The 116284-nt window shown below is 48.8% G+C and overlaps 1 protein-coding gene and 2 long non-coding RNA genes across 12 annotated transcripts; 1 reads left to right on the forward strand and 2 right to left on the reverse strand.

Moving 5' to 3' along the window:
* Positions 1-498: 498 nt before the first annotated feature.
* On the reverse strand, positions 499-1963 carry LOC139034835 (uncharacterized). The gene is made up of 2 exons (XR_011487418.1): positions 1717-1963; positions 499-1381 (listed from the first exon to the last, which is right to left on the reverse strand). It is a non-coding gene; the product is annotated as an uncharacterized lncRNA (long non-coding RNA).
* A 17-nt stretch (positions 1964-1980) lies between these two features.
* On the forward strand, positions 1981-109140 carry PCNT (pericentrin). 10 transcript variants are annotated; one of them, XM_070466928.1, is made up of 48 exons: positions 1981-2131; positions 4973-5179; positions 10389-10466; positions 13258-13459; positions 15313-15368; positions 16369-16543; positions 17005-17141; positions 19171-19282; positions 20650-20893; positions 21125-21200; positions 26402-26537; positions 27356-27573; positions 30490-30959; positions 32182-32740; positions 36456-36557; positions 41760-41921; positions 49159-49310; positions 50459-50619; positions 50707-50945; positions 52570-52732; positions 52931-53143; positions 55721-55950; positions 56325-56441; positions 56559-56579; positions 57489-57695; positions 59599-59769; positions 60025-60177; positions 61499-61591; positions 65382-66227; positions 66593-66784; positions 76979-77695; positions 78591-78687; positions 80519-80673; positions 85230-85424; positions 86732-86905; positions 87511-87706; positions 88456-88678; positions 88968-89118; positions 89534-90127; positions 93127-93332; positions 95418-95520; positions 96129-96305; positions 102737-102835; positions 103707-103939; positions 105395-105471; positions 106380-106509; positions 108173-108300; positions 108745-109140. In XM_070466928.1, exons 1-48 carry the CDS (start codon positions 2075-2077, stop codon positions 108786-108788), a joined length of 9648 nt encoding a protein of 3215 aa, XP_070323029.1. In that variant the 5' UTR covers positions 1981-2074; the 3' UTR covers positions 108789-109140. The 10 variants fall into 10 exon arrangements, with proteins under 10 accessions (XP_070323029.1, XP_070323031.1, XP_070323030.1 ...); XM_070466930.1 differs by having other exon boundaries at positions 41775-41921; XM_070466929.1 differs by having other exon boundaries at positions 36459-36557.
* LOC139034834 (uncharacterized) lies at positions 7241-13365 on the reverse strand. The gene is made up of 2 exons (XR_011487417.1): positions 13200-13365; positions 7241-7562 (listed from the first exon to the last, which is right to left on the reverse strand). It is a non-coding gene; the product is annotated as an uncharacterized lncRNA (long non-coding RNA).
* Positions 109141-116284: the final 7144 nt, after the last annotated feature.

Below are 116284 nucleotides of genomic sequence, written 5' to 3' on the forward strand. Positions count from 1 at the left end.
GCTGGGGAGCACACAGCCTGTACACACACCCTGCTCCAGTGAAGGAAACCCAGAGACCAGTGTGTTTGCTGGAGATGCCTGCAGTCACCCACCCCAATCTCCTCTGACATGCCACCTTCTCTCTAGTTGTTGCACTGTCTTCCTACTCACATAGGGAAATCAGAGAGGCACAGCTGCTTAGGGGTTTCCTGTGTCTCTTCCTGAGTTCCTGAGTTTGTGGGAACATTCACCCAGGTACAGTTAAACTACAGTTACCAGAGGTGCAGATCACATGCTTTGGATCAGTGTTAATTAGTCAGAGCATATCAGCTTCCAATAACCTTAGTTACTGTAACAGCATTTGATTGTTAATCAAAACCGTGGGCTAGGAATAAAAACCCAGCATTGTTTCCTCATCTGGACAAACAGGTTCAAGTGGAGTCTGAAGCTAAGAAACAAACAATGGTTTCATGAGACTCCAGTTGACACACAGATCATGAATTCATAACCCACATCACATTCCTTTTCTTAAAAAAAATTTTTTTTAATAAGACTATCTTTTGGAGCAGTTTTAGGTTCACAGAAACTTGAATGAGAAGTACAGCATATTCCTTTTTAATAACCATTTACAAAGTATTTGGAATGATTTACGCTTTTATCCAAACATTTCCAGGTCTTAAAACTTTTCTGTGTAAGAATAGACTTTCTGCCTTTCACTGAAACAGCTCTCTCCCTCTGGTGATCTAGAACTAGGTACAATTGCTGTAACATTTTTAATTGCATCTTTGCAGGCCCCTTGGAGAAGGAAATGGCAATCCACTCCAGTATTCTTGCCTGGAAAATTCCATGAATAGAGAAGCCTGGTGGGCTACAGTCTATGGGGTCGCAGAGTTGGACACAACTTAGCAACTAAACAAGGCCCCTTAGCAAGGAGGCCCTATGAAACCCTTTTCACGCTAGGTTTCAGGGACTGCCCTAACAGGAATACACTTGTATTCCAGGCATGGGTTTGCCTTTCCTGCCCTTAGAGCCTCAGCCTGACCCTCTGTTTCCCAGTGCAGAGAGTCCCTCCTAACACCCTGACGCAGGGCAATGCTTTATGTCAGAGGTGCCAGAGTGGACCCATGATTGTGGGGTCCCCTGGTCAAACCGTGAACCGCACTAACCAGAAGATGCAAGTTGGGCATAGACGCACTGAGTTCTCGATATAGCACTGTGTGCCCACTGGGGAGAATCCATGGGTCCAGGAGTGGCAGGCACCGCCAGTGGCTTCTTGTCCCTGCAGCTCTGGGATCCTTGGGCTGGGGGATCCTGGCGCCGATTCCTACTGAACTATTTGCGGCCGCCCCTGGCACTCCGGTTCCGTGGGTACAGGCGCCAGCGGGACCCAAGGGAGGGATGCCTAGGAACGAAAGCAAGCGATTGTTCCTGCTGTCTGTTATCGTGACACACACAGGGCCAGGACCCCTAGAGATGAAAGTTTGGGTGCTGCAACCCCGGGGTCCGGCGACGGACACCTCGAACACGACTTCAGGCACAGCCCCGAGCTGGCGCGTCCACGCAATGGGGTCCGGCCTCCTGGACTTGTCCCTGGGCTCTTGCAAAGCTCGACCCAAGTGGGCGCCGGCGCAGACTCCTCCCATACGACCCGAACCTCAGGGGAACGAGAACCAGCAGCCGCACCAGGGCGAGCCGGAGTACTCCCGCTCCCAAGTTCACCCGGCGCTTCAAACCTACCAACCACTGAGGGCGCCGAAGCCGCCGCGCGCCGCTCATTGGTCCCGCCCGAAGAGGCGGGAGCGAACATTCACCAATCGGAGAGGAAGGAGCTGGGGCGGAGCTCCGCTGAGCCGCACCTCTTGGACGCCCCGCCCTGAGTGCGCTGGCGCGAGAGCAGGACCGCGGCCCCTGATTGGCCACCAGCCGGGTGCACGCCTCGGGGCGGGGCCGGACGTGGGGCGGGCCCACGTCTGCGTGACAGTTGTCGTGGGGGGAGGGTGAGCCCAGGAGAGGGGGAGGGAGTGTAAATAGAGCGAAGGCGGCGCCGCATCGGCTCAGCCACCACCTGGCGACTGGCTAAGGACCCCAGAGGAAGATGGAAGATGATGAGCAAGAGCAGCGGCGCAGAAAAGTGGAAGCTGGCAGAGCGAAGGTAAATGCCAGCGCCTCCTCCCCGTGCTGTCCTGGCGTGGGGTCCATAGGGCGGGCTCCAATGCCCGCCACTGCCCCCTCCCAGGAGCGGACGCAGCCAGGCGGGGGCCGTCGGCGCCGCCGCCGCCGCCGCCGCCGCCGCCGCCGCACTCTTGCCCTTTCTGCCGACTCGGCTAGAGGCCACCCCCTGGCCGCCGCCATCTTGAATCCGCCGCCCTCAGCCAGTTCCCGCCCCTATCGCAGCCGCAGCCAATCAGCGGCTGGGGACGCGCTGCTCTTCGCGGGGAGGACGGGCGCGGGGTACGCCGGGACTGGCGGGGCTGCGCTTGCGCCAGGGGCAGGGGCGGAGTTAAGAAAGGCAGGTTCCCTGACCTGTCCCGCAGGGAGCCCAACCCCTGCAGGTACCCGGCCCCAGGCAACCTGTCTTTTTAGCGGGCGAGGCGGTTTCACTGACAGGCCGTGGTGTCGTCGGGACGCGGTGTCTCTGACGCCTGCCCGCTCCCGAAGCCCGAGGTGCAGGGACGGGCGCGGTCACCACAACTTTACACCTGCTCGCACCTGCGCACCTCCCAGTCCCTGCCCTGATTCCTGGAGGGCTTGGAGGCCAGGATTCCCTGCAGTTGGGCATCACAGGTGCTTCCCCTAGGGCTCAGCTCAGCTTCCATCCGATTAAAACTACGTGCAGATGTTCGTTTACACGGAGTCCTGCTTTTTTCTGTAGAAATTTTCTTTCGGAGTAGTGTTCCTGAGCACGAACTTGTTTACACTAAGGAATGCCTCACCTCCTCCCTGGTGTCCAGCTCCTGAAGCGCCTGCGTCGCTTGGGGCCCAGGTAGACGGTTCCGGCAGGTGAGGGTGGAGGTCTCTGCCCACCCACCCACCCCCACCCCGCACCGGGCCTGGAGCTCCAGACGCTCGGACGAATCCACCGGGAGGTGTCACGTCCCCAGGCTGCAGTGCCCCGGGAGCTCTGTAGTTCCTTGAATCTGCTTTGACCATCCACGCAGGCGCCATCCGGTATTCAGCGTTTTGGGTAATTTGTGGAGGTTGAGCCGTGTGCAGTTCAGACGTGCCTGTGAGCAGGTGGAGAAAGCCTGGATCAGGGTTGGGGTTAGTCGCCCCGCCCCACCGCGTTCAGGCCGTTTGGGGGCAGAACCTGCCGAGTCCTGTGAAGTTGCTGTTTAAGGTCAGACGTGGTCAGTTCAGTTCAGTTCAGTTGCTCAGTCGTGTCTTTGTGAACCCATGAATCGCAGCACGCCAGGGTTCCCTGTCCATCCAACCAACTCCTGGAGTTTACTCCGACTCATGTCCATCGAGTCGGTGATGCCATTCAGTCATCTCATCTTCTGTTGTCCCGTATTCTTCTTGCCCCCAATCCCTTCTAGCATCAGGGTCTTTTCCAATGAGTCAACTCTTTGCATGAGGTGGCCAAAATATTGGAGTTTCAGCTTCAGCGTCAGTTCTTCTAATGAACACCCAGGGCTGATCTCCTTTAGGATGGACTGGTTGGATCTCCTTGCAGGGATTCACATGGATCAGTGATAGTTCCTTCACTTGAGGAAATCGCAGGGCCACTCTGTTAGAGACCATTCAGAACACACGGTGAGGGTATGAGGCGCTGATGTGGAGGGCAGGGTGGCAGGCAGAGGACAGAGCGGCCTCTGCAAGCTTCCCATGCAGGTCAGACTTCTGACTGGGGTTTGAAGAGTGAGGCTGGAGTGTTTTTTCTTACCTTTCCGTGTACCTGGCACATAGGAAGAAGATGCAACTGACAGAGTTTAATACCATTTTCCCTGAGCTCCACAGTTTCTAAATATGTCTAAATAGAGGAGGAGATTTTAACCTTGGGGAAAAAAACAAATGCCTTTCCTTGGGCGACCACAGGCGAGGGACCAGGTCTGTGATGCAGGAAGGGAACTCAGTGACATTAGATTTGATGGAGATGGGGCTAGTTGTGAAGGCAGTGTCTGGTCTTGACAGACGGTTTCTCTTACTTAAATTCCTTTTGTGATTTTCCCATGCCCATGAGACCCTGATCCTCTGTTATCATTCACACAAACGTGTTACATGCATTTGCTTTCATGACCGCAGTTGTCATGTGAAGGACCTTGTCCTCCTGTGAAAAGCTGATGTTAACAGTCACACCTTTTGCATAAGGTGTTGTGCAAGACAGTATGTGAGCAGTCTAAAACCCTCAGATTTGACGGACTGAACACTGCCAGGTGTGCCTTCTGATAGGGACATTCTGTGGCGGTCCCTGGTGCTTTGGTGAGCTGTGTCATGAAAACTAGAACATCTGATTCCATAAAGGAGGATGTTAGATTGACCTGGCTTAATTAATTTTTTGCTATTTCTGTACCTTGTCTCAGAATCTATGGCAAGGAAGTTTTGGCTACACTATGTATTTCTCTGATTGGGGGAAAATGGGGCAAAAGGGGAGAGATTTAGCTTTTATATAATTTTAAACTGTAAATGTGCCTTGATTAAGCTGTCAGTTTTTAGAATAGATGCATCTCTAAATTTTTCAATTTTTTTGTAAACTGTTACAGGCTAGAAAAGCTATTCTGCCAGCCAGCCTTATTGCTTTCCTTTGTCTGTGGGCATCATTAACCATCCTCACTGTTAGGTTCTTCAGTGCAATTCTGAATCCCAGCATCTCGATGTTAATGGCGGCAGTGTTTGTGGGGCAGGGACCTGGGTGACGTGTGTCTGGCCAGGTGTGGCCGCGTGGACTGCGCGGGCCCCAGAGCCTCATGCTCCCCTCAAGCTCGCTCAGCTTGTGGTTCTGTTACTTCTTCCTTGCTTACCTTTGTCTCTACTACTTTTCTACATTTCTGCGCAGCTTGCTCACTTCAGACAGAGAAAAACAAAAGGTGACTGTACGCATCCGAAGAAAACGCCGTCGAAGAGGAAGGGCACGACTGTCAATGCGCCTGTCGCGGAGGAGAGTCCGATAGCTGCGCCCAGGGACGGTGGGCTCCTGGGAGGCCTGGACGTCAGCAAGAACCCGACCTGCGGCGACACCCCTGATGGCGCAGGAGCCGCTCAGGTGCCGTTAGTCAGCTTTGTGATTCCACGTGTTGCTCGTCTTCTAGTTCCTGCTAGCCTGTGTACTGAAAGTGGTGTTGCGTCTGTGTTTGTCTATACAGAGTTAGGGAAAGAGGGTTTCATTCTGTCTTACAGATGGGGAGTATATTTTTGTAGTTTTACTTACAGTTAAAAGTTTTTTTTCATCACATGATTTTGAGAAATGTTGAATGGACTGTTTGAAGGCGAGTGTCCGTGTTGGTGATGCTGTGGTAACAGGAGCTTGACAAGGGTGGCTCCTCAGGTGTGGCTGTGCAGCGGCCCCTCTGACACTTAAACCATGACATCCTTTCATGTGCTCTCAAATCTGCCCCGTTCTTGGTTGTAGTCTTCCCCTTCTTTCTGACGTGGAATGAGGAGGCAAGGGGTGAATGTGTCACGGAAACGTTGTCTTGTCTGCTGCTTGAGGCCCTGTGACTGCAGGGGCAGGTATGGACCTGGGTGTGCAGGGTGCATGGCCTCGCTGGGCCTGTCGATTGCCTGCATGGGGGTTCTTCTTGGGGCCTCCTCTCGCCTATATTACAAGCAAGGGGCCTTGAACCAGGAGTATCTGTTGCTTATGTGTGGCAGGGGCAGGACAGGGATTTGCTAGAATGAGCAGAGCGCTGGTGACTGAGGGCAGGCTGACTCAAAACCATGTTGTGTTTGCACAGCCTTATTGAAAAAAAAGAAATGATTACCAGTATAGTTTATGAAATATGCCTACAAACCTAGAATGTTTCTTTTGGCAAATGGGAAGGCCTTGTCGTGGTGCTCCAACTCTGCCCAGGAGCCGCTGCAGAACTCTGATGCATGAGCCTCTGGACCAGCCTGTGCCAGCTGACTCGCCCTCCATTGCCTGTGCTCTCAGAGACCTGAGACTGGATTTCAGTTGCTGTTCATGCTTGTCTTCTTGTTGCTTCTCTTGGGTAGAGCTGTGGTTCTCAGTAGCCTTGTCTCTTTGCAGCTAAGTACATGAACACCATGTTGAGGGGGCCAAGCACTTACTCTTAGTGGCTTTTCTCTGTATGTTTCCTGCCTAGGCTCTTTGAGGAGAAAGGCTCATAGTGTAAGTTAGCATTTATTATTTTGTATCTTAACTTTCAAATTAGACAAGTCTTTTTTTTTTTAATTTTAAGTTAAAAGTTTTGTATTTTTCAGCTGTTTGTTTTAAAATAATGTTAGGACTGCAAAAGTTTGTAAAAAATAGCAGAGTTCCTGGTTATCCCTCACCTAGGTTCCTGAAACATTGATATCTGTGTAATCACAATATAAATGATTATGCAGTTTCAGTAAACATTGAAACAATACTGTGAGCTAATTGATACAGCTTTTTCTAATTTTTCCCATTTTTTTCTGGTCCAAGGTTCTGTATTACCGTTCAGTGCCTTGTCACCTTAGTCTCCTCCAATCTGGACAGTTTCTTAGTCTTCCTTTGTGTTTTATAAGTTCGACATTTGTAGGGTACTGGCTAGTTGTGTGGAGAAGGCACTGGCACCCCACTCCAGTACTCTTGGCCTGGAAAATCCCGTGGACGGAGGAGCCTGGTAGGCTGCAGTCCATGGGGTCGCACAGAGTCGGCCACGACTGAAGTGACTTAGCAGTAGCAGCAGCTAGTTGTGTGGTAGGATCCCTGTCAGTTTGGCTCTGTTCAATGTTTTCTCCTGATTGAAGTCAGGTAGTACATTTTAGCAGGAACACTGTGGAGGTGATGATATTGCCTGCCAAGGGTATCTGAGAAGAGGCACGGGTGGTATGTCTCAGTCCTGGGGGGCCTGCCAGATTTCTTCTGATAGAAAGGTTTCTGTTTTTACCTTGGTAGTTAATAAGTGTGTTGTGTGGAGGTACTTAGAGATCCTGTAAACCTTTTGTCAGTTTTAGCTTTCACTGTGGACTCTTGCCTGCAGTAACGGCAGCGGTACTGGCTGGACGATGACTGTGTTTCCGTCATTGCACCTGCACATGTTAACTGGTGTTTTACTCCAAGGAGGAACTGCAGCTCCTCCCCAACTTATTGATTTATTCAATAATTTATATCAGTATGGACTGCTAGATACTTACTTTATTATGGGTTTTAATCCATCATATCAGTGTTTATTTTGTTGCTGAAACGCACACATTTGGCCATTGGGAGTGCCTTTGGATTGGCGTCAGTGACCTTTCAACATGCACTCATTGTCTGCTGCACCTGCTTCCACACTTTCTGCACCAAGATTTTGCAGGCATATTTGACTCTTTCCCTTCTGCAGCCCCGAACCAGTCATTTCTTCTAGGAGCCCTGGCTTCTTTTGGTGGAGGGTGGTTTTAGAAGCCACGATCTGTGTGCTCGGTGTGCTTATTGCTAGCAGGGTGCAGTTTCTTCTGGGCTGTTTCAAAAGAGAGCAGGAAAATATAAGTAAATGTATATTCAAACACATCTGTATATATTTCTTTATTTGCATGTATAGTAAAAATCATAAATTAATACTAATATCTTCAATTTTAATCCAACAGTACAAAATTTATTCTAGCTTTCCCCCTTTCTTTACTTTTAGCTCCTTTTACCCATAGTGAGAAACCTGACATCCTTATTTACAATATCTTTATTTACTCAGTCTTAAAATACACATACGTAAGCTTCAGAATTGCTAATTCTCATGCTTGTGAAAAACAAATTTGCTAACTAAAGTGGAATATTTGTTTATATAGCTATCCCCACTTTTTGAATGATGCTTTACACCACTTCACTTTTGTAAAAGGCCAAATTAATACCTGTTTTTTGCTAACTGAAATAAATCCAGAAAGGGTTTTCACTTTTATGAAGAAATGCAATTGATTCTTTACTTTTAGGCCATTTTGACTTACGAGAACTTTTTTAGGAAGGCTCAACTTTTGGTTGTGGGGGAAGCTGTGGTTCTTTTTTGTCTTTATTGTTCCAGGTTATTTGTTAGATGTAAAGAAAGTGAAAGTGAAAGTTGCTCAGTTGAGTCCGACTCTTTGTGACCCTGTGGACTGTAGTCCATGGAATTCTCCAGGCCAGAATACTGGAGTGGGTAGCTTTTCCCTTCTCCAGGGGATATATGTACTACAACTATTTTTCCTGGTCTTGCTAACCTAGCTGTTTTCTTAATGATGTCTTGTGATAAGCAAATATTCTTAACTTTGATGTTGAGCTCATCATTTTTTTCTGTGGCTAGTGATTTCTTTGTCCAAAAGATGCCTCCTGTCCTTTGATTGTGAAGATGGTCTCCTGTGTCTGCTTGACGCTTTATGGCCTGGTTTCTGTGTTTAATTCTGTGATCTGTCTCAAGTTACTTTCTGTGTTCGGAGCACCTTGACTTGTAGAAGAATAGTTTATAGTCTTGCTGGTTTTGAGTATTTTATAAATAGAATAACCCAGTATGCTAGCTTCACGTTTGCTGGGCTGTTTAAAATTTTTGGCCACGTCAAACGGCATAATGAGATCTTAGGTCCCCTACCAGAATTTGATAGAGCAGGAAATGGCAACCCATTCCAGTACTCCTGCCTGGAAAATCTCATGGATGGAGGAGCCTGGTAGGCTACAGTCCATGGGATGGCAAAGAGTCAGACACGACTGAGCGACTTCACTTTCTTTCTTTCTATAGTTCCTTTTGGAGAAGGAAATGGCAACCCACTCCAGTGTTCTTGCCTGGAGAATCCCATGGACAGAGGGACCTGGTGGGCTACAGTCTGCTGCTGCTGCTAAGTCGCTTCAGTCATGTCTGACTCTGTGCAACCCCATAGATGGCAGCCCACCAGGCTCCCCTGTCCCTGGGATTCTCCAGGCAAGAACACTGGAGTAGGTTACCATTTCCTTCTCCAGTGCATGAAAGTGAAAAGTGAAAGTGAAATCGCTCAGTCGTGTCCAACTCTTAGTGACCTCATGGACTGCAACCTACCAGGCTCCTTCATCCATGGGATTTTCCAGGCAAGAATACTGGAGTGGGTTGCCAGTGCCTTCTCCGGGGCTACAGTCTATGGGGGTTGCAAAGAGCCGGACTAAGCAACTAACACACACACACACACACACACACACTCCCCCCCCACACACCCACACCCACCCCCCCACCCCCCCACCCCACACCCAGGATTTGAACCAGTGCCCCCTGCTGGGGAAGCTCAGAGCCCTAACCTCTGTACTGCCAGGAAAACCCCTCCATGAATTGTCACCTTGAAAGCAGGACACAGAGATGGTGCATCTCCATGTAGATGGTTTCTACATGACGTATAAAACTGGAGGAGAGATGAGTTCACTGCCTCTTGCCCTTCTAGGTGGTTCCTCTGCTTCCTCATTATTTAAGGCATTGTTGGCATGGTTGGGAATAATTGAATTGACAGATTCATCCTTATGATGATGAAACAGCATTGTGTTATGGGAGAAGCAGGTTGCTCAGATCCATCTTGCATCCTGGGTAAATGCAGGGGTATGGCAGTAATTGCAAGATAAAATGTTTTACTCCAGTTAAAAAAAAAAAAAAAGTGAATTTTTTCTCTGTTCTTTGGAAGGCCTGTATGAAAGATAAAAATTATGCCAGCCTTCTCAAGTAGTTATAACTGCCCAGAAATGAAACTGCTAACTGCAGTTGGGTCCAGTGGACCCTGACGCTCTGGCAGCAGTGAGTGACGTGTGGTTGGGTCTGGCAGCCCATATGGATGTGGCGGGAAGCCACCAGCGAGTTGACAAGGAGAATGCACCGAGCCTTCCTGCAGATAAAAGCCCCAAATTATTGTAAATTTGTGTGTCAAAACTATTGGGGGAAAATTTGTTGGAAAACTTTAAACTCAATTTTGAGGTGATTTGGAAAAACACAATACTACTTTACAGATTTTTAAGGAAAAGATTTATCTAAAAAAGGAAAATCTTAAAGATGAAATGTTTGAATTTGTATGAAGTTAAGAGCTTAGAAAATGTGCATGAATGTGAAAGACCAGGATTTGTTGAGAAACTAAAATTTAGTGATTTAAATGTTAATCTCACTGTGAAATAACTTTTAAAGAAACAGAAAAATCATGTAGCACCATCATGAGGGAAACAAGTTACACAAAATGTTTAGAGTTGAGACTGGTTTAGGAGGCGACCATAGGTGGACCTGGCAGGCCTGGAGTGGGGCAGAGGTGGAGGGATCGGGTGCAGAGGGGCCGGGGCCGCCCAGGTGCCGCTGTGGACGCCCCTCCTGGCCCTTCCCCGCCAGCTGCAGGAGCCCGGCAGAGAGAGGACGCCGCCGAAGCTGGATGGCTACTGTGCAGAGCAGCCCGGGGTCATGACGAAGGTGAGCTCTTCCCGGGTTCGCTGTCTTCTCCCGTACGTGGGAACGGGCAGCAGGGCTCCCTGCATGGAAGGCCTCTCTTCACGCCCTCCTCACAGATCTTGTCTGGCGGGTGTGTGGGGGAACCCGCCTTTCTGCCCCTCAGGCTTCTGTCATTGGTCAGCATGCCTCCCAGGCCTGGCCCACACCCCAGCTGCTTGCAGGCTGGGAGGTACTGTCCCAGCGCCTCCCACAGTGCCTGGTGTGACTTCCATGGGTATTGCATTGATTCCTTTTTCAAATCAATTCAGTTTTGTTAGCATTTGCAAGAAAAATTATTAGATATTGACCAGTATCAAGGTGTTGTCTTAAAAGTCTTATATTTTATCTTTTTTTTTTAATTGAAATATAGTTGTTTTACATCATTATGTTAGTTTCAGGTGTAAAGCATAGCGATTCAGTAGTTTTATAGATTATACTCCATTAGAAGTTAATACAAAATAATGATATTTTAGACACTCAATTCTAGCTGGACTAAGTTCACACTGCTTGTAGCAGTGAGCAAGTTTTGTTTTTAATCTGCATTATTGCAGGAGAAATCTAGATCATAGGAGGGCTTGGGAAAATGGTCTCTGATGGAGTCTGTAAGACCCAGTCTTAAATACTCATTTCATACTTGTTTAAGCTGTGACTTGTAGCACCTTGTGGAAAAGTACACAGAACTTACCCATAGCCCAGCAGATGAGTACACATACGCAGCAACTGACCCCTCTGCTGGTCAGAGATGAGGCAGTGCTGGCCCCGATCCCTCCTGTCCACCCCAAGTGAGCACTTGCTTGCTGATTCTGCCGTGAGCTTTGTGTAAATGGACCTGGTCTCTTCTCTCCTTCACCTTTAGCATCTCTGCAGAAGTCAGTTTGAGATGTATATCTGGTGACTAGCATAGGGTTGATTTTTAACTGAGCCTGACAGTCTGTCTTCTTATTGGGCAGTGAATTCCCTTGTATCTAATGTCATCACTGCTGTGCCTATACTTATACCAGACATTTAATTTGGGTTTTCTGTTTGTCTTGCCTGTTTTGTTCCTTTCTTTTCACCTATTTTGCCTTCTTTGAATTATTATTTATTATGGGATTTACAAAGAAATTATCCTTGTATGCATTTTGAAGTAATAGTACACAGTTTCTGTTCTTTTAATGGTGAGGTTATGAAAAACAGTATGTATACTTAATTTGTCTAAGTCTAAATTTAATCACCTTCACTTTCCTCTTGCATAATTTTTTAAACTCAACCTCTGTTTTTGTCATGATCTTTTTTAAAATTGTATTAAGTTGGTACAAAAGCAATTGCGGTTTCGGGCTATGAATTTTAAATCATTACAACTAGGCTCAAACACTTTTTTATTAATCAAAATAGGAACTGCTATAATCAGCACATTTTTGCCAATGAGAAATAAGATTGCTCATTCCTATGGTGTAAAAATCCATGCTTCAGGATTCAGTGAACTTTTGGAAAGCATTTTCTGCCTCCTGCTGGTTATGGAAGCATTTTCCCTGCACAAAGTTGTTGAGATGCTTGAAGAAGTGATAGTCTTCTGGCGAGAGGTCAGGTGAATATGGTGGATGAATCAACATCATAGCCCGATTCATTCAACTTTTGAAGAATTGGTCACGCGTTGTTGTGGAAAAGAATTGGGGCCATTTTGTTGACCAATCCCGGCCACAGGCCTTGTACTTTTTGGTGCATCTCATCAATTTGCTGAGCATACTTCTCAGATGTAATGGTTTTGCTGGGATTCAGAAAGCCATAGTGGGTCAGACCTTCAGCAGACTACCAAAGAGTAACCATAACTTTTTTTTTTTGCAAGTTTGGGTTTGGGAAGTGCTTTGGAGCTTCTTCTTGGTTCAACCAGTGAGCTGGTTGTCCTTGGTTGTATAAAATTCACTTTTTGTCACACATCACAATCCTATTGAGAAATGGTTTGTTGTTGTTTCATAGAATAAGAGAAGACGATAATTCAAACTAATGATATTTTTGATTTTTGGTCAGCTCATGAAGTACTCGTTTATTGAGCTTTTTTACCTTTCCAGTTTGCTTCAAATGCCAAGACCGTAAATGGTCGACAAGTTTTTCAGCAACTCCTTGTGTAGTTGTAAGAGGATCAGCTTTGATAACTGATCTAAATTGGTTGTTGTCAACTTCCAATGGCCAGCCAGTGCGCTGTTCATCTTCAAGCCTCTCATCTCCTTTGCAAAACTTCTTGAACCTCCTTGGCACTGTACGTTCATTAGCAGTTCTTGGGCCAAATGCATTGTTGATGTTGTGAGTTGTCTCCACTGCTTTATGACCCATTTTGAACTCAAATAAGAAAATTGCTTGAATTTGTTTTTTTGTCTAACATCATTTTCCTAGTTTAAAGTAATAAGTCATTAGCAGAAAAAAATAAACCAAGAAATGTGCATCAAAATGATGTATAAAATAACTACATTTGTACCAATATCAGACAGCAAATTGCAACAGTGCAAAAACCTCAATTACATTTGTACCAACCTAGTAAAACACTCATAAGATTTATCATGTTAACGGTGCACAGTTCAGTGGTCTTCATCCATTCACAGTGTTGTGCATCCTTCAGCACCATCTGTCTCCACAGCTCTTGTCAACCTGAAACCATGTTCGTTGATGGCATCTCCCCAGCCCCTGGCAGCCACCATCCTACCTTCCGTCCTTTTGGTTTGACGACACTGCATGCCTCACCTGGGTGGCGTGACGGCGTCTTTCGTGGCGGCACATGAGTGACCTCCCTGTCCTGCAGGAGCTGGAGCTGGAGGTGCTGCGCCTGAGCCTGAGTGACATGCACGCGGCGCGGCTGGAGCGGACGCAGGCACACCTGCAGCGCGAGAAGGAGGCGGCGCTGGCCGAGCTGCACGCCGAGCTCACCGGGCGGCACGCACAGGAGCGGGCCCTGCTGCAGAGCCGCGCGCGCCGGGAGCTGGAGCAGGTCCGCGGGGAGGCAGGTATGCACGCTGGCTGTGTGGCGCTGGGCGGCAACCTGGGGGGTGTCAACAGAGGAGCCTGGCTCGAGAGCTGTGAGTTTCTTTGTTGCTTCTTCACTTTCTGTCTCTGGCCACGGTTTGTGGCTGCCCCAGACCCCCACTCCCATCCTCGACCCCCATCCCAGTCCCCCATCCTCATCCCAGACCTCCATCCCAGTCTCCCACTCCAGACCCCTATCTCTGCCCCAGACACCCATCTCAGACCCCCATCCCAGATCTCCATCCCAGTCCCCCATCCTTGCCCCAGATACCCATCTCAGACCCCCACCCCAGACCCCATCCCAGACCCCCATCCCTGCCCCAGACCCCCACCCCAGACCCCCATCCCAGACCTCCATCCCCAATCCAGACCCCCATCCCCACCTCAGACTCCCACCCTAGATCCCCATCCCTGCCCCAGACCCCCACCACAGAAACCAATCCCCATCCCAGACCCCCACTCCATACCCCACCCCAGACCCCCATTCTCGCCTCAGACCCACACCCCAGACCTGCATCCCTGCCTTGGACCCCCAACCTGGACCTCTATCCCCTACTGGACCCCTACCACTGCCCCAGGGCCCCCCTGCCCACCCGTACCCCACCCCTGGCTCCTCACTGCGCTCAGAGGCTGTCTCACTGCTGGTGGCACCTCAAGCACCTTTCAATCTTGCAATTCTCTGGCCTTAAAGTGAACTCTTATGTTGTCATTTTTGATGTTTCTTGGTACATTTTTTGTTGGTATCTTTGTAAAAATCAATTTTTACGTAATAGTTTTATTGAGCTGTAATTCAAATACTATGTAACTCACCCATTTAAAACGGTTTCAAGGCAGCAGTTTGGTGGTTTTTCTTGATTTTCATGCTCGGAACGTTTTCCCCCCAGAAGAGTCCCCGGGCTGTTTTCTCTGACCCACTCTGGGTTGCAGAGTCTTCCTCTCCTGCCCCCCAACCCCCCAGAAGCATCCTCCTTAGTCCTCTGATGCATCTTCACAGAGATTCCTGCAAACACAGGATTATTCCGTGTCCTCCCCTGCTTTTGTTAAATTTTAAAAATATGAAACATGCTTGTCCTAGGCCTGTTGTGATGCTGTTTCCTCCACCAGCACCGCTGGGAACAGTCCCGAGAGGCCCATCTGCCCTCCGCTCCCTGCAGCTCTGCCACGGGCGGGGCCCCCCTGGACCTGGTGGAGCCTGCCCTTGCAGAGCAGTGGCTGGTCTCTGCGTGGATCCCGGGCTTGCTGGGCCGCCCCCCCGGCACCTGGTGGTGCTGGCTGTCGCCTGCTGCTGCTCCCCCAGCTCCACGCTCGGCTGCACCCCCTGGCCCAGTTCATTTCCTCCTCTGCCCCTGGCGCCTCTTTTCTAGTGCTTTTTCCCTCCCGGTGGGGAGCTATTGGGACCTGAAACATCTTTACCTGTCTCCCTTTACCTGTCCAGCATGCAGCGTGGAAGCTGGCCCTGCAGGATCTTGGACTCCAGGCCCTGGGTGTATGTGGGGCCTGGTGCGGGGTGGATGGGTAGAGGTTCTACTAGCAGAAGGATGAGGTGGGCTCAAGGATCTGCGAGGCCCAGAGTCAGCCTCACATGGCCCTCCTAAACTGTTGCTCTGGCTGGACGTCTGCTGTCCTCTGTTGGGCACAAGTGTGATTTGCTAATCAAAGCAGCCATCTTCACCTCGATTCTCACAGGTGTATCCTGTCCTGTCCTGTTGGTGTTGGCGAGTGTTCTGTGGAGTGGCCTGTGGTGCCAGAGCCTTGTCCTCTCTGGGGAACCAGACTATGGGGATGTCTGAGCTTCGGTGATCTGAGCCACTTGTTATGTTTGTTTGTCTTGCAGCTGAGCTGAAGGAGAAGCTACAATCAGAAATGGAAAAAAATGCCCAGATGATAGAGGTACATAGGATGGGAAGATGTCATTCCGTGTAGGTGCTGTTTCCCTCGCTCCCCGGGGTCTCCCACTTGATTCTCACAATGCACTCGTGGCTGGCGTTGCCAGAGCAGCGTGGCGCACGGCTTTCCCTGCCCGGTGTGGATTCCTCAGCAACTGCTCGTGTCTTTTGTGTGGCCTGGTGTGATGGGAGGCACTTCCCTCCCGTCTGGCTTCTGAGCAGTCCTGTGGCCTGGCCCTGGCTGTGCTCAGGACACAGACCTCAGTCCTCAGGGACGGGAGACGCGGACACCACTTAGGAAGCCATGAGTGGGTGGAGTTACGGGATAAGCGTCCCAGAGGGTGAAGGCAGAGGTCGGTGTGCTGACAGCGTTGAGCACGCTGGCTGGTGCTCTGCTTGTCCTGCTGCTCCCACTCCACGCCCCCTTTTTGGGGGAAGAGTTATGATTTAGCGTGTAACAGAATTAGCTCTTTTCTGAGGAAGTCCCTCACCAAACTTTTGACTCTTGTGACCCATACCTTTTTCAAGTCCACCTTTGCAGAAGAGCTCTTGGCGCTGGTGACGGTAGTGGAAGTGAGTGGTGTTGGAGACTGTGTCCTGGCCACTCTGGACAGGTGGCAAGTGGAGGACAGCCTTACGCCTCAACTCAGGGCACCCTCAGTCCCAGCTGTCCAGCTCGGGGCGCTTGGGCGGAGTCTGGCCCTGCAGAGCTTGGTGACATTGCTATAGCGCCTGGGTCTGTGTGGCTGACGGATGCCTGACTCGGCAGCTGAGTTCCTGTGCTTTTGCTCCGAGACCACTCCTGTTCCTGGCTGGTGGTCCAGGCCCTCATGTCCTGGGATGTTTGCCTGCTGCTGTTCCTGTCTGACTGGACGTCTCAAGCCATGTGCTGTACTCACAGTCTGGTCTGAGCAGGGATGACTGGGTTTTGAATGCGAAGTTGAAATATTTTTACCTCAGTAATCAACCATTTGTTATCATTTCCTCTTTCTCATTTAAATTAGATTCTGAAGCAAGACTGGGAATCCGAGAGAGATTCGTGTTTAGAAAACCTACGCCGGGAATTATTGGAAAAGCATCGGTCAGAACTGGAGAATTTACAAAACCAGTTTAAGAAAGAATTGGCACAACAGAAAGCAGAGTTAGAAAAGGTTTTTCAAGCCAAAAATCAAGCTGAATGTGAGTCTTTAAGTAAAATGAGCAAGTCTGGAGGGCCTGGTTTTCCTGCATTATCCTAGAGAGATTGCCATGTGACGGACCAGCCGGACAGAGCCAGTGTGGTCCTGCCTCCTGGGTCACAGGCCTCTCGGGTTCCCTGAAATTTCCAGAATCCTTCGTTTCAGAGACAGTTTTTACGTGTTCTGCTACTGGAACATGTTTGTTTTGCTACCAAAAAAGTAATATGTAGTTGTTCACTTTCTGTTACACGGTGACACCCACTGGCAATAGGCACTGTCTGCTGGCCTGTGCCTTCCCCTTCCTCCTTCCCTCCCTCTGTCCCAGAGGAGAGCGGAGTCCTAAGAACAGAGTCTTGAGAAAACAGGGTCTGCAGGGAGCCTGGGGACATGCTGTGCATGCAGCTGTCGCTGCAGGCGGAGGACACTGTGCCGTCACAGACTGAGGCCCCGGCCCGTTTGCAGGTTCCCTTCAGGCGCAGGAGGCCCAGCATGAGGCCTCCCTGAGCAAGCTGCGTGCAGACCTGCAGCTGGAGCACTGCCAGTACTTGGAGGAGCTGGAGCTGAAGTTCCAAAAGAAGGAGAAGCAGAACCAGCTTGAGGTAGGCGCTGGCTTCTTTATTTGAACTGTCAGTGCAGGAGGGAGTTGAGGAGACCTTGGGTTGGATTCACGCTCTGTCCTCAGCCAACACTTAAGCCCTAATTTGTGGTGTTTTTTCACTTTTAAGTTGAGGTATAGGTGGTTTACAATTATTGTGTGAGTTTTAGACATACAACATAGTGATTCCCAATTTTTAAAGATTATATTTTATTTATAGTTATAATGAAACATTGTCTGTATTCTGTGTTGTACGATATGTTCTTATAGTTGATTTTATACTGAGTTATACTTAATAGTTTGTACCTCTTAATCCCCTCCCCTAACTTGCCCTTCCCTCTCCACACTGATGTCCGTAATTTGTTCTTTATAACTGTGAGTCTTTTTGTATATATATTTGTTTTATTTTTTAGATTTCATATGTTACTGATAATATACAGTGTTTGTCTTTCTCCTTCTGACTTATTTCACTTGGTGTAAGATTCTCCAGTCCATCCATGTTTCTGTGGATGGCAGTATTTTTTTGTTTTAAATGGCTGCATAGTGTTCCATTATGGGAATCCCACATGGCTCAATGGTAAAGAACCTGCTGGCCAATGCAGGAGGCGTAGGAGATGCAGGTTCAATCTCTGGGTCGGGAAGATTCTCTGGAGGAAGAAATGGCAGTCCACTCCAGTATTCTTGCCTGGAGAGTGAGCCTGGTGGGCTGCAGTCCATGGGGTCCCAACAGTCAGACGTGACTGCGCGTGCGGGCAGTATTCCATTATATATGTGTCCACATCTTCTCTATCCACTTTTCTGTCAGTGGATCCTTAGGTTGCTTCGGGGTGCATGTATCTTTTTTATTTATTTATTTTTTTGCATGTATCTTTTTAAATTAGTTTTTCCATTTTTTCGGGTGTATACTCAGGAGTGGCTGGGGCATATGGCATTTTTGTTTTTAGTCTTTTGAGGGACCTCTATACTCTAAGCCCTAGTTCAAAGGGACTCTTAGTATTTGCTGGAGGCAGTAGGTAGCCACATCAGGAGGTAAAGTCTGTGATTGTGACTTAATGATGGTATCCAGTCCTACCCTTGGAGAATTCGTGATGTTGACAAGCACCCCTGTAGGCTCCAGCCATCAAAGGTTCAAGGTTCTGCTGCTCACATCTTCAGAACTTTATTCCAGTGGAACTCCACGTACCAAAGTGTGGGTGATGTGGACATATCTCATTCAGGGACCTGAAGGGCCTTTGTCACCAAGACCAAGAGCCAAGCAGTGCTCCATGCGTTGATTCAAGAAATCAGGAAGTGACTGGCAGATGGAGTTAGCTGAGGCTGGTGAATGGGTTTTCGGGGAGGAGAGTCGTGGAGCCCAGAAGGAGCCGGATCTGGCCCTGCTGCTGTCTCTCCTCCAGACAGAGGCCAGGATGGCTGGGCGGGGCCTGTGGCAGCCCCCCATCCTGGGGACAGGCAGCCAGAGGGGCGTCTTCTGTCCTGTGCCCTGAAAAAGGAAGGTCCCATTTCACAGGCAGCAGGCAGCTGCAGGCCAGTACCACCCTCGCTCCTTTGGAGGCTTGGCCCCATGCTGGTGACTTCAGGGGCTGGGCAGCCACTCTAACCAGGCCCCCAGGAGGGCGGGTGGTGTGCCTCAGCTCCAGTGGTGCAGGGTTGGCTGGCACGTGGCACACACTTGGTATGTAAGCTCTGTTTACCCTGAAAGAGGACATGCTTCCCAGGGAGGTTGACCAGGCAACTTGGAGAAAACCAAACAGGCTGCATGGGGTTAAGGGGCCAAGGTCACAGATGGTGAAAGGGGCTGGTGGGAGGGGGCTTCTCCACCCTCCCTGACAAAGTAGGGGGCAGGTCTCTGCAGGGAACAAGGCCACAGCCTGAGAGGCATCCACACATGAGACCGTGGCTACCATGGATTCCTCTGGATGGGCTCGGGGCTGCCGACTGGGGGGTGGGGTGGGCTTGGGCTGAGGCGGCTGCATGTTCTCACCTGGTGCTAGGGCCACAGCCCGGCGCCCACACTGTGCCTGCTTTTCTAGCTGGAGAGACTGCGCGCATCCTATGAGGAGCTGCAGGCTCGGTCCCAGGAGGAGATCCAGTGCCTGGGGGCCCAGCTTGAGTCCGCGAGGTCCAGTAGGCAGGAGCTGAGTGGTGAGCATCTTGTGTTCCCAATCCAGGTCCCCAGAAGGGAAAGGTGCAGTTTGAACTGCTGAAACCCCAAACTAGAACTTAACAGTTTTGCAGGCCCAAAAAAGTGGTCTTGTAAACCTGTGTGAATTTTGAGATCTGTGGCGTCACTGTATGGAGCTGTGGCGGCCCCCATGTTTCCCCGTAGGTGAGCTCGTGATGATTCTGGAAGCCTGTGTCCTCCTTCATGTTAATATGCACCATGTGAGACTGGGCTCCTGATGGGGCTTGGTTAAGCACCGTGGAAACGTTGTTCTCATAAGGAAACTCGGGTCACAGTGTGCCTTGCTGCATATCACCTCTTGGGCCTGCAAGGTCACCTGTGGCAACTGTTGTCAGGCTCCTGTGGCTCTGAGCTGTGATTTTGGAGGGTGATGCCACGTTTACTGAGGGCACAAGACCCCCGTCAAGAGCGCAGGGCCAAGAGGCATGGGCGTGTCTGCTGCTCTGCACACAGGCCTCGAACAGTAGAATCTGCCCTGTCATGTTGTTGGGAACAAAGGACAGAGTTATGAGAAAGGACCCAAGATCACCCCGATGGCCGAGGGGGTGCGTAGGCCCCAGCCGTGTCCCGTACCCACCCTGGTGGTCCCAGGAGAGAGTGGCTCCAGGCAGAGCTGGTGGACTGACTTGAGGGTGGGCTTCAGATGTGCTTGCACACGTGGGTTACAGCCTGTGCGGTTACGGCCCTCATGGGGGACGTAGATTTGGGACAGTAACCTGTCTCCTTCCCCATTATTTGAAAGCTGGTCACTGGCTGCAGTGGGCCAGCTGGCAGCACCTCTTAATCAGAATAGTGGTGGTGGTGACAGTTTTTATGGCCTGTATTACTGTTCTGTTGCTGTAAACAAAATACCACCACCTCAGCAGCTTAAAACCACCCACGTTTACTAGCTTGGGAGTCTGAGCTGGCGTGGCTGTTTCTGCCCAGGGTCACCCACAGCTGAGGTCAAGGTGCTGGGCTCTGCCATGACCTGACTTCCCGTTGACAGAATCCAGTGCTGTGGGACCGAGGTCCCATCTCCTGTGGCTGGTGGCGCAGAGGCGGCCCCTCCTCTGTCTTCAGAGTCCCTGTGGCTTGGGGAGCCAGCCTGAGAAAGCCCTCTGCCCTCGAGGGGCCCTGGGGTTTGCTGAGGCCGCCTGGGTGGTCTCCCCGCGCCAGGCCCTGTGCTCGTAGCACAAGCCCTGGGGGCCTTTGTGCATCCGCAGGTTCTGGGGGGGGATGGGGCCCCCGCCTTACACTTCTGTGCTGGCCCTGCACGGTGGGGCCTTCAGTGTCTCATTTCCCCGCGTGCCATGTCTGAGATGCTTGCTTGTGTCCACCCGTAAAGAGTTGCGCGAGCAGCTCCTGGCCCGGGCGTCTCACGTGGAGGAGCTGGAGCTCCTGAAGAGAGACTTGGAGCAGCAGCAGCAGCAGGAGAGGAGCCGGCACGAGTCCGAGCTGGAGCAGCTGAGGCTCTATTTCGAAGAGAAGCTGAGGGAGGCTGAGCAGAGCTACCAGGAGGACCTGACCCTGTTGCAGCGGCGGCTGCAGGAGGGAAGGGATGACTCCCTGCTGGAGGCCATGGGAACCAGGTGAGTGGCTTCCAGCCCAGCCCAGGAGAATACACTGATTGTTTGGGTCTTGGCCTGGTGATGTTGAAGCTGGTGCTGGTCTGCACGTGGGTGTGGTTGGTGACATCTGGCCAAAGTGGGTGGGCGTGGCCCCGCAGATTGGCACAGAAGTGGGGTCCCAGGGACAGTGGGACTCAGTGGAAGGTGCCACATCAGGCTCTTACAGCACAGCTTCTCTTTGAATTCACCCAGTGCCTGTTTGGAAGAGACATCAGAAGAAGAAAGAGACCATCTTGATGGACTCAGCCTTCAGCGGGAGCAGCTTGAGGTGATGGGCTGGCTTTGTTGTCTTGAGGTGTCTGACGGGACCTGAGTATCCAGTGTTGGTGTGATGACCGAATGCCTGGGTGTGATGTGACGGGTCTCCTTGGTCAGTCTGCTGAACCTACACCTCCACAGAGTCAGCGTTTTTCTTTCAATGAGAACTTGTAAGATCTCTCTCAGCATCTGTAGACAGACAGTATGGCTTTGTTGACTGTACCTGATGAGAACATGTAAGATCCCTCTCTCAGTGTCTGTAGACGGACACCACAGTGTTGCTGACTGTACCCCAGTGAGAACTTGTAAAATCCCTCTCCCAGCACCTGTAGACAGACAGTACAGTGTTGTTGACTGTACCCCGATGAGAACTTGTAAGATCCTTCTCAGCATCTGTAGACAGACAGTACAGTGTTGTTGACTGTACCCTGATGAGAACTTGTAAAATCCCTCTCTCAGCACCTATAGACAGACAGTACAGTGTTGTTGACTGTACCCCGATGAGAACTCATAAGATCCTTCTCAGCATCTGTAGACAGACAGTATGGCTTTGTTGACTGTACCTGATGAGAACTTGCAACATCTCTCTCTCAGTGTCTATGGACAGACACCAGGGTGTTGTTGACTATACCCTAATGATAAGATCCCTCTCCCAGCACCTGTAGAGAGACAGTACAGTGTTGTTGACTGTACCCTGATGACAGCCTGTAAGATCTTTCTCAGTGCCTGTAGATAGACATACAGTATTGTTGACTGTGCCCCGATGATAACTTGTAAGATCTCCTTTCTTAGCACCTGTAGACAGATGGTGTGGTGTTGTTGACTGTGCCCTGATGAGAACTTGTAAGATCCCCTTCTCAGTGCCTGTAGACAGACAGTGCAGCCTTGTTGACTGTACCCTGTGCTGTGCGGTCACCCTGGGACTCATATCCTCTGACCAGAGGTTTGACGCCTTCGCCCACAACCCCTCTACCGCCTCTGGCAGCCCCAGTCTCTTCTCCCGGAGGTGGGTCTTTAGCGTCCACAGGGAAGTGAGACCATGCAGTGCCTCTCTCGGTCTGACTGGTCCCAGTCAGTGTGACGCTCTGGTCCTCCTCTTCAGGGAGCGGCCGTGCGGTCCCGGGCCCTCCTCTCCTGTGGCCGAGCAGCACTTCCTGTGTGTGTGTGTGTGGGTCAGTACGTGTGTAGGTGCCACACCTTCTTCATCTGTCTGTCTGCAAATGGACACTCGGGCTGCTTCCACGTCGCGACTGTTGTAAATAGTGCTGCTGTGAATGGTGGTGGTGGTGGTTTAGTTGCTAAGTCGTGTCCCACTCTCGCAACTGCATGGACTGTAGCCCACCAGGCTTCTCTGTCCATGAGATTCTTCAGGCGTGGGTTGCCATTTCCATTTCCACACGATCTTTCCCACCCAGGAATCGAAACCAAGGTCTCCTGCATTGCAGGTAGATTCTTTACTGACTGAGGTATGAGGGAATCCCTGATGAATGTTGAGGTGTGTGGCTTTTCGAGTTAGTGTTTTTGTTTTCTTTGGGTAAATACTCAGGAGTGGAACTGCTGTATCTGTTTTTAGTTTTTTGAGGAACCTCCTTCCTGTCTTCCACAGGGGCTGCACCAGTTTACTTTCCCTCCAGCAGTGTACAAGCGTTCCCTTTTCTCCACACCCTTGATGACATTTGTTATTTGTTTTTTTAGCAGTAGCTGCTCTAACAGGTATGAGCTGATACCTCACTGTGGTTTTGATCTGTATCTCTCTGACGATTCATGATGTAGAGTGTCTTTTCACATAACTGTTTGCTGTCTAGGTGTCTTTTTTGGAGAAATGTCTGTTGCAGGTCTCTGCCTGCTTTTTAATCAGTCTGTGTGTGTGTGTGCGCTACTGAGGTATATGAGCATCTCAGTATATCATGAGAAGGCTGTGTTTCATTAATCTTTAGTTGGCAAATGGGCTATCTTTATGTTCTCAAATCTGGATTTCCATCCTTTTCACAGAAGCTTTCTTCTGTGACATTGTCAAGTGGAGGGAGGCTTACTCTTGTGTCTCTGGCATCTCCACAGGCTGACTATGTCTGCTTGTTTAAAACGACCACCTGGCTGGTTCAGAGCATGACTTGCAGGCAGGTGGATGGCAGCTTGGGTCCTGCCCAGGTCCCACACTCTCCGCAAGCTCCCCGACCGCCTGCCTCACGCATGCTGGTGACCTGAGCTGAGAGGGACGTGCTGGGTGCGTGCGTGCTGGGCGTGTTGGCCGTGGCCCTGTGCTCTTCTGCCAGTGGCCTCCATGCCATTCGTCTCTGGCCTCTCTGCCCTCCATGGCAGTGGGGTCACAGGGCTCTCTGTGATGCTGGAAGCCTTGTGCACCTGTTTTGAATGAAGAGCTCCAGGGGGCGAGTGGCTTCTTTGTCCTCCCGGCCCCAGCGCTGGACAAGGCTGTGCTATCAGTCTGACTTGAAGGAGGTTCCTCAAAAAATTAAAAATAGATACAGCAGTTCCACTCCTGAGTATTTACCCAAAGAAAACAAAAACACTAATTTGAAAAGCCACACACACCACAACATTCATCAGGGATTCCCTCATACCTCAGTCAGTAAAGAATCTGCCTGCAGTGCAGGAGACCTGGTTTCGATTCCTGGGTGGGAAAGATCGCCTGGAGATGGAAATGGCAGCCCACGCCATTTCAACCCAGGGAGCCTCCGGCAGCTCTCAGCCCCCCATGCTCCTCAGAGTCCTGTGACGGCACTTGGTCTGGGTCTGGGTCCGTTTTTCATACTAGGAAAAGGTAGGGCCTTGACGCTCCTCAGTCTGGGACACTAGGGAGAGAGCAGATTAACCAAGATGGTGTGGTCAGGCTCTCTCGCCCCGTGTTGTGTAAATACATGTTTGTGTAACAGCTGAGAGCACTTATTGCCCTGTGCTTCGCGATGAGCCCACTTGGCCATAGGCTACTTCTGCTCTGTAAGCATAAATAAGCTCCACCTGAAAAGCCCTTGAGGCTGCCTTACCACTGTGTCTGCTGGGTCAACCAGGAGAGAATACAGTGTATCTGCTGCTACGGCTGCTGTGCTAGTCAGGAGATAATAAATGTGTCTGCAGTTCCTGCGACTCCTCGAGTTTTTTCCAGCTTCCACGGTCATGCCTTACTGTCCCTGGGTTCAGTGCACGGCGAGGGAAGCAAGGTAGACGTCTTGAGCTGCTTCTCAGCTGTTTGGGCAACTGTTCTTTTGCGCACTTTGTTTTCTGAGACTCCTGTGAGCGAGTGTCACACGGGGCCTCCAGAGTGAAACCGCTGGTGTCCTTCAGTCCGCATTTCTCTTCTTATATTTCTTTAGGCGTCTTTGGGGGTAGGAGATCTTCTCTCTAATTCTGAGGCTGAATTCCTTATCTCCATTATCATTTAAAAGTTTTCTTATGTTGGCATTTTTTGGCCACGCCACACGACATGTGGGATCTTAGTTCCCTGATCAGAGATTGAACCCACGCTCCCTGCATCTAAAATAAGGAGTCTTAACTTCTGGACCCCCAGGGAAGTGCCAATCATTTTTAATTTCTAAGGGCTTTACTTTTTTGCTCTGTGTTCTAGTCTGCGTTCTCTGCTCAGTGTCAGGGATGGAGTGCTCTTGGTCTCTTCCCTGAAGGGGACTGTTAGTGTTGAGAGGTTTCTGCTCTGTCTCCATCCATCTGGGTGTCTGTGTTATGTGGGACGATGGTGCTCTGTGCGTTGGTTGGTGCCCCGAGGCTGAGCCGTCCCAGGAGGCGTGAAGCACTGTGGGATCTTGGGGGCTGTCTGACTGGGGGGGGCTCCACCCGGGTGTGGGGGCAGCCTTCTCTCGCAGGGCCATTGGTCTCTATCAGTCTCCAGCTGGGCTCCATGAGGTGAGGGACACAGTGGGGTCCCCACCCCTTGCCAGCCTCCATGATCTGTACCCCTGGAGGTCTCGCAGTTACCTCTGCGCCCCCTGCCTGGCCTCCCGGGTGTGTGGGCAGCTCATGCGCGCTCCTCCGAGCCTTCTGTGTGCCTGCGCTCTCCAGCTGCTCACCGCTGGCTCGCAGATCACCTCTGTCCCTGTTTCTTCTCCTCATAGGTTTGTAAATTGTCTCATCATCTGAGGGAATGTAAAAACATAGAGTGTATGTGTGTTTGAGCAGAAGTCCTGTGTGTGGGCTTGTGTGCGTGGTGGATGCCTGTGCCTGGTGTGTATTTGACGTGTTGACATGTCATGTGGACTGAGGGTGCCTGGTGGAACTCCCCCGAGCTGGGTGTGGGACCCCTCACGTCCCTCTGGCCAACGCTGACCCTGGCCAGTAAATCTCTGGCTGTGACTCCTGGGTTGTCAATGAGCCAGGATGTCTTTTTACGTGTTTGGGTGTCGCCTCCGTGTTTCTGCCTGTTTCTCCAAAGTTGGCAGCCCTTGCTCTCAGCTCCCTGCCCCCACTCTCCTGTGTTTTGTTTTTGTTTTGTCGTCTGGCCCTGGCCGTTGCTCAGCGGGGGTGATCTCTGGCCCCTTCTCTTTCCCTGAACAGTGAGTCGCTCTCACCCGACTTGCTGGGTCTGCTCTTCCACTCAGAAGCCTGACCCACCATGAGCTGAGTGAGGGGGGCACTTGATTCCCCCCCTCAGTCAGGTTGTTTTTTCTCCAGTGACCATACGAGGACTTCAGTCTTGATTAAAGGATGATTTGAGCTTATTGAGAGCTGGATGTTAAGGCTGATGGGACCCTCTGTTGGTTCTGAGGGAGATGGGTGACAGGTTGCCTCTTGGAGGGGGCAGGAAGGGCTGACCCAGCCTCGGGGCCCCTTTGCCCTCCCTCCCATCCTCCCGTGAGGATGCTCGGGACTCTTTGTCTAGGAGCGTCATTCAGTGGAGTGGCCCAGCATGGCCTCTGGATGGAAGCTTGGAGCAGGGAGTGAGGGGATCCCGGGGCGGAGTGGGACCCCTTCAGCCAAGGGCCTTGGCCGTACGGCTGGCCCAGCAGGTCTGACCCCGGGATGTGGAGGGTGGGCCCCAGGTTCCAGTGGGCGTCAGGTGTGGGGAGGCCCTGAGCTCACAGCTGACTCCAGTGGGTATGCCTGCTTCCCTTTTGGGAGTGAGACGTGTGGGCAGTAGGCGGTGTGGGCGGGAAGGGGGGTTCCGTGGGGGATTCTATGGGAGGCAGGGTCAGGGAGCCAGCCTGAGAGGCTCTTTACAAGGTTTCCTCTGTGATCTCCCCAAAGGAGAGCCTGGGTTTGCGCACACGGTTAAAAGAAAATCACCAGTGCCAACTAGCAGCGGGGGCGTCCTCCCAGGATGCCCAGCAGGAAGCGTTGGGAGGAGAGCTGCCCACAGGACCTTCGGAGGAGCCTGGCCAAGGTATGCTCTTAAGTGCTGCTATGGCGGCCAGCCTGCAGGGGTGTTCTGGGCCGTGGCTGCATCCCACGAGAGCCGCTGGCACTACGCGTGCTGGCTGTTGACTCTGTAGCGGGGGTGCCGGAGGCCCTTCCTTCGGGTCAAGAAGCAGGCCGTCTGTGTCAGGAGAGGGCCTGCCTGGGCAGCAGCCTGGGGTTCCTGGGGGCCATGGGGATGGAGAAGCTGTGGTCATCCTGGGCATGGCCTCGGCCCCAGGAGAGTGAATGCAATGTCTGGCCCTGGACACAGAGTCCAGGAGAGCGTGGGCCCTGCGTCAAGCTGAGGAGGCAAGTCTGCGTGTCTCGCTTTGAGGGCCTGCGGCTCAGGGTCCGGGCTGGGGTCCCTTGGAGCTGCATGGGCCTGTGGAAGGCTAGCACATGACCCAGAGAGTGGGGTCACGCCTGCTGTCCTCCCCATTCTCCTGCCCGCGTGAGCTGTGTCCCATGGCTGCTGCTTGGCATCTTCCAGTCCCCTGGGTTGCGCCCTGTGCCTCTTCTTCCAGCCCAGGACAGTGATGAGCCCTGGCCAGGGCAGCTCTGGGGGGCCGATTCCTCAGTACCCAGACCAGAGGCAGCAGTGGGTGTGGACAGCTTGGGACGGGTCTGTCCGTCTGGTTCTGGTTTGCGGTGCCCACGGGGCTGCGGACGGATGTGTCGTGTCCCCTTCTGGTACCGTGCTCCCACGGTTTTCAGGGTCTATGTGCAGCTGTCTGGGGGTTCTGAAGCTCATCGTCCTGTCGGTTGGAGGGTCAGCCTGATTACTCTGCCCCCTGGTCCCCACAGAGCTTGCCCAGGAGCCGCTCCAGTGTGCACAGAGCACGGCCTTGGAGTTGGAAACAGAGGTGCCGGCTGGAAACTTGGGCCTGGAAACCACACACAGGGCTCAGCTTACGCTTCTTCCAGTGGAGCTCAAGGAAGAAATCGATCTCTTAAAAGTGGAAAATAGAAATTTACAGGAGAAGCTGCAGCGTGAAATCTGCCTGAAAGAGGACTTGGAGAAAGTAAGTTGAAATGCCTTGCCTCGCAGCGATGCCCGCGTCCACAGGGCCACATGTGAACTGGCCTGGTCAGCACGAGCCCCGAGGTCTGCTCCACCCTCTGCCTGCAGCAGTGTTTGCTGGGTGCTTCCCTTGGGTGGGGATGAGCTGCCACCTAAGCTCAGACCCAAATGTGTAATCCTAACTCTTATGGAGCCTGCAGGGCTTAGGGGAACTGATTGGGTCCTCAGAGGGGTGCCAGGGTGGGTGGCGAGGCCACCTTCAGGTCTTGGCCACTGTGTCTTCTGCACTGTTCCAGCCACCAGGCTCTCTCCATTGACTGAGACTTGCAGCCGTGGACATGCCATGATGAGACCCTGGCCCACAGCTTGGGCGCCTCCCCTAAATTACCAGCGGCCTCACCGAGGCCTGGAGACGTGGAGTTGAGGTGACTCTCAGTGTGACCCATCTGGGCAGTTCTGCGGCTGTCCCACCCCTCCTCCCTGTGACGCTGTCCCAGGTCCTCCTCCGTCGAGGCCGAGTTTCAGGGCAGATCACGTGTCCCCCTGCTGATGCTCTGGGGGTGAGGACGGGCATGTGAAGGCCTGCAGCCTCACAAGGGGTCTCTGAAGGACAGACTCTGCTTGATGGCGTTTTATGTTCAGGTGTCTGAGTGCTTCCTGGGCCACTGGTTGACCTCCTCATGTGAACTGTCTAGAGAGGAGTGTGGAGCGAGCTCTCTCATTTAGCTCTCACAGTATTTACTGTTTTCTAGTTCTGTTAACTGCACGTTTATGGTTGTTATGTCTTCTTGGGAAGTCACGGTTTTATCATGAGTGAAGTGCCCCCTCTCGGGTATGGTTTCTTTGTGCTGAAATCTGCCTGCTCTCTGACCAGTGCAGTGTGTTTTCTTCAATGCAGCATCTTCTTCCGTCCATTTTACTTTATACCTTTGACTTTATCTACCTGGAGTTAGTGCCAACCCCACGGGTCAAGGGCTCAGTCCCAGGAGGCTGCCCCTGACCCCTTCAGAGGCCAGTGGCCTCCCCGTCTTCCTCACGTCAGGCCAAGGTGTGCGCTCAGGCCTTCTGGGCTGGTTTGTGTCTGTGTTTTCTCTCCACCTGCTCATGTGTGACCAGGCACTATCCTGAGAACTGGGCTGGATTCCAGCACCTCCTGCCCCGTCCTGGTGGGCTTCTCCCCTCACTTCCCAGCTCTTCTGGTTCAAACAAGGAGGATTTCCAGGTGCACGTCCGTGGCATAGCTGGGTTGGTCACCCAGGGTATTTCTTTACTCTGGGTGTGAGGACCCCCAGCCCTGGATCTCCTGGGTCTTATCCAGAGCCTGCAGTTGTTTCCTCTGATTAGAGCTGATTCTCAGCTGTCAGCAAGAGCAGGCCCTAAACTTTAATGACTTGAATAACCAGTTGAGGTCAGTTTCACAGACCTTTCTGGTTTTGTTTTGCTTTTTTTCTCCTCAATAATTGATCAGTATGCTGACCTACTTTCTTTCCTGTTTTGAAAATTAGGATATTTGTGTGTGTTCAGCTTTCTGGTTCATGTCCCTTTTCATACAACACCTTTAAGAGTGTTGGTTTCAGCTCATCAGCCTCTTGCTCAGGTCCCTTGTAGAACCTGGATCATTCATGGTGCAAGTCCAGAAGCTTGGCCTTACTGTCTGCTACTCGCCTGTGAGCTGTGCCGCGTGGTGCTGGTTCTGCTGGGCGGGGGCGGCGGTGTCGGCTCCCCATTAATGGGAGGTGCCTTTCATGTCTGAGTCCCTGAGCTTGTCCTGGCACTGCAGAGGAGGACTCCCTTTGACTGTGTGCAGACCTGCCAGCCTTAGAGGTAACATTTGGGGCCAGGTGCCGGGCAATGGACACGGTTAACTTAGGCAGATAGTCTTAGATATGTGCCTTTTAGTCTCCATCATTCCTGTCAGCATGAGAAACACTCCCATTGCTCTGTTCACATATGTTGTGGGACTGTGTTATTCAGTCACTTAGTTGTGTCCATTTCTTTGTGACCCCATGAACTGCAGCATGCCAGGCTTCTCTGTCCTTCAGCATCTCCCATGCTCAAACTCATGTCCATCGAGTCGGTTATGCCATCCAACCATCTCATCCTCTGTTGTCCCCTTCTCCTCCTGCCTTCGATCTTTCAGGGTCTTTTCTAATGAGTCAGCTTTTTGCATCAGGTGGCCAAAGTATTGGAGGTTCAGCTTCAACATCAGTCCTTCCAGTGAATATTCAGGACTGATTTCCTCTAGGATTGACTGGTTTGATCTCCTTGAGGTCCAAGGGACTCTCAAGAGTCTTCTCCAACACCACAATTCAAAAGCATTAATTATTTGGCATTCAGCTTTCTTTGTGGTCCAATTCACATATCCATACATGACTACTGGAGAAACCATAGCTTTGACTAGATGACTAGACATTGGCAAAATAATGTCTCTGCTTTTTAATACACTGTCTAGGTTTGTCATAGCTTTTCTTCGAAGGAGCAAGTGTCTTTTAATTTCATGGCTGCATTTACCATCAGCGGTGATTTTTGGAGCTGATGAAAAGAAAGTCTGTCACTGTTTCCATTGTTTTCCCATCTATTTGCCATGAAATGGTGGGACCAGATGCTATGATCTTAGTTTTCTGAATGTTGAATTTTAAGCCAACTTTTTCACTCTCCTTTTGCACCTTCATCAAGAGGCTCTTTAGTTCCTCTTTGCTTTTTGCCATAAGGGTGGTGTCATCTGCATATCTGAGGTTATTGATATTTCTCCCAGCAATCTTCATTCTAACTTGTGCTTCATCCAGCCCAGCATCGTGGGACGAGTGCTTGTATTAATAACGGACAGAACTTCTGTCTTCAGAGATGGATTTGGGTCATTGTGCAGTGATCTTTTCATTTAATTTCTTCCTTCTAAAAAAAAATTGTGTGGTTGCAGATGAAACAGAATTTAGTTGAAGCTCACCAGGAAGAACTGAAGAGTGCTGAGGAGAGAATTGAGCTAATGAAACAGGAACTCAGAGAGAGAGAGGCCGAGTGGAAAGTTACAAGTGAGGACCTGCGGAGAGGAGCCGAAGAGAGGCTGACAAAGACGCTCCTTGACCTGCGAGAACAGGTGGAGTCTGAGAAGCGGTCCATGATGAACAGGTTTGAGCTTCGAGAATCCGAGATGAGGCAACTTCAGGACCAGCAGGCAGCTCAGATCCTGGACCTGGAGGGGTCACTGGTGGAACAGCAGGGCCGCCTGCGGCAGCTGGAGCTCGGACTCACCGGAGACGAGTCTCTGCGGTGCAGCCAGTGTGGCCGGGAGCTGGGCTGTAGCCCGGCCCCAGGAGCCCAGGACCAGGAGCTTGCCATGCTCCACCTAAAGGAGGACTTCGACCTCCAGCTGAAGGTGGCCCAGAGCAGGTGGGTGCTGTCCCTGTAGCAGCCTGTTATATTCAGAGCTGCCCACTCCCCCACCCGCCCCCGGCCAGTGAGACAAGGCAGGTCCCCTCCCTACGCCCCCCAAGGGGTGAGGCGGGTCTCCAGGAGGGTGAGGCACGCCCCCCAGGAGGGTGTGTGTGGGGCTCAGGGCTGCAGGCCTCTGGCAGGAATGGCATCCCCATCCTTCCTGTGGGGCTCTGTCCCTTGAGCCACGTGGCCAGGTGTGCATTTTTGACGAGTGTGTGTGTTCTTTGCACGTTTTAGTTTTTTAGTAGCAGAACTTCAGCCTTTTTATCCTAAGATTGTGTGGCTCATTCATGAATTTTGTGTTTTTTAAACTCATTAAAAAAATAAACAGCTTTTCTCAACTATGTACATACTTCCCTGAAGTTTTAAAGTAGGCTTAGGATGTTTGGTTTGCTGCCTCTTTGCAGACCTGGGCTGTAGTACCCAGAGGTGTTGATGAGCACTGGGATCGTTGGAGCTGCTTCTCATGTGTCAGCTGCTCCCCAGTGTCTCGAGGCAGGTGCACAAACTCCTGGCCTGGGGTCTGAGGGTTGAGTTCAAATCCTGACCCACCATGTGAGCTGGATGGACACAGGTGCGATGTGCAGGCTCACGAGACCTTAGTGTCCTCCTCGTGGGCTGATCCATGGAGAGGCTGTCATGGTGGCTGGTGGGCAGTTGGCACCTGAGATGTGTCCCAGCTCTTGTGAGTCACCTGATGTGTCACGGCACCTGTGCAGATTCTCCCCTGTTCCTGCTGGAGCTCTGGGTGCCTCCTGACTGCTCCCAGCCAGCGCCACTGGTTCATGCCCCTGAGCCATCCCGTGGAGGCCGGTTTCTGAGTCTTCCGAACACTCTTTGCAGCCCTGGGGGCTCCTGTAGGCCATGCAACCCCTTCCCTGTTGAGGTCCTCTCTTGGCCGAGTGGCGGTCATACCTGCTTCCTGCAGTATCTGTGGTTCCTGGCTGGGGGTCTGTGCCCTGCACTCTAGTTTGTGACTGGGGATGCTGGGCTCCGGCCTGAGCTCCTCTGGCTTCGTGGGCCCTTCCCCGTTGGCTCGTGGCTGGTGGTGGTGCCCAGGGAGGAGGGAGAGCAGGCGGGATCCAGGCGGGGTGGCCTCTCCCCTGGCAGCGGGCCCCCCTGCGGTGCTCTTGTGGCTGCGCGTCTGCTCTGGGTTTCACTTGGCTTGTTGTCTCAGGTTTTCGGAAGAACGTAGAGCGATCACCGAGAAACTGGCCGCAGAGCGAGATGCCTTCCTGCGGGATGCCCAGGAGCAGCACGCGCACGCGCTGCGGCTTCTCCAGGAGGGACACCAGCAGCACATCCTGTCCCTGACCGCGGAGCTGGAAACCAGGCGCCAGGCCGAGGTGGACTCTCTACGGTCCTCTTTCGAGCGTGAGCGGTGGGCTCTGGCAGAGGCACGTGAGGCTGAGTCGCAGATGAAACACGCTGCTGAAGTTAGTGTGTTGGAGGCCAGACACGCGTCCCAGCTGGATGCTCTGCGCTTGCAGTACCTGTCTGAGCTGCAAGCTGTGCAGGGCAGGCACCGGCGGGCCCTGGAGCTGCTGCGCCTGGACCTGGAGGAGCGGCTGCAGAGGGAGGACATGGCTCACCACGGGCTCTTGACTCAGGTGCTGGAGCTGCTGGAGCTGCCATGTGCCGAAGAGCCTCAGTCCGCAGAGTATAGCCTGAGAGGAGATGGGTGTGAGGAGCCCCCGGAGGGCGTGAGAGCCCTCTGGCTGCACCGGGCTCGCAAGGTGAGGTGTGTGGGTGGGGGGACAGGGACTTTGCCCTTCCCTAGGGCCCGCTTGTGTCAGCTGCACGCGTGCCCCCCACCAGCCATGGGTTTCCTGGTGAGGCAGGTACAGAACAGTGAGTTTTACAGCATTTTTTGGTTTCAGCTCCTTGGTGAAGGCTTTTGGCAGCCGGTGCCCAGGTGTGGCATTTCCTGTGAGCTTGCAGTGGGTTCAGTCTGCTTTTAGGGGCCTGTGTTGTTTCTATGAGGCAGAGCCCTTTGTCCTATATCTGGGGCAGTCTGTGTCGGGCCACAATTGTCCCCATGTTGGATGCTCTCTGGAGGCGGCCCCATGGCCTTGCCAACACCAAGCTTGCCTTGTCTGCAGGCCCTGGCCCCATGTGTTGTGAGCAGGACGTATTTAATCGGTTAGAAGTCGAAGTCGGCGTGGGGACACATTGCTCTGCACTGACTTGGCAGATGTGCATGCCCGGCCCTCAGAAACAGTCCTGTTCTGGTGACTTTGTGCTTTGTCACGTCACAAGTAGGTATTCCAGGTCACGAAGCAGGAAACCTCAGCCTTGGGGAAGCGCAGTTGCCAGGAGAGCCTTCGTTTCCCACTGAGACATGCTTTACATTCAAGGGGATGTTCCCAGGAAGGTTTCGTCCTCTGCTCTGGTTCAGCTTGTCTAGGGATGGGAGGAAAAGGGCAGCCCAACCTGTGCAGGGGGTGGTGCTTCACTCCGCACGTTGGCTCTGCCTGTCCTGTGTGGTCTGTGGGCGAGACTGTGAGTGAGTTCCGGGAGGGCTGGGCAGGTTCCCGTGGGGTCGTGAGCCTCTGGCGGTCCTTGGGTGTGGCCAGGGTAGGTGTCTCTGGGTTGAGGTGCCCCCCCAGGCTGGTTGGTCGGCTTCTGAGCCATCAGCTGTCAGCTTCCGTTCCTCCCAGGCAGAAGGATGCTTGGGGAAGGGGCTTTGTTCCCAACATGTGGATTTAAACTGGATTCCCTCGGTTTATAGGAGTTGAAGAAAATGAAGTTTTGAAAGAACACTGAGAGACAGAAGTGTGTGTCTCTTACACGGGAAAACCGTGTGTTTTAAACTGTGCCTTCATCTTCTTAGTATAAAATGTGCTCATAGGAGGTGTGTGGCGTGAGGGGTGAGGGTGGGCGGGACAGAGGTGTGTGGGGTGCAGTGACCTGTGGATGTGGCCCCTGGAGCAGGGCAGGGCACATGCCAGGGTCCTGCCCCCTGGGCAGCAGCACCAAGCAGCCTTGCAGGCTCTCCGGGACGGTCAGGTGACTATGATGCAGAGACAGGAGCCCCTGCAGGGGGTGCCCCTCGCAGAGGGGTGGCTGTGAGTGGGCAGTGTGCCTCCTTCTGGGCAGTGATGGCTTCAGGAATGACCTGGGGGTCAGACTCTGGCCCCCACAGGAGTGCTGGTGACATCAACAGCCGCTGGGCCTCCAGAAGCCTCTCTCCGTCACAGTGCCGATGGTCATTCATGAAGTCCATGTGAAGTGGGTGCTGGGCGGGCCTTGCACCTGCTGAGAGGTTTATTTACCGGCTGACAACCCTTCCCTCCGGGAAACTTTGTGGGCTTCTGTTCATTCATCCTGCTTGCTCTGCTGCCTGTTGGTGACACACGGGTCATGTGTGCTGTTTGGCTCAGCACTGTTGTACTTGTGTGTTGACTCTTGCTCAAGTATTGAGAGCATTTGGGGAGTATTTCTCTCATTGTGTGTTGAAGTACATCATCCCTTTGCTATGAAGGATGTAAGCGTTAGATACTGTCTTGCTCATTTCACAGGAGAAAACAGCGGGGTTTGTGGGGAGGTGAGATATGCCATTTCTTCCCATTTTAACTTTGCTTTGGAAAAAATTTCAACAGAAGCAGAGAATAGTTCAGGATACATGCCAGTCTCAGTGCATCAAGCCACCCAAATAAACCAAAAGCATGCTCCGTGCTGACCTACAGAATTAATAGTGACCTCTTAATTTCATCACAGATCCAGCCTGAGATCCAATTTCTTTCTGTGGTAGGTCAAATTGGGATACACACAGGGGTGGGAGAACAGCTCAGGTCCAAATCTACACACAGAATAGGAGAATAGTTCATGTCCCATGTCTACACATGGGACAGGAGAATAGTTCATGCCCATGTCTACACACGGGACAGGAGAACAATTCAGGTCCATGCCTACACCAGGGCAGGAGAATAGTTCAGGTCCATGTCTGCACATAGGACAAGAGAATAATTCATGCCCATGTCTACACATGGGACAGGAGAATAGTTCAGGTTCACATCTACACCTGGGCTGGGAGAATGGTTCAGGTTCATGTCTACATATGGGACAGGAGAATAGTTCAGGTTCACGTCTACATCCCAGCCGGGAGAATAGTTCAGGTCCGTGTCTACACCCCGGCTGGGAGAAAAGTTCAGGTCCATGCCTATACCCAGGGTGGGAGAATAGTTCATGCCCATGTCTGCACCAGGGACAAGAGGATAGTTCAGGTCCATTTCTACATACAGGCCAGGAGAACAGTTCAGGTTCACGTGTACACATGGGACAGAAGAATAGTTCAGGTTCATGCCTATATCCGGCACAGGAGAATAGTCCATGTCTACACCTGGGCTGGGAGAATAGTTCAGGTTCATGTCTACACACGGGACAGGAGAGTAGTTCAGGTTCATGTTTACACCCAGGACAGGAGACTAGTCCATGTCTACACCTGGGCTGGGAGAATAGTTCAGGTTCATGTCTACACACGGGACAGGAGAATAGTCCCATGTGTATACCCGGGCCGGGAGGCTAGTCCACATGTCTGTATCTGGGCCGGGAGGATATTTGCAGGCAGTGTTTGCCATCTTGTGCCCTCTAGCCTCAGGCTTTCCTCGCAGACAGATATTCCATGAAGCCTTGCTGGGCGTCTCCTGGGTGCCATGGTCATTGTTCCCAAAATAGCAGGGACGCGCCGTTCTTCCTCTGTGGACAGGTTTTATCTGGGCCACAAATATCTCGCACCTGTTTGAGAAGCAGTGTCACTCGTCAGAAGAGTTGTTTACCCGGGGCCTGTCAGATTGGGTTACTTTGCAGGTTACTTCCCTCTGGAGTTTGGTTGTAAGAATAGTTCTCTGAACACGTAAGCCTGATTTCCTTTTTTTAGAGATAAGTGTCCCGTGAAGAAATCGCCCTTATGTTGGTGACACTGAGCATGGGAAGGAAAGCAGGAGTCAGCTGTCGTGTGATCACTGTTGGTTGCTCAGGCAGTCTCGCTTTTTCTGGCAAAGAAAACTCTGTTGATAGGATTTTTTAAAATAGAGACCTGCGGTTGTTTTCGATCTAGTTTGAATGTCTTCAATTATTGGTTGCATTTGTTTTTAATACTGTGTTGGTGTTCTTTGGGCAGCACTGCTTATTTTTTCTTCTTTAGGTGTATCCATCTTTTTGATGATTAAAATACATATCACATTTCCCATAGAATTCTGTGGATTTTAAGAAAAACCTGAAAATAGCTTCTTAAAAACTTGTCCTGTTGACTTTACCGTCTAGAACATGGCGGATTGAACAGAGTTCAGTCTGTAGACCAGAGTTTACTCGGGCAGTATGTGGAACAGTGGTGTATAGGGAGGTCCTGTGCGTCGTCACAGTGAAAACACGTGGAATAAGTGTGAGCTGCAGCCTCCCACATATCCACGTACGTGCTCGTGGCTCAGGTTGACCTTCCTTCCCACTCAGCAGGAACCCGAGGCCCAGTGCTCAGCTCCCCAGGCGGGGCAGGAGGAGGAGCTGGAGCGTAAACCAGAAGCCTCACTGGAGCAGCAGGTCGCACTGTCACAGGTACTGGGTTAGGAGCTGCTGTTCCATTTTATTGTTATCTTTTCTCATCTGCAAAGAATATTTTAGTCTAAATTAATTTTGGTATGCAGAATTAAGGCATATTTTCATTGTTTCAGAAACCGAGGGTTTTTTAGGCAACTTTTTTCATTTATTGTTATATTTAAAGTGATTAGTTAGCCTGTCTTTTCTGCTTAGAAATTGTCATCAAGTAGTTGTTCCTTAAACAACATGGAATTAGGGGTAATCTGCATGTCATTTATAGTTGGCCCTCAGTATATGCGGTTCCTCCATATCTGCCATTGCTCTGAATCCCCAGATTCAGCCAGTCTGGATTGAGTATTTACTGTTGAAACAAAATCTGTGGGACTTCCCTGGTGGTCAGTGGTTAAGACTCTGCACTCCCAGTGCAGGGGGCACAGGTTTGATCCCTGGTCTGGGAACTAGATCCTACTGCATGCATCGTGGCATATGTATAGGTTGAACATCATGGTTCAGCACCGTCTTCTAGAGTCAGCTGTGTATAAATCTGGGGAAGTTGGAGTCCCCTTCATGATCTTGCTCTGGCGACTCAGCAGCTGCCACATCAAGCCATTTCTTCTTTAATGAGCCTATTTCCAGGAAAGGAAGTCTGTGCGTAAGTGACCTTCACTTAAAATGTCCAGAAGAGGCAAATCCACAGAAACAGAAAGTAGACTGGTGGTTGTTAGAGGCTGGGAGAGGAGAGAGACTGTTAATGGGTGTGGGGTTTCTTCTCTGGTGATACAAATGTTTTGGAATAAGATACAACTTTGTGAATATACTAAAAACCACTGTACTGCATACTTCAAAAAGAGCTTTTTATGATCTCAACAAAGCTGCAATTAAAAACAAAACAAACCCACAGTAAAAATCATTGTGAGTCCTTCCAATGAATATGCAGGACTGATTTACTTTAGGATTGACTGGTTTGATCTTCTTGTAGTCCAAGGGACTCTCAAAAGTCTTCTCCAGCACCACAGTTCAAAAGCATCAGTTCTTTGGCTCTCAGATTTCTTTATGGTCCAACTCTCACATCCATACCTGACTACAGGAAAAACCATAGCTTTGACTACACAGACCTTTCTTGGCAAAGTAATGTCTTCTTTTAAATATACTGTCTAGGTTGGTCATAGCTTTTCTTCCAAAGAACAAGCATCCTTTAATTTCATGGCTGCAGTCACCATCTGCATTGATTTTGGAGCCCAAGAAAATAAAGTCTCTTGCTGTTTCCATTGTTTCCCCATCTATTTGCCATGAAGTGATGCGATTGGATGTCATGATTTTCGTCTTTTGAATGTTGAATTTTAAGCCAGCTTTTTCACTCTCCTCCTTCATTTTCATCAAGAGGCTCTTTAGTTCCTCTTTACTTTCTGCCATAAGGGTGGTATCATCTGCATATCTGAGGTTATTGATATTTCTCCCAGCAATCTTGATTCTAGCTTGTGCTTTATCCAGCCCAGCATTTCTCATGATGTACTCTTCATACAAGTTAAATAAGCAGGGTGACAGAATACAGCCTTGTCATATTCCTTTCCCAGTTTGGAACCAGTCTGTTTTCCCATGTCTGGTTCTAACTATTGCTTCATGACCTGCATACAGATTTCTCAGGAGGCAGGTAACATGGTCTGGTATTCCCATCTCTTAAAGAATTTTCCACAGTTTGTTCTGATCCTCACCGTCAGAGGCTTTAGCATAGTCAATAAAGCAGAAGGAGATTTTTTTTTCTGGATTTCTCTTGCTCTTTCAATGATCCAGCAGATGTTGGCAATTTGATCTCTGTTTCCTCTGCCTTTTCTAAATCCAGCATGAACATCTGGAAGTTCTTGGTTCATGTACTGTTGAAGCCTTGCTTGGAGAATTTTGAGCATTACTTTGCTAGCATGTGAGATGAGTTCAATTGTGTGGTAGTCTGAACATTCTTTGGCATTGCCTTTCTTTGGGATTGGAATGAAAACTGACCTTTTCCAGTCCTGTGGCCACTGCTAAGTTTTCCAAATTTGCATGTTGAGTGAAGCGCTTTCAAGCATCATCTTTTAGGATTTGAAATGGCTCAGCTGGAATTCCATCACTTCCACTAGCTTTGTTTGTAGTGATACTTCCTAAGGCCCACTTGACTTCACATTCCAGGATGTCTGGTTCTAGGTGAGTGATCACACCATTGTGGTTATCCATGTCATTAAGATCTTTTTTGTATAGTTCTTCTGTGTATTCTTGCCACCTCTTCTTTTATCTTCAGCTTTTGTTAGGTCCATACTGTTTCTGTCCTTTATTGTGTCCATCTTTGCATGAAATATTCCCTTGTTATCTCTAATTTTCTTGAAGAGATCTCTAGTCTTTCCCATTCTATTGTTTTGCTCGTATTTCTTTGCATTGATCACTTACGAAGGCTTTCTTCTCTCCATATGACAATATGGTTCAGATTAATACCAAGTTAATTTTAATAGTTTATAAAGCTATCCTGTGTAGCTTCAGTCCTTCCTTCCTTCTTTGTGCTGATGTTGTCATACAAAGAACATCTGTGTACACCTGATGCTCCTTGCTTTATGCAGTTGTCTTCTAAATCACATAGGAGGGAAAAAGACTTACAAACAGAAACTACATTTATTTTGTCCTTTATGTTCACATATGTAGTAACCATTTCCAGTGTTCTTTATTTCTTCTTATGTATTCAAGTTAGCATCTAGTCTCCTTTCATTTTAGCCTGAAGCACTCCCTTTAGTATTTATTCACAGGAAGGTCTGTTAGTGATGAATTCTGTTTTTATCTATCTGCGAATGTCTTATTTTCTCCTTCATTAGAAAGATTGTTTCCTGGATATGGAATTCTTGGTTGACATTCTTTGGCTTTCAGCACTGTGAACATGGAATCCTGCTGCCATTTGGTTTCTGGTTTCTGATGAGAAGGGCTTCCTTGGTGGCTCAGACGGTAAAGAAGAATCTGCCTGCAATACAGGAGACCTGGGTTCGGTCCCTGGGTCAGGAAGATCCCCTTGAGAAGGGAAAGGCTACCCACTCCAGACTCCTGGCCTGGAGAATTCCATGGACAGAGAAACCTGTCAGGCTACAGTTTGAGGGATCTCAAAGAGTCGGACATGACTGAGCGACTACCACTTTCACTTACTAATGAGAAGTGAGCTGGTTGTACTCCTGTTGAGGAGTCCTTTTGTTGGGCTGCTTCTCTGATGCTTTCAATATTTTCTTTATCTTTCAACAGTTTGATTATGATGTGTCCAGGTATGGTTCTCTGAGCTTATCCTGCTTGGAGTTCACTGAGCTTCTTCTGTGTATAAATTAATATTTTTTCATCACATTTGCAAAGTTTTTGGCCACGTTATCTTCAATTTTTCTTCTGTCCCCTTCCTTTTGTCCTCTCCTCCAGGATTCTCATTATGTGTTTGTTGGTCTTTGTGGGTGTCCCAGAAGTCTTTGAGCCTACTTATTTTTTTTTCTCTTTATTTTTGTTCCGCAGACTGAATAATCTGAGTAATAATTTGATCAGTCTTCATGTTGGCTGATTTCCTCTACCCACTTGAATCTGCTGTTGAATCCCTCCAGTGAAACATTTAGTAATTGTACTTCTAAGCTTCAGAATGTTGGTTTCATTTTATAATTTTATCTCTTTACTGTGGGGCTCTGGTCGTGATGGGCCTTCAGTGCTCTGGCAGGCAGTTTACATCTCTGCCTGAGCTTTCACTTCCTTTTAAGTTTTTTGATCACCCTCTCATTAGCTCTGGTTGTTGTTACTGCCTCAGGCTGCTGAGATGTTAAACAGTGGTTGCTAATTGTTTTTGACAAATGGCTTGGGAATAGGATTGTGGAGGAGAACTCTGCTTCAGATCAGATAAAAACCAGCTTTGAGAATGGAGCTTTTCAATGAGCTGGCCAGACAGGTCAGTTAGTGACAGTTGGTGTTGCTGCTTTGGTGGAGCTGCAAACCCATTCTGTCCCTCCTCCTCCCCTCATGACTGCTGGGCTGAATTTTTTTTTTTTTTTTTTAATTTTTGGGGGGGCGCTGGCAGGATCTTAGTTCCCTGATCAGAGGTGGAACCTTGGGTCAAATCCAAGCCCAAAGCTGTGAAAGTAGTGAGTCTTAACCCCTGGACCACCAGAGATTCCCTGGGCTGCATTTTCAAGGAGATCCCAAAAATTGGAGTGATGAAGTTAGGGCAGGTTCAACTACCCAAAGCTTCCTGTTCTTTTAAGATTTTGGGGGGGCTGCTCTGGATCTTCCTTGCTGCATGCATGCTTCCTCTAGTTGTGGTGCACAGGCTTCTCATTATCATGGCTTCTCTGTTGCAGAGCACAGGCTTTGAGGTGCATGGGCTCAGGAGTTGTAGCACGCCGGCTTTAGTAGTAGCAAGATGAGGGCTTTTAGTAGTTGTAGCATTTGGGCTTTGGTAGTTGCAGGATGTGGGCTTTAGTAGTTTAGCATTCGGGCTTTAGTAGTTACAGCATGGGGCTCAGCAGTTGCAGCGTGTGGGCGCAATAGTTGTGGCACACAAGTTTAGTTGTGTCCCCTCAGCATGTAGAATCTTCCCAGACCAGGAGTTGAATCCTTGTCCCTTACATTGGCAGACAGATTCTTAACCCCTGCACCACCAGAAAAGTCCCAAAGTTTCTTGTTGTCTGGTGACTCAGCCTTTGTTTGTAATGAGACTTTAATTTCCCGAGCTCTGAAGAAGCTGATTTTTGACAGTTTTTGCCAGTGTTCTCAGTATAGAGGAGTGATGTTTTGGACGTCTTTATTCTGCCATTCTGAAAGTACTACCTCTGTAGTTTAAAAAAAAAGAAAGCTTATTTCATTAATATATTCTAACTCATCAGATGAATATTATTAAAAAATAATTATTATTTAAGAAGAAACAGTATATCTTTTAAAATGAGAGGAAGTTAGATTTCTAAATATATTGGATCTTAATGGTCATGATACCCTGATGATAGAAGTTTCTTAATGTGACTGTTGGGAAAGGTAGCAGGCTGGTTTTTTTATTTTTATTTTTATTCTCTATGATAAGCACATTTGAATGCATGTTCACTGGGAGTAGTGGCCTAGGTCTTTTTGATCCTTTCTCTTGATGCAGAGTACAGAATCAATGAGTATTTGCTGAATGAAGTAAATTCCAGTGAGCAGCAGAGAAATGGAGTGAGGATAATTTTATAACTTAATGGCATTTTTTGTTAATAGTATACTTTTGTACAGGGTGAATTTGGAAGTGAAAGGAAAGCTGCTTTGCATGAAAAAGAGGAGATACATAAACTTGAGCATGAGGAGGCACATTCTCTTTACGAAAAAGAGAAAGAATCTTTGTCTCTGCAGCTCCAGGAGAAGAATAATCAAATTCTGCAGGTATGTGGAATGTATCTTTGTTAATACTTTTTTGTGTATGGTAAAAATATGCTTAACATAATACTTACCATAAGTAACATAATACTTACCGTTTTAGTCATTTTAAGTGTACAGTTTACTGGCATTAACCACATTGACAATATTGTGCAGCTGTGGCCACTGTCCATTTCCAAAACCTGTTCATCATCCCAAGTAGATTCTGTGTTTGTTAAAAATAAGTCCCATCCCCCTCCCTCCAGCCCTGGTACCCACTGTTGTATCTTCTGCCTCTATGATTACTCTAGGGATCTCATTTCAGAGGAATTATACAACATATGTTATTTTGTGTCTGACTTACGTCACTTAGCATCATGCCCTCAAGGTCCATCCACATAGTGTGTGCATCAACATTGGTGGCTTTTTATGGCTGAATAATATTATTCCATTGTATGCAGACACCATATTTTGTCTGTCTGTCCATCTGTTGCTGGGTGTCAGTGGTCATCTCTTCCCTTTCGCTGTTGGGCATAATGCTGCTGTGAACACTGGGGCGTGAGCTTTTGTTTCAGCCCCTGCTTTTGGTATTTTAGGGTGTATATCTAGTAGCCGAGCTGACGAGTCACGCGATAATTCTGTGCTTAACTTCTGAGAAACTACTGAACCGTTTTCCACAGCGGCTGTGGCATTGTGCATTTCTGCCAACAGTGCATGAGTGTTTCCGTTTTTCTACATTCTTGTCAATGCTTGTTTTCATTTTTTTAAATAATAGCCATCATAACAGATATGAGGTGATATCTTGTTTTTATTTGCATTTCCCTAATGACTAATGATGTTGGACATCTTTTCATGGGTTTGTTAGCCATTTTTATCTCTTCAGGTAGGTCCTTGATTTTTTTTTTTCTGTTGAAGTATAGTTAATCTGGGGCTTCCCTGGTGTCTTAGATGGTAAAGAATCTGCCTGTGATACAGATAGTTGTAAAATAATTAATTTACAGTGTTGTGTTAGTATCAAGTGTATAGCAAAGTGAGTCAGTTATATACACACACACATATGTACATACTTTTTCAGATTCTTCACCTTTTAGATTGTTACAAGATATTGACTAGCGTTCCCTGTGCTACACAGTAGGTCCTTGTTGGTTACCTGTATACACAGCAGTGTGTATATGTTAATCCCAGACTGCTAACGTATCTCGAAGTCTGTGAGTCTGTTTCTGTCTTGTAGTGAAAGTCTTAGTTACCCAGTCATGTCCGACTCTTTGTGACCCACAGACTGTAGCCTGACTGGCTTCTCTGTCCACGGGATTCTCCAGGCAAGAATACTGGAGTGGGTTGCCATTTCCTTCTCCAGGAGATCTGCTCGACCAGGGATTGAACCTGGGTTTCCCGCATTGCAGACAGACTGTTTACTGACTGAGCCACCGGTGAAGCATCTATCTTATATATACATTTGTTTGTATCATTTTTTTAGATTCCACATGTAAGTTATATCATATGGTATTTGTCTTTCTCTGTCTGACTTATTTCACTTAGAATGATAATCTCTAGGTCCACCCATGTTGTTGCCAATGGCATTATTTCATTTTTTTTCTTAATGACTGAGGGCCTTGACAATTTTGAACTGGATTTTTTCCCCATTATTATTATTGAAAATATGGATGTGTACAGAGATTGTCCCACTGTGTGATCTTTCAGAGTCATAATAGTACTGATTTCTTTGACTTTATCATCATCCAGGTCACTGGATTTGAACTTTTTCACACCTTGGAGGCAGTGTACCACACACTGCGCTAAGCACATTATAAGCAGAATTTTCTCATTTCTGTGCGGTTCCCTCCCTCTCAGAACCCTGAGGCCCAGGAGAGGTTCTGTTAATTTGGTAAAAGTCCATGGACTGCCAAGTGGTGGAGCCGGGCCTTCAGACTGTGAGCACTGCACACACTGTGTCTGACTTAATTTAGCACCAATGATATAAAAATCACTCACAGCAAGATTCAGGGTATCAGTCGCAGGTCAAGGGGCATGTTTCAGCTGCAGACACCACCACCCCCCACCCCAGTGCTGGGAGCCCAGCCCTGAGGAGGAGGAGGTGTGGGAGGGTGCCGCCAAGCACAGAGGGCCCCAGGACTTAGACGAAGGGGGAAGTTCCTCAGGAAGAAAGAACCTTTCAAAGCGTTTCTTGAGCTGGTTCCTCAGCGTACCAGGCATTTCTGCTGACACATTATATGCATTCTTAAAAAAAAACTTCTCTTAAAAACTTCTCTTAAAAAATACTAAAATTAACTTGGCTCGTGGGCACGATAGGGTTAGAGATTACGTCATTCACAACCTCTGCAATTTTATAACTCAAGGACCCAAAATAGTAACAATCCTGATAAAAGTACTTGTGCAATTAAAAAAATATTAAATTCTGAATTAAGAGAGAAATTGTGAAATATACGTAGTGATCTACCTTTACAAAGCGAGGTAGGAGCTTGATGGGAGGGGCGTGGCAGGGGGGAGAAGACCGGGAGGCCCCAGGAGGGGCCGGCCTGCCAGTCCTGCACTCGGGCTCCTGTCACTCCACATCTTCACCTGGAACGTTCTTGCTTTTAAATGTTTGCCAGTTCTGTGGCAGCAAAATGGGGTCTCTTGGTCTTAGTTTACTGATAAGGTTGTGTCTGTTACCATGTTTGTGGTCTACTTGTTTTCCTTTCTGTGAAACACCTTTTTGTATTTTTGACCATTTTTTCTATTTGAAACAATTGTTTGTCTTTTCTTGATGATTTAGGGAAGTTTTTATGTACTTCTGTATTCTAATTTGTGATTTTTCCCCCCTTTTGTCATCTTTGGATGAATGAATGTTCTTTTTTTTTTTTTTTTTTTATTAGTTGGAGGCTAATTACTTTACATCATTACAGTAGTTTTTGTTATACATTGAAATGAATTAGCCATGGATTTACATGTATTCCCCATCCCAGTCCCCCCTCCCACCTCCCTCTCCACCCGATCCCTCTGGGTCTTCCCAGTGCACCAGGCCCGGGCACTTGTCTCATGTGCCCAGCCTGGGCTGGTGATCTGTTTCACCCTAGATAATATACATGTTTCAATGCTGTTCTCTTGAAACATCCCACCCTCACCTTCTCCCAGAGTCCACAAGTCTGTTCTATACATCTGAGTCTCTTTTTCTGTTTTGCATATAGGGTTATCGTTACCATCTTTCTAAAGTCCATATATATGTGTTAGTATACTGTAATGGTCTTTATCTTTCTGGCTTACTTCGCTCTGTATAATGGGCTCCAGTTTCATCCATCTCATTAGAACTGATTCAAATGAATTCTTTTTAATGGCTGAGTAATATTCCATGGTGTATATGTACCACAGCTTCCTCATCCATTCGTCTGCTGATGGGCATCTGGGTTGCTTCCATGTCCTGGCTATTATAAACAGTGCTGCAACCTCCAGCATTTATTGCTTGTAGACTTTTGGATAGCAGCCATCCTGACTGGCGTGTAATGGTACCTCATTGTGGTTTTGATTTGCATTTCTCTGATAATGAGTGATGTTGAGCATCTTTTCATGTGTTTGTTAGCCATCTGTGTGTCTTCCTTGGAGAAATGTCTGTTGAGTTCTTTGGCCCATTTTTTGATTGGGTCATTTATTTTTCTTGAGTTGAGCTGGAGGAGTTGCTTGTATATTTTTGAGATTAATCCTTTGTCTGTTGCTTCGTTTGCTATTATTTTCTCCCAATCTGAGGGCTGTCTTTTCACCTTGCTTATAGTTTCCTTTGTTGTGCAAAAGCTTTTAAGTTTCATTAGGTCCCATTTGTTTATTTTTGCTTTTGTTTCTAAAATTCTGGGATGTGGGTCATAGAGGATCCTGCTGTGATTCATGTCAGAGAGTGTTTTGCCTATGTTCTCCTCTAGGAGTTTTATAGTTTCTGGTCTTACATTTAAATCTTTAATCCATTTTGAGTTTATTTTTGTGTATGGTGTTAGAAAGTGTTCTAGTTTCATTCTTTTACAGGTGGTTGACCAGTTTTCCCAGCACCACTTGTTAAAGAGGTTGTCTTTTTTCCATTGTATATCCTTGCCTCCTTTGTCGAAGATAAGGTGACCATAGGTTCGTGGATTTATCTCTGGGCTTTCTATTCTGTTCCATTGATCTATATTTCTGTCTTTGTGCCAGTACCATACTGTCTTGATGACTGTGGCTTTGTAGTAGAGTCTGAAGTCAGGCAGATTGATTCCTCCAGTTCCATTCTTCTTTCTCAGGATTACTTTGGCTATTCGAGGTTTTTTGTATTTCCATACAAATTGTGAAATTATTTGTTCTAGTTCTGTGAAAAATACCGTTGGTAGTTTGATAGGGATTGCATTGAATCTATAGATTACTTTGGGTAGTATAGCCATTTTGACAATATTGATTCTTCCAATCCATGAACATGGTATATTTCTCCATCTGTTTGTGTCCTCTTTGATTTCTTTCATCAGTGTTTTATAGTTTTCTATGTATAGGTCTTTTGTTTCTTTAGGTAGATATACTCCTAAGTATTTTATTCTTTTTGTTGCAATGGTGAATGGTATTGTTTCCTTAATTTCTCTTTCTGTTTTCTCATTGTTAGTGTATAGGAATGCAAGAGATTTCTGTGTGTTAATTTTATATCCTGCAACTTGACTGTATTCATTGATTAGCTATAGTAATTTTCTGGTAGAGTCTTTAGGGTTTTCTATGTAGAGGATCATGTCATCTGCAAACAGAGAGAGTTTCACTTCTTCTTTTCCTATCTGGATTCCTTTTACTTCTTTTTCTGCCCTGATTGCTGTGGCCAAAACTTCCAAAACTATGTTGAATAGTAGTGGTGAGAGTGGGCAGCCTTGTCTTGTTCCTGATTTCAGGGGAAATGCTTTCAATTTTTCACCATTGAGGGTGATGCTTGCTGTGGGTTTGTCATATATAGCTTTTATTATGTTGAGGTATGTTCCTTCTATTCCTGCTTTCTGGAGAGTTTTAATCATAAATGGATGTTGAATTTTGTCAGAGGCTTTTTCTGCATCTATTGAGATAATCATAAATCATATGGTTTTTATCTTTCAATTTGTTAATGTGGTGTATTACATTGATTGACTTGCGGATATTAAAGAATCCTTGCATTCCTGGGATAAAGCCCACTTGGTCATGATGAATGATTTTTTTAATATGTTGTTGGATTCTGTTTGCTAGAATTTTGTTAAGGATTTTTGCATCTATGTTCATCAGTGATATTGGCCTGTAGTTTTCTTTTTTTGTGGCATCTTTGTCTGGTTTTGGAATTAGGGTGATGGTGGCTTCATAGAATGAGTTTGGGAATGAATGTTCTTGATTGCTGAATTTACTACTTTTCTTCCCTTCGGAGTTATGCTTTCTGTGCCTTGCTGAAGAAATCTTGAGGTTATTTTATAGTTCGTCTTTTTATTCCACCTGGGAGGATGTGAGGAAGGGAGTTGAGTTTTTCCCGTGGAGACTGATCTGAGACCTGTATGCCATGTCCTGGTCCTGCTTGCAGCCCAGTGGATCGGGGCCAGCAAGCCGTGCGTGTGGGCAGCCACTGGCTTCCATCCTAGACTCCTCTGGTCAGGCTGGGTGCCCAGTGCAGATGCTGGGGAGGTCTGGGGGCCGCACATGGGGGAGCCCAGCTGTGCCAGCCCTTCTGCTCAGTCTCCTGCCCAGTCTCCTGCTGCGACTGGCTGAAATGCACCGACCTCTGCGTGCCTTTAGGGAGACGTGGCATCCGTGCAGCACAGAGGCATTCTGAGATTCTGGAATATCTCTTTCTATTTGATTTTGTTAATTTCTGCCACTGAAGTTTATAGTTTTCTCCTAGAGGTCTTGCGTATCTTTTGTTAAGGTTAATGGTTATTGAATACACACAATCTCTGACTTGCAATCGTTTGACTTAGGAATTTTTTACCTCATGATGGTGTGAAAGCAATACATGTTCAATGGAAACCATACTTGGAATTTTGGATTTGGGTTTTCATCCTTTCCGGGGCTAGTTCTGTGCAGTCCAGCACTCCTTTGATGCCGGACAGGGCAGCCACAGCCCTGCATCAGCCACGTGGTCACAAAGGTGAACAACCGACGTGCTGACAGCCATTCTGGACCAAGAAACCTCTCTGCTTTTCCCTTTCGAAAGGTTGCTGTTAAGGAAAACCGGGCATCTCAAGTTAAGGAACTTAGTGCTTGTCTGTGTGTGGGCGGATGCGGAGTCTGGGCGCACTGAAGCCAGTCCTGTGATCTGCACCTCAGCTCCCGGGGCAGCTGCCCCATGCTTTCCTGTCCTGAGTGCCCTCAGGGCTCACCGTTAGGGCAGCTGGGGCTGGGTGGCCACAACATCCTTTGTTCACTGGCGTGGCAGCAAGATTGTCCATTGGCAGGTGTGGTAAATGCATTTTGACTTGTGATATTCACAGTTTACCATGGGTTTGTTGTTGTGGTTTAGTCGCTAAGTGGTATCCGACTCTGCAGCCCCATGGATTGTAGCCCACCAAGCTTCTGTATCCATGGAATTTCCCAGGCAAGAATACTGGAGTGGGTTGCTATTTCCTCCCCCAGGGGATCTTCCTGACCCAGGAATCAAACCCGTGTCTTTTGCATTGGAAGGCAGGCTCTTTACCGCTGAGCCACCAGGAATGTAACCCCATCATAAGTGGAGGAGGAGCTGATAGAAATGCTGAGGAGGGAGGAGGACCAGTAGAGAGGTCTGCTGTCCGTGGGCTCAGTGCCTGCCACTGGCTGTCAGCCACGGACACGGCACTCCAGGGCTGTCCGCCTGCCACACGCTGGCACCCGGGGCCACACTGTGGCCTCAAGCTGTCCAGGCACACATTTCGTGTGCTGGCAGTGCAGTTCCTCTTCAGTGTCTGTTTTGTCCATTTGGTCGTTGTTTGCCATCTTAAAACACGCCATTCTTTGTCCATTTATTCCCTTTTCTTTATTTTTCCTGTGACCCACGTGTTCCAGTCCATCATAACCAGGGACATGGTTATAAGAGCTGCACTTATTCCTAAGTTCCCTCCAGGTGCAGCATTGAAACCGTTTACTGTTTGTCTTCTTCAGGTAATTGGTTTCAAAATCACACCCTCTTTGTCCTCAGGCCTGCGTTTTGTGTACCTGATGGGCCCCATGCTGGCTTCCCCTCAACCCACAGAGCTGCTCTTAGATGAAGAAAGTTCCTTACAGAAACTTATTTTTAACTAAATTGTTCTAACTGAGACTTCTGACAATTTTTCTTAAACAGCTGAAAGACCAGATTTTATCCTTAAATCGAGAGATAGAGGAGCGCCATTCCGAACTGGAGAAACTTCAGCAGAGGCGGGAACGGGAGAACCAGGAGGGCACCACTCTCATAGAGATGCTCAAGTCTGACGTGGACCTGTCCCATGGCGAGAGGTCAGTGGCCGCCTCTGCCTCATGGCTGGAGTGCATGTTGGCATCTGGCAGATGGGACCCTGTGCCTCGTGGTTCTCCCGTCCAGGGAGGTCTTAAACCGCAAGATGGGCGCTGAGTTGTGTCACCCGCATACCCCCACCTCGCTTTGCAGCCCTTCACGTGTTGCCAGTTTACAAGGTGTGCTGCTGCACTGAAGGCCCTGCTGGACCCATCCCACCCGACGCCAGGCAGGTTTTAGCTCTCCTCTCATGTGCGTCTGGAGTGCGCCAGGGGCTGTTCAGTTATGTTTGTCTCTGTCGGGGCTGCTGCCTCAGCATTGCCCGGGAAGGTGCAGCTTTCGGGCTGGCCTCTCTGTACCTCTTTGTGTGTCCCTCAGCCTGCCCCTGCCGGGATCTTGTGGTCCTGCTGCTCTGGGGTCCCCGCCGCCCCCAGACCCTCATCCTCAGCGCTGCGGCACTGCCATCACACAGCACTGAGGGTCAGGGGACACCAGGTGGGGTGGCGGGCCGGTGCACCTCGCACGGGCTTGGTCTCGTTCACCCATCGTTTCATCGTCTCTGTGAGGACCTTGCATGCTGTTTCCAGCTGAATTGTGGTTGGGTGAGGGGCTGCAGGTGGGACGTTACGGGCCTGGGGTATCAGCTTCCTGTGAGGCTGTGAGTCGTGAACGGATGGGGGAACAATCCCTGATGTCTTGGGGCCCCTGGGACCACACCCTGGGCGGAGTCCCCATGCCCCAGACAGTCTGGGGGCTGTAGCTCAGAGACCGGACTCCACCCTTGGAGAACTAGACACCCCAAACTCCGTGGTTCTTGTGGCCCCAGTGAGAGATGGGGAGCTTGCCTTCCCATGCTTATGGGTCATGGGTTAGGGCTGACTTCTGACTTCTGAACAGGTGTCTCCTGAGAGCCAGCAGGACTGCACCACAGTGATGGGCTGGGCTTACGCAGTCACGCTGGGGCCAGGACGGGGAGTGGCTGAGAGGGAGGTTCTGAGAGAAGCCCCTGTGCTACTTGGGGCACCTCCCCAGAGCTGGCAAGTTGGATGTGGCCTCCAGAAAAGTGCCTTGATCACCACCACGCCGCTTGCGTGCGGGTCAGGCGGGGCTGGTCTCAGCTGACACTGCGCTGTGCCCCCCACCACCCCAGGAGAGCTCTCCAGGATACTCTGAAGCGGCTGCTGGGTCTGTTTGGGGAGATGCTCCAGACTGCCATTGCCTTGAAGAGCCGCATTGGCGAGCGTGTGGGGCTCTGCCTGGAGGACAGGAGCCCACCCACCACACAGCCCCGGGGCCAGAGCCCCCCCACAGGTGAGCCTTGACAGCCCTGAACTGAGGCCCCAGGCCAGCTCCTGGCGGGCGTCTTGCAGCACGGCCCTTGTGTATATTCGCTTGCAGCCCCTGCACTGGACGACATGTGGGCGGGGCTAGATGTGGCCTCCCTGGAGCCGGATGGCACAGCGGCGGAGTGTGCAGAGACATCATCGGTGGCTGAGATCAGCAGTCACGTGTGTGAGAGCTTCTTCCTGAGCCCAGAGCGCACGCTGGACTGCGAGCAGCCTGTCAGGAGCATCTTTCAGAGCCTGGGCCTGGCGGTGGATGGCCTCCTGGAGATGGTCCTGGACTCGGCCAGGCAGGTAAGACGCGGGCTTCAGCACCCCCCGCGGAGAAGGGTGATAGGCAGAGTGAGGGGATGGCAGAGCTGTCCCACCCCAGGGGCCTGCACCGACCCCAGGGACCTGCAGGCACTGTGCTGTTAAGCGTTCCTGTTCTCAAGCAGACGTGCAGGTGGGTGTCGTCCTGACCCTGTTTTACTCGAAGCCACGTTCACCCACGTGCTTTCCTCAAACAGATGTCTTCTCTGAGCCCAAATCCGTGAGAAAGTAGGCTTGCTGTGAATGAAAAGAAGATCTTGGTGCACTTAGTTTAGACCCTGTGTGTTCAGCGTCTTGCTGTACCTCACATGCTAGTTTAATTCCAAGTGGGATAACATTTTGTTTAAAGATTATTACTGAAGAATGGGATATTTTTGTTAACCTTTTAGAATGTTCCAGACAATTAACAAAACATGGAAAACAATAGAGATCCTTTTCCCCAAGTTGCCCTGTTAAAAAACAAGCATTTCCACGTGAAACGTCGCTGTTGACGCCTCAGGAACATGGACATATGGATGCAGGCAGAACAGCAGTGTCAACCTCAGATGTGTCTCCTCTGGCTTTGTCCCGTCTTCTCTCAGAAACCAGACAGAGTGGGGCCGCGTCTGGTGATGAGTAGCCAGGTGCTTTTGACTGTCCCCGTGTGCGAGCATCTCCTGGGAGGGCAACCGGTCTGCAGGTCTGACCTGGCCCACGGCCCTACACCTGAGCATGCGGGCAGTCTGTGGGGGCCTTGCTCGCACCTCAGAAACCTTGCCCCCTCACTGTGGGCTCTGCAGAGGGCACATAGGCGTGTCGGGGGGGGAAGCAGGGTGGGCTTGGGAAGGTAGGTGGGCCATGGGGAGGTGGGAGCTGGCAGGGGGCAGTGACGAGGGGAGGACGGAACCCTGATGAGGTTGGGGTCAGTGGGGCTGCCCACGGGCCATTGGCTGCAGGAAGGGCAGCGGTGGCTGAGCACTTGGACAGGGCCCTCAGCAGAGCATGAGGAGAGGCAGTGTTGGAGGCTGTTTTCAAGGAAGAGCTGACAGGTTTCCTTAGAGGCGGGGTCTGGAAGGCCGGAGTTGGTGACGTACTGGAGGAGGCTGGGCAGCCCAGGCCAGGTGCTGAGCTCTCTGTGAGGACGGCTGGGGGTAGGCGTTTTGATTCAGACCCTCAGCCTGGACATGCCCACCAGGAGAGCTTGGGAGGAAAGGGAGGCTGGGGTCCAGCAGGCAGGGGGGCTGTGGGGAGGGGCTCCGTGGTGGCCATGCTGGGAGGAGGGGATGTCAGGCCGTGCAGATGTGTCAGGTGCCCTGCCTGCTGTGATGACGGCCCGGGAGCCTTCCTGTCCTCCACCTGTGGTCACCAGGTGGCCCACCCCTGCTTGTGTGCCAGGCTCCCTGTCCACGTTCCACACAGGCACCCATGGGGCTGACGGTCACAAACGGTGTGTCCGTGCGGCGTTGTCTGTGTTTGCATGTGTAGAACTTTCCTTCGTTGAAAACTTGTTGCTTCATTAGTAACTGACATAATATCGGGCATCAGAATCGTTCTTCCTCACGTGATGTTTAGCATTTCACCAAAATTCTACACAAGGAGAGCTGCTAGTTTCCAATGTGTTTCACAGCTGGAGGAAGCCCGTCAGATCCATTCTCGTTTTGAGAAGGAATTCAGCTGTAAGAGCGAGGAGACGGCACAGCTGGTGAGGAAGCACCAGGAGCTGCTGGAGCAGCTGGAGGCGGAGAGCACGGCCAAGGCCCGGCTGGGGTTGGAGCTGCACAAGGCAGAGGGTGAGTGCGGCCCTGAGGGGTTAGCAGCAGAGCCCCAGAGGGCAAGAGGCTGGGCTGGGAGGGTCCAGTGCCCTTCCTAGGGGTGTGGGGAGGGGAGCGCCTCAGGGCAGGTGGCCCTGTGTGGCCCTGTGCAAACGGGTACTCAGCCCGCCTGCCCCGGCCCCCGCCCCCACCCACACCCCACCCCGTGGTCTGCAGGCATCATCGAGGGCTTCAAGGAGGAGAAAGCCGGCCTGCAGGAGGCGCTGGGCCAGAAGGAAGCGAGCGAGCGGGGCCTGGTGGGAGAGCTGGAGGGCCTGAGGCAGCAGCTGCAGCGGGCCGTGCAGCGGCAGGCAGAGCTACGGGAGGAGAACGCTGAGCTGTGCAGCCAGACAGAGGCCCTGGCTGTGGACGCCCGAGAGAGGGAGGCTGGTGAGGAGGCGGGCACAGCCCGGAGCGGGGGGCTCCTCATGCTGCTCAAGGGTGGGGGCTGCTCTTGGAGGAAAGGCTGCCAACCGACTCTGGAGCCAGGTCACCTGGCCGGGAGGTCTCCCGCCTGTGTGCGATCCTGCATCCATGTCCTCGGAGCTGAAAGTGCTTATTTGGGATCAGAGAATTGAAGTTTGGAGCACACAGATTCGGGTCTCGAGAGGGAACAGTGACAGGCGGGCCTTCAGGGGTGAGGAAGGCGGTTTACCTGCAGAGCCTGTTAAGTGGAGCTGGGGGCAGGAGCCAGTCTGGGCTGAACCCTGACCCTGAGCACTGGGCTCTTACGGGAGAAAGGCCTGAGTACTTGCTGAGTCCTGGGATCTCTGCATTTGCCCCAGTCTGAAGTCCACGGCCTCCACCGAGGACGTGTGTGAAGCCCACTCCTGGTGACCCCAGCTCCATGTTGGAGCCCCCGACTTGGAGACTCTGGTGTATTTCACATTTCACAAGATAAATGGCTACCTAAAAATTTCATTTAAAGTTACCTGGTTGTTCAATGGCTAAGACTGCGCTCCCAATGCAGGGGGCCCAGGTTCGATCTCTGGTCAGGGAACAAAGTCCCACGTGCCACAACTAAGACCTGATGCAGTCAAATAAATGTTTAAAAATACAATTACCAGAAAAGTGTCTCATGTTAACCTTAGGTAGGAAGATATACAGTTTGCAGTGTCTCGTGGTCGCCTTCAGGAAGATGCCATCTATCCTGTGTGTTTTTCTTTGTTGTCTTTAAAAGTCAGCGCCAAAGCCCCTGGGAGCTGGGACCTGCTGCCACATGGAGGCTGGCAGTGGCCTTAGTCCATCCGGAGGCCAGGCACTGCAGACGTTACCCTCCCCCCACCCCCCCCCCACGGTCCTGGAGCACTGGGACAGTCACCTTCTGGTGACACGCTTTCTCTCTGGGTCCACGTGCAAGTGGGGCAGGAGCTCTGTGAGGCCCTTTCATGATAAAGGCACTCACGCCTCATGAGGCTTCACCCTCAGGACCTCGTCACCCTAAACACCAGCCCATGAATTCTGGGGCCCAAGATGACATTCTGACCAGAGCAGTGGTGTCTTGAAGCACGCATGTTTCAGAGGGTTGTCCGAGGCCGTGTCATCTCCTGCCACAGTCCCCTTCCCTTACTTTTGAGTTTCATATCCTAAGTCACCAGCCTTCCTCTTCGCATCTCTGAAGGTGCTGTATGTTTTTATTTATAGGCATTCCTGTTTCTGTAGCACACAAGGATTCAGGTTCGTGGAAGCAAATGAGTGATTTCTGTGTGATCGGCTCTATGTTTGCATCAGGTTTTGCCAATTTTTTACTAAAGAGTAAAATTACTTAAGAGCTTTTGTGGCAGATGGGTACATAGAAGGGAGCTTAGATCTTCAGTGTTCTTACAGAGAAGTGGTCAGGCGTCTCCAGGCCCCCAATGCAGTCCCTGAGCATAGGAGTCCTGTCTCCATCCCTTATCTTGGGCTGGGGGGCCCTGCAAGGCCTATGGCCCTGGAGTTGGCTATTGGCAAGGCCCTAATGGCTATGTGGACGCCTGTCCTCTACCCTACATGGACGAGGGTCAAGTGGCCCTGACACAGGCAGGTCTTGTCTGTGTGGCTGGCCAGGCAATGCTGACCGTCGCAGCATCTCCCCAGCTGTGAATGGCGTTGTTCTAACTGCACGTTCATGCCCATTTGCCTTCATTGCTGTATCGTTAGCATGAAAACTTACTGAGAATGCTGTGTCAGTGGGGACAGTAGTTTGTCACAAAAGACTGACATTTATATAAACCAAAATAGCTAACTTCTGAATGCTGGTGAACTGTAGATGCAGACTTAGGAATTTAACGGTTCAGTTTCCGGCTGGTACCAGCACCTTGGGGTCCATCTCAGGAAGACCCCATTTGCAAAGCTGCTCATTAACCTGCCTGTTCCCTTGCTCCCGTGGCCTTGCCACCTGTCCATGTTAGGTCAGCTGTAACTTTGCTGACGGCTCAGCCTTTTCCTCAGAACGTGTCACCCTGGTACGCGGGGAGCCCATACATTCAGCGGGTCAGCTGGGAACCTTCCAGCCGGGCTGATAGTCCCTCAGGTGGAGGTCTTAAATCACATTTTATATTTCCATGTTGGAGAGTATATGTGAAGGCATAATTCCTAGAAAGTTACCTGATAACGTCATTTGGGGACACCAAAGATGTATTTTCTCCTCCGGCTTTAAATTTTTTTATTTTAGCCAAATTTTGTTTGAAATGTGTAATCCCCAACCCTTCTTCTTATGTGCATGGAAGTTCTCATTTTATTTCCAGTGGGTTCTGGGTGAGCTGTGGCTTGTTTGGCAGGCTGTGGGCTTGGGGTCTGACAGGTTGAGGCGGCTGAAGCAGCTGTCGTCCTCTGCCAGGTCACGGCCTGTGATGGGGTGGGGTCGGGGGAGCTCGCTGCCCCCTGCTCTGGCCCGGCAGCCGCGTGCTGATCTCTGTGGCGCTAGCGTCCTATGTCTGCTGGATGCGCACCCTGAGCGGCTCCTGGCCCTCTGCTCTGCATCTTCAGCTCTGCGGAGGGAAGTGGAGTTGCTCACCCAGGAGCAGTCGGAGGCCAGAAGGCAGGCGGATAAGGACCGTGCAGCCCTGCTTTCCCAGATGCGGTTTTTGGAGGCCGAGCTAGAGGAGCAGCTGTCTCATCAGCAGGCGTGTGCCCAGCAGGCCGAGGAGCTCTCCACCCTCAGGCAGCAGATTGACTCCCTGGACCAGCACCTGCGCCGACAGCGCCAGTTCATGGACGTAAGTCTTGAGCGATAACGTTTGCATCACAAGAGGTCATCTTCATGGCGCGAGCTTCCTTCCAGGTTGTTAAGCAGCGTCTGTGCTGACGTCAGGGCAGACTTGAGCTCAGCTGGTGTGTGTCTTGGGTGTTGCCCTGGTCTGGGGCGGTTCCAGTGGCCCCGTGTGTCTGCTTGTTCTCTCTGCCCACGTCTCAGAAGCCACCCTGGGTCCCCCCCAGAAGCTGCACCCCTTCTCATGGCTCTGTCGTACGAGGTGCCTGAGAAGAGGGGCCCTTCACCCTGCCCCCGTCCTCCACTCCTGCAGCAGAGGGTGGTGATGTCACTGGGCGGTGGAAACGCTGGGATACGTGTGAACAGGCTGCCCCTCAACAGGAGCAGGCGGTGGAGCGGGAGCGGGAGCGGGAGGACTTCCAGCAGGAGATCCAGAGGCTGGAGGAGCAGCTCCGCCAGGCAGCCCGGCCGCGGTCCCCGGGCCTCCGTGACAGCCACGTAAGTCAGCCCACCCACTCACCCCTGCCGGCCCTGCCTGGGGGAGCTGTTCTCTACGATGGTTGTGAGCTTTGTCATTAATGACATTTTTGCCTTCCATGTACGTGGAAACGACAGCGGGCACAGCTGGATAAGGAGGTACAGGCGCCCCGAGCTTGTCGTGTCTGCCCATCTCTCTGTACCCTTGGTGCTGCTGCTGCATGATTAGACGGGGGGTTCGTGCACAGGGCCCTGTCTCTGGCTTGCTTTGTTTGCTTCTTTCTGTTTGGTCCAAATCTATCTGCTGCTTCCTCTCCAAGGTCGCTGTGGTTGACTTGTTTGTTCTTTTTAAAAATCAAACTTATTTTGAGATAATTATGGATTCACCTGCTGTTGTAAGAATAAGACTCAGTTCCCCTGTGATGACATCCTGCAGAAGTCGCACCTGAGGTGCAGACGTGCAGATAGGAGACAGTGCCCACCCCTTGCGCCCACTAATCCACACTCTGTCCCTAATTTGTCATCTCCATGCTGTTGTGCAGTCAGAGCATTGTTGTTGTTTAGCTGTAAAGTCGTGTCCAATTCTTTGCAACACCAGGGACTGTAGCCCGCCAGGCTTCTCTGTCCATGGGATTCTCCAGGCAAGAGTACTGGAGTGGGTTGCCGTTCCCTCCTTCTGGGGATCTTCCTGACCCAGGGATCTAACCTACGTCTCCTGCATTAGCAGGCAAATTCTTTACCGCTGAGCCACCTGGGAAGTTGGAGCATAGGTGTAACCTTTGTGCTCAGCCTGCTTCTTAACACTGACCCAGACGGTGCTGTATCTGTTCTTGGTTCGTTTCCTGCTGCTCAGTGGCTTTCCATTCCTTACTATCAAAATTCATTTTATTTTACTCACAAATTCTGTGCTATTATTTTTGTGTGTCTTTTTATGGAGAATTCTGTCATGTTCTTTCGCTTCACTGTGCAGCCAGGTTAGTTTTCTCACAGTTGTGTTGTACTTTTTAACTTGGAAGGTGGGGCATTTTTTAAAAACTATTGTTTCTGAGGTATTTTTTGTGGTTTTAGGTTGAATTGTTAGAAGAAAAATTGAGAGAAAAATCAGATGGACTTAACGAATTGATTCTAAAGAAAGAATTGGTAGACAGACAAGTACTAATCCAGGGAGAGGAGATCAAGCGTCTGGAGGAGACGAATGCCAGCACCACGAGAAAACTGCTGCAGCTCCAAGAAGAGCTGGAGACACAGCGGCGAGCCGTGCGGGCCCTGCAGCAGGTGAGCACGCGAGGGCTGCTGCTGGTGGAGGTGCCTGCAGGCCCTGCGCTGCTGGGCTGGGGCTTCCTCTGCCCCTGCCTCGACCCTCTGCTGTATGTTCCCTGTGCTGTGGACACAGTTGCCAAGCGTGTGGGGCCTCTTGGCCCCAGTGACCGCAGCTGGGTATCCTGCCATGCAGCTCAGCTCTGACACAACCCACCTGGAGGTGGCGCCAGACCTCACAGCTTAGGGCTCAGCCCCATGGCAGTGCCCCCGCCCCCAGACGTCCACCTCAGGGTCAGCCTGTATAAATCCGAGGGTCCCAGGACCCCCGCTTGGGGTTCAGCAGGTCTGCTAGAGCAGCTCACGGAACTCCAACACTTTTCTTGCCAACCCTCCAGGTTACTGTAAAAAGATGCAGGTCGGGACCTGCCAGGTGGAGGCGCTGCGGAGGGCAGGTGTGGGGAGGGCAGTACTTGGTGGAGGCTTCATGGCGCAGCCTGTGGGGATGGGGTCCACCTTCAGCCCATCTCCACTCCTGGAGGTCAGGATGACACTGACAGTGCTGACCTTCTGTCACGTGGTCGACTGCCCTGGCAGCCAGTCCCCAGCCATCAGTGACCCGGAGGCTTCCCCGGAGTCACCTCAGTGACAGACTCAGGTGTGGCTGGAGGGGCTGGTTACAGTGTCAGGGCACCGCCATCGCTGTCATGGCTCAGGAGGCCCCAGGTGTCAGGAGCTCCATGCTTACTGTCAGTCACAGTGTCTCATTTATAGTGGTAGCGTTTTGTACCAATTTTTATTAGCATTCCTTTGTCTCTCAGGTACTCTGAGTTTATCATTAGTAATTAGTTACATGCAAGTTCAAGATTTCAGGTTTAGAAATCTTGCTTTATTACACACATAGAGCCTAGTTATAATTATTTTAGTTTTTGAGTTACGAATTTGTCAGTTCCCCAGTGAAAATACCTCCAATGACAGTTCTTCATGTTGTAGTTTGGAATTTTGTGTCAATGATGTACCAGCTCTTGTGTCTGAGGGTGTAGGATGAGTGTGAGCAGGTCTCTTGATGGGAGAGGTAGGAGGGCCTCCTGGTCAGCGCTGACCTCCTCTGTGCATTTGGTTCATGGAATCAAGCTTTCTTGTATTTTGTGTCATTGGAAGTTTCACGGTTACTAACTGGAAAGTCTCTGAGACTCAGTGAGAAATTTTATTTTGGAATCATTGTTTTGGCTCTGAGAAAACACTGCCTCCAGGAGGAGAGTTGGTTTTTGAAAACACCACTGGGAACCATTAGAAGAAGCGCAGACCCCTCTTGAGGACATGCTGTGTAGACGGGACCCCGGCTCAGGCCCCTCAGCCCCAGTCACCAGCCTGCTCGCTCTGCCTGCTGGGGGCAGTTCTACCCCCGACTCCAGCTGCTGAGCTTAGGGACCATGGGTGTAGAAAACACCTTTATTTCTTGAGTTGAACCACATGTACAACTTTGAATGCATGTTTCTTCCCCACTTAGTATTTTATATATGTTAAATGTTCCTTGAAAACTTATTAATGGGCTGTTCACCTTCATTGTACAGAGGTATTATCAGCCATTGTCCTGTTCTTTGGCAAGTTGTTTCTGATTTTTTTTAAAAAAATTGCTAACAGTTTAGAGATTCTTTTTGTGCCGGGTTGAATAGTTACTGGGGTAACTTCCTTACAGGGAATCTTGGGTGTGCGGTGGCCCCCTTTGGGCTGTGCCCTCCATCAGGCGGGTGTGGCTGTGGAGTGTGTCTGGGTCTGTGTGTTGTGACTGCACATGCAGGTGTGCATAGGTGTGCTTCAAGGGGGCTGAGTATGGTCTGCACTGAAATAGCAAACAGCAGTTTGAGGCCCCCGATTTCCTGAAGCACTTGCCTAAAATGAACCATTTTTTCTTAAATAGGACAAAGAGGCATTACAGGAGCAGCAGATGAAGAACATGCTTCAGGTGTCCGCGCTGCAGTCCAGACGGGACGAGGGCAAGTGCCCGGTGCCTCCCGAGGGCAGTCGTCCCGACCATGCCGAAGCCCAGCTGGAGGCGGTGCAGGGGGCTCTCAGGCAACAGGAGGCTGAGGTGCGCGGGGTCACGCAGGGCGTCCCCTTGCTGTTTGTGTCTGCCAGGGCCTTCCTGCTTGTGTGCAGGATGTCCATGCGACACAGTTTGTGGGCTTGTCCCTACTGGATTTGCTTCGTAATTTTAACATTTGTATGGATTGTAGGATAATAAGTTTTTCTGGCATGTGCTTTAAATCTTTGAAGTGATTTTAATAATTATTAAGGTCAATTAGAATATTAGTTAACTTTTAATGCTTACCTCCTTTAATGCAAGGTTTTGAACTTAAAAGAACAATTAGAAAATCTTAAAGATGACTTAGCAAATAAAAATGAAGAAATACTACATCTGAACTGGAAATTGGGCCTGCAGGACAATAGCACCACTGCCAGCATCAAAGAGCTTCAGGAGGGGAACACCCGTCTGAACGTAAGTGAGGAAGACCCCCTGCCTCCATCCAGTCAATCGTGGAATTGCTGTGGCCCCGGAGAGACTGGCAGTTGTGGGGAGTCAGGTCCCCAGTGCCCCCTGGGCACACGGCACCTCCTTACTGAGGCCAGAGGGTCTTCATGCTGCCAGGGCTCTGCCTACAGGGTGGCCCCAGCAGCTCTAATGTGTGTGTGGAGCTGGGGAGAAGCTTTGGGGACACCTTAGGGGGAATTGGAGTCACCTTGATCAGTGAAGGTCATCTGCTTCCCCTCCCCACCAGACTCTGCTTTTTGTTTGCACCTTCGAAGTCCAGTCTTGTGAAGGATTCTTGTTGGAGTAAAATTGCAGGAGAGCCACCTCCCTGGTTGCAGAAACTGTGAGGAGAAAATGTCATGACTTAGGACCCTGTCCCTGCTTTGGGCTGCGTTCTAGCAGAGGTGTTTTCAGGACAAAGTTGCTTCCTTCCAGCAGCGGAGAAAAGCTCTCACGTCTTCTCTCAATGTAATTGTGCTCTTGAAGCAAACAACCAAAACCACCTCTGTATCATGTGGATGACAACCAAAGTTGTAAAGAGAACATCACCTTCATAGATGGCCCTGAAATGGGTGGAGTTTAGACTCCTGCATTGCCTGTGGTTGCAGCCTGGATAAGGGTGAACTCACTTCATGGAAGGAAGCTGAAGGGTCATGTCGTTTATGCCTGTTCCTCTTGAAGGTTGCAACTGTAATTTTTAGTGGAAGTGGAGTTTTAGGTCAGTCCTCGACACTGGCTCTCCTTTGGGTGGGAATTCTTCCTTAATGAATAGATGATGGCAGATGAGAGCATACTTGGCTTATTCTTTGGTGATTGCTTTGAAATGAGTTACCTGGAAAAATGCAGTAAAGTTTTGGTTTTTGAAAGCTAAACTAATAAGTCAGTTTAGACAGAAAGCACTTAAGTAGGAGAACATTTTAAAATTGAGTGTTATTGTTTTAGCATACACACTTAGTAGCTCAGTTGTATTCAATTCTTTGCAACCTCATGGACTATAACCTTCCAGGCTCCTGTGTCCATGGGATTTTTTCAGACTAGAACACTAGAGTGGGTTGCCGTTTCCTCCTCCAGGGGATCTTCCTGACCAGGTATCAAACCCATGTCTCGTGCATTGCAGATGGATTCTTTACCTCCTGAGCCACTGGGGAAGCCCTGAGTGTTATTAATGCTATTTAAAACTGCAGGTTTATGTAATCAGGATATTTCCTGTCTTCAAGATCTGGGGACCCTTTCCCATGGTAACACTTTCTTGGCATCATTACCACTGTAACTGTTGTTACGTCCACAGACATGTCTGCAAAATGGAGAAGGCGAGATGATGCGTGTGCGTGAGTCGGCAGAAGCACAGCTGGCCAGGACAGGAAGTGGTGTTCTCAGTGAGGTGGGCCTTGCCTGATGCTGCACGTGGGCATTACATTCTCGGTAGCTTGTGAGGTGTCTGGGGATCAACGGAGGACTCCGTGTCCTTACACAAAGGATATAGTATTTTTTTTTAATTACTCATGTCAGAGGAAGCTGTGAAGATATAATGTTGGAGAAGGGTGTAAAGGGCTGTAGAGTATAAAGGAGTTCTGTTTGTAGTTCTTAATGACCACAACATTGCAGTGACAGGCTATTGGGATCTGTGTTGGTACCTTATCTGTTCGGCAAAATTTTTTAATACCCTTTTGTGTTACTTCAAGGAATACCTTTAAAACCAGTGACTAAATTTTTAAAGGTGATTATATCAGTTACTTGTCCTTAGTGCTAGAATTGGTCATGTGAGTATAATCTTACATACTAATAATATCATAAATACTAAAAAGTTTATGTGATAAGGAAAATATTTTAGTCCCATTAAGACTAGACAATCACAGATATTTTCTTTGGGGATTTTTGTTTATTTCTTTCTTGTTGTTTAGTCACTAAGTCGTGTCTGATTCTTTGCAACCCAATGGACTGCAGCACGCCAGGTTTTCCTGTCCTTCACTGTCTCCCAGAATTTGCTCAAACTCATGTTTATTGAGTCAGTGATGCCAACCAACCATCTCATCCTCTGTTACCCCCTTCTCCTCCTACCCTCAATCTTTCCCAGCATCAGGGTCTTTTCTGATGAATCAACTCTTCCCATCAGGTGGTCAAAGTATCGGGAGCTTCAACTTAAGCATCAGTCCTTCCAATGAATATTCAGGGTTGCTTTCCTTTAGGGTGGACTGGTTTGATGTTATATATAAATCTGTACATCATTTGTTTTCTGTGATTATATTTCTCATTTTTTTGTGTCAACAGTATCTTTACTTTGATATAATAACCCAAAATTCCACTTGTAGATTAGATTTCTAATTCTTTGAAAGACCACATTTTGTTACATTTTCTATCCTTTGTGTCAGTGAAGACTCATTTAAAATCATGGTATCTTTAGGGTTTTTTTTGAAACTACACACTTACGTTCCCACCACTATTAAGACCTCTTTTGACGTGGTTATTGCTCTTTATTTCCTGTGCTTTCTTTTCCAGCAGCTATTTGACATCCTAACATCTTACTCTCAACATGCATTATCCCTTCCTTCATGATTTATTTTAATACTTGGGTTAGTATTGCATCTTTAATGTTATCATTTACTTTTCCCGTTACTCTGTGTAGTTTTAAAGAAAGAAGATTTGAACATTTTTTAGTAAATGTATTCTTAAGTAGTTTAGCTTTGTTGCAGTATTGGAAATGGGCTTAATTTTATTATCCAGTTGTTTGCCATGAACCAACACATCATATATATATGTATATAATTATTGTATATTAACCTTGTATCTCGTTACTTTGCTAAACTCACGTATACTAGTAGTGTTTTTATAGATTTCTAAGGCTTTCTATGTAGATAAGCACACCATCAGCAAGTACAGCTTTATTTCTTTCCAGTCTTTGTCTTTTATTTCTTTTCCTTCCTTATTACAATGTCTGCCACTTCCAGTGTAGCATTAAATAAAACAGGTGAGAGCAGTCATTCTTGCCTTGTTTCTGATCTTGGAGGGAAGTGTTTATTGTTTCATCAGTATATATAATGTTAGCTGTAAGTTTTTCATAGATTTCTTTCATCTGATTGAGGAAGTTCCCTTTTGTTTCTACGTTGCTTCCTCTAAATCTTTTGAGATAGTTATATTTCTTTTACTCTCATAATAGGGTTAATTATGCTGAGTGATTTTTGAAGGTTAAACCAACCTACATTTCTAGGTTAAACCCTGTGTGGTGGTGATGAACTACTCTTTTAATATATTGTTGGATTTGATTTGCTGATCTTTTGTTAGTGGATTTCACATCTGTGTTTATAAAGGATATCACTGTAGGTTTGTGTGTTTGTGTGTGTGTGTGTGTGCGCGCGCATCATATTTTAATCAGGTATTGATATTGTTGGGCTTATAAAATATTGGCAGGATTTCCCTGGCCATCCAGTACTTAAGACTTTGCCTTCCAACGCAGAGGGTGTGGGTTCACTCCTTGATCGAAGAGCTAAGATCCCACGTGCTTTGTGACCTAAACACCAAAACATCAACAGAAGCAATATTGTGACTGCACTGTATTTCAGGGGACTTATTTTAGACTTCTGTGTTTTACTTTTAAAGCTGCTTTCGTGTGCCAGCTTTGGTAGTTTGAGTGTGTTGCTTGTATTGTGACTTGGCTCTTTGGTCGTGCCCACCTCTTCATCTCGGCATGCTGAGTGTGCAAGTGTGTGCAGACAGAGTTACTCTCTTGTGACTCCAGCCATCTGCGTGAGAGACGAGGGTGTCTGCAGTGCACCTTGGGCTAGGCAGAGGGTCTTGCCTCACACTGAGAAATTTTCTTTTTTCAGCTACACACTGCAGCATTCAGGTATGATAAACGTGAACCTGGTGCATAGCTTATGTCATCCAAACCAAAACCAAAAATCAGTTTTCTTACTTTTGTTTTTACTATGGGCCAGGCTTGGATTTGTGTTTAAAGTAGCTGTTAATCAATACTAGTGAAACCAAGAATTGTGTGAAACTCTCAGTGTTTAGGAAGTATGTTCCTATAACAAATTGAGTATCGTGAACTAGAACACAGATTGGTTAGAACTCTCTTGTATTTCAGTTGCTACTATTGATGTAATCTTTCTAAAAAAAATATAGTTGGTTTCACCAGATCTCAGTTGCAACATATGGCCTCTCAGTTGTGGCCTGCAGGCTCTGGTTCCTTGACCAAGGATCAAACGCAGGCCGCCTGCATTGGGAGCGTGGAGTCTTAACCACTGAACCACCAGGAAAGTCCCTATTGATGTAATCTTAAGAGAACAGAATTTGGGGCCATATTGACATAGATTTCAATCCTGATTTTCCATTTATTGTCTTTGTGGTCTTGGCAAAATATTTCATATCTAAATTTCAGCTGTCACATCTTTAAAATAGGGACAATAACATTTCCTGTCTTAACACTGTTGAGAATTAGATTAAATAGCACAAGTAGAAGCATCATTTGATGCCTGGTGCGTTGAATCCCCAGATCCTTGCTCTGCACTACGTGGAAAGCGTGCTGTGAGCTCTGGGTCGTTCACATTCTTCATTACTGCAGACCTCCCTCATTGGGTCTTCTCGCTTTTACTCTTGTTCTAGTGTTAGAATGACACCTAAAATCTAAATGCCCTTTAGGAAAACCAAACCATAGTTGCTTAAATGTTAAGAAGATGGACATTTAGAAGGTGATGAACACTCCAGTATTCTTGCCTGGAGAATTCCACAGACAGAGGACAGAGGCTACAGTCTATGGAGTTGCAAAGAGTTGGACTCGACTGAGGGACAGACATTAACATGGTGAATTAGAAGGTGGTGAAGGTATTTGTGTGTAGTATCATCAGCTGAGCTGTGGCCACGTTAGGGCTTCCCTTGGATCACCACAGCCAGGCTCAGGGCCTGCCTCAGTGATGGAATCTGGCCTTGATGAAGTGTTCCAGCAGCTGCAGATAACGAATTTCTGACTGTTTTGACCCACTTGAAGTCTCTGGGTATTCTGGTGTTTTTCAGGTGTTAATGTCATTTAGTGACATTGTTAGTTACTTCCACAGCTAGTTTTAAGCTGTGCTGTCTCTCCATTCTGTAAGAATGAGTTCAGGCAGAATGGTAAGTGGGACGGGGCACTTCTGAAGTTGATGCGTATAATTTCCCTCTGAAATGTGCTTTTCCTTCAGGTTGTGTGTAATAGAAGTTCTGAAGTTGAAGAGCTGAAATCCATTATTGAGACTCTGCGTGAGAACCAAGCGCGGCTGCAGAAGGATAATGCTGAGGAGATTGAGCAGCTCCACGAGGTCATCGAGAAGCTGCAGAGGGAGCTCCCACTCAGGGGACCTGAGACTCCCAAGGCCGGGGACGGCGGGGCCATGAGCCTGCAGAGTGAGCTGCTGGGCCTCCCAGCCGAGGGAGCCGAGGCCCCCGCAGTGCTGGCGGGTGAGCTGCATGCTGCCCTGGAGGCCAAGGAGGCCCTGAGCCAGCGGCTGGCCGAGCAGGAGCGCCAGCACAGCCAGGCCCTCGAGGCCCTCCAGCAGCGCCTACAGGCTGCAGAGGAGGCGGCCACACGGCAGTTGGCCGAGCTGGGGCCTGAGGACCTAGCCTCCCAGGTCCGTGAGTTTGAAGCTGCCCTGCGTGCCAGGGAAGCAAAGATCGCAGAGAGAGATTTAGAAATTGAAGCTCTGCGCCGGCAGAAGTCCACCCACTCCGCTGAGCTGGAGGCCATCCTGGCAGCCGTGGCCCGCTTTCGCCATGCCCTGGAGCAGCAGCTCCTGGTGGCTACTGGGGAGCCTCCTGAGCTACAGCGACTCCGAGAGCAGTGTGTCTGCCTCAGTCACCAGCTGCAGGCACTCAACCAGCGATTCCTGAAGTGCCAGAAGGAGCTGGACGAGCGGCAGGCGCGTGGGGAGGGCGGCTCCCAGGGCTGGGTGCCGGGGGGCGAAGAGGCCTCCCGCAGCGAGGAGCTGCAGCGGGACGTGGACAGCAGGCAGCTGGCCCAGGCCCGGGACGGCCGTGGCAGCGACCCACAGGTGGGCTCCTTGCTCCGCAGGCCACAGCTTGTGCAGCCTGTGTGTGCAGAGAGCTGGGTGCACATCGCAGGATGGGGTCTGTGTGGGGTGCAGACAGGGTGCTGGGAGTGCAGGCCGGGAGCTGAGCAGCTGCTGGACATCTGTGGGAGGCCGTGCTTCCTGGGGTCCCCCAGCTCCAGCACATGTGGCCTGCTGTGGGTGTGTACCCCTCATCTCCTACTCTGTGGGCTTCTGGTCATGAGCTGTGGTTTTTCCCTCAGGCTCAGCTGGCTGGGAGCCCGATGGGGCTTGCTGCACTTCTGGCTTTCTGATGCCCTTGGCTGTGTGCTCATAAGCATCGTCCTTGTTTTCTCCACTCATTGTAGGGCCTAGTTAAGGATGACCTGCAGCCGGCCAAAGCCCTGCCTACACTGACCCGCGCGCGCCCCAGCCAGCAGGACAGCGTGATATCGGTACTCACAGTCTGCCAGCAGCAACTGGAGTCTGAGCTGCTCTTAGTGAAAAAGGAGATGCGCCTGCGTGCGGAGGACGGCAGCAGAGCGTCAGGAGCAGTAAAGGTGCTTGGGGACATTTGTTGGGGCGGGGCATAGCACTTGAGAGCTGTTCCGGGGCAGAGACCCCCTCAGTGTCTTTGCTGTGACGGCACAGGTCACGCAGACTTCAGACAGAAACACCTTCTCTGGGTCCATCGCTCTTGGTAGAGCTGTTCAGATCCATTTGGAAATTTCTTATGTGTTTGATCTAAACACATGTCTTAGCAGCTTATGAGGAATGAGCAGTCAATGCAGGTAGGATCTAACTGGGATCTAGGCCTTGTGTCCAAGATTTTTCACGTGAGGACGAGCTGCCTGCAGCTGCGCTGCCCCTACACAACCTTCACGGCCAGCCTCCAATTCACTTGGGAAGGCTTTGTGTTGATTGTTTGCACTTTAGGTATTTTCCACTGCTCTCCAGCAAAGAAGAGCAGAATGAACTATGATTCAGCAGTTTTAAATTCGGATCTCAGCACAGTTGTTCTGTTACTATCTGTATCATGTATAGTAATTATACAATGCTGTTGTTCAGTCGCTCAGTCGTGTCCAGCTCTTTGTGACCCCGTGGACTGCAGCACTCCAGGCTCCCCTATCCTTCACTAACTCCCAGAGTTTGCTCAAATTCATGTCCATGGAGTCAGTGATGCTATCTAACCATCTCATCCTCTGCTGCTCCTTCTCCTTTGGCCTTCATTCTTTCCCAGCATGAGGGTCTTTTCCAATGAGTCAACTCTTATGATCCCAGGACAGAAGCTCCCATAAAGCTAATGTCTCTTTTCCAGGGGCAGGAGGGAGGTTGACATCGTTATTGCTCGTGTGGACGTTGCAAACCATGCTGGGCATCCAGCCCTAACCTCCTGGGATGTGCAGGAGCTGTCTGCACCATGTTGGTATTGGGAACTTGGGAAAGTCTGAATTCCCCAGCACATAGGACTGTGCACTTACAGGCCTGCGGTTTTGAGAGAGAAAACTTGAATCTGATGTTGTGTGTTCATCATATCCCCTTCAGAAAAGCTACTCTGTAGAGAACTTCCACTGACTCTAGAGCATTTGTCTCAGTGCCCTTGTGTCAGAAACATTTGTCTGAATTCTCAAAGCTCAGCCCTGCGATGTAATGAGCTGGTCACCAAATTTTTAGAAGTCAACACACTGACAAGGAAATTCCAGGTTTGTTACATAAATCACAATTTTGTGTTTTCCAGTGTTTGTGTATAGAACCTTCTTTTCCATTTTTTCCTTAAAAACAAAAAACTTATGTCCCCAGTGAATTGCCACTGAAATAGATTATGACAGTTGCCTTTTTGTGCATTGTGTGTGGTATGACTCAACGATATTAAGTATGTTTGTAACATATGACCACGCATCTCCACAGCCCTTTTGCTCTTGCAGAACTGAAACTCTGTCATGTAAACCATAAGTCCTGTTTCCCCTTTCTCCCAGTCTGGCAGCCACCATTCTTCTGTCTGTCTCTCTATGGATTTCTGAGATACTCTGTAAGTATTACGTAAGTGGAGTCACACAGTATTTGCCTTTCTGAGTTTGGCTTATTTCACTAAGCATAATGCTATCCAGGTTCATCTATGTCATAGCAGGGATCAGAATTTCCTTCTTTTTTTAAGGCTGAATAATACTCCATTGTATGTATATACCACATTATGCTTATCCATAAACAGTATGTACCTAACAGAAGCAGAGGTATAAAGAAGAAGTGGCAAGAATACACAGAAGAACTGTACGAAAAAGATCTTCACAACCCAGATAACCACTATGGTGTAATCACTCACCTAGAGCCAGACATCCTGGAATGCGATCAAGTGGGCCTTAGGAAGCATCACTATGAACAAAGCTAGTGGATGTGATGGAATTCCAGTTGAGCTATTTCAAATTCTAAAAGATTATGGTATGAAAGTGTTGCACTCAATATGCCAGCAAATTTGGAAAACTCAGCAGTGACCACAGGACTGGAAAAGGTCTGTTTTCATTCCAATCCCAAAGAAAGGCAATGCCAAAGAATGTTCAGATTACCACACAATTGAACTCATCTCACATGCTAGCAAAGTAATGCTCAAAATTCTCTAAGCTAGGTTTCAACAATACATGAACCATGAATTTCCAGATGTTCAAGCTGGATTTAGAAAAGGCAGGGGAATCAGAGATCAAATTGCCAGTGTCCGTTGGATCATTGAAAAAGCAAGAGAATTCCAGAAAAAATCTCCTGCCTTATTGACTATGCCAAAGGCTTTGATTGTGTAGACCACAACAAACTGTGGAAAATTCTAAAAGAGATGGGAATAACAGACCACCTAACCTGCCTCCTGAGAAATCTGTAAGCAGGTCAAGATGCAACAGTTAGAACCGGACATGGAACAATGGACTGGTTCCAAATTGGGAGAGGAGTATGTCAAGGTACTGTCAAGGTACTGTCACCCTGTTTATTTAACTTATATGCAGAGTATGTCATGCAAAATTCTGGGCTGGACAAAGCACAAGCTGGAATCAAGATTGCTGGGAGAAATATCAATAACCTCTGATATGCCGATGCCACCAACCTTATGGCAGAAAGCAAAGAGGAGCTTAAGAGCCTCTTGATGAAGGTGAAGGAGGAAAGTGAAAAAGGTGGCTTAAAACTCAACATTCAAAAACCTAAGATCATGGCAGCCGGTCCCATCATTTCATGGCAAATAGATGGGGAAACAGTGAGAGACTTTATTCTCTTGGGCTCCACAATCACTGTAGATGGTGACTGCAACCATGAAATTAAAAGACGCTTGCCCCTTGGAAGAGAAGCTATGACCAACATAGACGGCATATTAAAAAGCAGAGACACTACTTTGTCAACAAATGTCCGTCTAGTCAAAGCTGTGGTTTTTCCAGTAGTCATGTATGGATGTGAGAGTTTGACCATAAGGAAAGCTGAGCACCAAAGAATTGATGCTTTTGAACTGTGGTGTTGGAGAAGACTCTTGAGAGTCCCTTGGACTCTCAGTCCAGTCAATCCTAAAGGAAATCAGTCCTTAAAATTCATTGAAAAGACTGATGCTAAATCTCCACTACTTTGGCCACCTGATGCAAAGAGCTGGCTCATTGGAAAAGACCCTGATGCTGGGAAAGATTGAAGGCAGAAGGAGAAGGGGATGACAGAGGATGAGATGGTTGGATGGCATCACCCACTTGATGGACAGGAGTTTGAGCAAGCTCCAGGAGATGATGAAGGACAGGGAAGCCTGGTGTGCTGCAGTCTGTGGGGTTGCCAAAGGTCGGACATGACTGAGCAGTGAACTGTACTGATACTTATCCGTTCATCTGTTGATGGATGCTTGAGTTGCTTCCACATTTTCAAATTTTTTTATTGTTTTATTTGGCTGCTCTGGGTCTCAGTTGCGGCATATGACATCTTCATTGCTATTTGCGGGCTCCTTGGTTGCTTCATACAGGCTTTTTAGTTGCGGCATACAGGCTTTTTAGCTGCGGCATACAGGCTTTTTAGTTGGGGTGTATGGGATCTTGTTCCTTGACTGGGGATCAAACCCAACCCCCCTTCAGTGGGAGTGTAGAGTCTTAACCACTGGTCCATCAGGGACGTTCTGCCTCCACATTTTAACTTCTGAATAGTGCTACTGTGAACATGGTGTACAGATATCTCTTTGAGACACTGGTTTCAGTTCTTTTAGGTATATACCCAAAACTAGAGTTGCTGGATCATATGATAATTCCATTGCGAATTTTCTGAAGAACTACTCTAGTGTTTTCCACAGTGGCTATACCATTTTACATTTCTATCAAAAGTATACGAAAGTTCCAAGTTCTCCACTTTCTCACCATTGCTTGTTATTTTTTTGTTTTTTTTTTTTTTTGATAGTAGTCATCCTAATGGCTGGGAGGTGGTATCTAATTATAGTTTTGGTTTGCATATCTCAAATGATTAGTGTTATTAAATATCTTTTCATGTGCTCATTGGCCATTTATATATGTTCTTTAGAGAGATGTCTGATCATGGCAAATTTTGAATGAGGTTGTATGGTTTTTTTAATTGAGTTTTAGGAGTTCTTTATATATTTCTGGGTATATTAATCGCCTTTCAGGTATTATTGTTGTTCAGTTGCTAAGTTCTGGCGGACTCTTTGCAGCCTCATGGATTGCAGCACACCTGCTTCCCTGTCCTCCACTGTCTCCTGGAGTTTGCTCAAGTTCTTGTCCATTGAGTCAGTGATGCTATCTAACTCTTTCATCCTCTGCCACTGTCTTCTCCTTTAGCCTTCAATCTTTCCTAGCATCAGGGTCTTTCCAGTTAGTCAGCTCTTCACAACAGGTGGCTAAAGTATTGGTTAAATAATGAAGATCCCATGTATTATCAGGTGTATGATTTGTAAATATTTTTTCCCATTTCGTGTGTTGCATTTTTTCTCTGTGGACAGTGTCTTTTGATGCACAAATTCTAAAAATGTCATGAAGTCCAATTTGTCTTTTATCTGTCCGATATCTTTGGTGTAATGTGTAAGCAATCATTGCCAAATTCAGCATCGTGAAGCTTTTGCCATGTTTTCTTCTCAGAGTGTTACAGTTTTATGTCTTTGATCTATTGGGGGTTAATTTTTGTACGTGGTTTTAGGTAAGAGTCCAACTTCATTCTTCTGCATGTTAATATCCTGTATTCCCAGCATCATTTGTGAAAAGACTGTCCTTTTTCACTGAATGATCTTAGCACCATTGTCAAAAATCATTTAACAGTATATGCAAATGTCTATTTCTAGTCTTTCTGCACTAGTTCGTATGTTTTTTTATGTGAATCTGACACTGTTTTGATTACTATAGCTTTGTCATAAATTTTGAAATCAAGAAGTACTGAGTCCTTCAGTTTTGTTCTTGTTAGATATGTTAGATTATTTTGGCTATTCAGGGTCCTTTAAAACACCATATGAATTTCAGGATGGGTTTTTTAATTTCTGTAAAAAATGTCTTTGGAATTTTGATAGAACAGCTTTGCATATATAGAATGCTTTGGGTGGTATTGACACACATTTTAATTTTAATACTAAGCCTTTAAATCCATAGTCATGAGACATAGTTCCACTTATTTATGTCCTCTTTAATTTCTTTTAACAGTATCTATAGTTCCATTGTTCACGTCTTTCACCTCCTTGATGAATTCTTGGTTAATTTTTCCTTTCTTCCTTCCTTTTTTAAAAAACAATTTATTTATCTTTGTTGTTGTTGCTGTCATAAATGGAATTGTTTTAATTTTCTTTTCAGATAGTCCCTGTATAGAAATGCAACTGACTTTATATGCTGACTTTGTATCTTGTGATTTTACTGAATTCATGCATTAGTTCTAACAGTTTCTTTGTGGAATCTTTAGATTTTCTACATGTAGGATCGTATCGTCTGTGAATATAGATCATTTTACTTCTCCCTTTCCAGTTTGGATGCCCTTTATTTCTTTCTCTTGTCTAATTGCTCTGGCTAGGATTTCCAGTACTGTGTTGAAGGGAATTGGGCATCCTTTCCTTGTTCCTGATCTTAGAGGAAAAGCTTTCAGTTTTTCATCCTTGAGTATGGTGTTCACTGTGGGTTTCTCGTGTGGCTTGTATGTGTTAAAATAGTTTCCTTTTGCTTCTAGTATGCTGAATTGAATGTTGTGAAAGGGTATTAGATTTCGTCCAATGCTTTTTCTGCATCAACTGAGATGATATGTGACTTTTTCTTCCTTCGTTTTGTTAATGTACTATATTATATTGACTGATTTTCCTATGTAGAATTTAAGAAATAACTACCACTTAATTATGTATAACCCTTTTAATATCCTGTTGAATTTGGTTTGCTATTATTTTGTTAAGAATTTTTGCATAAATATAAGGGATGTTGGTTTATAGTTTTCATTTTTTGTAGTATCTTTGGCTTTAAGGTAATGCAGGCCTCATAGAATGAATCAGGAGGCATTACCTCTGCTTCTGTGCTAGGAAGGAGACTCCAAAGAATTAGTATAATTTCTTTCTTAAATGTTCCGTAGAATTCACCAGTGAACTCATCTGGGCCTGGTGCTTCCTCCTTTTCAACTTGCTAGAAAAGTTTGAGAAGGATTGATAGTATTTCTTTACATGTTTGATGGAATTACCAGCAAAGGCATCAGGTCCAGTGCTTTGTTTCATAGGGAGATTTTTTATTATTGATTCCATCTCCTTCTTTGTCTCTCATAACTTTTCTTGGCTTAAATTTATTTTGTCTGATATTGAAAGGGTCACCTGCTCTTCTTTGGTTACTGTTTGCATGGAATATCTTTTCTTATCCTTTTATTTTCAACCTGTTTGTGTCTTTGGGTTTAAAGTGAACTTCTGTGGACAGCATATATTGAATTCACCACAGAGTTCCTTAGGTTTTAAAGTTAAAATAAAAGGAACATTTTTCATTCTCACCAAGAACTTTATTGAACAATGTAGTCATCATTTTGTTCCACTACTTTCTGCCATTTTTCAGGCAACTTCATAGTTCCATCTTCCCAAAAGTTTTTATCTTTTTAAAAGGTGCCTTTTAAATTCTTCCATGGAATTGAAATTTTTTCCTTTAAGAGAATTTTGTAAAGACTGAAATAAATAGAAATCCAAAGGTGGAGTGTCTGGTGAATACTGTGAATGAATTGGAACTTCCCAGTCTGTAACAGTTTTTGCCTGGTCATCAAAGAAACATGCAGTCTTGCTTATCCTGATGGAAGACTGTGACTTTTCTGTTGACTGATTTTGTACTGATTTTTGTTGAGTGCCACTTTCAGTTGGTCTAACTGGGAGCAGTACTTGTTGGAATTTATTCTTTGGTTTTTCTGGAAGGAACTCATGATAAATGACTACCTTCCCATTCCATCATATAACACATTACCTTCTTTGGATGAAGACAGCCCTTGGTGTAGTTGGTGGTGGTTCATTTCACTAGCCCTATGATCTCTTCCATTCCACATTATTGTACAATATCTACTTTTCATTGCCTGTCACAGTTTGTTTTAAAAATGAAACATTTTCATTACGTTTAAGAATCACATGTAGAAGTATGGTCAAGAAGGTTCTTTTCACTTAACTAATGTGGAACCCGAACATGAAAGCAATTAACATAACCCAGCTGGTGTGAATGATTTTCAACACTTGATTTGGATATTTTGAGTACGTCGGCTATCTACTGTGTGGTATAATGTTGATTGGTCTCAGTTAATATCTCTGATTGCTAACAACTTCAATCTGTCTGCCTGGCCTTGGAGCATCGCTCGGTGAGAAATGTCCAGTATGAGATGTCACCACTTTTGACACATTTGATTGGTCACAGCATGGTCTTCATACACTGAAAAAATCTTTTGCTTTTCAATTGCATTTTTACCTTTCTTGAAATAATAAAACATATATGCCAAAAATGTTGTTTTTCTTCCATCTTAAATATTAAAATGTCTACACAAAAATTCACCAATTTTGATGTTTTATTAAAAATGAATGCTGATATGACACAGTAATAATACAGTCTAACAGAATTGTTTCGAGTGATGTTAAACACAGCTAAGCACTGCTAGAGCCATCTTATGGGAAAAAGATGAATGAACCTTTTGGCCAGCCTGATAGTTGGATCATGTGTTCTTATCCATTCTGCCAATCTCTGTTTTTAGAGAGCTTTATCTATTTATATTTAAAGTTGTTACTGATAAGGAAGCCTTGTGCTTTTGTCATTTTGCTGTTTTCTTTATGCCTTATGGCTCTTTTTGATCCCTCATTTCCTACATTACTGTCTTTTCTCACATTTAATTGATTTCTTAAAATAGTGAAATATTTTTAAGTTCCTTTCTCATTTCTTTTTGTGTGTGTTTATGGCCATTTTCACATTTAGCATCCTAACACATAATACTGATTTGTGTTTATACCAGCTTGAGTTTGATAACACGTACACTCTGTTCCTTTTAGCTCCATCCCCACTCCTCTTGGTTTTTGATGTGATAAAAAGACATCTTTATAACTGTGTGCCTTAGAACATAAACTAATAATGCCTTTAAGTGCATTAATCTCTTAAATTATGTAGAAAACACATGTAGAGTTAGAAACTAAAGTTATAGTAGTACTAACTTAAGAATATATGTATTATATTAATAACTTGAGAATATGTATATTAGTCTTTTAAATAACGATGGAAACGAAAAAATGCAGTTAGAAACCATGGTTACAATAATGTTAGATTTTATAACTGCCTGTGTGTGTACCTACTGAGATCTTTATATCTTGTACAGCTTTGCGTTACTGTCTAGGGTTCTTTTATTCCCCCTGCAGGAGTCTCTTGAATGGGGGCTTCCCTGGGGGCTCAGGTAAAGAACCTGCCTGCTGATACAGGAGACACAGGTTCAGTCCCTGAGTGAGGAAGATCCCCTGGAGAAGGAAATGGCAACCTACTCCAATATTCTTGCCTGAGAAATCCCATGGACAGAGGAGTCTGGTGGACTTAGCAACTAACAACTCTTTTTTCCTTCCAGGGCAGGACTTAGTGGTAACAACCTCCCTCAACTTTTGTTCATCTGGGAATGTCTTATTTCTTATTTACTCTTGAAGGAGTCTTATTGGATTTAGGATTCTTAGTTGACAGTTCTTCAACTTCTACCCTTTGAATATACAGACCCACTGTCCTCTGGCCTTCAAAGTTTCTGGTGGAGAGACCTGTTGATAATCTTACTGAAGATCTTTATATACGACAAGTCACGTCTCTCTTGGTGTTTTCAAGAGTCTCACGTTGGCTTTGTGTAAATTTGATTATGACATGTCCTAGTGTCAGTCTATTTGAGTTCATCTTACTTGGAGTTGGTTGAGTTTCCTGGGTACTTATGTTCATATCATTCATCAAATTTGGAAAGTTCATTCATTATGTCTTTGTATATTCTCTTTGCCTCGTCCTCTCTCCCTTCTTATGGGACTCCATTAGTGTGTCTGTTGGCTTGTTTAGTGGTATCCCACAGGTACCTGAGGCTCCATTTACTTTCTCAACCTCCTTCCTGGCCTTGGTAATTTCCAGCATTCTGTCTTCATGTTCACTAATTCTTTGTTCTGCCTTCTCAGATCTACCTTTGAATCCCTTTAGTGAGTTTTAAATTTCGTGTTTTCAACTCCAGAATTTCTTTGTGATTTCTTTTTTCTTTATCGATGTTTCTATTTTGTTCATAATGTTTTTTTTACATTTTTCTTACATTTTCTCTGTATTTTCCTTAGTTCTTTGAGCATCTTTAAGACAGTTGTGTTAAAGTCTTTGTCTAATTCATCCACCATCAAGGATGGTTTCTGTAGACATATTTTTTTCCTGTATAGGATCTATACTTTCCTATTTTCTTTTTTTTTTTTTTTTTGGTGATTTTGTTGTTATTGTTGAACACTGAACCTTTTTAATCTTACTAATGTAAACCTAGAAATCGTACTCTCCCTCCTTCTCAGTATTTGCTTTTTTGTTGTTGTTGTTCTTGTGGGGTTATTTTTATTTTTATTTTGAATTGCTGTCTCTCTGGAGGATCAGCCTGAGATGTAAACTTAAGTTCTCAGGTCTTTTCTGAGCCTGTTCCTTTTTCCCAGGCACATGTAGTCACTTTATAATTTCCTCTGTATATGCAGTTGTTTTGAATGTCCTAGTTTAAAATTTTTCCCCAAAGAAGAAAACACAGTGGTAGGGATAAGAGGGCACCAGTCCTTGAAGTCCCTTGGAAGTCACATTCGCCAGATGGGCAGGTGCAGCAGGCTGCTTGCCTCTGCTCCTCTGATCAGAAGCAGAGACAGCCCACCCTGCTTCCTGCCGATGCTTCAGGACATGTGCACAGCTGCCCCCAGGCCCTGGAGTGGGGGCTGGGTGGTGCTTCTGTGCTAAGAGCTGAGAGCAGTTACCCTCCAATAGACTGCAGACTTCCAGAATAGTCATATTGGACATGTTCTGCCAGTGCAACTGTCATCCAGCTGGGAAAGGGGCCCCTGGTGCTGCCTGCTCTCCCGTCCTTCCAGACCTTCTCCAGTGATTACCTTCAGGAACAAGTTTTAAGCTTTGAGCCCTTCATGGGATTTTTAAAAACTTAAAATCTTAAGGAGTCTAGAAGGACAAAGGGCTCATCATGGAACCACATCCTTAGTTGTTCAGACAGTCTCTGAAACTGGTTCATAAATAGCAGACAGGCTAATGTGACTACATGAAATTCAGTCATTTTACTGTATGCATGTTCTTCCTTACCTGCAGGATAAGGGAAAACTACTGGAAGATTGTCGGCTACAGAAAGTTGATCTCATAGCTCAGGTGAAACAACTTCAAGAAAAACTGAACCATCTGATGTGTTCCATGAGCTTCCAAAACATCGAGATGGAGGACTTTAAATATCAGCAGGCATTGGCATCTCCATGTACTTTAGAAGATGGTTTGAGTGATGGTTCTGATAACAGTGAAGAAACTAACAAATCATCTCCTACTGATACATTTAACATCATATGGGATCTAGCTGAGGTCACTGGAAATTCGGATTCATTGATAAGAAACAAGGAGCCAGATGCTCCCACGGGAGAGCAGGTCACTTTGCAGGACAGGTCAGTCTGCTTGCAGGGCTATTCGCACAGGTGCTCCCAGGACCTCACTCATTCCCGGGGGCCCAAGCCCTTGAAGAACGTGCTCAGGACGATGGATCTGTCTCCCTGGAGCTCCCCTGAGGTGGTCAGGGAGGACTCAACCCTCGAGCCTCTGCCCAGCCTGCCCCTGACACCCTGCTCAGATGCCCTGAGCCTACATAGCCTGGATACCTCGCTTCGGGATGGGACAAGCACCCACCTGCTCCCGGCTGACCAGTCGGGGCGGCTTTGTTACCCAGGCGAGTCAGCTGCAGGAACAGCCCCTAAGTGGGTGGGGTCTCCATTGGCTGCAGATGGCGCTCCCTCCGCCGACCAGCATGCTCAGCGGGTGCCTGTGGTAAGTGGTCTCCCCCGGCTCTGTCCTGATCTGGGCCCATGGGATGCTGAAGGCCAGTGTGTTCACACTGGCTGTGTCTCTGTGGCCGGTGGGGTCACAGCTGCAGCCATTGTTGGCTCACCTCCTGGTGTGACCATTGGGCCACGCGTAGGTGAGCACTTGGCAGTCCCTTGGTCAGCAAGTGTAGGGACGGTCAGCGTTCTGCGGGACAGACCCAAATCTACTGTAATAGGAACATCTAGAGCACTTGGGTTGTTTTTAACAGTACATGAAATGCGTTAGTCTTACCCAGATCCACTGCAGGCCTGAGTTTGCTAAGTGACACTGGCTTTGGGAAGTGTCATCAGAAATCCGTCTTCATGTGTGGTCTGCATATTGGCTCTTAGTCTAGAATATGTCTTTTTAGGTTTATTTTCAGTTGTATTTCATGTTTCACCGGCTCTACATATAATGTAATCAGTTTCAAGGACACTTCAACGTATTATTTTGGGGTTAGATTATATTTTATCTAACATAGTTTTGAGATTTTGTGTATTTTGAATTAGATGAAAAATAAATTATAGGATACATGCAATTTGAAGTATACATGTATCACCACTCTCTATCCATATGCTTCCATTTCGTATCCATATGCTACCACACACTATGCAGAATTTTAAAAATCTGAAATATTTGCCAGTGAAACCTTTAAAATATTCCTAGAGAAATGTAGATGAGTTTGATTAAAACGAACGTTATGACCTTGTGTCCACCAGCTTTGAGCCCTCTTTTGTTTGAGTTCTATGTGGGAAGGTGATAAATTCAGGTCTTAGAAACTTTCCATCTGGCAAGTTCAATTCTGTGATATAAAACATTACCATTTTGTGACCATTTAAAAATCTGCATGTTTGAACAGGAGAAGGATGTTGAAGATTTTATCATAACATCTCTAGATTCTCAGGAAAAGTCAAGATCACCTCCTCTCGGGTTAGAAGGAAAAAGCAATGGAAAAAGTGAGTCAGCCACAAACTTTGTTTTTACAGTAAGTTTCAGAGCATAGACTGGCCCGTGTCTCTGTGTCTCTGCATCTCTCTCTGTCTCTGTCTCCCCCCAGGTTTGTGTTCTGTTACTTAAGGACCTGAATGTGGTGTCCAAAGCCATTTTATTCCTGAGAAGGTCACATGTATTTCATGCAGTCCAGTCCACAGCACTGTACTTGTGTCAGGACGTCCCCTTTGGGGCAACATGGAGTCCACAGACGTTCCTGAGGTTTTGTCCTGTTAGTGCCCTTTACAGAAATTAGCAGCGGCCAGTGAATGCAGATGTCCTTTGCAGGGTGGAGACTGATAAGGCAGGCCAGGTGCCAGGCACGCGCTCCGGCCATGAGGATCCCTGAGGTCCTTGGCAGGCCTGTTGGCGTGTGTGAGCCGTGTGACTGTGTCTCTCGGAAACGGAAGCACAGCAGTGGTGCCTCGCTCTTGCTGCAGGTTAGCTCAGATCCTGTGCTCACACTGCCAGGTTTCATCCTGTTCCTTCTGAACAGCCAAGTGTCCTGGGTAGGTTTTCAAGACCTTGGAATGGTCTCTTCTCATGTTCAGACCCACTTAGCCTCTATCGATGGTTCTTGGTGGTTCTGCCTGTATTGTCACAGCAGTGGTCACTGCACCATGGCTCCCTGACCTCACACTTTCTTGTATAATTGTTAGATTTTTACAAGTGAGTTACCTCAAGGTGTCTTGATGTTTTAATGAAGTCCTTGTTGGCTCCCGGGGTGCTTTTGAGGACAAGGCAGCGATGAAGTACGGATCAGAGGCTGTGTCAGCATTCGCAGCTTGGGGCCAGCTCTTTCCAGCTGATGCTGTTGCTTCTCCCTGGCAGCAGCTGCGCAGTGTAACAGTGTGAGCGGCTACAAGGTGCATCCCCATGCAGCCTCTCGTCCACTTTCCTGAGGACACCACATTCAGCTCTCAGAAGTTCACTCTAGTGTCTGTTCCTAAATCACAGCTTCTAGTTAAAGTAATAGGTCTCTGCCTCCTGGCAACAAACCCCACCCACCTCCTGCCCTGATCCCCGGAAGCCCAGCCTGCACTTTCTGCCCCATCACCAGCCAAGAGAGTCTGCACTTCGAGGACATGTGTCCAAGTGTGGCTGTCTGCTGCCCTCCATGGCCTTCCCTGTGGTCTGGACGTGGTCCTTGCCTCAGGTCAGACCCCTCATCCTTTCTGTTCTCTACAAGTTTCTGGAGAAAAGTGTGTGCGAGGTGCTTTTTGTATGAACGTTGACATCTTCCTGATTTGAGGCTTGGGCTTGACCGTGGGTGGGCAGGCAGGCAGATTCCTGCAGAGTTTGGAACCTGCAGTTCTGGGCCTGGATGTGGTGAGCGTAGTGCCTGGTCCCCAGAACATGTCATCCATCTGAAAACTCCTCTTCCTCCTTGGGTTGTCTCCCCTGCACTTCCTCTCTTCCATCTTCATTCTCATTGACCACATGTTAGACCTCCTGGACTTACTTTCTTTTCTCTTTTTCCACATCTTTGTTTTCTTGTTCTCATATCCAAGAGAATTTTCAAAACTTCTTAAGCTTCCTGCTGTTTGAGTTCTGTTCTAATTTCTGATTCTTCCTTTTCCTTTGAGGCTTCCATTCCCCCTTCCCGATGACACTGCCCTCGTCACTTCTCTGGGAATGTTAATTTTTCTGATGTTTTCTGCTAGCTGCCTTGACTGTTTCTTCTGACTCTGAGTCTCTGTTTCTCTCTGTCTTTTTCTGTATTTGAGTGTTCCTTGGCACGTGTGAGAGGTTAGACTTCTGGGCCAGTCCAGCCCTGACTGTGCGGTGTGTTTCCAGGCGGTGGTGTGGGGTTTGCAGAACCACTGAGCCAAGGTTCGGGACGACTGGGAGCTCCCACTGCCAGCCCCGCAGCACCCCCCGTCACCCCCAAGGACTGCCGACGGCTGCTGGACGCCATGAAGGAGAAGGAAGTCCATCCGAAGCAAGTGAAGGTAATGGCTGTGGGGAGGGGGCAGCTCAAGGGGCCTTCCCTCTGGCTCATCAGTAGCTGTACCAGCCTCAGCCCTGCTCTGACTCTGTGCCTTGTGTCATATTTCTGGGAGGAGAGATGCTGCTGTTGGGACGATCACGGGGACGGTTGTCCCAGGTGGGTACCCTGCTGCACTGGTGGGGCCGCAGCCATGCTTGGGGGCCGGCTTCTCCCATAGTGCCTGTCACAGCACAGCAGACAGTGGGCCTGCCTGCACAGTGTCGTGATGAGTCTCAAGACAAAACTCGATCTGTGTCCCAGGTCTAGTTCAAGTGCTGGAGCTCATAGCCCTTTTTGGGAAGCAGTTGTGGTTCTTGTTTGTCTGGCCTTGGAGGCTTTCCTGAGACCACCTGGGGGTTCTGTGCCAGGGCACCATGAGCTGGACACCCGCAGAGGTGGGAGGGGCTTCGCTTTGCAGGCTCAGGAGGACCCACCCTGCTCTGCCGCAGGCTCAGAGGTGTGTTTTCATCCTTCCCTGAGTCTGCACGAGTGCTGTTCTTTGCTCTTGAGAAGGAAGATCGTTGCTCTTGGCTCGTACAGCCCAGACAGAACGCGTGTTTGGCATCGTATGGCACGGGCACACCAGGATGCCACCGTATTCCCTCTGCTGCTGTCCTCAGGGCGGTGGGAATGACAGGGGGTGCAGTGAGTCTCTGCTCTGGAAGCCCGCCCCCCGGGCAGCCCCTGGGTCCCAGGGCTGAGTCCGTGCTGGCCTGTCACATCTGTGCTCCAGAGGAGCTCTCGGGCCAAGCTGGTTCTCTGCGATGAGCAGAGATGGCCACCCCATCGGCGTCTAGGGACTTCACCTGGAGGCAGATTATAAACATTTTTCTAGCTTAGCTGACATATGACAGGATAAGGATTTACATGTCTGTGTTGAGAAGTGACCACAGTAAGGTCAGTTAACGCCTCCCCTTCCCTGAAAGGCAGAATTTGGGGTGAACTTTTCTCAGGTTTTCTGTCTTCACTTTAGAAATCTTTTATGGCAAAACCATTGATGTAAACTTGGCTGAATAAGTAAATATGTCACTATTTTTTTTTAAGATTTTTTTTTTTTATTCTTTGGCTGTGCTGGGTCTTCATCGCTGCTTGCGGGCTTTCTCTAGTTGCAGCGAGCTGGGACTGCTGCTCGTTGTGGTGCATGGCCTCCGCGGGGGGCTTCCCGTTACAGAGCACAGGCTGCAGGCTCGCAGGCGTCAGTTGCGGCTCGTGGCTCTAGAGTGCTGGCGCAGTAGTTGTGCAACTCAGGCTTAGCTGCTCCACGGCATATGGGATCTTCCCAAACCAGGGATCAAACCCATGTGTCTTGCATTGCAAGGTGGATTCTTAACCACTGGACCATCAGAGAGCCCCCACTGTCCTGTTTTATTCAGGTAGTAAATGTCCACAGGGGAAACAATTTTGATGTTAAGTAAAATTTTCTTTGAAATTGTATTCAAAATGATACTGTTTTTATTCCTTTAAGAATTGTAATTGAAGTAATGTCTTCTAGCTGTTTCTTTTTTTTTAATATTCCTCAACTTTTTATATGACGGAAAACCTTAAAAAACACATTTCTGTTAGTGTTTCCAACCCAGGCAACCTCATATGAGGATTCCTATTTTTTAAAGAAGCCATTTGGTTGTTAATGACCATGTTTTATGCTTAGGCTTTGACATTTAGTAGTTGATACTCAGGTATTAGAAATGAAAGAAAGAAAGAAGCTCAGCAACGCCCTTTTGGGAAGTGCTGAGATGGTGGGAGAGAAACTTGGGAGTGGTCACCCCGAGGCAGCCTCTTCTATCAGTCGGAGCCCAGCTTCCATGTTCCCTGCCGGCTGACCCCATCCCGCCTCATGTCCTCAGCAGGGGCGTGTGGACCTCTTACCCTGCGCTGAGTCTCAGGAGCATCAGGCCGTCACAGCTCGGCCTGTCCTGAAGCTGGGGACCTGGTGAAGGTCCGGTTGGTGAGGGCAGAGGACCTTGTTTGCGACCACTGTTCTTTTCCAGTGTGTTTTTCAGAACATGTGGCTTCTCATCGTGTGACCCACAGCCTGCGGGCTCCCTGTCCACTTGACCCTCCGCGTCTCCAGCCCCTCCTTTCCTGTGGCTGCTGTTTGCATCCATTCTGTGTCATGTACACTGTTTTTTAATGTGAAATTGTTTAGGGTGTTAAAGATGAGTGCTTTCAAAGTAAACATACATCTTGGTGTCCAGCATATTTCAGTTTTGGGGCTGCATCATTAGAATTAGAGGAAAACCTGTTTCTGTTATAGCTGAGTGACTAGTTCTTCTTCGTCACAGGCCTCCAGGTTGCCCTTTTTGCATTTCCCTAAGGTGCCCTTGTGCAGCCTGTGAGTGCATGGCATGGGCTCGGTCCTGGTGCCCAGACGCGATGTCTGTGTAGCCCCAGCTTCTAGGGGGACAGCCCTGGGTGGGGGCTGCCGCCTTCCGCTCTCGGCTTCTGTGGGCAGGACAGACGACTGGCAGATGTGTCCCGTGTCCCATCACGCTGTAACTACCCCTCCAAACCCCAGTGGTGTGGAGGACCCTTCCTGTGCTCACAGACCCCGTGGCCGGGAACTCTGGCCGAGCTGGGATGTGGGAGGGCTGCGGTAGTCAGTGGTCGGCCTGGTACTGTCTGCAGGTGCCTCGCCTAAGCACAGGTGTGGACCTCGGGTCTCCCTCCTGGAGGGCAGCTTTGGTCCCGGAGAGCCAGGGAGCCACCCGGCGTCTCGCTGACCTGGCCGTGGGTTCCCCTGAAACGAGTGTCCACCTGAGGGAGCAGGTGGGACGCTGGACTGTAGGGTCTGTCTTGGAGCAGCTCATGTGGAAATTCACTTGTCTCTGACAGTGCTGGTGGTTGCTGCTCAGTCACCCAGTCGTGTCTGACTCTGTGACCTCATGGACTGCAGCTCACCGGGCTTCCCTGTCCTTCACCATCTCCCGGAGCTTGCTCAAACTCATGTCCATTGAGTCAGTGATGCCATCCAACCAGCTCATCCTCTGTCATCCCTTTCTCCTCCTGGCTTTTATCTGTCCCAGCATCAGGGTCTTTTCCAGTGAGTCAGCTCTTTGTGTCAGGTGGCCAAAGTATTGGAGCTTCATCTTCAGCCTCAGTCCTTCCAATGAACATTCATGGTTAATCTCCTTTAGCATTGACTAGTTTGATCTCCTTGCTGTTCACGGGACTCTCTTGAGTCTTCTCTAGCACCATAATTTGAAAGCATCAATACTTTGGCACTCCGCCTTCTTTATGGTCCAACTCTCACATCCATACATGACTATTGGAAAAACCATAGCTTTGACTATATAGACCTTTGTTGGCAAAATGATGTCTCTGCTTTTTAATATGCTCTCTGGGTTTGTCATAGCTTTTCTTCCAAGGAGCAAGTGTCTTTTAATTTCATGGCTACATAAGAAAGCTGAGTGCTAAAAAAATCAATGCTTTTGAATCGTGGTATTGGAGACTCTTGAGAGTCCCTTGGACTGCAAGGAAATCAAACCAGTCCATCCTAAAGGAAATCAGTCCTGCATATTCATTGGAAGGACTGATGCTGAAGCTGAAGCTCCAATACTTTGGCCACCTGATGGAAAGAACTGACTCATTGAAAAAGACCCAGATGCTGGGAAAGGTTGAAGGCAGGAAAAGGGGACCACAGAGGATGAGATGGTTAGATGGCATTAGCGACTTGATGGACATGAGTTTGAGCAAGCTCCGGGAGCTGGTGATGGACAGGAAAGCCTGGTGTGCTACAGTCCACAGGGTCGCAAAGAGTCAGACAGGACTGAACAACTGAACTGACTGTCACTGCCCTGATTTGGGAGCCAAAGAAAATAAAATCTGTCACTGTTTCCACTTTTTCCCCATCTATTTGCCATGAACAACATGGACCAGATGCCATGATCTTAGTTTTTTGAGTGTTGAATTTTAAGCCAGCTTTTGTACTCTTTTTCACTTTCATCAAGAGGCTTCTTCACTTTCTGCCATAAGGGTGGTGTCATCTGCATATCTGAAGTTATTGTTATTTCTTCCTGCAATCTTGATTTCAGCTTGAGTTTCATCCAGCCTGGCATTTCTTATGATGTACTCTGCATGTAAGTTAAATAAGCAGGTTGACAATATACATCCTTGACATACTCGTTTCCCAATTTAGAAATAGTCTGTTGTTCCATGTCCAATTCTAACTGTTGCTTCTTGACCTGCATACAGGTTTCTCAAGAGGCAGGTAAGGTGGTCTGGTATTCCCATCTCTTGAAGAATTTTCCACAGTTTGTTGTGATCTACACAAAGGCTTTAGCTTATCAATTAAGTAGAAGTAGATGTTTTCTGGAATTCTCTTGCTTTTTCTATGACCCAGTGGATGTTTGCAAGTTGATCTCTGGTTCCTCTGCCTTTTCCTCTGACTGCTATAGGAAGAACATTTGGTCTGAGCAGTGGACTCTGTTCAAAGGTTGTGGGTGTGCCTTCATGGGTGACAGCGATGGGAAGAGGCTTCACGCCGCTTTTCCTTCTTTCTGAAATGTTTGTCTGTTTCAGGCTTTGCTGCAGATGGTGTGTGATGAGAGCCACCACATCCTGGCCCTGTCTGAATACCGAGGACCCCCCCGCATCCTGAGCAGGAGCGAGCCCAGCGCCCCCCTTGAGTGCCTTCCAGTGGAGGGCCAGGGCCTGCTGGAGACAGTGCCTGCTCCCAGGGAGCATCCCACCCCCGGACCCCAGAAGGGAGAGAAGGTACAGGCCTTCAAGGTAAAGAAGAGAAGCAGTGGGCATGGAGCAGTCAAGAAATGGGAGTAAAGGGACAGAGGCAGGTCAGCGGTAGGCGGGGAAGCCGTGCCTGTCTGCCACTCTGTCACTCGCGTCCTCTGGGCTCCAGCCCCACGTCAGCACCTTCCTGACCCTGTTCAGGCAGGAGAGCCTGGGGGAAGAGGTGACAGAGCTCAGCTGGCCGCCCGTGATGGAGCTGGGTGTGGGGGTGGGGTCTGCGACCCCAGGGTCTCAGTGTCCGCCCTTGACTGAGGGGCAGCACGGAGGTGAGGCACAGATGCCACGTCCCTACCACAGGGAGCCGGAGGCCTTGGAGTGTGGCTGCAGCAGTGGGCAGACCCCGAGCGAAGAGGGCAGGTGGGCCCAAGCTCGCCAAAAGGCAGCCAGCCTGTGCATGGTCTGTACAGACACACCTGCACACACACACACACAAGGACCACATAGCTGCACCTGGCCTCCCCTAGCCCAAGCTTTGTGTACACACACACACACACACACACACACACACACGCAGACACACTCAGGGCCTGGCCTCCCCTAGCCCAAGCTTTGTGTACACACACACACACACGCAGACACACTCAGGGCCGGCCTCCCCTAGCCCAAGCTTTGTGGACACACACACACACACGCAGACACACTCAGGGCCGGCCTCCCCTAGCCCAAGCTTTGACACACTCAGGGCCGGCCTCCCCTAGCCCAAGCTTTGTGGACACACATGCATTCCACCTGCTCTCCCGTAGTCCTGGGCTCATGTATACACAGACGCACACACACACATGCTCAGGGCCTAGCTTCCCCTAGCCCCAGGGCTCATGTACACACACACACACACACACAACTCAGGGCCTGGCCTCCCCTAAACCTGGGGCTCATGGACACACATATGCACAGATACAGACACACACTCGGGGCCTGGCCTCCCCTAGCCCTGGGGCTCATGGACACACACACATATATGCACCCACACACACACTGACACTTGGCTGGCCTCCCCTAGCCCCTGGGATCGTTACACACACTCACACACACACACTCTCAGGGTCCGGCCTCCCCTAGTCTTGGGGCTCTGGTATAGCGATGGGAAGAAGTTTGCTTGCTGGCGTGCGTTCCGTCTTCACTGGGGTTGAGGGGTTTTCTGCCCCCAGAGGTACCGCTTGCTCCTCCTGTCAGGCTGCTTGAGGTCATGCATGTGTCCCTGTCAGTCAGGTGGGTCCTGTTGAACCTGCAGGATGCGTCTGTAGGAACATGGGTTTTTTGTTTCAATATTTCAGGCATCTTCCAATGTGGGCCTGGCCTGGAGGGGAGACTACCTGCAGGCTGTGCTGGAGGCCTGTGAGAAGGAGCAGGAGATGCTGAGCATGGAGCTGTGGCCCCAGCTCTGTGGCTTGGGCCCTGGGGGCTGCAGCTCCCTGCTCGAGAGGCTGGAGAAGGTGGTTCATGAGCAGGTAAGCTGGTGCCCCCACTTCCCCTGCAGCCAGTGCTGACACAGAGGGTGACAGAGCGTGCTTCAGATGTGAATTTCGGTTCCCATATTTCACCTGACCTTAGAGGCAGTGACTGCTCCTTTTTAATGCATGAATTCCATGAAATGGAAAACTCTATGCATTTATCTTCCTTAAGTATCTCTCTCTGTTCTGAAGATAACTGTTCTTTCCCTGAAAACAAATCAGCAATTCTAGGCAGCCCAGCCACAGGTTGTGAGCACTGAGCCCAAGGTCAGAGGGTTGACACCGCAAGGCCCTGGGAGTTCTGTTCCTGTCAGCCTCCCCATATCCCTCCCCACCGCCTCCCACCCCAGCAGAGAGGGTCAGGGTGCATGGCAGGTGTTGACCTGGCCCAGAAAGTGAGGCCAAGATGCTGGGGGGGAGAGCCTCATGCGATCTGAGGGTCTGAGTGCCACTGTGCCCACATTCAACCACACAGTCGTCACACACGTCCTGTGGCAGTGATCCTGGGAGCAGGGGCTGCTCCAGCCCTTCCCCCAGCCCTCGGGAGCCCCTCTCCTGCCGTGTCTGACATCCCCCTACCCTGCCTCTTCCCCCCGTCTCAGGGGGACCAGCAGGAGAGGTCGTTGGAGCACCTCTGCCTGTCAGACAGGAGCAGCCTGCTGTCGGAGATCCAGGCTCTGCGTGCCCAGCTGCGGATGACACACCTGCAAAACCAGGAGAAGCTGCAGCAGCTGTGCATGGCGCTGACCAGCGCGGAGGCCCGCGGGAGCCACCAGGAGCACCGGCTGCGCAGGCAGGGTGGGTGCGGCCGCGACACTCACCTGTCGGGTGGTGCGGGCCAGGCGGCCAGCCCCTCATCTCCCCAGGCCACCCAGTGCATGGTCTGCGAGCCTCCCTGGAGCTTGCCCGTGCACCTCTGGGCAGAGTTTGCGAGTGTTTTGCATCTCTGTTCCTGAGTGTCCTGGTCTATAGTTTTTTTCTTCTGGTTTCAGTGTCAGGGTGATGCCAGCCTCCTCCTTACAGCTTGAATAGTTCTCCAGCGAAGCCATCCAGGCTAGGTTCTCTGATGGGAGGAGTGGCAGGTGGGGTGGCGTTTCGGGGTGACCACGGGATGGTCACACCAAGCTTCATGCCCTAGGCAGGGTGGGCTCCTTGCTGGTCCATCTTGGCTGAGCTCCAGCCTCTGTCCCTGGGAGACCAAGGCCTGAACAGCACAGGGGTCAAGAGGGCATGTCCCCCCCTGCCGCCATCACATGACTCGCATGGCTGGGTGGTCCCACTTGCTCTCCCCCAGTGTCTCTCTGGATGCTCAGCTGGCCATGAGGTGAGACTGGCGGTGGTGTGAGCAGAAGGCATGTGTCCTGAGTATCCTGGTGTGGTTGTACACAACAACTTCAGGGTCACAGAAACTTCCTGTCTCCCCATAGCCGCCTCAAAGTGAACATATCGCATCCCCATTAGTTTGTTACTAATGATATGCTAAGTCATTTGTGCATTCACTTTGGACTCATGAATAATGCTATTTTAATTCGTTTAATCTTTCTTAGTTGAATTATTGGCGTATAAGGTTGAGCAGGAAAAATGTATAGCAAGCAACCTGCAGAAAACCCTGAACGAAGAGCAAGAGAAAGCAAATAATGTCCGAAAGCTGCTGGTGGTAGAGCAGAATGCTGTCAGAGACCTGAAGTCTGAGCTCTGCGAGTGTAGACAGGACAACGAGCGGCTGCTCAAGTCCCTCAGTGACGTGCAGAAGGAGGTCCTCCAGCTGAGGTACGGCCCTCCTGCAAGGCTTCCCCTTCTAGCCATCCTGTCTTCAGCCTTCTGGGCGAAACTCGGTGGCCAATGCTTGGTTCCCGCCACCTTCTTCCCAGCCTTGAAGTGAAAGGGGATGTCTGGAGCCAGATTCCCCCCCGTGTCCTGATAGGTGTGGGGGCATGCCGCTCTGCTCCCTTGGGTTGGTAGGGGGCGGGGACTGAATGCACAGCGGGGCCCGCCCGCCGGGTCCTGGGAGCCCCTGGCACTGGCCCACGTTCCTTTGAGAGCCCATGTCTGCACTCAGGTCCGTGCTGGATAGTAAGGAGAGTGACCTGCAGGCCGCACTGCGGCAGCTGGAGGGTGAGCGCAAGAAGGAGCAGGCCCTGCAGAGCCAGCTGGAAGAGGAGCGGCTGCAGCACATGCAGAGGGAGGGCCAGAGCGCCAAGACCCTGGAGGTGACGGGGGTCCGGCCTGGGGCCTGGCCGGGGCTGAGGGGAGTCTCCCACCACCTCCACACAACCGCTGCTGCGAGGCCAGTGCAGCTTCAAAGACTTGAGGGTGCCCCGCCCGTGTACCGAGGAGGCAGAGAGCCAGAGCCCCGTGGCAGCCATGTGCTTGTGCGTTAGGGGTGTCCCCCAGGCCTGGAAGAGCTGAGCACCATGTGGGGTCCGGGGCTGCGGGTTTGAAGGAGAGGCAAATTGGGTGGTGGCCCTGTCCTCGGAAGAGCGCCTCATGCAGAGTCACAAGGCGGGCGGTTACTGCTCGTGTCCCTTCACCCAAAGGAGAGTGTCAGAAGCTCTGGCTGTGAAAACTGGCCAGATGCTGTCACTCTTGGTTTGATCTTTGTCGCCTCGTTGTTCTCTGACGCAGGAGTTAAGGGCGTCTTTGGAGCAGCAGTGCGCCCAGAGCAACCAGCTGTGCGTGGTGCTGAAACACGAGCAGACAGTGAAGGAAAACCTGCGGCAGGAGCTGCAGATCGAGGCGTCACGCTGTGAGGCGCTGCTGGCGCAGGAACGCGGCCACATGTCCGAGCTGCAGCGGAGCCTGGAGGCTGAGCGGGACCGCACGCGCGAGCTGTCGGAGGCCCTGCAGCACGAGCGCGTCCTGACAGAACGGCTGAGCCGGCGGCCTCAGGAGAAGCCTGCACACCAGGCGCTGCTGCAGAAGCTGCGGGCTCAGGAGGAGCGTGTGCACGAGCTGGAGGTGGCGCTGGAGGCTGCACAGCGACGCGCCCTGGAGGCCGAGGCTCAAGTGCATCGCGAGGAGGTGGAGCGGGAGCAGGAGGTAAGTGCGGCGCCGAAGACGCCTCCGGAGACCCTGCCTGGAACGCGGGAGAGGCCGGCGCGGGGCCGGGGACAGATAGAGCAGGACGCATGCAAGGACTCGAGGACGGGAGCGGAGCTGAGGCCCAGCCGAGCGGACCTGCAGCCGTGGAGCAGGTGGCAGAGAGACAAGGAGACGCTGGTGAGCGCACCTGTCCTGGCCCCAGGCTGCCCCTCGGCCTGGTCACTGCAGCCTGGTAGCAAGTGGAGGTCAGGAGCTTGCATCCTCATACCTTGTTTTTTCCCAAGGTCGTTTTGGATCCTCAGGCCCAAGCAGTTCCATGTGTCTCCTTGAATGGCTCTTTGGCATCTGTGTTAAGACCCTTGGGATCTTGGTAGGAATTGCATTGAGTCTGCAAAGTGCTTTGGGGGTGCTGTCTCCTCAACAGTGTTAGGTCTTCCCGTTGGAGAAATCTGAGGTCTTTCCATTTATTTGCTCAGTTGCTTTATTTAGGTCTTTGTGTTATCACTTCAGGTGGTGAACCTTGCATTTCTTTTATTTATTCCTAAATGTTATATTTTGATGCTGTTGTAAGCGGTGTTATATTTTACTCCTGTTTTCAGATTGCTTGTTGCGACCGTGTAGCAATGCAGGTGACTTCCATACTTGGATTTGGTGTCCTGCCACTTTGCTGAACTGGCCTATTAGTCCCAATATTTTTAATAGATTCTTCGGAAGTTCAACATTGAAGACCATGCTTTTTGCAGAGAGATGTAGTTTTGCTTATTCCTTTCCTACCTGGAAACCTTATCTCTTCTCTTTGCCTGACTGCCCTGGCCAGAACCTACAAGGGTGCTGAAGCAGGCGTGAGGGCAAGGGTCTAGCCCCGTTGCCGATCTTGGGGGAGCAGTCCATCTTTTACCACTGACTACAATGGTAGTTGTTTGATTTTTGTCGCTGCCCCTTATCAGAGGAAGGTCCCTTCCATTTCTATTTTATTCAGTCTTTCTAGTTTAATATTGAGAGTACTGGATGTGCTCTTCCACTGTCTTTTGAGATTTACAGCTTTTGTGCTTCCGTTATGCTTCTGAATTGATTGACTTCCATGTTTTCAACCATCCTGGCCCTCTTGGGCTGCATTCCTATTGAATTTGGTGTATGTGCAGTGCTTAGTTGCTCAGTTGTGTCTGACTCTCTGCGACCTTATGGACTCCAGGCAAGAATACCGGAGTGGGTTGCCATGCCCTCCAGGGAGTCTTCCCAGCCCAGGGGTCAAACCCAGGTCTCCCACATTACAGCTGGATTCTCTACCCTGGTGGCTTAGACAGTAAAGAATTTGGTGTATAATTCTTTTTAAATTAGTGCTGAATTCAGTTTGCTAGTATTTTGTTAAGGATTTTGCATTTATATTTAGGAGCAATATTGCTGTGTAGTTTTCTTGTGTTTTTGGTTCTGGTATCAGGAAGGTCTTGGCTGTGCAGAATGGATTTGGAAGTGTTCCCTCCTTTATCTTTTGGATGGATCTTAATTTTAGATACATTATATGTCAACCAAAAGTATTTGTTTCTGAGGATATTATATTCTGTGTTTTCTCAAAATTCACTTTTATTTTGTTCTTTTTAAAAATACTTTTTAAAACATAGAAAAAAATTACCTTTATTATTTCTATCTTTGTGTTTTGCCAGATTCTAAAAGGTTTGTCTTTTTAATGGTTAGCCTGCCATAAAAATGGTCAAAAAATAAATACTAGTGAGATATTCTCACACTATTGAGTTCACCAATTTAAATTGCACAGTTCAGCAGTTTTCAGTATATTCAGAAGTTGTGCAGCCATCACTCAGTCGATTTTAGAACGTGTTCATCTCCCAAGATGAACCCATGAGCAGGCACCCCAGCCCTGGCAGCTGTTGACTGATTTCCACCCCTTCTGGATGGTTCGTATCAGTGAATCATGAGGTGTAGCCTTCCGTGTCTGGCCCTGCTGTGGTGTTTTCCAGGTTCACATGTGGTGTGTGTGACTGATGCATAGTGTTTCTTGCGGGGTTAGACAGCCCTAAACTTAGTCATGTTTCATCACCAGAGGTCTCAGCAGTGGAGGGGTCATCTGGGGCTGTGGCAGAGGGCAGAGCCTGGCCCGGGGGTTTCCTGACGGAGGAGCTGAAGTCACGGCCCTAGGTGGGGCTCTGGTCATTCGGGGACCCCAGAGCGAGTTCCAGGTTTTGTGCATATGGGGGCTGTCTCCCCAGGAAGAGGGATTTGTCATTTTCACCTGCTTTTCAAGGGGCTTCCCAAACCTTATCCAGGGACTTCTGCTAGATCTCTTTTTTTTTCTTTCATTAATTTTTTTTTTAACATGTGGTAACATAGTTATTTAAAAAATAAATACACAGTATTTTCCAAGTTAAATTATTAACTGTCCTTCACAATGTACCTTGATAGGTATTTTTTTTTTATTAATAACTATGTTGTCATTTTGGTGTTATTTTTACTGCAGGCAGTTAACTTGATCCAGATTATGGGGTCTTTTTCTGGCCATAATGGCCCAGGCTTCTGATATTTACTTCTGGGCCAATTTCTTTTTTTTTTTCTTTTTTTTAAACAAATCAGCAGGTCCCTCGGTTTTGTTCCTTTTTCCTCATTTGGAAAATCAATAAAGACTGCCATTTCCTGAGGAGGTGCTGGGTGGAGGGTAGGCCCAGCCCGTGTGCCGGCCTGATTGGGGCAGGCCAGGCCTGCACCTTCTCTGTCCGGTCCTGCCCTGTCCTGCCTGGCTGTCTTCGGTTCCCTGGAGCCCCCCTCCCTCGGGCACTGGTCCCGGGCACCAGGCAGGAAGTGGCCTGGTCCCTCCGCAGTGGAGGACAGGTCACACGGGGGTGGCAGAGGGCCTCATGACCCAGCCTGGCCCCTTGTTGCTGGGGCGCCTGCAGAGGCAGAGGGGTGCCCGGGCTGTGGTTTTGCCCCACCCCCACCCCCACGTACATCCCATCCTGGGCCCTGTCTGGGGGTCCTTGAGGCCTGCTGGGCAGCTCGTCTGGGGCAGGGCCATCCTCTCCTGACTCCTCCCCCAACTCAGCGCGGTGCCCATAGTCTCTGCCTGGAGCACGTCCTGGTCGGCCCAGGCCGGGAGGGCAGCCTCCGTGCTAAGCCCTGGGCCCTGTCTCTGCCCTGGGCCGTGTGTGAGGTTGCTTCCTCGCCTGCAGCGGGAGCTGGAGCTGCAGCGCCAGCGGGATGAGCACAAGATCCATCAGCTGCAGCGGACCGTGCAGGAGCTGCAGGCACGGGTGGCGCTGCCCAGCGCAGAGCCGGAGCGCCTCCGCGAGCAGCAGCGGGGCCTGGAGAAGGTGCGGCAGCAGCTGCTCTGCGCCGCGGGGCTCCTCACCAGCTTCATCAACCAGACGGTGGACAGGCAAGTGGCTCAGGGCCCACCCCCTGCTGCCTAGCACCTGCGGTGCCAAGAAAATCCTGCATTTGGGGCATGCCTTTGATTGAGGTCCAGGTCTTAATGAGACAGACTCTTTCTCATCCCACATGTGTGGATAAATTCGTCCACAGTGTTCTCTTGAAAGATGACCACAGGATATGGGTTTCGCCTTCTAACATGACAGATGATTGGGTCTCTCCACACCCCTTTATACGTGCTCCCCACCCAGAGCGTCTGGCCCAAACCCAGCACTCCAGGGTGGGGTGGTGCCCTGTGTCTCTGCAGGGTTTGCCTTGCCTGAGGCCCTGGGGCTGCTGCGCCTGGCATATGCCTCTGCCTTGTCGAGGACCTGAGACCCTGCTGTTTGGTGGGAAAGAACATTTATTTGCCTGTTGGGGTCCGTGCCCCAGCAGGATGCAGGGGAACCCTCAGGATGAACGGCGTCGGCGAGTGAGAGAGAGAGAGAGAGAGAGAGAGAGACCAGACCGGGGTGTGCAGCAGAGTCTGGCAGTTGCTTTATTTTTCACTGTAGCCTTTATACCCTAAGTTGGTACATTTCTAAGGGGAGATAAGCATACAGACTCAGATTAACATTATATCAGCTTGTGCTTCACGAAACCAGGTGTGCTCTGTATATTTTTGTTTATGAGAGTCTTTTCCCATAGATTTTTTGTACATTATCTTCTGGCCTTGAGCTTAGCAGAAAACAGAAAAGTGGCAGTCTCATGATTCAGCAGGTTGCAATATAATAGAAATACAATCCTGTTAACATAAAAGTCAGTCTTTTTGCAGAAGTTCTCAGCTAAATTTTTCTAAAAAGTTCAGCACACAAAGACTCTGCGGCTCCCTTGAGGCAGCCCCTGTTTAGCACTCCTGGTTAAAATTAACAATTATCTTATTGTTTTTACACTAGGGCTAAACTCTTATTTTTCTAGATCTCCAACTATATTAACAATTGTTTCTACTGCACAACCTCAGCACATTAACAGCAATCAAATGTTGATCCAATAACCATTTTTAAAATAATATTTTTTGTGTTCTCTATTAGGGCTTCCTCACCCCCAAAGGGCTCTGTGCCTACTAGGGCCTTTTTTATGGTTAATCTCTATGTATAATATCTTTTGGCTTTCAGCCCTGTTGACAATTTATGGCTTGCACCTGGTGTAACTTTAAGCAACTTCAATAGCCGACCCTGTCTTTTTTGTGGTTAATCTATTTTCTTTCTATTAAGTGTCATCTCCATGGGAACTAGATAGGATTACATTTTTACAGAACAGAAATGCAAAGGATTGCAAAAACAGCAGATATAGCACAAAACAGGCTCTTAGTCTAAAAGTTAACTACCTGCAAGAAGTCACCAGCTAATCTCTTGCAATGGGAGCACACATTTATCAAACAAGCCAGAATGCCAGCAAAAGGGTTTGAATTAAAGCATTTCCTTCATCCCTGGCCCCTTCATAGGGTACCAGCGTCTAGGAAGTTTATTAATTAGGATTTTAAGTTGGTCTTTATTCAGTGAAAGAGGAGCAGGAGAGCTCTCAGCAGGCAACACAAGAATCTGCAGCAGGGCAAACAAGAACAACAGAAAAGGGGGGAAGATACAGGGTGGGGTAGAGGCCGAGGCCAACCTGGAGGGTCCCTTGTATCCTGAACGGCCTTGCGTGTCAGGTTTTTCCCTCATGACCTCGTCACGGGTGGTATCTCCCACAACGGCTCCCGGCATTTGCCCTTTTCTGAGCATGCAAAAGCTCAGCCACTACAGCCCCTCGCCTGTAATTGAGTTTAGTTATTGGTGCGGTGAAGTCTAGCTTAGAACAGCTGACCACCTCTGAGTAGCCGAGTCAGAGTCCCAGCAGAGAGCAGCAGAGGGAGAGGGACAGGCTGAGGGAGCCTCCGGTCAGTGGCTGGCGGTTTCGGGCTTCACAGGCCGCCCACCCCCAGGCTGCACTCTGTCCTGGCTGCCACAGTCACTGCGGAGCACCCTGGGTGCTGTGTGGAGTACCTGCTTGGCTTTGGGTGTCTGCCACTGGGAGCTGTGTGCACCTGCTGAGTGTCTGTGTCCTTCTCCAGGACGATCAGTGATTGGACATCGTCGAATGAGAAGGCAGTGGCGTCTTTGCTGCACACGCTGGAGACACTGAAGTCTGAATTGGGCACGTCCAGCTCTTGCCGGGTGAGACCAGCTTTCTTGTTCACTGTGGCCAGTCCTGCCTGCCCCCCATCAGCCTGTTTTACGGTTGGCTGAGGGCACTGTCCATGGTACCCATGGTGGCGCTGGTCTGTCCTGCCCTGTGGCTGATGGCCTGGCCCATCTGCTGACCCTGCACTTGTGCTGAGACCCTGGGCTGAAATTGAGCTGCCCATCAGCTGTGTAGGGGGCCTTCAGGAGTCCTGACTGCTGCTATGCATTCCTGACAGAGTTCTGTGACAGGTAGGACAGTGCAGGCAGCAGGAGGGCTGACCCGCCATGCCCACTGGCTTGGAAAGAATGAGCCTGTCCTGAAGGGGCCTTTGGCGATGAGCATGCTCTTCCCACAGCCGTTCATGCGCTACCCCTGACAAAGGCACTGTCGGAGCGGGTTGTGTTTCCTAACACGCTTCCCCGGCCGATGCCTAAAGGAATGTGACGTGATGCACTCTGCCCAGCCCCTCAGACTTGCCACCAAACGCAAATATGTTTAAAGTTCAAATCCCTGGAAATAGCCATCAATGCAAGCCACAAGTAGTGTGCATGCCTTTTAACTAAACACTGTCAGACACTGATCTTGTTTTCGCTTCAAGAAGAAAACAGCAGCGGAGCTGCAGACCCAGCTGGTGGGTGTCCTGCTGGACAGTGAGTCCCCGAGCAGAGCGCTCAGCACAGTGACGCGGGAGAAGGCAGAGCCGTGCACGGCCTTGTCACGGCCGGAGAGGGCACACCGGGCTCCGAGGACCTTGCAGGAGGGCTGCACTCGCAAGGTATGCTCCAGGGGCCCCGGGGGCCTCAGGCCACACCCGGCATGCCGGCTCTGCTCACGGACAGCGATGTGTGCACGCCCCAGTGACGCTCCTCGGGACATGGTGCCTGGCACCTGCTCACGAGAAGAAGTTTTGACCAAGAATTGAATAATCTGATGAACTTTCTTAGAGTTTTATTTGACTTTCGTCTAGTGAAAATAATAGATAATTTTCTTTGTTGTGTCATTTGATAGACACTTTCTCAGGAGTGCCTTGTTTTTTTTCTTTTTTTATATTTAGGTTTCCTGTTGGCAATTTGCTTTTATTACTTTTTTTTTTTAAAAAACAATGGAAATGTTTCCAAATTATTTTAAAATTTACATTGAGTTAACTCTGCCTCTTGGTAGTGTGGTGGCCACCTCTAAGTGGGATCACGGGGCTGGGGCCTTTGAGGGGCCATTCGCTTCTTTTGGAAAGCACTGGAGGTCCATCAGGTGGAGTGTCCACAGCTCAGTCCCATCCATTATTGAGTGGCTCTGCCTGGCACGAACGCGCCTCAGCTTATGAGTGTGGACACGGGTTCCTTTCTCTGTGTGAACACCCGGCTGGGGCACTGCTGTGTCCAGTGCTCACTGTGTTCAGTGTCCAGAGCTTTCCAGAACAGCTGCCTTTCAGTAGGGTTCCAGCTTCTCTGCCTCTTTGCGTTTAGTGTTTTACCTGTCATCTTGGCAGAATGCTGATAGATGTGACGTGCTGTCTGAGGATCTTCTTTGGAGAAGTGTCCATTAAAGTCTTTTGCCTCTTCTTCAGTTGGATCATTTGTTTTCTTATTGTTGAATTTTGAGAGTTCTTTACATGGTCTGAATATAGCTCCTTTGTCAGAAATATAATTTGCAAATATTTTCTCCCCATCTGAGATTGTTCTCCTGTGTGTTGTGTCTTTTGCAGAACAAAAGCCTTTAATTTTGATGCAATCCTGTATCAGTTTGTTCTTGTATGGGTCCTGCCAAGAGTCCTAGAGTTGTTCTTTTTATGTTTAGGTCCATGATCTGTTTGCAGTTCGTTTTGTTTTGGTTTGAGGGTAGGTAGAGGCCTGTTTTATGCCTGTTGATATCCGACACTCCCACACACTTTGTGGACAAGATTTCCCTTTCTCCCTGAGTTGTCCTTGTACCTGTGTCCAAAGTTATTCAACAATATTTGTGTCTTTATGTCTGGATTCTTTGTTCTGTCCCACTGGTCTATATGTCTGTTCTTCATGAGCTGCCTGATTAATGTAGATTTATAATGTAGAAAAGGCAGAGGAACCAAAGATCAAACTGCCAACATCATTGGATCATAGAAAAAGCAAGAGAATTCCAGAAAAACATTTGCTTGTGTTTTATTGACTACACCAAAGCCTTTGACTGTGTAGATCACAACAAAGTGTGGAAAATTCTTAAAGAGATGGAAATACCAGAAAACCTTACCTGCCTCCTGAGAAATCTGTATGCTGGTCAAGAAGCAACAGTTAGAACTAGACATGGAACAACAGACTTGTTGCAGATTGGGAAAGGAGTACGTCAAGGCTGTATATTGTCACCCTGCTTATTTACATGCAGAATACATCGTGCAAAATATTGGGCTGGATGAAGCACAAGCTGGAATCAAGATTGCAGGGAGAAATATCAATAACTTCAGATATGCAGATGATACCACCCTTATGGCAGAGAGTGAAGAGGAACTAAAAAGCCTCTTGATGAAAGTGAGAGGAGAGTGACAAACCTGGCTTAAAACTCAACATTCAGAAAACTAAGATCATGGCATCTGGTCCTGTCATTTCATGGCGAAAAGATGGGGAAATGATGGAAACAGTGAGACACTTTATTTTGGGGGGCTCCAAAGTCACTGCAGATGGTGACTGCAGCCATGAAACTAAAAGATGCTTGTTCTTTGGAAGAAAAACTATGACAAACCTAGATAGCATAGTAAAAAGCAGAGACATTACTTTGCCAACAAAGGTCCGTCTAGTCAAAGCTATGGTTTTTCCAGTAGTCATGTATGGATGTGAGAGTTGGACCATAAAGAAAGCTGAGTGTTGAAGAACTAAATGCTTTTGAACTGTGGTTTTGGAGAAGACTCTTGAGAGTCCCTTGGACTGCAAGTAGATCTAACCAGTCCATCCTAAAGGAAATCAGTCCTGAATATTTATTAGAAGGACTGATGCTGAAGCTGAAACTCTAATACTTTGGCCACCTGATGTGAATAACTAACTTATTGGAAAAGACCTTGATGCTGAGAAAGATTGAAGGCAGGAGGAGAAGGGGACAACAAAGGATGAGATGGTTGGATGGCATCACTGACTCGATGGACATGAGTTTGAGCAAGCTCCAGGAGTTGGTGATGGACAGGGAAGCCTGGCACATGCCATGGGGTCACAAAGAGTTGGACACAACTGAGTGACTGAACTGACTGATATTATGGTCAGATAGTGGAATGCTCCATTTTTTTTTCTTCTTTTTCAAATGATTTGTTTAGTTCCTCTGTTCTTCACTATAAATTTTAGAATCTTGCTGGATGTTTTGACTGGGATTGCATTCTGTACATCAATGTGGGAAGAATTAGAAAGGTAAAATGGTACAGCCACTTTGGAAAACAGCCGAGCAGTTCCTCAAAACAGATGAGGCTGCTGTCTTCATCCTGCAGTCCTGCCTCTAGGGCCTCCCTCAGGAGAGATAAAAATACAGTATGTCCACATGGAAACTTGTGCACAAGCTTTCTTATTGTCATTATTCATCCTTCCAAATATAGGATTAATCCAAAAGTTCATTAATTGATAAATGTGTAAGTAAAATGTGGTATATCAGTAAATGGGGGCTTCTCTAGTAGCTCACTGGTTAAAAAATACACCTGCAGTGCAGGAGACCCCGGTTCGATTCCTGGGTTGGGAAGATTCCCTGAAGAAGGCATTGGCTACCCACTCCAATATCCTGGGGCTTCCCTTGTGGCTCAGATAGTAAAGAATCTGCCTGCAGTGCAGGAGACCTGGATTTGGTCCCTGGATTGGAAGATCCTCTGGAGGAGGGCATGGCAACCCATTTCAGTATTTTTGCCTGGAGAATCCCCATGGACAGAGGAGCCTAGTGGGCTGCAGTCCATGAGATTGCAAAGAGTTGGACACAACTGAGCGACTAAGGACAGCACACAACACATATTCATCAATGGAGTACTATTTGTCAACAAAGGTCTGTCTAGTCAAGGCTATGGTTTTTCCAGTAGTCATGTATGGATGTGAGAGTTGGACTATAAAGAAAGCTGAGTGCCAAAGAATTGATGCTTTTGAACTGTGGTATTGGAGGAAACTCTTGCAAGTCCCTTGGACTGCAAGGAGATCCAACCAGTCCATCCTAAAGGAGATCAGTCCTGAATATTCATTGGAAGGACTGATTTTGAAGCTGAAACTTCAATACTTTGGCCACCTGATGTGAAGAGCTGACTCATTTGAAAAGACCCTGATGCTTGGAAAGATTGAGGGCAGGAGGAGAAGGGGACAACAGAGGATGAGATGGTTGGATGGCATCACTGACTCAATGGACATGGGTTTGGGTAGACTCCGGCAGTTGGTGATGGACAGGGAGGCCTGGCATGCTGCGGTTCACGGGGTTGCAGAGTCGGACATGACTGAGCGACTGAACTGAACTGAAATAGGAATAAAGGACTGATGAGTGCTACAGCATGGGTAAGCTTTGAAAACATTACGACAGGTGAAAGAAGCCAGTTCCCAGAGATGACATTATGTGTAGGCTCCGTTGGTACGAAATGCCCAGAACAGACAATCGCAGGGGCAAGATGGTAGGTTGTTAGTGGCTGGAGGGAGGCAGTGGGGAGTGAGTGCTGAGGGCACACGGGTCTGGGTGATGAAACTGGGAAGTGGTGATGGTTGCACAACCCGAAGAATATACCAGAGCCAGTTCAGTTTCACACTTTGCATGCTAAGTTGCTTCAGTCATGTTTGACTCTTTGTGACCCCATGGACTGTATCCCGCTAGGCTCCTCTGTCCATGGGATTCTCCAGACAAGAATACTGGAGTGGGTTGCCATGTCCTCGTCCAGGGGATCTTCCCAACCCAGGGATCGAACCTGTGTCTCTTATATCTCCTGCATTGGCTACCGGGTTCTTTACCACTAGTGCCAGTTCAGTTTCACCCTTTAAAAGGATAAATTTTATATTTTGTGAATTATGAAGCAAATTTTTTATTAAGCATTTGGGCAGAATTGACGTCTATAACTGTACTTGAACTGTCTTGAATCTTCCTATCTGTGTACTTTGATGTCCATGTGTTCAGATCAATTAAAATTCTTTTTCTAAATGTGTTGTAGCTATCAGCCTGCAGATCCTGTACACATTAGGTTAGATTTTTACATAAAGAACTCATTTTTTAGGGGGCTGTTGTAAATGGTACTTTTCAAGCTTTCTGTTTTCTGGGTGTTTGTGGCTGGTGTGCAGAAACGTGATTGATGTTCACAGACCCACCTTGCGTTCTGCGATCTTCCAAGCCTTACTTTTTGGCCCCCAGAGCCTATCTGTAGGATCTTCTACCTGGGCAATCTTGTCATATGCACATGGGGGCTGTTTCCTTCTTTCTGCTTGGCATGGCTGTGATTTCCTGTCCTTGCCCCCTGCCAGGCTGGAGAGGACACCCAGCCCCGTCCCATCCCAGGTGGAGCCTGTTTTCCCCTGGAAGATGATGCCCTGGGGTTAGTTTGAAGAGGCTCCCTCCAGTTCCTGGTTTGCTGGGACTTTTGTCATGAGTGGATGTCGGACTCTGTCATGCTTTTTCTTCTTCTGTTGGTGTGATAGTTTGGTCTTTCTTGTTTCGTCTCTTAATATGGTGAAGTCCATTGATTGTTGAGTCTGGACTCTCTCGTTTTCCAGGAAAACCCCAACCGGGTCACGATGTATTTTTCTCTCCATGTGCTGCTGCGTCTGTTTGCTTACATATTGTTGTGCATTTCTGTGTCCGATTTCAGGGGGGATTTTAATCTGGACAGGTTTTTTGTTGTCTCTGGTTTTGGCCTCATTAACGAACTGGGACATTTTCCCTCCTCTTGTTTTCTGGAAGAGAGTTTGTGGAGCTGGTGGCTGTTTCTTTAAACGTTGGTTAAACGCGCCATCTGTGCCTAGTGTCTTCTCCTGCAGGTTTTAGTGATGTGCATGCTTATTTCTGGTGCTGTGGGGCAGAGTGTCCTGTCAAGGCTGGGCGGGTCCCGTTGGCGTGGGGTCTGTCTTTCAGTTTTGTCCAGTTCCAGCCTGTCAGTGTGAAGCTCTGAGGAAGGCAGAGCCCTCTGTGCTTGTGACGTGGGGCGCACCCACAAGCAGACGCATGGCTGCTCCTTGGCAGGGGGGGTTATAAGGCGAGGGCTGCCGTGGGCACAGAGCCTGGCTCTCTGCCCCTCTGACTACTGCATGGGATGTGTTTTGAGGCTTCTTGTTCAGGGCACCCTGGGTAGACTAAAGGCGGGGTCTCCTGGGATGCTTTTGTCTCTCCTGTGGAAGTTAGCCAGTCAGGAAAGTAAAGGAGTGAGTGAGTCAGAGGCGGCTGGGGGAGAACTGACATGCGCGTCTCCTTCCTGTTGAGGTGGCCTCTGTCCCTGAAGCGTCTCCTTCCAGGGAGGCCAGGCTGCGTTAGAGCCTTGAGCATGGTCTCTGCCTTCTGCCCAGCAGGGAGGTGGCACAGCTCAGCACCTGCCTCCTCCTGGTACTTCTCTGCATGGCGGGCCATGGCCAGGCTGCCGTGAAGGCCACTGAGCACAGGACCCCAGCAGGGCTCCCACTTACCCTCAGCCTGGGCAACAGGAAGCTCCTGGCCATCTGTGTGGGTGGCAGCCTAGACCCCCCCTGTAGGTCCTCCTTCTGTTTATGTGTCCCCTCTGGAGCTGCGGGATGCTCAGCACAGCAGGTGTCAGGCCGTGCCACCAATGTGGGACCGTGGCCTGGTCACGATGTCCCCTCTTCACAGCATGGCCCCTCGAGGTGCCCAGGGTGTGTGGTTCCACAGGACTGGAACAGAGCCAGCTGTCTGCATCTGCTGGAAGTTGGCATTTCTAGGACCAGAGAGGATGAGAGTATCTAGTAGGCTGAAAGCTTTGAATTCTCAAATGTTGAGGGTTTTGTTTTTAATAAAGATGTACCTTTTGTGCAGTCATCCTTCAGTAAGTGGTGGGTCATAACCACCTCTGAGTGTTAATGGTCTGTTAATAATCACGTGACAGTTCGGGCACCACTGAGAAGAGGCCGAAGTGGGACCCAGGTGGCCGGCACCCGCCCAGCTCCCCCCCACCCCGTGTCCGGAGGGCATGTGTGGGGGATGGCTCAGGGCTGGGAGCAGTCCCCACTGTGCCGTCAGACACTTTTCTCAAGATGCTTTTCCTGGAAAACAACTGTATAGACACAGCATCTGTGGTCCTTGCAGAGGTCAGACAGGTCTGCCTGGAAGCAGGACAAGATGGTCTCAGCAGGCTCAGCACGACACCCAGACCCAGCACTGGACGCCGGTGCCTGCAGTGCCAAGGTGAGCGCGAGCCCGAGGGCAGTGTTAAGTGTGGGGGGGACGCCATCTCCTGGCCGCTCCTGACTTTTTTATGTTTTTAGGCGAGTTTTAAGTTCACGACAAAATTGAAGGGAATTTATGGAGATCTCCCACCCCCAGCCCCTGAACACCACCCACTTTCCCGAGATGGTGCGTGTGTTGCAGTCGATAGATCCATGTTGTCATCACATGGGGACCACTCTTGGGGCTGTACTGGCTGTGGGTTTGATGAGTGTAAGACCACACGTGTAAGACAACATGTATTCCCCACGCCAGTGTCGTGCAGAGTGTTTTTACTGCCTTACAGAGCCTCCAGGCTCCACCCGTGGTGCCTCTTAAGATCCTGGGTTGGGGTGAAACCCCTGATGCCTTGAATCTCAGGGCGTGGTGTCTGCAGCCTGAGAAAACCCTTGGCCCACAGTTCACACAGTGTTTCTGACCATGAGGCCCAAGCTGTGGGCCTCTCGAGGGAAGCCCCATCAGGATAGGACGCCGATGTGTGCCTGTGACCTCAGGATTCCCGCAGCCTCCCCTCCCTGGACGCCCACGGGCCTGGGAGCAGAGCTCCACCTGCCCCTAGACTCATCCATGCTTGGTGGTTGATTCCTGGGCCCTCGGGCTCCTCCAGTGCTGGCAAAGCAACGTCTGCTCTGCGTTTTGTCTGATAAACCAGATGGAACTCTGAGCAGCAAGGTTGTTTCTGGTCACATGTCATGGGAGCCAACTCCTGAGATAATTTTCTGAGGAGAAATTCTGGTTCTTTTAAAGCACCTGGTGCAGCCGCTCTGCTGTGGGGACTTCTGAGGAGGATGTCTTTGTCCTGTGACCAAGTTTCACTGTTCTTTTCTTTTAGATGGAAAAGTTGTACCTGCGTTATTTGAGAGCAGAGAGCTTTAGAAAAGCCCTGATTTATCAGAAGAAGTACCTTCTGCTGCTCATCGGTGGCTTCCAGGACTCGGAACAGGAAACCCTGTCCATGATCGCCCACTTGGGGGTGTTCCCTTCCAAAGCGGACAGGAAGGCGGCGGAGTCCCGCCCCTTCACCAGGTTCCGCACAGCCGTCCGGGTGGTGATCGCTGTCCTAAGGTACTGCCTGTCTGCTGGTGTGAGGTCCTTCGGTCTTTTAAACTCTGCAGTTGTTTCCTCTTTTAAGGTGAAAGACATTTGAGGCCTTAAAATGTAGACGACCTTTACGTTCTGGAAACCATGTTGTGCAGAGCTACATCTTCTAAGACAGAAGGGTGTAAGGCTGCCTTTTTATTATAAAACAAAGCCTTCCCCTTAACGGGGCTCTAGTGATGACAGTCTGATCATGCTTAAAACTGTATTTCACTTCTTTGCATTTCAGTTTCTTATATTTTAGTCAAATCTGTGTTACATAAAGGTCACCATGTGTGCAGGAAGACGTGCGCGTGCGCCCCCGCCCCCCCCCCCTCCCGCCTTAGGGTGGCACATTCCAGCCCTCCTTGTAGACAAGCTCTGAGCCTGCCCTGTGGGCAGGGGATACCCCTGCCTCCGAGTGTCCACCTACCTGGCCCTGCCCAGCCTCCAGTGTGTACGCAGGAGGCACTTTTGGAGTGGGGTGGACTCCCTGGTGTGACGACAAGAAATTTTGACTGTTTCACAGTTAACAGTGATGAAAATCTATTCCATTTTATAATTTTAATATCTGCTGTATTTCTAAAAACGTCTGTTAAACACTGTGCATGTGTCTGCTCTGTGTTGCCCACGGAGGTGCCTCTTCAGGCCACACTCACCTGTCTGCAAGAACGGGTGCCATGGGGTGAGCGGGGCACCCTTGGCTCTTTCCTGGATTGTGTGCAAAGGTCAGGGGTCCCAAGGCCCTCAAAGATGCAGCACCCCAGCTCGTTCAGCTGCACACCTGCTGGGAGCCCCCCGTAGGGGTGGGGGCCTCCCCCTGCCTCCCTCTGAGTTCTTCTGAGGGCAGACCGTTCACCCACCTGACTGTCACTCCGAAACCCATCTGCCGTATTTTTGGAGAGCCCACCCTGGGCCAGGAAGAAGGTCACATGTGGGTGGGGGTTGTCCGATGGTCCGTCTTCCGGTCAACACACAGCGGTGCCTCGCAGCCTTGGGACGCAGCAGCAGCAGTGCTGTGGGGGCGCTGCCGGGGGTCATCGAGGAGAGGGGTCTCGGGGCCCCCACACCGCTGCACTTCTGGTCCCCATGAATTGATGGATTCATGGAGAGCGAGAGGCCATCAAGTGCGTTAGTGATGGAAGAGGGCTCAGCGAGCCAGACAGACCCGGAGCTGGCGGGGCTGGGAGCACAGGGCGGAGCGGGGCGGGGCCTGGGGAGGTGCTGGCGAGTGCCTGGGTGGGGCTGGGGGCGGGGCTGTGGTTGGAGGGGCGGGGTGGGGAGCTGGGCTGGGAGCAGAGAGCGGGTTGGAGCTGGGAGCGGCCTGGGGAGGTACTGCCCCGAGCTCTCACTGCAGGGTGTGGTCGGGGCTAAATGTTCTTGGTTATTTAAACTCCGGCTTTGCTCTAGTTTTCAGTGTTTTCCTTCCTTTTTTTTTTGTAGGTTACGCTTTTTGGTTAAGAAGTGGCAGCAAGTAGATGGCAGAGGAGCCCTAGCACCAGGCCAAGCACTGCACCCAGGTACCTCCGACCCCAAATGTTTCAGCGGCGGGGTTCCTTCTCAGGGCCAAGTGGGAAGACCCAAAGCCCAGGGATGGACCAGCGACTCAGCCAGTACACTTGTCAGGAGGCTCAGGGATTGTGAAGGAAAATGGTTTTTATTTGGGCTACAGACACAGGTTTGTATAGTTAATGTTTATGAAGAAAGTGGTTCAGAGCAATGACTGAAGGATACAGAAATGCTGCATGTATTGACTAATAGCTTATTTTCAGTAAAAAGCCTTTCCGTTCCCTAAATGGAGTGAAGTTCTGCTTCACTCAGGGAGCATGGCTGCATCCTTTGTTTCGGTCCCATCCAGTCTGCGGTTGTCCGCTGCCACGTCTGACCAGCCAGGCCCAGGTGTAGCTAGGCCACCTGGGCCATCTGCGGTGGTCAGTGCCCTGCACGGCCACTGGGCTTCCCTAGTGGTGCCCGTCAGCTTAGACTTCCACCTGTGAACCCTCACATCTTGAAGTCAGATGGCTTCAAGGTTCTTCAGGAGGTTCCCCCACAGCCCCTGCCTCTGATGAACCTGGTGGTTTCCAGGGTTTCTGCGTCTCTCACTCCTCAGAGCTGGGTGTGGGAGATCCACCCCAGGCCACCCGGCGCCCTCCTCTCTTCATCAGGGTGCTGAGCCCTCCTCTAGGATACTGCCCACCCAGATGCAGATGGTCAGGGTCTGCCCTGCAGGAGCAAAATGCAGGTGCTCAAAACTCAGGTTCCTTCTTGAGGTTTTTTTAATACAGTTTTTATAATGAATACTTTAAAAATGTCTTGAAATTGTCACGTAGGCTCTTAAAAGCTTGTAAATTTTAAATTTTGGTGGATGATCCTTTACAAAAACACATTTTTCTCTTTCCTTAATCCCTTTGTTGTTAAATATTTCTAGGGGAAGGATTCCTGGTACCACGGCGGCAGCAGTCTCTACCTGTCACCCGTGAATCCCCACCCACCCGAGACGTGTCTTCCAGCCAGGCCAGGGACCCTGTGCCAAAAGTATCCCCACGCAGGAGGGAAAGGTGAGCAGAGGAACTTCAGCTGCTTTTCCACTACGGGGTCCTAGCTGTCGGCAGGGGCAAGTCTGCAGAGAATGAGGCCTTGTGCAGAAGTCTTCCTGGGCAGATTTGTGTGGGTGCCCAGGTCCGCCTCCAGTGGAAGGGCCCCCGGGCATGTGAACCCCCACACACATGCACGTACTCACTCACACATATGGAAGGGTTTGGTGCTAGCTTTACTTAATCTCTTTTCCTTGGGATTTGGGGGTTTTCGCACATGTAATATATCTTTATACTTACGACTCACTTGGCAAGTGAGATGTTAGAGTGATAATGTTAAACATCTGTAAGTTATTTGGGAGAATAAGTGTTTTCAATTAGGCCTTGTAGTTAAATGGGAGAGTGTAATCCTGTTTAAAAATTCAAATGAGGAAAGGTTTCCCTGGTAGCTGGGGTGGTGGGAGCTATGATCCTCTGAGACTGTGAAATGCTGTGGCTGTGGGGTCACGTGCTGCGGCCATGAGGGGGCATCACATGGCTATGTGCTGTGGCCTTGATCATCTTCATGATTCGCACTCCAATTTCCTGTAAGAGAGATGTGATTTCCATTTCCACTTCTCCAGATTGACACATAAGTAGTAATAATTGTATTCAAATGCTCAAGTATGATTTTAGAAGTCATTTATTTCATTCTTTTGACTATGACTTCTCCAGTATTTTGAACCTACCCATGAAGTGGGTAGAAAAGCTCGGTTTGTATCTGTGATGTTGGACCCGCACTGGAGGCTCGGGCAGGTATGTTATCTGCTGTCTGCAAGTGCTTTCCTGGGACTCGGAAAGGAGCTATCAGAGCAAACACGTCCACCTCTGCCCCCAGGGTGGCAAGGATGAAACACATTTGCTATCTCACTCCATGGCCTCTGGTTGGTGATGACACCTCCATTTGAACTGTGTGTTAAGAGTGTGACAATCTTGGGCATAACTGCTCTGACCGGACGAGCCAGGCCCACAAGTATGGGCAGCCTGTTGTGCTAGAGGCTGTGTTTCTGCTCATGTGTGTCTCCACTGAGCATATCCTACCAGTGCATGTGGTCTCTCCAAGAACTGTGTTTTGAAAGTCGTGGCCCCAGAGTGAGGCAGAGTGTACAGCCATGTGGGCCTGTGAGGACCCAGAAGCCTGGTTCTGTTCGAGGAGGGCCGGGACTCTCAGCACGGCTGTGGCCCCTGTGGGCCCAGGCTGGTGCTCCTCTGAAAGAATAAGTGGTGGCCAAGGCCTTTTGTATGTGGATGGTGCTCGGGTGAGTAAGATGCTCACTGCCCTGGGAGGAAGTGGGCCGTGACATGGTCACTAGGGGGTCAGGAGGAAAGGCAGCCACATGAGGGACGCTGGGCTGAACCAGGTAGGATGCTAGGTAGACTAGTGTGTGAAAATTTAGTGAATTAAATAATACACAATAGCTTTTAGTTGTCTTAAACTTGGAGATGTTGTAAAGAAGTTAGTTTCTAAAGGACAGTGTTTTTTAAAGCCATACTTTCCCCTTGTAGTAAAGAAAAGATACGAAGATAGCATCAGGTTTACCCTGTTTCCCACTAGTGTCCAGCCCCAGCACCACTGCCTGTCACACTCCCTGCATTCTGTCTGCTGAGTTGACTTCTTGTTTGTCCCTTGGTTGTTTGTTGTTTGAAGATCCAGTCCACTCCCAAATCCCAGATCAGAAAGATCCCTGACTGCTTCTCAAGATCCAGAACATTCCTTGACGGAATATATTCACCACTTAGAAATGATCCAGCAAAGACTGGGAGGCATGCCACCAGGTAACCAAAGTCCTCTGTCTTCCCCCATGACCTGAGAGACCCAGGAGTGGTCAGACGTGGAGGTGGGTGGGATCCAGCCTGGTCAACCTTGTTAGTGTCTGTCCCGCTGACCAGCCATCACTGAAGTACCAGAAGGAGGGTTGGGAGTGGAGACACTTGGGGGCTGGGGAGGGGTGAAGGGCACACCATGTGGGGGTCACGGACTCAAGCACCAGGTGGGCCTCTGGGCCTTCATCTCACACGCCCATTATGCTATGTTCACAGGGTGTCGTTTGTTCAGAGTTTCTCAGCCCTCATAATTTAAACTATTGCGTGTCTTAATTGCCGTTCTTGTTTTCACCAAAAATAAGATTAATGCAATGATAGTGTTCGAAATTGTGAAATTCTTCTTAAAAGACGTGAAGCCTTCTAACAAATTGCTTCCTCATTTCTCTTTGTGTTCAGATTCCACTTCAAAGAAGTCCTCCTGCCAGAAGATTAAACAGTGAATAAAGTCCTCTGACAATTTTATTTGAGGAAGACATTTGATTTTCTGAGGGGAGCTTGTGCTGTGGCATGCTGAGTGCCAGCCCTGTGTCATCCGTTAAGTGTTCTCACCCTTACATTTTGCTGCGAAGCCAAATGGGGTGTTTTCTTTGTAATTCAGCACGTTTTGGCTTCTCATCTTGATGAGGTAGCCCCTTGGTTCTGTTTTGGTCACGCCTCCACGCCTACCTCCACAAAGGATAAGCAGAGGATGACTTCCTGTTTATTTTCTTAAAGTGTACAGCTGGAAACTTGGTTTAAAACAAAAACATTAAGAAAAAAACAATAAAATTAAAGCCCTGATATACTTGTGAATAGTCCTGTGTTTTGTTGTTTTGTTTTGTTTATCCAGTTTACTTTTATCACTGGCAAAAAAATAAAACTTAGAACTTTTATAAACTGTCAGTCAAAAAAACTCTCAAAGCTCTGGTAAGACAAATAGCCATGTGCCTGTTGATTTACCTTGCTTGGGCTCTTATTTTATTTTTGTCAGACATATTTATTTCTCATGATTATGGTCTTTTTTGTTTTACCCATGCTCACCTGTACCTGGTAGTGATGTCCAGCCAAGTGTCCTTTACCCAGACATCCACTGTAAAGGTATATGTACAAGTATTTCAGTGTTTCTAGGACCTTTGAGCATGATGTTTATTCTGCTGGCCTTGGTTTCAGTATAAAACAACTTTTTCTAAGTCACTACTTATTTATCTTTGGGATGGATTTTTCTCTTAGTCTGCAACTTGGGTGTGTTTTCTGCTGCTTAGCCAGTACTGCTGTAGGTCACTATTCTACAGTCATCCTACCTTTTCCACAAAGTCCTCATTCTTCCTTTTGATGTTGCTGAAGCCGAAATCTTGATCAGCTCCAGGAGCAGGAATCCAAGAAATGGCTTTTCACTCTCAACATCCAGAAGAATGACAGTTGAAATTGATGATCAAATACTGAATAAATAAATATCCGTGTACATCATAGTTAAGCTAATGAGGGAGGGAGTGGGCTCATAACCACCATCACACCAACTGTTACCATGGAGGCTGATAATTAAAAAGAACACAGGTCACACCTGCTGATGAGGGAAATTCTTCACAGTAAAGCACCAGCTTATTAATATAGAGGGAGCGATAGATACAGTTAGAAAACCTCCAGTTCTGTCCTAAAATAATCAGTTCACATTAGGTTCATCAGCAGGTCCTAAAACCAAGGAGAGGTTCCCCTTCATGGTGCAGGGGCCAAGGAGTGTCCACTATGACCCCGGGGCACAGTCTCCTGCAAGGCGGATGTCACGTGGGGAGTAGGGGGGACATCCAGAGTAGCAGTAAGGTGGAAAGGGCAGTGCCCTGCATCCATCCATCTTCCTCCCATCACATGGGCCTGGTTTTCTGGGCCTCACGTAGCTGGTTGGGCGACCAGCACTGTCCTTCCTAAAAGACCTGAGCCCTCAACAGTCTTGTTTCTAGAGGACTTCGTTTCTTACACAGTCAAACCTGAAAGTACTGAGGACAGGATGTGTCCCTGGAGATACCAAGTTACAGGTAAAGGTTTCACTGTGCTCGTGCTGTGCCAGCCCCCAGGCTTCCCCTCAGTGATTGGGTCACTTACACCAGCCGATGCAGGAGCCCCCACCCCTGCTGGTTCAGAGGGACCACTGTCACCAGCACAGCAGAGCCCAGGGATGGAGCAGAGTCACAGATGGAAAGCAGGAACTTCCCCAGGATTGTCCAACAGCAGTAAGAGGGGCATGTCCTACCTTCTGTGGCCCCACGCTGATATATTCGGCTGCAGGAGAAATGGCCATAAGGGGGTCAGCAGGCAGAGAAGGCAATGGCACCCCACTCCAGTACTCTTGCCTGGAAAATCCCAGGGACGGAGGAGCCTGGTGGGCTGCAGTCCATGGGATCGCTAAGAGTCAGACACGACTGAGCGACTTCACTTTCACTTTTCACTTTCATGCATTGGAGAAGGAAATGGCAACCCACTCCAGTGTTCTTGCCTGGAGAATCCCAGGGACAGGGAAGCCTGGTGGGCTGCCATGTATAGGGTTGCACAGAGTCGGACACAACTGAAGCGCTTTAGCAGCAGCAGGAGAGGCCTTCCGACCATCAGTAGCTGAGCTGCACCTGGGTGACATCAAGGAATCCCAGGGCCATGAGCCTAGTATGTACTTTTGCTATGAGAAGAATTTTCTGTCAGAAGCAGTGATGGTGAGCAAGGAATTTGGGAAGTCCTTAGAGGATTCCCAGCAGGAACAGCAGGTTCATCTGCAGAACAGGAGAGGATCGGGCTCAGGGACTCCCCGCAGACATTTCACGGGATCCCTTCAGAGCTGTTCATGCCATAACTCTCACCTTCTCAACCTGCTTGCATCATCTTGTTCACTGCCGCCTCTCCATCACCACCCAAATGTCCTGCAGTACAGTTCTGACACTACCGAGGGTCAGCATGGAGTCCCCAGGGGGCCCACACTTCTGCCTGGCCAGCTGTAAGCTTGCCTGAGCATCAGACCTGCAGGTCTTTGTCTAGGTCTCACTCAAACCCAACAGCCTACGGCTTTCTCGGTTAATAGGCTGGAGCAGCAGCCAAGATGTGGTCACAGAAAAGTCCACATGCACCAAGCCTGGGCCTCTCAGTTGTGGGCTCTGCAGGGTGTCTTTGACTACTTGTCTTTCATTCTAGAAGGGAAACCGTGATAGTCCACAGACCACAGGTTTTCAAGGATAGCTCTCACCATCTAAGGCATCTAGGGTACTACTTCCTGCTCACTAGGACCAATTACTATGATATGATATCTAAGCAAAGACCCTAAGGTAAGGCAGGGAAGTTGTCCCTGCCCACTGAGGAAAAATGACAAGGGAACCTAAAGGCAAAAGCTTTCATGATTGCACCTGGGACATGCCATCACCTCTGGACCCCATCAAAAGTGTATCCCAAAAGAGCTAGAGAAGTACAAGCAATAAAACTAGATGTAAGCAGCAGCCTTCCACTGAAAACCAGGCACAGTATGGTCTCAGCTCAGGCTGCTATGACAAAAGACCACAAACTGGGTGGTGTATAACCAATGGAACTTTGTCTCAGAGTTCTGGAGGCTGAAAGTTCCAGATCAGGGTGCTGGCAGGGTGGGTTCTGGTGAGGGCCCCTCTTGAGTTGCAGACAGCTGACTATTCCTCGTGTCTTCACATGATGGAAAGCACAGTGGGTAGCGAGCGCTCTCATGACCCTTGTAAGGGGAGTAACCCCATCCTGAGGGTTCCATCTCATGGCCTCATCTGCCCCCCAGAGCTTCCACCTCCCGCTGCCATCCCACTGTGGGTAGGATTTTATCACAGGAGGCTTGTCCATCACCAGTGCACACAGAACTGGCCTGAACAGACCCTGGAGGCATACATGAATGACTCAGCAGGTGCTCAGACTCATGGTGCTGTGTCTTCCTCCTACCTCATGTCTCCTCTTCAGGCTGCATCTGTGGTCTCAGGGTACGTTCCCTGTGACCAGCTGGCAGAACAGGAAGAAGCACAGGATTGTTCTGCAGATGGATCTGCAAGAGTGATGGCCTCAACCAAAAGTAGACACACACACCCAGCTTGGGACTGTGGGAGATTTCCCGTCGGCCAACTTCAGATGGTGCATTGTGGTCCATTTTGTATGGAAAGAGCGCTGACCTGAGTTTCTGACTCATAAGATTTCCCTGAGTAGTTGATTTTCCAGCTGGCTAACACTAGACAGAGAAAAGATTGCCAACTGATACTAAAGATGTCTACAGGGCAGTAAGGAGATCTGCCCTCCACAAGACTCACTGTGGAAGTGCAGAAGGTGGACAAGAAGACTTGCCTGTGGGTGTCACTCAGCTTCTTTCTTCAAGTGGCAGCAACCAGACCTCTCACCAAGGCCTCCGGGCTTCTTCCTGGCATTCTTTTCAATGCTTGAACTGCCAACAGCAGAGGCCAATGCTGAGCCCTTCATGTGGTGAGCTGGTTCCTGCCATCACGGAGGAGGCAGTGATTGCTTCCACCAGGAACAGACACAATCCAGGTGTGGCTTTGGCTCCCCTGTCTACAGTGCATCTGCTGACACCAGTATCTGTGGACCTGGAGATGTTTTACTCGTTGCTGTAGCTCTCTGTGATGCTGCCCCTTAGAAGCAGGCATACTTTAAAGCAATGAAAGCGCAGGTTGAGCTCGCACATAGAATCCACTGGTCTTACATGTTGTAGGAGGTCACCAAGAAGACATGACTGAGGGTTGATCTGTGACTTGGCCCTGGGCTGTCAGAGGCTCCCGCTGATCCTTGACTTGTGCATTCCGCTTGCCTTCTCCACACTAGAAGCTTCCCCCCAAGGGCACAGCTGGGAGAGAGCAAGGTGGTGGCAAGACCATATGAAGGTGTGCATGACTAAACCCAGTTCAGGCCTCCATATAAGCTCTTAACATTCTGCTGGATGCACGTAATACCAAAACCAGACAAAGATGCCACAAAAAAACAAAACTACAGGCCAATATCACTGATGAACATAGATGCAAAAATCCTCAACAAAATTCTAGCAAACAGAATCAAACAACATATTAAAAAGATCATACACCATGATGAAGTAGGCCTTATCCCAGGGATGCAAGGATTCTTCAATATTTGCAAATCAACCAATGTGATATACAACATTAACAAATTGAAAGATAAAAACCATTTGATTATCTCAATAGATGCAGAGAAAGCCTTTGACAAAATTCAATGACCATTTATGATAAAAACCCTCCAGAAAGCAGGCATAGAAGGAACATACCTCAACATAATAAAAGCCATATATGATAAACCCACAGCAAACATTATCCTCAATGGTGAAAAATTGAAAGCATTTCCCCTAAAGTCAGGAACAAGACAAGGGTGCCCACTCTCACCACTACTATTCAACATAGTTTTGAAAGTTTTAGCCACAGCAATCAGAAAATAAAAAGGAATAAAAGGAATCCAGATTGGAAAAGAAGAAGTAAAACTCTCACTGTTTGCAGATGACATGATCCTCTACCTAGAAAACCCAAAAGACACTACCAGAAAATTATAGAGCTAATCCATGAATATAGGAAAGTTGCCGGATATAAAATTAACACACAGAAATCCCTTGCATTTCTATATACTAACAATGAGAAAACAGAGAAATTAAGGAAACAATTCCATTCACCATTGCAATGAAAAGAATAAAATACTTAGGAATAAATCTACCTAAAGAAACAAAAGAACTATGTATAGAAAACTATAAGACACTGATGAAAGAAATCAAAGATGACACAAATAGATGGAGAAATATACCATGTTCATGAATTGGAAGAATCAATATAGTGAAAATGAGTGTACTACCCAAAGTAATCTATAGATTCAATGCAATCCCTATCAAGCTACCAACGGTATTTTTCACAGAACTAGAACAAATAATTTCACATTTTGTATGGAAATACAAAAAACCTCAAGTAGCCAAAGTAATCTTGAGAAAGAAGAATGAAACTGCAGGAATCAACCTGCCTGACTTCAGTCTCTACTACAAAGCCACAGTCATCAAGACTGTATGGTACTGGCACAAAGACTGAAATATAGATCAATGGAACAAAATAGAAAGCCCAGAGATAAATCCACACACTTATGGACACCTTGTCTTTGACAAAGGAGGCAAGAATATACAATTGAGAAAAGACAAGCTCTTTAACAAGTGGTGCTGGGAAAACTGGTCAACCACTTGTAAAAGAATGAAACTAGAACACTTTCTAACACCATACACAAAAATAAACTCAAAATGGATTAAATATCTAAACGTAAGACCAGAAACCATAAAACTCCTCGAGGAAAACATAGGCAAACCACTCTGACATAACTCACAGCAGGATCCTCCATGACTCACTTCCCAGAGTAATGGAAATAAAAGCAAAAATAAACAAATGGTACCTAATGAAACTTAAAAGCTTTTGCACAACGAAGGAAACTATAAGCAAGGTGAAAAGACAGCCTTCAGAATGGGAGAAAAAAAATGGCAAACAAAGCAACTGACAATAATTAATCTCAAAAATATACAAGCAACTCCTGCAGCTCAATTCCAGAAAAATAAATGACCCAATCAAAAAATGGACCAAAGAACTAAACAGACATTTCTCCAAAGAAGACATACATATGGCTAACAAACACATAAAAAGATGATCAACAGAACTCATTATCAGAGAAATGCAAATCAAAACCACAATGAGGTACCATCTCATGCTGATCATAATGGCCGCTATCAAAAAGTCTACAAACAATAAATGCTGGAAAGGGTGCGGAGAAAAGGGAACCCCCTTACACTGTTGGGAATGCAAACTAGTACAGCCACTATGGAGAACAGTGTGGCGATTCCTTTAAAAACTGGAACTAGAACTGCCATATAACCCAGCAATCCCACTGCTGGGCATACACACTGAGGAAACCAGAATTGAAAGAGACGTGTGTACCCCAGTGTTCATCACAGCACTGTTTGCAATAGCCAGGACATTGAAGCAACCTAGATGTCCATTGGCAGATGAATGGATAAGAAAGCCGTGGTACATATACACAATGGAATATTATTCAGCCATTAAAAAGAATGCATTTGAATCAGTTCTAATGAGGTGGATGAAACTGGAGCCTATTATACAGAGTGAAGTAAGTCAGAAAGAAAAACACCAATACAGTATATTAATGCATATATATGCAATTTAGAAAGATGGTAATGATGACCCTAAATGCAAGACAGCAAAAGACACAGATATAAAGAACAGACTTTTGGACTCTGTGGGAGAAGGCGAGGGTGGGATCATTTGAGAGAATAGCATTGAAACATGTATATTATCATACGTGAAGCCAGTTCAGGTTCTATGCATGAGATAGGGTGCTCAGGGCTGGTGCACTGGGATGACCCTGAGGGATGGGATGGGAAGGGAGGTGGGAGGGGGGTTCATGATGGGGGACACATGTACACCCATGGCTGATTCATGTCAATGTGTGTCAAAAACCACTACAATATTGTAATTAGCCTCCAATTAAATTAAAAAAAAAACTGGAATTAGAACTGCCATATGACCCAGCAGCCCCACTGCTGGGCATACACACTGAGGAAAACAGAATTGAAAGAGACACATGTACCCCAGTGATTACTGCAGCACTGTTTACAATAGTTAGGACATGGAAGCAACCTAGATGTCCATTGGCAGATGAATGGATAAGGAAGTTGTGGTACATATATGCAGTGGCATATTACTAAGCTATAAAAAAAGAATGCATTTGAGTCAGTTCTAATGAGGTGGATGAAACTGGAGCCTATTATACAGTGTGAAGTAAGCCAGAAAGATAAATGCCAATACAGAATATTAATGCATATATATGGAATTTAGAAAAATGGTAACAATGATCCTATCTATATGCCAGGCAACAAAAGAAGCACAGATGTAAAGGACTCTATGGGAGAAGGCAAGGG

This window comes from Odocoileus virginianus, chromosome 4 (assembly GCF_023699985.2).
Source record: "Odocoileus virginianus isolate 20LAN1187 ecotype Illinois chromosome 4, Ovbor_1.2, whole genome shotgun sequence".
Taxonomy (NCBI): domain Eukaryota; kingdom Metazoa; phylum Chordata; class Mammalia; order Artiodactyla; family Cervidae; genus Odocoileus; species Odocoileus virginianus.

Excerpts from the sequence above, each read along its gene's own strand:
- PCNT (XM_070466928.1), top strand. The coding sequence starts at position 2,075 with ATGGAAGATGATGAGCAAGAGCAGCGGCGCAGAAAAGTGGAAGCTGGC. Across the intron at positions 50,620-50,706 it reads GGGCCAGAGCCCCCCCACAG|CCCCTGCACTGGACGACATG; the intron begins GTGAGCCTTGAC and ends ATTCGCTTGCAG. Across the intron at positions 77,696-78,590 it reads ATGCTCAGCGGGTGCCTGTG|GAGAAGGATGTTGAAGATTT; the intron begins GTAAGTGGTCTC and ends ATGTTTGAACAG.